The sequence below is a fragment of the Girardinichthys multiradiatus genome, chromosome 6 (genome assembly GCF_021462225.1).
Source record: "Girardinichthys multiradiatus isolate DD_20200921_A chromosome 6, DD_fGirMul_XY1, whole genome shotgun sequence".
NCBI lineage: Eukaryota > Metazoa > Chordata > Actinopteri > Cyprinodontiformes > Goodeidae > Girardinichthys > Girardinichthys multiradiatus.
This window is the reverse complement of record NC_061799.1, coordinates 23,845,090-23,959,463: the sequence shown is the minus strand read 5'-3', so window position 1 is coordinate 23,959,463 and position 114,374 is coordinate 23,845,090. Positions and strand designations below refer to the sequence as shown.

The 114,374-nt window shown below is 38.9% G+C and overlaps 8 protein-coding genes and 4 non-coding genes across 23 annotated transcripts; 6 read left to right on the top strand and 6 right to left on the bottom strand.

Annotated features, from left to right (window-relative positions):
* Window positions 1-2,193: 2,193 nt before the first annotated feature.
* On the bottom strand, window positions 2,194-6,537 carry tmem275a (transmembrane protein 275a). Of its 2 annotated transcripts, none has more exons than XM_047367173.1 (2): window positions 6,012-6,537; window positions 2,194-4,295 (listed from the first exon to the last, which is right to left on the bottom strand). In XM_047367173.1, exon 2 carries the CDS (start codon window positions 4,256-4,258, stop codon window positions 3,641-3,643), a length of 618 nt encoding a protein of 205 aa, XP_047223129.1. In that variant the 5' UTR covers window positions 4,259-4,295; window positions 6,012-6,537; the 3' UTR covers window positions 2,194-3,640. The 2 variants fall into 2 exon arrangements, with proteins under 2 accessions (XP_047223129.1, XP_047223131.1); XM_047367175.1 differs by having other exon boundaries at window positions 2,194-4,291.
* A 2,496-nt stretch (window positions 6,538-9,033) lies between these two features.
* kncn (kinocilin) lies at window positions 9,034-13,443 on the bottom strand. Of its 3 annotated transcripts, none has more exons than XM_047369328.1 (5): window positions 12,725-13,443; window positions 11,336-11,404; window positions 11,176-11,238; window positions 9,845-9,938; window positions 9,034-9,321 (listed from the first exon to the last, which is right to left on the bottom strand). In XM_047369328.1, the coding sequence occupies exons 1-5, from the start codon at window positions 12,870-12,872 to the stop codon at window positions 9,306-9,308; spliced, it is 390 nt and encodes a 129-aa protein (XP_047225284.1). In that variant the 5' UTR covers window positions 12,873-13,443; the 3' UTR covers window positions 9,034-9,305. The 3 variants fall into 3 exon arrangements, with proteins under 3 accessions (XP_047225284.1, XP_047225283.1, XP_047225285.1); XM_047369327.1 differs by having other exon boundaries at window positions 9,034-9,251; window positions 12,725-13,440; XM_047369329.1 differs by lacking the exon at window positions 9,034-9,321 and adding an exon at window positions 9,649-9,729.
* Window positions 13,444-13,900: 457 nt separating this feature from the next.
* Window positions 13,901-13,972, bottom strand: trnag-ucc. Its single transcript has one exon. It is a non-coding gene; the product is annotated as a tRNA-Gly (tRNA).
* A 208-nt stretch (window positions 13,973-14,180) lies between these two features.
* trnai-aau lies at window positions 14,181-14,254 on the top strand. The gene has a single exon. It is a non-coding gene; the product is annotated as a tRNA-Ile (tRNA).
* Window positions 14,255-14,406: 152 nt separating this feature from the next.
* Window positions 14,407-14,478, top strand: trnaw-cca. The gene has a single exon. It is a non-coding gene; the product is annotated as a tRNA-Trp (tRNA).
* A 275-nt stretch (window positions 14,479-14,753) lies between these two features.
* Window positions 14,754-14,825, bottom strand: trnap-agg. Its single transcript has one exon. It is a non-coding gene; the product is annotated as a tRNA-Pro (tRNA).
* A 4,883-nt stretch (window positions 14,826-19,708) lies between these two features.
* On the top strand, window positions 19,709-41,244 carry gigyf2 (GRB10 interacting GYF protein 2). Of its 6 annotated transcripts, none has more exons than XM_047368535.1 (30): window positions 19,709-19,810; window positions 21,602-21,653; window positions 21,843-21,999; window positions 22,165-22,260; window positions 23,111-23,219; window positions 24,195-24,300; window positions 24,418-24,458; window positions 24,558-24,590; window positions 24,736-24,915; window positions 26,068-26,273; window positions 26,415-26,562; window positions 27,329-27,580; window positions 27,666-27,838; window positions 28,131-28,287; window positions 28,383-28,549; window positions 29,389-29,483; window positions 29,845-29,973; window positions 30,387-30,517; window positions 30,605-30,705; window positions 33,243-33,383; window positions 33,470-33,628; window positions 33,703-33,945; window positions 34,030-34,149; window positions 34,750-34,980; window positions 36,971-37,167; window positions 37,294-37,445; window positions 37,549-37,742; window positions 40,104-40,106; window positions 40,277-40,421; window positions 40,510-41,244. In XM_047368535.1, the coding sequence occupies exons 2-30, from the start codon at window positions 21,616-21,618 to the stop codon at window positions 40,575-40,577; spliced, it is 3,972 nt and encodes a 1,323-aa protein (XP_047224491.1). In that variant the 5' UTR covers window positions 19,709-19,810; window positions 21,602-21,615; the 3' UTR covers window positions 40,578-41,244. The 6 variants fall into 6 exon arrangements, with proteins under 6 accessions (XP_047224491.1, XP_047224492.1, XP_047224487.1 ...); XM_047368536.1 differs by having other exon boundaries at window positions 24,397-24,458; window positions 24,736-24,840; XM_047368531.1 differs by having other exon boundaries at window positions 24,397-24,458.
* A 6,442-nt stretch (window positions 41,245-47,686) lies between these two features.
* On the top strand, window positions 47,687-54,654 carry snorc (secondary ossification center associated regulator of chondrocyte maturation). Its single transcript, XM_047369041.1, has 3 exons — window positions 47,687-47,913; window positions 52,187-52,354; window positions 53,736-54,654. The coding sequence occupies exons 1-3, from the start codon at window positions 47,844-47,846 to the stop codon at window positions 53,843-53,845; spliced, it is 348 nt and encodes a 115-aa protein (XP_047224997.1). The 5' UTR covers window positions 47,687-47,843; the 3' UTR covers window positions 53,846-54,654.
* A 2,135-nt stretch (window positions 54,655-56,789) lies between these two features.
* LOC124870395 (G-protein coupled receptor 55) lies at window positions 56,790-60,372 on the top strand. The gene is made up of 3 exons (XM_047369049.1): window positions 56,790-56,912; window positions 57,847-58,576; window positions 59,443-60,372. Exons 1-3 carry the CDS (start codon window positions 56,794-56,796, stop codon window positions 59,647-59,649), a joined length of 1,056 nt encoding a protein of 351 aa, XP_047225005.1. The 5' UTR covers window positions 56,790-56,793; the 3' UTR covers window positions 59,650-60,372.
* Window positions 60,373-63,765: 3,393 nt separating this feature from the next.
* On the bottom strand, window positions 63,766-68,351 carry itm2cb (integral membrane protein 2Cb). Its single transcript, XM_047367334.1, has 6 exons — window positions 68,134-68,351; window positions 66,161-66,298; window positions 65,877-66,068; window positions 65,680-65,790; window positions 65,441-65,591; window positions 63,766-64,842 (listed from the first exon to the last, which is right to left on the bottom strand). The coding sequence occupies exons 1-6, from the start codon at window positions 68,218-68,220 to the stop codon at window positions 64,751-64,753; spliced, it is 771 nt and encodes a 256-aa protein (XP_047223290.1). The 5' UTR covers window positions 68,221-68,351; the 3' UTR covers window positions 63,766-64,750.
* Window positions 68,352-71,181: 2,830 nt separating this feature from the next.
* hes6 (hes family bHLH transcription factor 6) lies at window positions 71,182-75,148 on the top strand. Its single transcript, XM_047369001.1, has 4 exons — window positions 71,182-71,362; window positions 71,449-71,535; window positions 71,627-71,708; window positions 72,794-75,148. Exons 1-4 carry the CDS (start codon window positions 71,294-71,296, stop codon window positions 73,171-73,173), a joined length of 618 nt encoding a protein of 205 aa, XP_047224957.1. The 5' UTR covers window positions 71,182-71,293; the 3' UTR covers window positions 73,174-75,148.
* Window positions 75,149-79,194: 4,046 nt separating this feature from the next.
* per2 (period circadian clock 2) lies at window positions 79,195-113,393 on the bottom strand. Of its 4 annotated transcripts, none has more exons than XM_047368714.1 (24): window positions 113,020-113,393; window positions 106,154-106,710; window positions 100,485-100,577; window positions 100,212-100,366; window positions 99,667-99,788; window positions 99,373-99,574; window positions 98,614-98,665; window positions 98,028-98,170; window positions 97,841-97,919; window positions 96,661-96,767; window positions 96,429-96,582; window positions 96,193-96,307; window positions 95,470-95,622; window positions 95,261-95,351; window positions 95,010-95,181; window positions 94,635-94,759; window positions 94,254-94,451; window positions 91,960-92,220; window positions 89,389-90,278; window positions 88,954-89,070; window positions 86,005-86,194; window positions 85,622-85,817; window positions 83,152-83,302; window positions 79,195-81,035 (listed from the first exon to the last, which is right to left on the bottom strand). In XM_047368714.1, exons 2-24 carry the CDS (start codon window positions 106,603-106,605, stop codon window positions 80,820-80,822), a joined length of 4,434 nt encoding a protein of 1,477 aa, XP_047224670.1. In that variant the 5' UTR covers window positions 106,606-106,710; window positions 113,020-113,393; the 3' UTR covers window positions 79,195-80,819. The 4 variants fall into 4 exon arrangements, with proteins under 4 accessions (XP_047224670.1, XP_047224671.1, XP_047224672.1 ...); XM_047368715.1 differs by having other exon boundaries at window positions 113,230-113,393; XM_047368716.1 differs by lacking the exon at window positions 88,954-89,070.
* Between the last annotated feature and the right edge of the window lie 981 nt (window positions 113,394-114,374).

Here is a 114,374-nt window from a genome sequence, read left to right as displayed (position 1 = left end):
ACATGCAGAAGGCAAAACGCCTTACTCTTTATTATTTTTACTACTATTTTATGTTTATTTTGTCTTTTTACTTTGCTGTTCACAAATATTTACTCTCTGGATGACAAAGGTTTTTAAGAAAAAATCTTTAAAATCATTTCACCTTAGGACTGCTCTTGGCCCATGCCTTAATTATCTACTGCAAGGAAAGTAAGTATTGACCATGTCAATGTTTTTCTTGGTAAATATATTTTTAACTAGCCAACTGACATGAAATTCACACCAGATGTTGGTAATAAACTAAGTAATACGGACATACAAAGCAATTAAAGCAGGTTAGTGCATAAATTAAGTTATGTGTGATAAAGTAGAACGACACAGGTAATAAGTATTGAACAAATAAGCTGCAAACAGGCATGGAAAGCCAAGACATCAGTTGAAACCTGGCATTTTCTACAAAGCAATCCCATCCTCTGTCAGTACAAATTAAACTAAACTGGTTTAGTCCCAAATGATGGCTTATAAAAAGTTTTTCATTACCCAAGTATCATTCAATAAGCAGGTCAAAGCAGATAAAAGCAAGGATCTCTCTCAAGAACTTTGCAACCTTGTCATTGCAAAATATATTAAAGGTGCTGGTTGCAGATGTATTTCCAAACTTCTGAATGTTCCAATAATCACCATTGGTGCCATCATCCAGAAATAAAACAAACATCATTTCACTATAAACCAGCTACAAGCTGATGCTCCTTGCTTGATTTCTGACAGATGATTAAAAATAATAATCAATAGAGTTGTCCAAGAGTATATTTTCAGAGAGCTTTATAAAGATCTAGAATTAGCGGGTAAAGGTACAACAAAGAAATAACTCCAGTGGTTACCCTTAGTCGCCCGCATCATCAAATTCAAGTCACTGAGGTTAGCATACGAAGTGCTGAATGGAACGGCTCCTATCTACTTGAATGCTCTCACAAAGGTTTATTTTACTCCGGTCGTCACAGGATTGTTAACTAGCAGTGTCTACAACATGCTTAAGATAATCCAGACTCTTTTCATGTGTCGTTCCATGATGGTAGAATGACCTATTGAGCCTGACCAGAAATTCCTCAAGAAGCTCTTTAAGACCCAGCACTTCAGAGAGCATCCTACCCTACCAACCTGGTGACCAACCCTGTGCTTTCCTATTCTCTCTACTGCACTATCTCTGTCTGGACGTCCCTCTATCCCTGCACTATCTTTCTACACTGTCACCTCTGACAGAACCTGACTATTTTTCTTCCTTCTTAGCAGCTTATTGCTAGCATTGATATAAGCCACATTATATCAATGTTATATCCTCATTAGTAATTTGCTTGGGATAAAAGCCTCTTCCAAATGCATAAACATAAAATAAGTGATGAATAAGACACTATGGCCTCTATAGCTATTCATTGCACCTGACTCCCCTGCTGAACAAAGCATGTTGAAGTTCTGTTAAAGTTTGTTGCAGAACCTTTGGATAAGCCATTAAAATACTGAAATAACACAGCCCTGTCAGATGAGATAAAAACTGTCTTGTAAAATGTTATCACACACAATATCCAAACAGTGAAGTGTGAAGGTGAGAACATCATGGTATGAGACTATTTTGGAGCACATGGTTCTGGCAGACTTGATATAATTCAGTAAATGATGAATGAAGAAACGTACTGGGATATTCTTGATAAGAATCTGAATATGAAAGGAGGGTGGAAATTAAAGCAAGACAGTGTTCCTAAACACACAGTCAAGAAAACTCTTAAGTTGGTTTTAGTGAAGAAAATAAAGCTACTAGAAACATGCAGAAAATCACCAAACATAATTTCAACAAAAAATCTATGTAAAGAACTAAAAATCATAGTCCACAGAAGTGGCCCCCAGAAGAACCGGTAAAAATCAAATATGCATGTAGAAGATTGTAGAAGATTTTAAATAAAGTCACTAACCTGGTTAGTACCTAATTCCTGTCATTCCACTTTATAAACATAATTCATGGAAAAACCTGTTTAGTTTTTTGTATGTGTGGATTATATGGGTTTTTATTGGTACCTAGTGTGAATTTCATGTCAACTGGCCAATTCAAATTGTACTTGTTTTCTCAGCTATAACAGAAAATCTAGGAGGAATATTTTAACTCATTTTACAAAAATACAGCAGTTGCAATGGGGTGTCAGTGACAAGTCACACATATATATCTGAAATGTTACTGAAAGAGTTTTTTATTTAGATATTTTATAGGATTCACATTTGGGATAGTTATTTTAAATTATAAACCTCACAAAAATAGTTTTGTCCCTTACATTTTTTTTCACCGGGTTCTTGTGCTACACAAAAATAAAACCACAGACAATACACAGATAGTTCACAACAAGGATATCTTCATTTTCAAGTCTTTTGTTTTCAGAGCATGCACAAGAAAAAAAACCTAAGCTCAGTACTCTAACTTAGTATGAAACTGGGCTTTATCAGGAAAAAATGTCCCTTTGAGGGACAATGTTGCAATGTTGTTTTTTTATATAGTTGGCTTGAACTGTGTGTACACTGTTGCTACTCCATATACATGTGAGAAAGGAAACATTTAGGTTGTTTGCATGCACCACAAAAACCTTTCAAATCCAGAGCAACATAGAGGCTTTCTCAGGAAACTGCAGTTTGCACTTTTTATGTAGCCCTCGTTGGATTGATCCTGAAATTTTCATCTAAGGCAACTTTCCTTTCAAAGGAGATCATGGGTTTAGCGTCTCCTGTGATCACTCAGACTTATGGCTGATAAGAAGACATCACAGTGATAGGAAGCAGATACTACTGATGTAATCTATAAACTCTAATAAACTTGGCTGTGCAATGTTGTAAATAGTACATAGAAGTGATGTGAACTCCATGCTTTCACACAGGTTGAATCGAGCCCCGTGATCAGTTTAACAACGAATAAACATTATCACAAAGTTTTGAGACCATGAAAAGAAACACGATATTCAGTGTTTACAGCTGTGATGACAAAAGCTAAAAGAATGATGCCTATAAAGATCTGACGATGTGCACTGTTTTAACACTGAGTTAATATACAGCAAATACACTCGCTGAAGGTCTTGTGCCTAGAAATTATTCTCTGTTCAGAGAATATTGCTTTGGGACCTCTGTGACCTATAAAATCATATGTCCCTAAAAGAAGTTAATCAATTCAGTAAATGCCAAATGTTCCCCATGTTAAGATCAGCTGCTGACCTTTCACATGTAATCTTTTCAGAATAAATATGTGATCAAAGTTTTCTCTTGAGCCCTCTAAAATCTCTTCTGACAGTAGAGGTCACCAGTCACCACAGGTGCAGAGAAAAAGAAATGTCTTCTACTTTATTTCTACATTAAAACGGTTCATAATGCCCTGGATTTTATACAAACTTTGTAAGGGAACACCACATGAGAGGTAGGAATTTGAATTCCAAAAGCTTAAATTCACAAATACGCTGATGTGTGTTCAACATTGCATGCTAACAACCTGTTGCACAGTGAGAGAAATTAAAACCACACTCTTCACAACTTTATATGGCACTATGTAAACAGGACAAAATCAGTCCCAGCAACCAAACTCAGAAGCGTATTTACACGACTGGAGCTCTGGCTTTTTAGAGGAGTTTTTGCTTTGCTAGGTGACCACTTCTTCTCGTGGCAGGCTGAGCCTCACCTCCCCGCCTGCATCTGCAGAGGCCGAGTATGTTGCCGTGGCAGAAGCACAGGAAGGGCCATTGGTCTCCATGGTGAAGAGCTTGCAAGGTCCCTGCGGGGCCACATCAGGGCTCTCTCCTTCCGGGCTGGAGGCTCTGGATGATCCAGGAGAGGATGTGGGGCTTAGCTGCACAGCTGTGGTGTCCTGCAGCGTGTGCTCACTGGTCTCTATTTCAAACGCAGCACCACCAGCCAGCCCGCCATGTCCCATCAACCCTGCCCCCCTGCCGCCCACTTTAGAGCCTCGAGAGCTGCTCGGGGGTGGGAGGCGGCTGCACACGCAGCAGGCCCCAAAAAAGGAGAAGGCCACCAGCAGCAAGACAGGTCCAATTATGATTGGGGGGTTGGCAGAAGGCAGCAGTGTGCTGAAGGCAAACGCTCCAACCAGAGTGATGTTGAGTCCTGCCAGCATGATGCATAGTCCACAGGCACAGCAGAGTGCTGGAGAAGGAAGGCCATGAGGACGAGACTTCCTCTTCTTCTTCTGGGGCTCCTTTTTAGGCACAGGCGTGCTGTTGTTCCTGTCAGTGATGACCATGTTGTTAACTCTGGGACTTCTTTTGTCTATCTTCTATCTTTTTAGAAACACATAATAAAAGAAAATAAACGTCAGTAACATCTATAATACACATAATCTCTAAACTGGTAGTGGACAACACTTTTAACCACTGCAGTGTCCTCCCTAGAGATTATTACATTCATCATTGAACCCTGGTCATTCATTACTGTGCTGCTTCAGAGCCTAGCAGAAGTATTCATACACCTTGAACATTTCCACATTATATTGAGTTACACCCTCAAACTCCAGTGTAATTTATTGTGATTGGGTATGATACACCATCACAAAGTTGTGCATAATTGCAAGGTGTAAGGAAAATTATGCAGTGTTTTCAGTTTTTTTTTCAACTTAAAATCTTAAAAGTGTGGCATGCATTTGTATTTATGCCCATGAGTAAATACTTTGTAAAAGAATCTTTGGGAGCAGTTACAGCTGCAAGTCTTTTCTGGCATGTCTCTAGTTTTGGACATTTTGGACCATTCATTGTGAAACAGCTCAAGCTCAGTCAGACTGAATGATCATCTGTAAACTTTCCAGTCTTGTCAATGATTCTTAATATGATTTAGATCTGGACTCTGTTTGGGCCATTTAACACATGGATATGATTTCATCCAAGACCTTTCCATGTGTTTCTTGGTCTTAATAATGCTGTTTGTTCACTAATTTCTCTAAGAAAAACCTGAAGTCTTTGTATCTATACTGAGAATAAATTACACACACATGGACTGTATTTACTAATTAGGTGACTTTTTTCAAGGTATTTATTTGGTGGCACTGGATTTTATTCAGGGGAATGGTGGGCGGGAAACAAAACAAATACTACACTCTTTTTTTGGTAAAACATGTTAAGAATCCTATATCGGTTTTCTTTCTCTTTATAACCACGTAATACATTATTTTAGTCTATCACACACAATCTAATTAAAGTACAGAGATTTTTATGGTTGTGGTGTGACAACATGTACAAAGGTTCAAGGGATATGAGTACGTTTGCAGGGTATTGTAGTTCTCTATATTTTAAAAACAAAGAGAGGCTGTAAACAAATGAATCGTTACTCAAGACACACACACTGAAAACAGTGACCCCTGTATGCTGCCAGTCAGTGACATGGCCCTGAAACTATGGTTCGGACAACAAAAGCTTGTATTACATAACCTGAAAAAAAAAAAAGAAATCCTAATAATACTATCCTTAAATCATCACCTAATTTAAATGATTTTCTCAGTAAAAATACTGTTTTCAAATGTCAATTCTACAGTAAAAGACAATACATTAGAGTTCAGATTAGATAGACAAATGTAACAAATGTTTCAGTAAACAATAGCATCAAAACTGTTAAATTATAGCCAAGCCTTGGCAGCAACGACTTATTTTCTACATAATGAAAAAAGCCTTATTGATGCTGCTTAATAGCTGAAGGTGTTTGATGAGCATCGGTGTGTATTTTGTCTGGATCTTTGAAGTTAAATGTGATCAGTGTGGCGGCCTACTTCAGGCCAGAGAGGCCATTTGTACAAATTTGCTGTCAAAAAATTTTCCAGTTCAAATGTATTCCAGTTTGAATGTATTCAGCCTGTTACAGCCTCTGAGAGGACAGTGTGCTATTTCTATCTTCTACATGGGCAATAATAAACAGTAAATTGGATTTTGTTAGAATACATGTCCCATAAACCAATAAACTGTATATGTATGTTGCATCTCAGTAAAATCACAGTCTGAATAAACCCTTACCCATTATGTCGACTCAGTAAAGGTGCTTCCATTGTTATTCCATCAGATTTTCACGGTGATCTCCTGTCTAATAGTCGCATGTAATTACCGACACGCTAAAAGGCTGCATCAACACCAAAGGGAGTTTTTGCATCCTTCTTTCTGGGTTTTTTTTTTTTTTTTGTCCTTTTCAATCCCGAGGGGCCACAAATCATGAAAAAAATCCAACCAGTGACACATGAAATACCAGGCAAGGCTGTGGGATGTCAAATCCGGCAGGAGACAGAGGATCATTTAGGTGAGATGGCATTTCGTCTGAGCTGACTCGCTGCTCCAGATGTGGACCCGATGAGAAATGGTGGTAGCGTCTGACAGGTCACTGCTGCGACGTACATGGCGAAAACCGGACAGTGTTTCGCAAGCATCTTCCTCTCAGACGGGTAACGTCTTCAAATTTCCTTAATTCATATCTGATGAGTGCCGCGCAGACCTTATCCCCTCCTCTGTGGACCGCTGGATGCGATGATCTGGTCTCCACGTCAACGATCCATCCATCAGTAGGTCTCTGTATGGCAAGTCGATTTACCACATAATTATAGAAGGAAACCATGATTCACTTTTTTGTCAAACTGAGTATCTGGAATGTCTATTTTGTTTTCGCCAGTTAATATTTATGATACTTCAAATTTCATTCATTTCAAATATAAAGGACATCAATTTTCCCTTTGCTCATGTTAGACTTTCAGCTCCACATAGCTGTCCATAGTCATTAAAATAGTATCCCATTAAATTCTAACAGGGATTGTTTAGCATTTTTGAAGAGTTTCTGTGAAAAGGTTTTTAGCATCCTCATTTATACAGGTTTTATGGTCCCAGACGCTCTTTCCAAAGAGGCAATACTAAGGTGGACTTCTACTATCTCAAAACAACACCAATATCAAAAACATTGCAATTTTTGTCAATGTGGTTTTTATGTACCTTTGAAACTGTTGTCACATTTGCATTGGTTGTTTACACAACAGACATTGATTATTTACATGGGAGATGGAGATAGGAGGCTTTGCACAACTAATGATCTACTTGAGTGAAACGTACTGAGAACAGAACACACAAAGAGTCTCTGGTCAGAGTAGCTATTAAAGTAATATAAAAAATCAATAAATCAGTGTATGTAGTGAGAATATCCCTTTTACAGTAAGAATGATATCACTAAAGGTATTATTCAGGATTTAAAGTTCAATTAAAAGGTTATCCGTGAGTATCAACCTGCAGTAGATTAGTGTCTTAGTGTCTTCATTCAGGATAAATCCATATTTAGATTCTACCAACCTAAAAAACCTATTCAAAAAATGTCATCGTGGTTTATGTTAATGCTATTAAATATAACTCACTGATTGTTGTTCATGATTATTTACGAAGCCTATGATTTATTTATTTTGTTTACAGAGTAATTAGAGGTGGGAAGAGGTGCACCCTCAACAATCTTCCTGTGTAAAACACGTACTGAGAATGGTTCATACAAAGCATTTGACTCAGCAAAATAAAAGTAAAAATCAATAGAATAGCATTAACCTAAAGTAAACAATTCATTTGACTGGAAAGGTCTTGCACGTTCCATTGCATTTCACACGGGAAGATGGTTGATGGGAACAGGCTCCTAGCTTCTCTTTCTGTGTAAATAGCCACAAGCTTTCATTTAATAAAACTGTGATTTATAGGTTCATGAAATTACATTCACCTAAAGCACGATGAAATTTTTGGAATGAGAGATCTTTTAAGACAGTAGAAATCTATTTTGGAAGGGGTCCAACTTAAATTAGTATTTAGCTTAAGCCTCTGGTACCAATTAATCTGGTTTCATACAAAATAAAGGCAGTTTATCTAAAACAAGTGGATATCTTCTTATGAGGTTTCAACAGAATGTTATATCACAAATCCTTATCTATCCTGCGAATATTTAAATGAGTAATTTATCATTAAAGTGGGGGATCAATAAATTCTAATACGATCTGCCATACCCCAGTCAGTGTGAAGTGGGCTGAATGAGGATGAAGACTGTTGCTGGTTTCTCTTGACAGCTTGTCTTTATTCTGTGGGCTTGATATACAGGATTTAGAACTCACTTATGGGTTTAGAGGTGGAGATCCACATGAGATGTTTTCTTGTGAATTGATTATTTATATAAAATTTGAAAAGTGTGAATTGAAGACAATCAGGAGCTATGACAATTTATCAACAATTGTAGGTTAATTATTACCAAAGATGATCAGGATATGTGTGAAATAAATATCCTGCAACTAAAAAGGTTTGAATCTAATATTGTATTAAATCATATTGATTAAAAAGCAATCTTAAAGCTTTTCTGAGATCTATGCTAGAAAACCTTAAATTAGTTAAATTTTTTTATTTAAATCTAAAAGAATGTTTTTATTAACAACTTTTTTAAATTGCTAAGAGAGAAACAATGAAAAGGATGGTTTAACCTGATTAAACAGTTCTGACCTAAAGTGTCTGTTGTAGTGTATTTTAGTTAACATCACACAATACTACATTGACATGCTTGTCAATTGATTGAACAATACTTTAATGTTGAACAGTCTTCACGTGCTCATTCGTGGTTGCACTTGGTGACGCAGAAGGAGTGTGTGGTGAGGCATTGTGGTTTGAAGCCTGACAATGGAGCTGTTGGCAGTCATCAAGGCACTGCTGAATCCTCAGGTTCCTGTTGGTTGAAGTCTTATCAACACGACTCAGCATTATTCATCCTCACAGCAGGTTATGTTTTATTGTCAGGCTGCAGCCTTCCTTTCCTCAACATTTTCCATGAAGGAGCTGGCATTGTCCTGAATATGTGCATTATGTTGCACGGTGGGGAGCGGGTCACCATGTGAGTGTAATAGACGCCACTGTTTGTGACAACATATGCGTTTGCTTTGCCCTTTTGAGCAATTAACCTTTAGTTAAATTTTACTCCTAGCAACACACAAGCCCCACAAATGAGCTTCAACTCTTTCGCTTAGCTTTATTGAAGTTTAACAAATTTAACAAATATTGATTTAATTTTTGTAGGTTTATTAGACTACATAGTTTACATACAATGAGGCAATTGTAATCTGCAGTTCAGCTAAAACAACAGTTTTAGAGAGTTGGAATCTCTATTGGTCCAGTCGTGTCACATGATGACATCACGGAAGATCTTGATCAGTGGGGGACTGTTTCAGTTTCCGTCTTGATAAGACATCTGGCATGTCTGAAGAAGTCCTGCAACAGACCAATGCATGAGTCACGCTGGCAATGAGGGTTATGTGGTGGGTGTCAGTGTGTGGCAGAACTGAAAAAGATGAAAAAAAGAGAAAAAAAACACGTAAAATAAAAAAAAATCAGAAAAAGATTGGGTTGGATGAATGCTTTTAGCACATATTAATTACATTTGTGTGGACTTGTTGACATTCAGAGAGCTGTAAAAGGTTTGTAAATTGGTCTATGGCACTTATAAATTTGGATGAATCCGGTTTTATTTTATTATGTTTAGTTCAGCGTTTTCATCCTACTATGAAGCATTTTTAAAAACTAGGTTTGTATTGTTGCTTATAAATGAACAACTGAAAATGGAACACAGATTAATAAATGTTGACAAACCCGCAGCAACTGTGCGATCCTATCATTTCAATGCGGAACAAAATCTCTGAAAAATGTTTCTGAGACCTTGTTGAATCTGCCATGACGAATTCAGGCAGTTCTGCAGGCGACAAAGAAGTCCAACTGAGTACTAGGAAGATGTACCTAATAAAGCAGCCAGTAACATGAACACTGTATTCAATTCAGTTCTGCTCATTTCTACTTTCAGTTCGTACCCCTCATCAGGATTGGGCTCAGCCATTGGTCCTCCCTCCACGAAGGTTCCCATTCGACTCTTCGAGTGCTCCAGTTGGAGTTGACTCTGCGTGCCTGACAACACCACAGGAGAGCAAACAGAACATGCCGCAGCAATGAGTTTACTATTACACATCACTACAGCTGCATTGCACCACGGATTATCATGGATAGGAAAAGCAAATCTAATTAATAAGGATTTTCTTTTGTCATTCAAAATATATCTTAACATCTGTGGTTGCAGCTTACTTCAATTGTACATGAAAATACAGTTCTGTGTAGTCTCAACCTTGAGCTACCATTAGATGTCCTGTCAGCCAATGTGCTGAAAACATGCATCAGAACTGACGTGAAAGTTTTGTATTAAAAGCTAGTGACGGCAAAGGCATGTTACTGGATAATCTTACACATGATCTTAAACAAAAACCCTGAGACATAGTAATAAAGATGAAAAAGATAAGAAATATGAAAATGAAAGCCAAGAAAGAATGATTCTAACTGTATTTTTGTTGGAATTTTATGTGATACCTCAACACACATTAGAGCATAATTGTGTAGCCAAGGGAGGATAAGACTGGTTGATGAACTTTTGTGAAGAGCATTTTTCAAGTCTTGCCACAAATTCTCAGATAAATTCAGGCCTGGAATTTGAGCCACTATCTTCTCCACAATTCAACTTTAGCTCTGACCAAATGTGTCGAGCTGTCCTGCTCGAAGTTGGACCTCTTCCCAAGTTTTTTGGAGGCCCTAAATGGTCTTCTTCTTATATTTAGCCCCACCCACATTCCCTTCAACTCTGACCAGCTTCCCAATCCCAGTAAGATAATTTTTCATGGTGAGCATGGTGTGTTAAGGGGGACGCGCAGTGTTAGTTTGCCACGTATAGTAGTTTGCATGTATGCCAGGAAGCTTGATTTAGTTTTTTTTTCTATTTGGAGCATTTTCTTTCACATCTTTGCTGTGTCCCCTGCATGACTTATGACTTATGACTCCATTTTCTAATTGCGTAAATTCTGAAGACAGTTGATTGGATTTCTATTCGTAAAGTTTTTTGATAACAATATACGCTCTTCCATCCACCTCGCATTTATGTGCTATTTTGTTGCATAATATCCCATTAAAATATATCAAAGTCTGTGGTTGTAGCCTGACAAAATGTGAGAAAGTGCTAAATAGTTGCTTATTAGCTTTCAAATATTTTTGCAGATATTAGAATTATTCAAAAAATGATCTTAGTAAGTCGTGAATTTAGGTAAATTCAAGATCCCCAGAGTTTCAGCCGTCTCCACTCTGGGATGTCGTTTCCACTCACCCTCTCGCCTCAGTATCTCAGCTGGTTGATCAGCAATAACTTCAGGGTGAACTCTGAAGTTTCCTGAGAAGACGAAAAGACAGAATGATATTTAGATATTTAGAACAGTCTTGCCCTGAAACGAGAAATCCAATCTATGCATGGTTAAAAAACGACGTACCAAAAGACGGCAGGATGTTGTTGATATTCAGCCAAGCTTTTATGAAGGGATAGATTGAAATGAGCAAGCCTACAAAGCAGAAAGTTGCAATTATGTTTTTGATGAATGGTCTGAAATTGCTTCATAATTTGCATGTTCTGACTAGTTAATTTATTTTAAGAAGTAGTCTAATTGCTTTTGATGCCTGGAAAATAGAAGTGAAATAATAACCAAGATGATCTATTTTATCACTTTGACGCAGATGAGTAGGAATATTTAATAATATGTCAAGCCCCAAAGTGTAATGTAGGCCTTTCCAGTATGATCCTTACACCTGATGCAGTGTGAGATGCTTCTTCTAGTTCAGATCAAAGTTCAAAGTAGTATCTGAAACTCAGGGCTTACGTGCCTTTCTGTGGCACCGTGCTCCTATTCAGCACAGTTATTGATTTTCCTTATTAGTCTGATGAGCTGGCATTACAGCCTGGTAGCTCCTGAGGGTAGCTGTGATGCATGTCTGTGCTTAAAATGTCATGAAACTGCAGAAGGAGTGAAAACAATCTGCCAAGAACACTCTGTTCATACTCATTAGTCAGCCTGTATGTCGGAGGCGGCATCGAGCCACACAAGCCCCAAAAACACATAATTAGGACGTCTGCTGTTCAGCCACACAAAATGTTGAGAGAGTTAAAGTATCAGTCACGCTGCGTTGCATGGATTTTATTTGCAAATGCAGGTAGGTGCACGTTAGCAAGTCAAATTAATTATTGAAAGCTGGTCGACTCCATAGTGAGAGTTAATTTTCTCATTAACTATGTATACACGTGCTGATGTTGTCTTCTACAGATCACAAGCGCTGCCCTTTGCTCTTTCTCTCCAGGAAACTAGTTAGGACACACTTTTATCAGAGCAGCTCCTCCTGCCATCCGCTGGTTCTCATGACAGTCTTGTATCAAATGTACATGGGCTGGAAAATGTCACTAGTCACAGACCTTAACATTTCACTTTTATGTATGTGCATTATCTATACATATTATATATTGGGTGAATTCAGATATAATTGGACATCAAGGAATTTTGGGACAGGACAAGTTAAAAGGCTTTTCACTCATGTCTTGAAAATTACATGAAAGTATTTTGGTCATACGGTTACACGCTAATGAATTGGCATCCTATATGTCACCAATTTAAATATTTATACCCTCAGGACATTTTCAGATTTTCTCATTTTACGACCACAAACGTTAAAGCTTAAAATGTTCAGCAGACCAACTAAAAAGTTAAAAAAGAAATTCTTTTTATCTTGTCTCATGTAGAACGTTCAAAATATTTTACAATCTGCAAATGCTAATCTGACAAAACAAAATGACAAAATCAATGTCTTTCTCATGCAGAAATACAGGCTCTCACCAAGGCCTCCAGCTCCCAGGAAGATTCCTCCTACAGCATCAGCTTCACATTCCCTGGACACCCCGATGATGATGCAGCCGGCAACAATGCCGAACAGGGCCGAGCCCACCCGTAGCCCATGGTACTGCCCAATGCTAACAGGGTTCATTCAGCAGGTGGAGGTCCCCCACCTGCTATGCAGACCCACACGTTCTTTTACAGCACAGGTAACAGCTGAGACACTAATATCTACCTCAGCTCTGACCCTGAGTTCCACCAACAACCACTCCCATACTTGCCTACCGCTCTGTCTGACACAGAAACACTTTCCCTGGTTTAGACTCTGTTCTCTGTTTCTTAAGGGATCTCATGAATCTTTAAATTGGAGCTCTGGTTTCTATTGCTGCTGAAAATTAGAACGCTTCAAGCCCTGACTTGTATGACAGGAAATTCTGCCACAAATCTGATCATAATCCTCTGCCAGTGTGAGCATCTGGTATCATGAACTCTGTTTGTGGACAAACACACAGAGAGAGGGGAGATAGCCAAAGAGAACAGACCGCAATTAGAGTTAGACTATGTGAGACTTATATGAGTGAGCTTGAAGGGAATGTATAATGAAAGGTTCAGGGACTCCTCTATGGCGGGGCCCGAGGCCATTAACAAAGGTACGCAGTTGCCAAAGGAATAGCATGTCCATGGCAACACAGGAAAGAGGAGGTTAAGCAGAATTAATACTGTTGAACAGGGTAACAAATTAACCTAGGGCACACTGTGGGGGAGAAACAGTGACACATTTCCTTAACAAGTCAATCTGATTTTATTCAGATGTCAGTACTAATGTGTCTAACATGAACATACAGTTATCACAAGATGGAAATATGAATTCCTCAACTTTTATCTGTGTGGTGCAGAAACACGTTTTTGCTAAAGAAAAACATTTGACTTTTTTCCTGTTATTTACTGTAAAGAACATGTAAAGATGTTTGGTATTTCTGCCATTTGCATAATAACAAATATAATGAATTGGTTTACCTTTGCAATAAACCCGTATATGCTATTACAATGCCGGGATACTAACCAAAAGTGTTGCCTAGCTATACGAGTAAACCCTTTAAATTCCATAGCTAATCATGATCGGAAAAAATATATTAAAGGACCACTCAATATAATTTTAGAAATTATAATACTAAATTTTGCGTTGGCCGGGAATCGAACCCGGGTCAACTGCTTGGAAGGCAGCTATGCTAACCACTATACCACCAACGCGAGATGATACATCTGATAGCAATACAATAACAAATAATCGCCTTTGCGCTGGAGTTGACATTGGTGAAGCTTGTCTCTCTTAACTGTCTACGTACCTCATCCAGGCGAAATCGGCATAAAGTTAAATGGAAGTGTGAATATCAAACATACGAGACGTACCACATGCCAGGGTAAGTGGTATTGGGTATTGGATGCTATTACACCACGTGGCCGGTTAGCTCAGTTGGTTAGAGCGTGGTGCTAATAACGCCAAGGTCGCGGGTTCGATCCCCGTACGGGCCAACTTTTACTTTTATAGTTTTTCCAAACGGATTCTAAGCATATAACATGAAAATAGAAAGTACAAATCACATTTTGTCGGACTGGACACAAAACGTGGGCATTCCGAAGCGGTCTCCAACGTTTTTAATACTGTCTGTGCACTTGGTTCTTCAGACCTCGTGGCGCAACGGTAGCGCGTCTGACTCCAGATCAGAAGGTTGCGTGTTCAAATCACGTCGGGGTCATATTTTTCTTAAATCACCTACTATATTTGCTTTAAATCAAAATAATATGTAGTATAATATGTAGTAGTCTTTCATTTGTCCTGCAATGACAAATTATGTGACGCAAAAAATATGTTTATACTATAAATGTCTATGTTTATATTATAAACATTAATAAATGCGCTGTTGTGACTGCTAAAAAAACTCCTCGGGGTTCTGGCAGGAACGTGACGCCATACACACAAGTAATAAACTATCAGCGATAGAGGAGCAAAAGCAATATTTTAGGAAAAAATGGGCTCGTCCGGGATTTGAACCCGGGACCTCTCGCACCCTAAGCGAGAATCATACCCCTAGACCAACGAGCCGTAATGTGCACCGCACAGCAAAATCATCTCACATCACACAACCACGTTTTTATTGTTGAAATTATTAGTTCCTATGGTTATGCAACGCTAATTAACCCAGTGTACTGCTGAAGTACTTTATCTGCCTGTTTTGTTTCACAATAAGCCTATTATTGTCCGTAAACGAACAGGGACATTTAGATTATTAGGCTAAATTAATAGAAAACAGAGCCAGAGCCAGAACTAAAAAGTCACACCATAATAATACTGCTTTTAAAACCTTAATAATTTCTCAAGTTCAAAACCATAAGAAAGAAAAAGATTACAACAGAATACCATCTTCAAACCTTGTTTCATAGATTTTACAGGGTTGATTCTGGACTGCAACGGCTTGCTATGTCTTTTAGAAACGCTGTTACCTCAGTTATAACGTACCTGCAGATCATCTCAAACTCCTCCTTTGTGATGACATCTTTGGAGTGCCTCCACTCTTTACCACCAACCTTACAGTTGGATATTGCACTGTGAAAAGGTGTTTGTCTTTTAACTGGCTGCTTGTCTTTTGGCTGACGCCAGTTACCACACCCCTGGTTTGTTGCATCACTTGGGGAGTTACTTTGCTGACAATGTTCAAACTCAAACAGGTAAGCACCAATATTTGACTCCTGGCTACCTGGATCAAAAACTTCTATGTCCTTAGCAAAGGATTCAAGCTGCTTAAAACGGACACCATGCTCCCAAGGTGGACCACGTCCATCTGAGAAGTCATGCTGGAGGAAACAAGTTTTCTCATGATTTAAATGAGAGCTTTCTAATGAATGGACTCATGCAAGTGGTGGTGGGTCAGGTTGGATTGAGTCACCTGAGAACCATGTGCGCCTCTCCTGGCCCCTAGGAGTCGACACAGAGTCAGAAGGGAGAGGGGTGCCGATCAGGCTGGAACGGTGCTCCTCCCACCCAATTGGACCACTTGTGCATGCTGAGTCCAGCACTCGGTCATCTTGGTGGTTGTTCACTGCAATGGGATTTGGCAGGACACCACTGGAGACCATCTGACTTCCAACACTTCTGTTAAGGTCTGTGGAAGTAAGATGAACACTTGGATTAAATTTAGAGTTGATCATTCAACCTGTGACTTATGACAACACTATGCTCTCAGTGTTACAATGCTACTCCTTTCTCTAAGGATATTTGTGATTTCAGCATTACTTTTTCACCTTTCTTTGGAGGAACTAGTGATTAGACACTACTCTTAACCTTTAAGGGAATTTTGTTTAAAATGCAAAGGAAAAAAAAGAAAATTGCTACACCTCCTAAGTGTAATAATGTAAGTGTACTAAAATTATCTGCAAAGTTAATTCAGTTTCAAATTGTGGTCTTACACAAAACACAGCCTCTGGATACAGATGTGCAGCAACTGTCTGGACAGAGAGGTTAACTGAAGTTAAACCAAGTCTCAAGTTATTGCTTACACAGAAGAAACCAGACTGAGTCAAGACATCTAAAATTTTGCCTATGTAGCAGAGTTGATTGTTACTAGCACAGAGATATTGGAATTATTAATTTTGTCAAAAGTCAAAAATTTTGAACTCCTGGAGTTATAGTGTCCTCTTAAATATAATCAGTGACATCTGATGTTAGAACTATGATGTTTTGAGTCCTATTGTGACCAATGACAGCTAGTTTTAAGCTAATCACTGTGTGCATCAATAATGTGCAGTTGTGGTTTATTCATTCGCATTTATGAACAGTGCAAGCTGTTCATAATAATACCCACCCAGGGACGCCAAATGTTGTGATTATGAATCTGAGAATATTATTTAATATTTAATATTAATATTTTAATATTTTATCAAATAATATTTCAGTCTGTTAAGGGTTATCCTGTGAATACCAGCCCAGCAAGGCGATGGTATTAGGACAAAATAGAAAGGTGTGAGACAAGCTCTGACATTATTGAACAGCAAAATTCTGCACACACATGGAATGAATTCACACAATTTCTTAATATACAAGAATTTATTAACAAAAATAAGTCAACTCAAAGTCAAACATATTTCAATCAACAAACTATGCTAAAACAATCCAACTAAACTACCAAGCAGAATGAAAGAATAACAAAGACTCATGGGCTATGTACAATATAAACAAGTTGATTAAAGATGATTAGATCAGATAAAATGTTATTTTAATAAAATAATGTTTTAAGAATGATCTGCTGAATAAAACCAACCTTCTGGATGACTATTTCTCAACGGGGTCTCATTAGCTGCCTTTATTTATTAAAATAATATTTAAAGAAATATTATTAAGGGAATGGTAAAATATTTAAGGGAATATTTTGGAAAAGAGACAAAACGTTTTGGAGAAATGGGGCTTAATGGTGTTTACTTAGTTATCAAATTTAGTAAAATGATGTTAGGGACACATTATTTACTGGATTTAAAACTAAACCTTTCTGGGTAAATATTATTTGGCAGCAAGCACGTGTCCTTACCTATTAGCAGTTGAAGCTGACAAAGGAGGCTGATAGCTTAGCACCAGAATCAAACACACACCTTTAAAAATACCATCAATAAAAGGGTTAAAATGCATAAGTGCGGACGGTGCGTTATGGCCGATCTTCTGTGTTTAGAATTACCCTTTAAATAAAGTTTGTCTTAACTTTAAAAACCCACAAACACAGAACACAACCTTAACACTTGTGCTGCAGATATTCTGCTAGCACCAAGATAGCTGAGTTCAACACAAACAAAACCAAACTTCATAAAATGAAAAACGTTCAGATCATTTCATCCTAAATATCTCTCTATTACTCTCTGCCCAAAACCTAACCTCATGAACCATGCTGAGGAGTAGTCCAGGCGACGACGAAGTTTGAAGAGAGCTCTGTGAACAATGGATTAGCTTCCAGCTGACCTCCGGAGCAGTGGATGGGCGGCCGCTCTGTCGGGCCGACCAAACAGCACGTTACCACGGTGATGCGGCTACTTGTTGTCCTTCTGTCAGGCAGGGTAAACCGCTTCACTTGGCTTGTAGAGACAGCGTCTCTACTGGGGACTTCTCTGGGACAGTTTGCTTCTGCAAGCCTCAGAGAGAAAGTAAGCAATGCTTATACCTTAATTTACCCCTTTCATGAACAAATACCGGATTCTTTCAACAGTAATTCGTCAGTACTTAACTTGTGCATATGATCGTGTGATCTTATGACACCCTTGGATCCAGTTGAAGAGTTTATGTCTGTTTGCCAAAACACAAAACACAAACCCCCCCCCCCCCTCCAGAAAAGTTTGTACCGGAGTTTTAATGTTGTTTCCATGGCTGTGGGTCCCAGCACCTCATAGTATTAAGGCTCATAAAAATACCTACGTGCCCTGAACAAAGCATATGTGGAATTACCAAAAGATCTCAAACTTACAAATTTCACAGAGAAACATTAGCTAATTGTTGGTATGTTAGCTTGCAAAACGCAGCTGTTTTGTTTGTGTTTGGATTTTCACTTGATACTGTTTGAAACTGAAAACAAAGTCACGTACCAAATTCTGTACTGCTGTTACTCCATAAAATGGGACTGTAATGTGGTCTGTCCTTCCAGCTGCTGCCATCTGGGCCTGCTAACACCTGTTTGACATACTTTGCTTCAATAGCAGGGCCTTTCCTGGTATAACCTGTAAGGTGAGTGACAGGTGAAACAAAACTGAGCTTAATTTAACGAGCTATCACATGAAGCTATCACAGGTTGACTAATAAGAAAATTATTTCCCTGGTTCTATATAAAGAAAGTGAAATTAGCAGGAGGTATTCAGCTTTAGTTTCGATTACCTGTAGGAACGAAACAATTAATCGGATTAATCGTGAATAATCGATTATTGAAATAACCATCAAATAATTTGGTAAAATTTTAAAAAACGATTAAACTTTTCTTCTCTGCTGTAAACTGATCAAGAATATTTTGATCAGTTTACTCACAGTCTGCACTGTGAGTGGCAGGAGGAATCAGAAAAATACCAGAAATACTTAACAGTGTCACTCATCCCAATCATAACACTGAGGACATTTTCTGATGACAGACAGCTGCATCCACAAGGTAAAAATTAGCTTTGTTGAAGCTTTGTTCTTCCTTTAGCCATTATTAGACTGTACAATCAGCACTGTTTCCAGACATTTTGTCTTTGGTTAAATGATTTTGTTTCTTGTATAAGAAGTATAAAATTCAGTCAAACAATCCAACTTCATTTTTGGAGCACTTTTGGAGCAGATATTTGTAACACGTTAAAAACTGAAAATCATATACAAAACACACTAGTTGAAAAACTGAGTAAAATTAAAAATAAATCAAACCATTATAGAGGAGGAAGAACTTACAAAACAATTATTTGGTGAGTTAAGACATAAACAAATATACATATAGAAAGACACTAAAATACATAAACACACAACATAACTAGAACAAATAGAAGTACAAAGATAAACATATTTTAGATAAAATGTAAAATAGTGGTGTAAGCCTATATACAATACAATCAAATTGATAAGAATGTAAAATAGACATAAAAAAAATTTTTTGTTTACTAAAAAGCATTATTGGAATGAAAAGTCTTTAGAAATGTTTGTAATTAAAAAATGCAATTAAAGTAAGAATATATATATATATATCATTATTATTAATGTTCTGCATTGATTAGTTTGACCAAACTAATAAATTAAATAGCCCCAGCATTATTAAAGAATTCCTATCAAACCTATCATATAATTTTAACCCAGCCCAAGAAGATTAATTTACTGCTGTGATTTTTATTTCTTTACGACGTTTTTTCCAACGTTTTTTTCTAATCTGAATATTATACATTTTGAGAGTAATCATTGCCACTTTGTGCAAGTCAGCAAATCTGTCCGGGTTTAAGTGTGTTGTCATGTGACCCAGACTCAGCCATCTTGTGGAAAACGAAGAGAGAGAGCCACTCAACAACACGCATACAAACCCCGAGCTGTCACAGCCAGCAGAGGTAAGACAGCCAAAGTTTTATACACCAGCCGGGACTATTTATACATATGAGTTAAGTCCCATGTGAAAGCGGCATTTTCTTACTGCGGGGTGCTGGCTGGTGGTGCTATTTAAGCTGCCATGTTGACTTGGCCTTGCAGCATCGATCTCGAGTGTGCCGGCGTCCGCCTCAGGTCGCGCTAAGTCCGTTGTATCCAGGCAAAGAAACATCGCTGTGGTTCCAGGCTCCTCGGGAAGGCCGCGTGCAGCTACTAGCTAATCAGTCAGTATGCTAGCTACTACGATTAAATATTTATCAATTTCTAGTAAAGTGGTGGTCATGTGAAATACATGAAACATATAAAGACAGGATATAAATAACTCTAAACCTGTAAGTATTTTTGTATGACATGTATATTTAGCTACAATTGAGCTAAAGCACCGTAAGCTAACGTGCTAACACAACTGGCAACTCTCGTGTAGGTGACTTGGGAAAATGCAGTGAGGTAACAGCATGTAGCTAAAGATGACTTTAACTTAAGGTGCGCTGTCAGATTAGTTAAAACATTATTGTACGGTCAGTTCCTATCAATAGAACACAATGTGATCGACGTCAAATAAAGTTTTCATGATACGTTAATGTTATAAACTTGCTACTTCTGCTAACGCAGAGTTGGCAAGTGAGGGCTATTTCTGCTTAACCCATTAGAGCAACTTTTAGGGTTCAAACCGAGCGTTCCCATTTATGGTTAACCGCAATCTGATGTTAAACAGCTGTGTTGGTCTTGATGCCCAAACTCTAAATAACTTTCGCTTAGGGAAGGTGAAGTTTGTATCATAACCAATAGTTATAAAATACAAATTGGTCGTTTACTTTGCTCACGAACGTCAAGCCGTTTTCAACGGTGCTTCGCTACGATCACAATGTTCATAGAAGTAGTTTCTTACAGATTTGGGTTATTTTAAAGTAAACAGGTTCAAGTATGTCATGCAAACTCCGTCGAAGCAGTTGATTTATGTAAACATTGGGAAATGAGCAAAAGCCAATGGTGACTTCCCAAAGCTGTTTCTAACTAATTTTGAGTTGGTTTATGACTTATTTTTTAGTGGGGAATTACACGTGGCTTGTACAGGGTGTTGCAGATCCATTCTGAACATTTGTGCTATTTGAGGAAGCCCCTTCATCGCAGTGCTTTGCTGTGAAGCCTATGCAATATACATGAATATTGTTAGTTCATGATTTTTTTTATTTTTATTGTGGAACAGAAAGTTGTTTTATAAAGATATGGGCACCTCTGTTATCAATTACAGGTGACGGGTTTGCACTGCACACAGGGAGGCTTCCTAAACTAGCAGATTGAAATCTTAAAACTGTTTATATCCTCTTAGGATGGGTCATATATCTTAGACAACTGGAATGCACTAAAACCATAAAACATCACAATTATATAATTAAAAAAAAATGATATTTCTTAAGGAAACTGTTACCTATTCTGTGATATTAACAAAGTTTCATTTGACTTCCATGTGTTCAAGGCAATTGTGGTTGGATACAATAGCTGTTACATTTCTTAATAATGTAAAAATATATATATATCATTAGACTCATTGCTTATGATCAAAATATGGTTGAAATGTATTTAGAACTGCTATAACTGTTGCATAAGATGTATAAACACGATTCAAATAAAAAATTGTAGAATTATTTCTGAAACCGTATTTAGCAAAACTGTCCACACAATAAATTGGATTCTTTGTTCTTGTTTGGGAAAACTGAATGTTAATCTCTTCTTTCTCTTTGCATGTTTTCTAGAACTCTAAGAAAAAATGGCAGAAACCCAGACACTTAATTTTGGACCTGAATGGTAAATAAACAGGCATAAATCATTGAATCCAATGACAGTCGTGGTTTTTGTGTTCTGACATGACTCTTCTTTTTGAACCTTCTGCAGCTTTCCCATACATGTTCAGATTTGCCCACATCTGTATCAGGTAGATCGCTGTCTCTTGTTTTCTTGACCATTTTGCTTAACTTCATTTTCTTTTTCTGCAAGGCTCCGTGCCCTGTCTGGAGGGGGTGGCGGCAGTGGTGGTGGAAGCAGCAATGCCGTTACATCTCCCCCACTCTCACCTGCATTGCCAAAGTATAAACTTGCAGACTATCGCTATGGGAGAGAAGAAATGTTAGCACTTTATGTAAAGGACAACAAGGTGGGTAGTTTCACAACTTTAGCTGCCAGTGTTGATTTACCAAATGAGTGATTTGCATAAAAATGTTAATTCCAAGATGAGATGTAAATCCCCCTTAGTTCTTGTGTATTTAAATCCTTTAGAAACATGATTTGCTGTAACACAATGTGTATTCCTGTCTTCCAGATCCCTATAGACCTACATGATAAGGAGTTTCTACCCATATTGCAAGAAGAACCCTTGCCACCTTTGGCACTTGTCTCTTTTACAGAGGAAGAACAGGTAAGAAAGCAGTAAGAAATAATTTAAGCTAGACCTACTTGAGACCGTTGACTATTGGACTTCCACAACTAGTCAACATGATCGTTGACGTCGACTGTAATAATCATGTTTTATTTTCTTAAAAATGTTAAAGTTACAGAATTTCTGTGTTTGCCAAGTTTTCTGCTGAATAGGTTTTTCAGAATAAATGCCTGTTTGATTATATTAATGATGTAAAGCCTCGTGTTAACATGCAGACCGTGTGGCTGACCAGATAAGTTTTACTTGGTCCCGTTTTAGTCACTTTTGACTGTTCATTTCTAAATGCATAACATTTAAACCAGACAAACTCACAAGTAATGCATAGAATTAATAAATACAAGTAATTTGTGGAATAAATGCAGAGTCTCGGTTATTACACTGTAATTAAATGGTTTAATAGAAACAGATTCTGTTTTTTTTTTTTTTTTGGATTTGCACTCGTGACTTAACTGAGGCCTATTGTTGTTTATTTCTGGTTCAGTCTCTCCATATTTGACATTTTGAATACACACCATTTTTTTGTTTTGTAAAGCTACGGATGGCACTTTATAAACTAAATTTCATTATAATATAGAATATATCTTTGACTGCAAATCTTTGTTTACATCTATGTGGTATTTATTAAATGTAAACATTTATTTTCAAAAAGATTTATGAGTAAAAAATTAATTGTTTAGATTTAGTCGTTAATTCAAATATTTGTCAATAGATTTTTTTTTTAGAATGTGTACAGAACTTTCTTTTGTCAAGACTCTATTATCATGTATAAAGTATGAGCAAAGGATCAAGGTGGAGGATTCACTGACCCCGCCACCCCTTGTATCTCCAGAGAAATTTTTCCATGTCCGTAAACAGTGCGGCTGTACTCCGGCTGACAGGGCGAGGAGGTGGGCCAGTAGCTGGCGTACCCAGAGGCCGAAGTACGTCTAGAGGTAGAGGTAAGAATTCAGCAAAGGCTTTAGACTTTGGTGTTAAGTTTCTGAGGAATAAGTGACTTCAGGAGCAGATTTAGGTTGCATATTTTATTTGTTGAGCTCGTGATCGGGTGGGGCTCCTGAGGGAAAACGACTGCAGAGATGGTTAAGATTCCTTTAAAGAGCCCACCGTTTTTCCCCTACTTTGAGACATGGGGTGTGGCTGTACCACGCTGTTGATGTGCTTACCCTGCAACCTCAGCTGTTTAAACTCATCGATTTGCCTTGAAGGACTAAGCTTCCTTTTGAACACAGAGGTTTTTGCCACAGTTAACAGGGGTTAGACATCTCCAGCTGTGCAGTTCAGTTTCAGGCAGTTGAGGATGTGGTGCAGAACCCAATTAGAAATGTGGGGGTAGACCAGCTTCATTCACTTCATACTTGATGGGTGCTCCCTATCTGCACAACAGTCAAGCTCTTGTGGCTATTTTGAGTAGCCACAGTCTACTCAGTCTTGGCAACACAAACATTTAAGTGTGATTAATATCAACCTAATTGTTTAGACAACTCATAAAAAAGTTCAGCCTTGCAGAAAGTGTGCTATGCTTCAATTTCCACCATATGAAGCAGATAAGCGGATGATTCCTGGAAATTCGAGGCCATGATCATGGCGTTCAATCTGAAATGAACTACATATATTCTCTGCCTTGATGAATAAATTAATTTAAAAGATGGCGTGTGTTCTATATAATTAAATGTAACAGGGAATTAATGTTGGGAATTTATTTATCTACTCAGTTAAAATATAGTGTTTGAGTTGATTTGGTAGGCAGTATAGAAGCAGTTGAATATTCAGCCAAAATCTGTAGTCCATCCCTTTTTAATTATTACCAGGAATAGGGTGAATTACTTTGTTAGTAATGATTTGGAATTTCAAAGTGAAAGGTCAATTAATGAAAAAAATTTTTGACTCTTAATGTTTGTGCTTCTGTTTTTTAGGGCGGGGAAGAGGTGATGGAGGGTTTTACCAAAGAAGTTTTGATGATGTGGAAGGTTTTGGTCGTGGAGGGAGGGAAATTCATCGCTCTCAAAGCTGGGAGGAAAGGTATTGGATCAAGTGTTTGTTTTCAAAACCAGATATTGTTTTGACTGCATACAATGTTCAGTGAGATTTGTTTTTGACTGATCTGCTCCTTTTTAGTGATGACTTTTTTTCCATCAGGGGAGATAGAAGATTTGAAAAGCCAGTTCGAAAAGACCCAGGTTGGTGTCACAATTTGTAGCTCAAATAATTAATGCATGACTGATTATTTTGGTTACTGAACTGGTTTACCTCCTTGTTTTTCTCTTTGAACATATCAGAAGCTGCTCCTGGTCATTTTCAGATCAATCACAGTAAGTGTGCTTCACAGAAAAGCTAATAATTCACTGGAAACTGGGGTTTTATGAGTAGTTTTTATTGCGTATTGATTTTAGTACTAACTTTATCATGCTAGTTTAATAGATATAATTTCTCTGGTCCCGTTCACTCCCATCACAGCCAGAGGAGGCACCTACGAGGACGGTGGGACAGGCCTACCCAGGAAGCATGAGTTCACGCGGTCAGAGAGTGAGAACTGGCGTACTTCCCGTGACGATCAGAACGGTGAGGATGATGAGGGGGGCTGGCACCTGGCAGGTTCTCGTCGGGACAATGACCGGTGGTGCCCCCCAAGCCCAGGTGGGCCCTGCAGGAACCACAAAACCTATACATTTATCTTGGATGAATCCTCTTTGATAAATGCATTGGTGGTTTATGTCATGTTTGTGTTATGTCCCTGGGCTTACTGTTGGGTTAAATAGTTCACTTGTGACATAGACTGTAAGCTGCTCCGTTATTTTCATAGCCTTTAACCAAAGAGTCTGTGCATTTTACTACTACTGCCTTGAACTGGCTGTTTTTCAGCTGTATTGGCCCTGACTGATGATCGGCTGGTTGGAAACCTTTAGACCATTTTTTTTTTTTTTCTCTATCAGTAAAGGCAGCATCCCTGAGCCCTACCAGGTTGCAGTAACAACACTTACACAAAATGGTGTTGCTGATTGAAAAAGGTTCTAAGTTAGCAATTTCTGCACTGGCGAGGTGGAAGCGCAGACGTAGGAAACCATTTACTACTACAACTTTTTTTTTTTTACAACATGTCTGTTGTTTATTCATGCTGCAGAAGAGAGCAAGACTTTCAACATATAGCAGGAAGGCCCAACAGCAGAGGTGCTTTGTTTTAACCGCTGTCTTTTCATGGAAATGTTGGCAGCCTTTCAGAAATCAGAGTTAAAGTAAGGCTCTACGTTCTATCTGGAGTTTTTTTTAATTGCTAATAAAAAAAATGCTAAAGCCCTTTTTAAAATTTTATCTCCATAATCATTTTGTCTTTGTTTTAAAATAATTTTACAGTGACTGCTCCGTCACTCACACCGTGTGATGTTGCTTCGGTCCCTACTATAAATTGCGCAAGAACTCTTGGTAAAAATGGTTTTCTTGTTGTTTTTTTTTTTTGTATCGTAGTTCTGTGAACTATCTGTGAACACATAGAAAAGAGACCTGTGTGGGTTTCTTCTGACATGAAGTCCTTGATCTGTTTGGGTTGGCTCCATTACTGAAAATACTAAAGGTTAACTGATTAATGTTTTGGATTTCTTCATCAGGCAGTACCTGAGTAATTATTTGTACTGTGGTCGGTCACATTGTCCTTTAATGGAGGTCTTTGCTATGAATAAATGGGTTCAGTTGCATTTACATGATTACAAAACGCAGATGGAACAGGGAAAAAAAAAATCAACCATCTATATTTTGGTTCAAACATGTGATCGTTTTTCACTGCATTTTTCCTAGATGGGCCTCGGTCAGCAGGGTGGCGGGAACAGCCGGACCAACGTCGGCGCTTCCCGTTTGACGCAAGAGAAGAGGAGCGTGGCTACAGGAGGTCAGGTAGTGGCAGCCTGGAGGATGAGCGAGACAGCTTACCAGAGTGGTGTCTGGAGGATGCCGATGAAGAAGCAGGAACGTTTGACTCTTCAGGAGCTTTTCTTTCTCTAAAGGTAAGACATGTTAAGGAAAGACGAGCAGTTCAATATTGGTATGCTCTCATTTCATACTAGAATAAGAACATCACTGACCTGGTGTGTTTTTGGGCTGATGCTGGCGGCAATCTTTGTACAAATGTCTTCTTTTGCCATCAGAAAGCGTCAAAGGAACCTATCCCAGAAGAAGCAGAGCTTGATTTCAGACCCTTGGAAGAGTGTGACGAGGGTCTGGAGGAGGAAGATATTTTACACAGGGAGGCCAAAGAGACAGAAAAAGAGGCCAAAAGAGAACCTGATCGAAAAGGTCAGTAAGAATGATCATCTGAGTATGGATGGTTGTTACTTTTACATACACTGGTGTACCTAGAAAATCAGAACATAAGCGTGAAATGTATTTATTCCACAATTTAATTGAAGTGAATTATCTGTATATTGTAATTGCAATTTATTTTAGCCATGTGTATGTGAATATTGTCTTTTGTGTTTTATTGCCTTACTATCATTTCACAATATAATCACGTCAGCAAATCTGGTTTCCTATACTATTAGATAGTATTTTTTTCTACCTGAATTTGAGTATTTCGTTTCTTTTCATCTTTAAAACAAACACCATCTGCTAACGTTGCATTTTGTTTTCTGGGGGAAAAAAAGTATCACATTTAAGGAGGGTCTGAATTGTTGTTTTTATTATAAAAGATGAACCAGTATTTTTAAAGGACCGAGGTGTGGGAGAACAAAAAGCTGCTCATTTAGCTGACGCAAGCCGACACACCCAGCTTTATAAAGCCAACAGAGCCACTCTGTTGTTGAAAGAAAAAGAACGAACTTCTCCACCTTCCGTCTTGGCTGTTCTGATTTTTGTAGTCCCAAACCTTTCCATACCATGACTCCCCAAACGGCATTAGCTTCGCTCCCCCCCTGGTGGCCCCCACTTTGAACACCACTGGTCTGAGCAAAAATAGCCGTTTTTAAACGTTATTGTCTTTTTTTGAACCAAAGCAAAAAAGTACAAATGTCTAAAATAGGAAACGTTTTTATCCACGTGATCAGGTTGTACATCTTTGTTTTAGATTTGGCTAGAGTGTCAGAAGAAGGTCCGTCTGTTGTTCCAGCCATGGCTTCAACAGTCTCAGAGTCCCAGCCGGCTCCTCAGAATTTGTCTCCAAACCAGCCCAGCAGAACAGAGGAGACTGAAAGACCAGCTGAACGGCGTCCACCCCTGGAGCTCCCACCAGAGCCCTGCAAAGCACCGCTTCGTGTTCCAAAGTCTAGTAGCATGCTGGAGTCACACTCCATGACCCACATTTCCACCACCTTAACAGGTGGGACTTTGTGTCCCTTATAAAATAAGCAACTTTTTGCATTACCTCAAAACTAACATTTTCTGTTTTTGTTTCTTTCATGCAGAGGTTTCTGCTCCATCATCCACTGTTCATCTATCACAGCAAAAACCTGTAGAAGTCGCTATGGCAATAAACAATCCTTTACCCTACACATCAAATATACTAGCACCTATAAGCAGACCCACCACGGTGACAAATGACACTGATGAAGATGAGGGCCTCAAACACTTTGAGCAAGTAAGTTGTTTGTTTTTTTTGTTTTGTTTTACACTGGCTTTAGTTATGCAGCACAGGATTGTGGGGTGTTCAACTGGAGCAGAGAAGCAATGTGAAGTTGTTTTTTCACAGTGTTGGAAGGGTATGGTAATGTATATAATAACGGCAAATATTGTTTATTGGTCATTACCGAGCATTATTATCGGGTATCGATATTGGCCCAAATTCCTAAATCCGTGCATCCCTAGTTTTAGGCATCATTTTTGGCTGATTTAAAATGCTATATTATTATATCATTTCCATTCTTGTTAAGGAGGCAGAAAAGATGGTAGCATACCTACAAGACAGTGGGGTAGATGATGACAGACTTGCAGCAAAGACTTCAGAGAAGCCGAAGCCTGCAGGCCTGCCTCTTACCCACGAAGCTGCTCTCAAGTGGTTTTACAAAGATCCACAGGGGGAGATACAGGGTGAGAATGCAGGGAACTCAGTGTGGTCTATATTTCAACGTCACTTTCTTCCTAAAAATGTTTCTCAGACCCCTGAACTGCCCGTACACCCTCAGGTCCATTCAGTAATCTCGAGATGTCTGACTGGTTTCAAGCTGGTTACTTCACCGTGTCTCTGTTGGTCAAAAGAGGCTGTGATGAAGTGTTCCAAGCGTTGGGAGAGATGATGAAGATTTGGGGCAGGGTGCCCTTTACTCCAGGCCCAGCACCACCGCCGCTACAAGTAAGAACCCCTGCAAAATACAAGTAATTTTTTTTACTACATTTGGAAAGTGATCACTTCAAGTCTGGGGCGGAGCAAGCCAGGCAAGAAGGTATTAAATGAGCTGTTTTTCAAGCTGAGATGGTTATTTTTATTATCTACCTAGTAGCTAAATTTAGATGTACTTGACTTGTCATCAAGCAGTATTTGCTGCTTTGTTCACAAATGTTCTTTGACCTTTTCACAGTACCAGCTATTCTTAGCCACATTTGATTTCACCTGAACAGTTTCTATAATTTTTTTAAATAATGCAGATCAATATGAATACCCTCTGTAGTTGATCTGCCTTTTATAAATGTATAATGGGCTGATAGTATCTTATAAATGTGGGAACATGTAGCAATCTTGTATTCATTGCTTACATGTGTCATAATATCTTATTGAAATATAGAACAAACAGAAAGTAGAGCCGGTTGGGGAAGGGGAATTTTCAGGAACCTAATTATGTGGCTCTGTGGTGAGTCTCTAAAGTTAAACCACTTTAAACTGCTTGAACTTTGTCTAGGCTTTTCAGGTTTTGATTTGATTTGTTTTTATTAGTACCAGGCTGTGACCTGTAGATGGCGTTATAGTCCACCCAATTTAAAGTTTTTGCATAGGCATCGTTTTGAATTTCTTTTTGTGCCATAAGATAAAATATTTGGTTATATTTTCTTATTTTAAGACTATGAAATAATTCCTGTACTTTTAATATTAATGTTAGAAATTTAAAACACATTACATTTTTACATTCTTTGCTTCTATCTATCTCTTTAATACTGAAGTGATAGCTTCTTATTTTATCCTTCTCTATGTTGCAGGCTGATGGTGACCAAGAGAGGTTAAAGAGGCAGCAGGAGCTCACTGCTCTCAACCTTTATCAGCTGCAGCAGCTGCAATATCAATACCTCCTCAGGTATCTAACCAGTCCAAAGAGAAACCCCACAGCTCTGTCCCACAGCTCGCTCTGCAGCCCTATTATTCTTTACACAAACATCTGTATTATGCACTTAAACAGACCGGTGTGTTAACAGATGGGGTTCCCAGTCTCTTGACTAAATCTTAGTAAAATTGATTAATTGCTAATAGTAGTAAATATAATAGATCAGAAGACATGTCTGTCTTACATTATAAACAGAAGGTCCTGCTTCCAAACTCTATGCTGCTCAAGTCAAATGAAACTTGTGTCTTACTAACCCAACATGATTTGAGTCTTTTACCATCCTTATTGTTTCCTCTAACTTCCTCTATTTACCAATTGTTATGTCCTTGAACAGGCAGCAATATGCCCAGGCGTTGGCCCAGCAGAAAACTTTAGTTCTTAACTCGGCTCCTGTCCAACAACAGCAGCAGCACCAACAGCAGATCAACATGCTTCTGCAGCAATACCAGGCTCTGAAGATAAGGTTGGAGACGTTTTCATTCCCTTCTTCTAAATCTACATTTAACTTGCGTTCAAAGTTCTTCAGTTGTCAAATAGGTCCGCGTGAAAACATGACTGCTATATTGTTGTTGAATATTGTGATGATAATATAGATTATGGGAAATTTTCCTCATCACTTCCTGTCGTTTCAATCATCAGTGTTCTCACCATGCTCCCGGGCTTTCTGATCTTGCTCACTAAGGCATGACACCTGAATATTATAGCCTGCTAAGTATTGCATCCAAGCAGTCTTTTGCAGTTGCAATAATGCAAACTTCGACATTAAGATGACAGCTGCGGTTCGATATGATGTGCAGCTCTATTTGCATCATATCTGGCAGCATTTTCAGTGAAGTGTTGAATTCATTTTTGTTTTCATTGTCTTTGTTGTTCTAGTGCTTCTGAGAGTCTTCTACCTCCTGTTACCCGGTCCCTGTCAGTACCCGACTCGGGTTCTGTGTGGGAAATGCAGAATCCATCGTCTCAGGCTAGCTGCACACCAAACCTCCAACAAGCTGCTACAAGCAGTGAGTTTCTGCCTTCTGTGTTCAGCAATGTTTGCTATTGAACCAACAACCCTGTTATATAAATCTTATTTTATTACTTAAACACAGCATGGGAAGGCAGCAGTGTGTGGGATTTGCCTATAGACTCAGTGGCACAAGCTCCAACTATTGAGCAGATGCAACAGTTTGAGAAGGCAAGGTCTGCAAAGGTAAGCATCACCTTACCCTACCAAACTTTCCTTGTCCTTTCTGGCAATCGAAGATGCCTTGCTGTTGAAGTTAGGACAACCAGTTTTTCCCCGAGATGCACTAGTTTGGAATATAAAATAATAATCCTTACTTCCTGGTAATTGCATACATACCTGAGTTTAGCGAGCATCTTTAGGCAACATATTTCAAATGTATTTTTCCTGCACATATACATATGTGTAGATAATTTTGCTATTAAGGCACCAACAAATGTAAATAACAGTGCTTTGACACCAAACCTTTGGAACATTTTGTCGTGCCAGAGTCCGGCTTCTGGATCGGATCACACCAGTGGGAACCCATTCCATTCAATGCATGCACCAAAAACAGGAAGAGAGGATCTAACGTAAGAGCAGCGCCTTTGAAGAAGTAGTAGTAGAGGAAAAACAAATTAAAAGCGTGAATCCGAAGATGAAACAGTTTAAAAAAGTCTTGAGAGGCTACGTTGAGTAGTGAAGAGGTGCAGGCGCATAACTAGTTTCGAAAACCAAAGAAGCAGCAGCAACCCAGATGAGCCGGACTTTCTTCTTGATCCTTTTTTCCTTCTCGATCAGCGCAATACTGCCCCCAAAACCATCAGCTGCATGCAACTGCAAAACTTTGTGTGATCCGGTCTAAAAAATGTCTGTGGGGAAGCAAACCAGGCCAACTAAAGGTGTGAATTTTGTCACTTTTACCGATCCCTGGACTGAACCAGCAATGTGAAACTTGCCTCCTGTGTCAAAACATAGAAATAGCAACTCAGCCACAAAGCAGTGGGCCACAAAAACTGATAGAGCAGGGGCAGCGGATGCCGCTCATAATGAACAGAGGTCGCCAACTCTCTGCAGAATCAGTCGCTACAGACCTCCAAATTTCATGTGGCCTTCAGATGAGCTCAAGAGCAGTGCGTAGAGAGCTTCATGGAATAGGTTTCCATGGCCAAGCAGCTGCATCCAAGCCATACATCACCAAGTGCAATGCAAAGCGTTGAATGCAGTGTGTAAAGCCCACCACTACTTTACTCTAGAGTAGTGGAGGAGTGCTCTCTGGAGTGACGAATCGCACTTCTCCATCTGGCAATCTGATGGACGAGTCTGGGTTTCGCAGTACTTGTCTGACAGTATTGTGCCAAGTATAAAGTTTGGTGGAGGAGGGGTTATGCTGTGGCCCCTTAGTTCCAGTGAAAGGAACTCAGCGTCAGCATACCAAGAGATTTTGGACTATTCCATGTTCCCATCTTTGTGGGAACAGTTTGGAGATGGCCCGTTCCTCTTCCAGCATGACTGTACACCAGTGCACAAAGCAAGGTCCATAAAGAAATTAAAGAGAGAGTCTGGTGTGGATGAGCTTGACTGACCTGAGTCCTGACCTCAACCCGATAGGACACCTTTGGGATGAATTGGAGACGAGGCTGAAAGCCAGACATGTAAAGCAATACTGCAGAAATCTGGACTGGCGTAAGATTTCAGTTTGTGTGTGGATGCGCAGAGGAGCAAGCATTTCATGGGCTGAACAGATTTTTTATTAATTTGTTTTCTCAAGACTAATGGTTGACTGTGAAGACTGTTTCCTTTTAGCATGTCATTGGGGAGTTTATCCAAATGTTAGAAGCACATTTAAAAGAGGGACGTGCAAAACCATAATGGAGCAGGCGCTCTCCACACTTGGGTTTTTTGTGCTTTTTCACTTCCTTTCATTGGGTTATTGGAGACCCATGCATTCACACACTGTGAAACACATCCTCATGGGAGACTGGATCAGCTGCACCAAGTCAGTGGTTCATGGCCAAGAGAGTGTGTGACATTTCAGCCTCTGCATAATTTTGCAGTTGGACATTTAGACTTAAACTGGTGCTCTGCTGCCAGATGAACTGATGCAGCTCTCTGAGAGCTGTCAGAGAGAGGCAGGACCTCATCCTGCATCTCTAAATTGTGACTGTTAAATATTTGTACTTTAAAAAACAAGTGTTGTTTTTAAACACCGAGACATTACATAGTTATTGTGAGGAACTGTGTCGCAGGTTTATGCATCCGTTTACTGTCGGAGACTCACTTTAAAATCCAAGAGAAACGCTCCTTTTCACCTTAGTCCATTAATCCATGTTGTGAATTCTCTAGGCTAGGCCATCAAACCTTTGAGTAAATTTGATATGTGACGATTGTGTCCAGCAGCACCATTTACTAACACTTAACTGTCTGTACATTTGAATTGGACAGTACACATGCAGTTTCTTAAATAGCACATGCAGCTTGTCATATGATCGTTTCTGTGATCAGACCTTTACCAGTTTTAGTAAAGGAGGCTCAATGAATGCATTGCAAAAGAAATGTGGACATACAGAACCCTAATTCGAGATATAGATGCGTAGCCACTAATGGTCAGGAAAATCAGAACAGATCTGCCTGCAATCTGATAACCAAGGATATAATCACATTTTTGATTGGGCTTTGCTTATGTAGATGTTTAATTTCTGTTTAACTATATGAGGTTCAACTTCAACTTGTTTTGCTAATAGATGGAGCTGGAAAGACGGGAGGCAGAGGTAAGAGCGAAACGGGAGGAAGAAGAAAGAAAACGCTTGGAAGAGGCACTCAGGGCTCGACAGGAGGAGGAAAGGAAACGATTGAAAGAAGAAGAGCTGGCTCGACAGAAACAGGTAGAGCAATTGAACACTGTCAGTTTAAACTTGGTAAAGACTTTGAGTACGTTTTTAATAGCGCTGACTTAATATTGGATCTTTAGGAAGAAGCCCTGAGGCTACAAAGGGAACAAGAGGAGGCACAACGCAGGCAAAAAGAGGAGGAGGAGAGGAAAGCACAGGAGGAAGCTCTCCGAAGATTGGAGGAAAGGCGGAGGGAAGAGGAGGAGAAAAAGAAACGGGAAGAGTTTCTTCGCCAACAGGTAAGCAACTAAAAAAACGACCTATTTATTTCCACAAAAGACTTAAATAAAGGCAGTACTCTCTTCTTCACCAGGAGGAGGAGCGTCGAAAGCAAGAAGAACTAGAAGTGTTGAGGAGACACGAGGAGGAGAAGAGGCGACTAGAGGAGGAGGCTGCTGCTGCTGCAGTTCTTGCACAGCAACAGGAGGAGCAAAAAAGAAGAGAGCAGGAGGCCCAAAGACAACAGGAGCTGCAGAGACAGAGACAGCAACAACAAGAGGCCCTCAGAAGACTGCAGCAACAGCAGCTGCAACAGCAGCAGCTTGCACAAATGAAGGTAAAGCCTCACAACCACCGGTAGGTGTTAAAAACAGATTAAAATGGACTTAAAGTTGAGAATACCTCTTGTCCTGGTTTTCAGCTTCCATCGTCTTCTAAATGGGGACAGCAGTCAGCCAATCACAACCACACACAAAATGCCTTGTCATTGGCCGAGATCCAGAAGCTAGAGGAGGAGAGAGAACGACAGGCACGGGAGGAGGTAAGAACTATTTCTAATTATGTAACAGTTTAACTCTTTATCGTTTTCTACAATTTATTTAACTTGAAATCAATGTCACCTTCGGATTACGTTCTCTGAAAACACACTGTTGTTTTGGTTTTTCCAGTCAGAGGGATTATTTATTGGCAGCTCAGTGTGATAAAATACAGCTAAAGAAAGGTGGTAGGGCACTGGATTAAAATGCATTAACAATAAATTTGGGATGTATTGTGGAGCCTTATTTAACATTTAAGGGTTTTATTATTGTCAGAGACAGAATTCAGTGCAGAGAATGTGTGATAATGTTTATTTTATGTGGCCGGTATGTATTTGTGTAATCTGAGAGAATTTGGCTTCTTGGTTTGGTTGTAAAAATGCAGCAGAAGTACTAGCAGCTGAAGAGAAGAATATAGAAGCAAATTATAAGACTCGTTATGTTTGTATAAAATATTTTGTTACTGTTTTTTCCTAGTTTTCTACAATTCTATTTATTTTGTATGTTTCAGTAAAATATATTCGATTTCTTGAGTTATACATTTATTTCATGTGTGGCCCATCCATACCAAAAACACCGCTGTGGTCTTCTCACCCTTACGGCAGCGACGTCAGCACCAAGAGCTCCTAAAGCAGCAGCAACAGCAAGCGCTGCAACAAACTCAGCAGTCACATGCCAAGCTCTCCAGTTGGGGTAACGTGTCCAAACAGCCCGTTATTACGAAGTCTTTGCTGGAGATTCAGAGGGAGGAGGCCCAGCAGATGAAGCAACGGAAGGATCCGACGCATCAACAACATCCAGCTGTCAGCCAACAGACCCGACCTCAAAATAAAACTGTAAGTAACATGGTTGATTATACTAGGCTGTTTATTTACTAAAACTACAACTAATTGTCATATACAGTGGGGCCAAAAAGTATTTAGTCAGCCACTGATGGTGCAAGTTCTCCTACTTAGAAAGATGAGAGAGGCATGTAATTTTCATCATAGGCAAACTTCAACTATGAGAGGCAAAACAATTCCAAGAAATCACTATTTAGGATTGTTAAAGAATTTATCTGTAAATTATGGTGGAAAATAAGTATTTGGTCAATAACAAAAGTTTAATCAAAAATTCAATACTTTCTAGCATAACCTTTGTTGCCAATGACGGAGGTCAAACGTTTCCTGTAAGTCTTCACCAGGTTTGCATGCACTGTAGTTGGTATTTTGTCTCATTCCTCCATGCAGATCTCTAGAACAGTGATGTTTTAGGGCTGTTGCCGGGCAACGGACTCTCAACTCCCTCCACAAATTTTCTATGGGGTTGAGGTCTGGAGACTGGCTAGGCCACTCCAGGACCTTGCAATGGTTTTTATGGAGCCACTCCTTTGTTGCCTGAGCGGTGTGTTTGGGATCATTGTCGTGCTGGAACACCCAGCCATGTCCCATCTTCAACGCTCTCACTGATGGAAGGAGGTTTTGGCTTAAAATCTTACAATACATGACCCCGTTCATTCTTCCCTTAATACGGATTAGTCATCCTGTACTCTTTGCAGAAAAACAGCCCCATACATGATGTTTCCACCCCCATGCTTCACAGTAGGCATGGTGTTCTTGGGATGCAACTCTTCATTCTTCTTCCTCCAAACATGACAAGTTGGGTTTGTGCCAAAAAGTTCTATTTTGGTTTCATCTGACCACATGACGATCTCCCAATCCTCTTCTGGATCATCCATATGCTCTCTGGCAAACGTTAGACCGGCCTGGACATCTACTGGCTTAAGCAGGGGAACATGCCTGGCACTGCAGGATTTGAGTCCCTCTCGGCGTAGTGTGTTACTGATGGTAGCCTTTGTTACTTTGGTCCCAGCTCTCTGTAGGTCATTTATCAGGTCCCTTTGTGTAGTTCTGAGATTTTTGCTCACTGTTGTCAGAATTATTATGAACCTGTGAAATGAAATCCTGCGTGGGGCCCCAGATCGAAGGAGATCATCAATGGTCTTGTATGTCTTCTTCCATTTTCTTACAATTGCTCCCACAGTTGATTTATTCACACCAACCTGCTTGGCTATTATTGTAGATTCACTTCTCCCAGCCTGGTGCAGGTCTATTTTCTTCCTGGTGTCCTTCAACAGCTCTTTGGTCTTGACCATGGTTGAGTTTAAGAGTCTTAACTGTTTGAGGCTGTGGACTCTTTTATACATATAACGGATTCAAACGGGTACCATTAATACGGGGACGAGTGGAAGACAGAAGAGCTTCTTAAAGAAGTTACAGGTCTGTGACGACCAGACATCTTGCTTTTTTGTGGGTGACGAATAATTATTTTCCACCATAATTCACAAATAAATTCTTTAACAATTCCACAATGTCATTTCCTAGATTTCAACTCTCATAGTTGAAGTTTACCTATGATGAAAATTACATGCCTCTCTCATTTTTCTAAGTAGGAGAACTTGCACCATCAGTGGCTGACTAAATACTTTTTTGGCCCCACTGCATAGAGAGACTGTTGACACTACACCCATCAATTAGTTTCTAACCATGAAGCAGCCTTTATGGTAAATTAGATTTCTCAGTAATTTCGTCCTACAGATTAAAATAGTCTGAAGTTTATTGCCTCACACCTGGTTTATACCTGGTCCATATTGCCATGTTTGTAGCAGTAGCACTCGTTTAAGTATAAACACTGAGGCAATTATTATTATTGCAAAATGTTAATTAGATGTCCAAAAATATCTCAAAGATCACACTCATGTAGCCACATTTAGCAATTAGGATTGTATTAGTTAACCACTTCCTCTATAGATTCTTCTTCTTCTACACACTCTGCTTCTCCTCACAGACATCGCTGAGTAACTCAGTTTGGGGGTCTGTTAACACCAGCACTAACTGGGGCTCAGACTCCAGCAGTATTTGGGGTGACACCCACAACTCAAACATGGGCTTCTGGGACGAGGCCGTGAAGGAGGCGGTCCAACAACCCCCCCAGACCAAAAAAGGCAACACCCAGAAGAACAACAAAGGCAACGCCAACCTCAGGTGTTTGTTTAGGATGCCAAATTAAAACATTGTCTTAGTCAGAGCTTGTGATGTTAAAACATGACTTATTTGGAAGATATGAGTAATACACACTTCTTACTAAGTTCTTTTGTCTTCCACATGAAGTAACTCTTTAAGTGGGCGAACCAGTAAGAAGGTTGACGAGGAGGAAAAGCTGCTAAAGTTGTTCCAGGGTGTCAGTAAGAGCCAGCAGGACACATTTATGCAGTGGTGTGAGCAAACCCTGCACACGCTCAACACAGCCAACAATCTGGATGGTAAATCCTGAAGTATTTCACAAAGTAGCTCTACCCACACCTAATGATGCACGTCTCCTAGCTGCCTGAGTCACAAGTAATTCTCCATTTGTCTTCCTGCTAGTTCCTACGTTTGCATCCTTCCTGAAGGAAGTGGACTCTCCTTACGAAGTGCATGACTACATCAGGGCCTATTTGGGGGACACTCCAGAATCCCAGGACTTTGCCAAACAGTTCCTGGAACGTCGTGCCAAACAGAACGCTAACCAACTGAAGCAGGCGCTGCCGAACCAACAGCAAGCCAAGCAGCAGCAGCAAGTAAGAAAGCCCAAACTTATATTTGTTAGTTAAAGGTTTAGGAACCCAAAGGTTTCACCTCATGTTTAGTCTTGAAGTTCCAGACAAATCGTCTTGGAATCAGGTCAAAATGAGACGCCTTCTGTTTGTTACAGAAGAATTTACTTATCGAGGCTTTCAGCTGGAAATATTTCAAACTAAAACATCTGTGTTTGGTTTAAGAATTTTTTTTATGGTAATGAGAAAACTAAGATTCTACAAGAAATTTAAATTAAATTAAATATTAACTCCATCAAGGCAGAGTTTCTCTTAAACCCATCATTAACCATTATATAAGCTTAATATAAATATACTGTAAAATGTAAAAGTTTGTTATTAAGTAAGTAGCTGTGTTTTTATAATTGATGCAGGACTTATTTAGGGTGTATTCACACCAGGAATGTCCTTTGGTTTGCAAGCAGACTTTATTTTTTTCATTTGGTGCGATTCGCTTTCACATTGTTCTTTTTGCAAGTAATCCATAACTTGTAAACAAAGCCACGCAGGTGACGATCATTGTGCCCACTGGACAGAAATGACGGGGGCGGGACACAGCACAGACCCGGAAATGGAAGAAAACAAGAATGCAGCACCTCTGTTCTGCATATTTGTGTCGTTATTACAGCTGCAATATCACTGTGTCAAGAACAGCTAATTTAACACAAATTTTGCGACGCTCTATTTATGATTTTGCAACGATGTTGCCGAATGCATGCTGCAAGCCAAAGGAGACGAAATGCTCTTAAGTGCTTGTCATAGAGCACAACATGCCAGTAGCAGCGTTGCTAAGCAACATGCAGCTGATCAGGTATGATTTCAGTACAACGCAAGGTTGGACGATTGGATGAATTTATCGACAATTCGTCGATGGGCTGAGCCCTTCAGTGGTCGTTTTTTTTAAGAGAGCTTTGTTTTGGTTTCATTGGCTTATGAATTAAGGGCAAAACATAGTCGGACGTAGCCTACTTGACTCCTTGAAAGCGGACGTCTGTCGGACTTGTTCGTGCAAAGCTCAGACTGCGTACTCCGTACTCGTCTTCCGCTTCATTCGGGACCGGGTCGCGAGAGCAGCAGACTCAGTAGAGACACCCAGACGTCTCTCTCCCCAGACACCTCCTCCAGCTCCTTTGGGGGGCGCCCAAGGCATTCCCAGGCCAGCCGAGAGACATAGTCCCTCCAGCGTGTCCTGGGCCTCCTCCCGGTGGGACGTGCCTGGAAAGGAGGCGTCCAGGAGGCATATAGATGCCCGAGCCACCTCAACTGGCTCCTCTTGATGTGGAGGAGCAGCGGCTCTACTCTGAGCTCGGCCATCCTACAGAGGATAGGATGCTCATTTCAGCCGCTTGTATCCGGGATCTCGTTCTTTCTGTCATAACCCAAAGTTCATGGCCATAGGTGAGGGTAGGAACGTAGACCGACCGGTAAATCGAGAGCTTCGCTTTTCGGCTCAGCTCTCTCTTCACCACAACGGACCGGCACAGCGTCCCCATTACTGTGGCAGCCGCACCGATCCGTCTGTCGATCTCCCGCTCCATTCTTCCCTCACTCGTGAACAAGACCCCGAGATACTTAAACTCCTCCACTTGAGGCAGGAACTCCCCTCCAACCTGAAGAGGACAAGCCACCCTTTTTCAGTCGAGTATCATGGCCTCTGACTTGGAGGAGCTGATCTTCATCCCAGCAGCTTCACACTCGGCTGCGAACCGCCCCAGCGCATGCTGTAGGTCTTGGCTAGAGGGGGCCAGCAGGACCACGTCATCTGCAAAAAGAAGAGACGAAATCGACTGATCCCCAAACCAGAATCCCTCCGGTCCTTGGCTGCGTCTAGAAATCCTGTCCATAAAAGTTATGAACAGGACCGGTGACAAAGGGCAGCCCTGCCGGAGTCCAACATGGGACAAAGCTCCTGCTCCGCTTCTACAGAGACCGGATGGCCCCTAATAAAGGGCCCCTGACTCCATATTCCTGGAGCACCCCCCACAGGGCACTACGAGGGACGTAATCCAATGCCTTCTCCAGGTCCACGTCCGCTTCCGATTTTGTCCCCTATCGATTTTCTTCTTAACAGACACGGTAAAGTGTTATAAGGTTTCAACACACCTTCAATGTTCCAATCTTATGTTGTGAATCGTGCACGCGCAGATGTGACCTAGTGGACAAGTCTGTCAGTCAGCCCTTTCTCACGGCAGAGCAAAAGGGGACAGTGGTTGATTTTCAGATCTTTGCAGTGGTAGATAAGATCGGTTTTAAATGTATGTATCGGCCGATCACCCAAAGGTTTGGAAATCGGATCCGATCGATTGGCCAGCCTATCAATCGGTGCACCCCTAGTATAAAGCGGAGCAAGTAGCAGGTATGAAAACAGAGGTAGAGCAGCAGCATTCAAGCAAGTGGAAAAGGCAGAAGTTTGGCTGATCAAATGAAACAAAGGCATCGAGTTCCCTCTGTAAAACTTAGGGGTTATGATTGTAAGTAAATAGTTTTCATGAGTCTTCTGTTCCCTGTTTCTGTTTAAGGAGTCCGTGTGGGGTGGAACGGGATCTTCAGCAATCTACCAGTCCAACCATATGAGCAGCAGCCAGCAGCAACGATTTGAGATGGTCACCTCAGGAAAGAAGAAAAAGAAGCAGAAGATGGTTCGAGCAGACCCGAGCCTTTTAGGTGAGCTCAAACATCCAGCTGTTAAATAAAAAAGCAAACGTTTTATTTCCGCTGTGTACTAAAGTTCTTTTCTTTATTTTTAAATTAGGTTTTTCCGTGAATGCATCATCTGAGAGATTGAATATGGGAGAAATCGAGACTTTGGAGGACTTTTAAGGGACTGCAGCCAAGCAAATCCCAATGACTATATCCAGTTTGAACAGCAGCTGTTTAACCCAAACCCCAGCCCTCTAGAGTTTCACCAAATATATTTTTCCCCATCAATCATCACTTCCATTACAGTTGTAAACTGACCTGTAGCAGGAGCAACTGGTGAATGAAGCATCTTCCTGGCGAAATCAGCAAAGTCTTCAGAGATGTTGATCCCTTTTGGCTTCAGCCGTTTGATCTAGAAACACTTCCTGCAAAAACCCACTGAAACAGATTTGGCCTCAATTGTATGTGGATTTTATTTTGAGTGTGGATATATGGGTGGGATAGCATGGTAAAGGATAAAGAAATTATATTCATTGCTTTTGTTTTATTTATTGAAAGTCCTCACTTCTCCTCCATTACCCTACCCTCTCCTGTATCTTTTTCAGCTGGTTGTTCGTGGATATTAACGGCAAAGTAGAGCCCAAGGATTCGTGCCCACTTATGTCCTGTTTTAAGGACATGTTCAAAAGTTCCAACTAGTTATCTATTTCTTGTAAAATACTAGGCTGTTAAAAGAATAAACTTTCAATTCTGCATCTGTATTATAATATATGAAAAGGATCTGCTGGAGTCATACTTTTTTATTGCAGTATGGAATAATAAAACAGTCTTATGTGTGGGCTGTTCACATTTGTGTCTGATCCATTCAGCAAAATCACAAATGCTCAAATCACAACAATATGTAACATTTTTAGGGAAATGGAGATGGAGATGAATGTCTCACTACTAAAGCTTGCATGCAATAGCATCACTATTTATTAAAAACCACATCAGTCTCATTGAATCATATATTTATCAGTGTCGAAGCTCTTAAATCTGGCTGAAGGGTAAATTCTCATCAGGGGGCCTAAATGCAAACCTCACAAAATAGGGAAAAAATGAACGTTTTATTACAATATTAACACTTCTATTTTAAATTGTATAATTAAATTGCATCTAGTCACTAAAGAATCTATAATGAACCATTAGCATTCAAAATAATGATTAACCAACTAGGGATAAACGTCAAGGAAAGCTTTCCAAGGAATTTTTAAAGGTTGAAGAATGAAAGTTCTGATTTTCTTTAGCTGATAAAGATTTAACTTTATTAAATGCTCTTTTCTTCTGGAAAGATAACTCGTGGTAGACATACATAAACTACTCACATAAAGTTCAGGATTTTTGGTTTTGGAGTGAAATTTATGGAAAATGTAAAAAGTTAACGCTACTTTGAAAATGTATCAAAGTAGGGCATTTAAGTAGCATTTAAGCATGCAATGGTGATTTCCTCATCTCAAACTATTGAAACAAAAGCCAACAACAGTGGTTGGTATACCACAACAATAAATGTCAAGAAGGTGTCGTGCCATTGAGCATCAATTACAGTTTGACAATAATGTGTTCAGAAGTCGACTTGCTGTCTGCTGCATTTCTGTATCTCTGTTGCTACCTGCTGATGACACACTATCCTCAGTGGCCACTTCTGTCTGAGAAGATCCTGTTTGAAGCCTCGTTTTGGTGGATCAGGTGTTCGGTGTAATGATGTTAAAAATGTGAGCAGCATGATGAGAACTTTATAAACCAACAATTGGTCTGTTGGTCGATTCACGGATCAAACTCCTGTTGTGAAATTTGCAGTTAAGCTCCTTGTTGGAGAACAGCAAATTGTGCAAAAAGTACTGAAACATTGAACAGCTGGACATGAGCATTTAAAAGGTCACATTAAGTTCACCTGTAGAGGTTATAGTGCATTGTAGGTTCAACCTGTGATTTCACCTGAAAGCCAAATATCCCTACTAGCCTCATCTCGGCACAGGCGTTGAAGCTCCATCAGAATTCTTTGGAGTTGTAAGCAATCTAAAGATTATTTTTGCTGAAAGATTAAAGAAGATTTTGGTAAATAAAAACAAAAAACCGTGTTGGCTGGTTAGCAGCTTTGTCATCAGGTCCATCTCTCTGTCCAGCTCTCAACACCTCAAAAGTCAGAGTTTTTGCTACATCTATGTAGATGATTAAGGAAAATATATTCTCCGAAGACTTTTTTACAGGAAAAGGTAGTGTAACAAAACATACAGTATTAGAAGACCTGCACTGAGATAACCCAAAGAGAGATAAGATATTTACCTTCAGGAACATTACTTTTGACATCTATTCACATGCATTTAAATTTTACAAAATGTTTTAAACTTTCTCATTACAGCATTGCGTTGTAGACTTTTTTTCAACAGTCTTGGTCAGAATAGCAGGTGTTTATATCTGCATTGATCATCGATGTATCTACAAGGTCTATTTGGTGTGTTTCTTAATACACATTTCATAAAGGTTCACTGTGGTGCAGAGCTATGAATGAAAGTTCACACAAATGCATCTGTGTCGTGGTACATAGACGAACATTTTTACATCATGTGTAAAAAGTTAATTTAGGATTACCAGAAAATGTTCTATTTAACAGAATAATGAGAAGATTTTTTTTAATTAACCTTCTGCAAGCTGAAAAGTGTACATACATTTCCTGAATATTTGGTAGCATTGCCATTATAGGGCAACACCAGGGCTTTGTGATGGACACTAAAACACTGACTTTGTATTACTTGACCCATTTTGTCACTAATTTGACTGTACGTTGGGGTCCTTGTCCATTTGGAAGACCAACTTTTGCCCAAGCCTTAACCTTCTGCCCAATGTCTTAAGTTCTTGCTTCAAAATTTGCACCATGAAGTTCTTTTCACATGATGCCATCTATTTGTTGAAGTGCACCGGTCCCTCCTGCAGCAAAACACCCCCACAACATAATTAAGCCACCCTTGTACTTCATAATTGTCTTTCAAACAATTTTATTACATGGGCATTTAGTAAAAAGAAACATTTTTGATAATCCAAACTGACCCAAAACAGGAGAAGTTTAGGGTTATGTACTGTCAGACAGTGAGGACAAATTATTGTGTTCCTTTTTTATACAGTGTATAAATGAGCTATAGGGGTTGTTTAATCTTTTCTCTAATTAGTTATGAAGTTCAAAATGCTTTACCATTTTATTTAGAACTTGTTTGCATTGACAAGATTAGTGTTTGGTTGTTAAACCACAATGCATATAGTCACAAGAACAGCTGAAAACATCTTAGGAAGTTAAACTAAAACCCAACACGCACTCAATTGTAGCAGTACAAAAACAAATTATTAAAGTGTGCTGACGCTTAAAAGCTAATGCTAAACTGTAGAAAAAGTAGCATTGTTTCACAAACTAAACTGATTTAGGTATTAAGGTAATTGCTAACATCAGATTTTTACCATATTTTTGACATGAGAGAGAAATCTATTAAATATATAAAATCGGTTGTAAATTTTATCGTTGTTTTTGGAGTAGTATGCAATGTCATTAATCTCTAATTTTTATTTCCGTACTAGCCAAGCAATACTTGAGAGGCACAATTACTGCCACTAAACCATTGATTTCAGAACCGGGAAAATATGGAAGCCTTTGGAAATAGTCTTTAAAATAGTCATCTTTAGCCAATTAAAGTGAGCATTGATAAAAGCAAGTGTACTTTGCCTGAATTCTACTCAAACCCTTTATGCTATCCTGTACCAGGAGGTTTAGCCGTCGCATACTACGCATTATACATAGCCAAAATCATTAACTAAATTTGCTTTCTAAATAAATCTCTGAACATGGGCCATTTTAAACAGGGGCCAGTGGGCCTGTAGATCTAGTCCTGGCCTCTGTTATGGCCCCTGAAGATATACAGGTCCTTCTCAAAATATTAGCATATTGTGATAAAGTTCATTATTTTCCATAATGTCATGATGAAAATTTAACATTCATATATTTTAGATTCATTGCACACTAACTGAAATATTTCAGGTCTTTTATTGTCTTAATACGGATGATTTTGGCATACAGCTCATGAAAACCCAAAATTCCTATCTCACAAAATTAGCATATCATTAAAAGTGTCTCTAAACGAGCTATGAACCTAATCATCTGAATCAACGAGTTAACTCTAAACACCTGCAAAAGATTCCTGAGGCCTTTAAAACTCCCAGCCTGGTTCATCACTCAAAACCCCAATCATGGGTAAGACTGCCGACCTGACTGCTGTCCAGAAGGCCACTATTGACACCCTCAAGCAAGAGGGTAAGACACAGAAAGAAATTTCTGAACGAATAGGCTGTTCCCAGAGTGCTGTATCAAGGCACCTCAGTGGGAAGTCTGTGGGAAGGAAAAAGTGTGACAGAAAACGCTGCACAACGAGAAGAGGTGACCGGACCCTGAGGAAGATTGTGGAGAAGGGCCGATTCCAGACCTTGGGGGACCTGCGGAAGCAGTGGACTGAGTCTGGAGTAGAAACATCCAGAGCCACCGTGCACAGGCGTGTGCAGGAAATGGGCTACAGGTGCCGCATTCCCCAGTCCTGGGCTACAGAGAAGCAGCACTGGACTGTTGCTCAGTGGTCCAAAGTACTTTTTTCGGATGAAAGCAAATTCTGCATGTCATTCGGAAATCAAGGTGCCAGAGTCTGGAGGAAGACTGGGGAGAAGGAAATGCCAAAATGCCAGAAGTCCAGTGTCAAGTACCCACAGTCAGTGATGGTCTGGGGTGCCGTGTCAGCTGCTGGTGTTGGTCCACTGTGTTTTATCAAGGGCAGGGTCAATGCAGCTAGCTATCAGGAGATTTTGGAGCACTTCATGCTTCCATCTGCTGAAAAGCTTTATGGAGATGAAGATTTCATTTTTCAGCACGACCTGGCACCTGCTCACAGTGCCAAAACCACTGGTAAATGGTTTACTGACCATGGTATCACTGTGCTCAATTGGCCTGCCAACTCTCCTGACCTGAACCCCATAGAGAATCTGTGGTATATTGTGAAGAGAACGTTGAGAGACTCAAGACCCAACACTCTGGATGAGCTAAAGGCCACTATTGAAGCATCCTGGGCCTCCATAAGACCTCAGCAGTGCCACAGGCTGATTGCCTCCATGCCACGCCGCATTGAAGCAGTCATTTCTGCAAAAGGATTCCCGACCAAGTATTGAGTGCATAACTGTACATGATTATTTGAAGGTTGATGTTTTTTGTATTAAAAACACTTTTCTTTTATTGGTCAGATGAAATATGCTAATTTTGTGAGATAGGAATTTGGGGTTTTCATGAGCTGTATGCCACAATCATCCGTATTAAGACAATAAAAGACCTGAAATATTTCAGTTATTGTGCCATGAATCTAAAATATATGAATGTTAAATTTTCATCATGACATTATGGAAAATAATGAACTTTATCACAATATGCTAATATTTTGAGAAGGACCTGTAAATCAGCTTCTTGGACCAACAATTTTCTTTACCTTTACAGTTAAATTTCAAAACAAATTAAAAATTAGGGTGTTGCATTTTTGCTTCAGCCGTACTGAGATAGTATCACAGTATCCCTCTGCTGGGTCTGCAACCTTCAGATCCAAAGCCGCAAGTGGCTCACTTCATAAATTAAACGGTGAACTATTGGCCTGTTTTTTGTTTCATTCTTTTGTTCTGCGCCCCAGTGAAGAAAAACAAACACCAACCTACCCCCAAATGGTACATTTGGTCTAGAACCACCAGTGTGTCTGAACTTTAACCAGTAAGAGACCTTGCCAAAAAAGATTTCAAATGAATTTTAGTGTATGACAGTTTGGAGGGGTAGGGTTTCCTTTCAGACCTCAAACCACACCCACCACAGAAGCTCATAACATATTTTCTGTCAACTTTAAAACTCTCTCAAATTGACAGTCAAGTAAGCAAATCCAGCAATAGAAAAATAAAAACATGTTAAATAATTATGTTCTGTACGTATTACATAAAAAGAAGTAAAATATTGTTTACATGCTTGGTGAAGGAAAAGTGTAGTTCCACTATCAAAGTGTGCAACAAAGGGAGACTCTTTTGTTGTAGTGTAGTTCAGGATGACCCAACAACATTTACTTTACTTTCTACTTGGCAAACATTTCAACTGTGGCTGTTCTGGCAACACATGGACACATGGAGGTGCTATTATTTAACCCCTGAATGAAGATTGTCTTTCTTACCCTTAAACATGGAGAACATTTTATTTTATTTTATTTCTTGCTAATGTTTTCTTTGGTTCTATCTGCCACAGGTGTGTTTGGCACAACCACAACATGTTCAGTGTGCTAAAAATGAGTGCTGATAATATTTGAGGGTAAGAAAACTCTGATGTAGGCCTTCTACCTCACTTAATGTACTTTTCAACCACTCACACTGGCTCTCTACTTCAGCTAGTTTTAAAACAGTGTTACCTTAATAACAGATATGAGCAGTACACACTTAGTTTCTGCATCATGATTGTCCGTGTTATTTACGCCTAGAAATATGTCTAAACAATAGCATTTGTTCTTCTTCTAAGCAAGGGGATGTGTGGTAGCCTTTTTTCAGCCAGCTGACTGGCAGTGCACAGTAACATGTTGGGGAGGGGCCACTGCAGTATGGTCTTTACAGCCAGAGGAAACTCCAGCCCTTTCTCTGGCTTTAATTAAAAAGATTTTAAACTGTAGGAACAAGATGGCAGACATTTTTTTCTATGTTTTTTTTATATTTTATACCTTAATGCTAAATAACAATCTGTGCCGCCCCCCCGTCCCCCAGCGAAAAGTCACTGTTAATGGTTAAAGCTTGAAAAATGTTTATATTAAACGATCTGTGAAGGAAGTTTTGTGCTCATTCAAAGCTGAAAAATAGACAGCCGGTATCAACTCTCAGCTAGTTATCTTTACCAGTTGTTTAAGCCCAGATGTTTTGTTTGCAGTATTAACCTGCTTAAGAAAAACACCATTGCCGATATTAATTTATTAAAGGGGTAAGATGGTGTAGTTTCATGTAAAACAAGTTTTCTATGTTCTGTCACTGGTATTTTCAGTCAGATATATCCGTTCGAAGGTCAAATAAGTAAATGTTTGGGTAGAAATCTTTGTGATTTGATCCGAATATACTCAGCTGACCTAATGTTTACCCCTTAAACCAAACTGTTCATTCAGAGGTGTTTTGGGTGGGTTGGCTCTGTACATTTGTACAGAGTGCACACTGTTCTGACGGTCCTGTGCACACCTAGTCCCACCTCATCTCTCACCCCCTTAGCTCAGTACCTTTCTCCCTTTACGGCCCTCTTCTATTGCTCTCCTGTCCCCTTCTGGGTCATCTACTTGTTGGGAGTCTCTGCTCGAAGCGTTTTGGAGACGTTCAACCGTCACAGCCACCATGGTTCACAGCAGCATCTGGGGGGTTGTCCTGGTTCTTTTCAGCCTTCCTTTAGTCCTTGCACACAGAGGTAAATCTTATTTTCTTCATAGTCTCACGTTTGTGGTCAGGTTAGAGGTTGTCCTGCTTCTGCCGGAAAAGTTACGGGGAAAATTGACCAAAAAGACATAATGGTTTCATTTTATCTGTTTTTCAATTTGCTCTAAAATATTAATGTTCTCTTATACTACAGGTATTTTTCTTTTATTGCAGTTATTAATTGTAAGGTGTGAGTTTTGGGACATTTTTTCTCTTTCCCATTCGCACACGTCTTTACGTCTGTGTCGACAGTCAAAAGTAAATGATGCAGTTGTTAAAGCTGTGAAAGTTGCTCTATGATAGTCAGGAGGACTCAGTTGCTTTCATGATGCCTGATGTTCGCTTTAAGCTAAAAAAAACCCACTTCCCTCTTGCTTAACCTGAGCAGAAGTGATTCAGTGCTGCACTGGTTGATATTTTAGAGACATTTTTTATGACGTGGGTGACATTTTAACTCAGCATCAACTTGCAGCATAACTTGCATTGAAAATAAACTGCCAGATATAAATATGTCTGTTAATTTTACTTATTTCTGAGTTCTTTTCCATATCTTCCATATAGACTGCAGAGTGAATCTTAGGCTCCAAGGTCAGTGTAAAGGTCAAGATGCCAGTAGAATAACAAGGACAATGTCCTCTTTGTTTAATATGTCTATAGAGAAGGTCTGACCAAACAATCTCAGCTGTGATGGGTAGAATCAGTAAAATCGATAGGTTAGTTTTGGTTTTGGTCTCATCAGGCTTCTTAATAGCATATGTTGTGAGTGACAGGCTTGTCATGTGCACATATGGCTGTTATCCAGTAATGCCATGAGACTTGACCACAATAACTGATGCAGCGTGACTTGCAGCCTCATCTGTCAATTCAGCATGAGGAAAGAAACCGACACATATGGCATGAATAAAAAAATTAAGGCCACATAGTTTGATCATTTCCTAAGTAATGGTTTTGATCATCTTTCAAGAAATCTATCCCTCCACATCTACAACAAAAATATCCTTCATTAGTTGTCTAAATAAAGTAAAACATTAACAATAAATTAAATGTTTTACCATTTTACCTACATGTTGTAGTTATATAAGGGCATAGACATTGATGCCAGTTCTATCTTTGGGATGCATCGCTTGTACTTCCAAGGCTCTGCAAAGTTACTTTTCACACACATCTGTCTGGACTTTTGGTTATCTCTCTGGTTGGTGTGAAATCCTGACAGGAACCCTGAGCAACCAACAAATGGCTTTCTTTGTTTCTGCTGGTTGAAATCTCCCTCTTTCGGGGTCCACCAAGCTGTAGTGAGTTATAAGTTTTGACTTGTATGATGTGACAGATGGAGGCCTGCAGGGATCCAGAGAATGTGTATGTAAATGGAAAACTAAAACAACACAAATAAATCAGAAGATAGAATCAGAGTCTAATCAGAAGAATGGTGGTGTTTATCTGCGTTTTCAGTTTGCATAACAAAATCACCAGGAGCAAGATACTGATCTCAAAATCATCTTCAAACAACTCAAGTGTGAACTTGTCTGTGTCAGAACATGTGCTGTATGTGCAGAACATAATGCCTGGTAAATATGCAAATTGCAATATTTTAAAAAACTTAAGCAGTTACCAGATAATGACACCAAAATAATGGGCAAGTTTATTAGCAAATAAACAATTCGAATAGTGAAACACAGAAACCATTACTTCAGAAATTACAGCATACCATTTAATAGTATTCTGAAAAACAAGTTTATATGACTAAAATCAAAGCTAACTTTTTGTAAATGGCTACTTCCTTTGAAAGGAAGCAATAAGACAGGAAACGTCTGTAGCAAGAGAGATTATGAACAAAGACTAATGCAACAAATAAACAACTTAACAGATGTGTGTTAAAAGCAAACTTCTGCTCCTATAGATATTATAGCCAGATAATGATTAAATAGCTAAAATTGAAGCTGACCTTTGTTGTCCGATTGCTACTACTCTAATTCCTTCACGAAATAAATAATAACAATCATGATGGTTACATTTTGGAAGGAGGTGTACAAAAAGTTACAACCGGTAGTTTAGCTAGCTAAAATAAAAGACAATAACTTGTCTTTTACCAGTATAGTAAAAACTAAACAAGGGTTAGCTAAAAGTCATTGTAGGATAAGACACTGTTAGCAAAAAGATAGCAGCCGTGCACAACATAACTAAATGGAGTAAATAAACACCTAAACAATTAAATAGCCTTCTAGATTTAAATATAAGAGTAGCTGAAATAACTTAAATCAAAGTTAACCTTTGTAATTATCAACAATTTCTAATTTGTTTAAAATCTGGTTACATTTTAAAATAGGTACACAAAGATCTCGAAGAAATGGTTGAACTAGTATAAATAAAAGGCAATTTCAAATTTAACAATAAAATTAACATAGGTTAGCTAAAAAAGCTACAAAAAACAGTGTGGTATTAAGCAAAAGATTATGAGCAAATACTTATTAGTAATTTAGCAATAATTTAGCTCTATATTAATTTATAAATAGCCCACAAACTGTGGAAAAAACAAATTTCTGTAATCTATATAGACCATCTATCTAACCCAACACAATAAAACATTTGAACTGGTGTGTGTTGAAAATAATTTAGGTGGTAAAATGGCCAGCGCTATCTAAATATCATGTTAAAGAAAACTAAAAACACCAAAAAATATCAAATCAAAGCTACGTTTGTGGCTATTTTGATAGAATCTGAGGTAGTCAGAAAATAACAAAATAACTTCTCTAACAGTATTTTTTTAATAATACACAAAATCATTTTGACATATTAAAATTACTGAAAGTGTTTTGCAATAATTTAAAATAGTTTAAAGTAATAGTCTTGTATAATTAAAAAATAATGTAGACATTTTACTATATAATAGAATTTAGTAGGTTAATTTGAACTCTAGTTGTGTGAGTAAAGACATGTTGAGTCGATGACACATTGAATTAAAGTAATATTTCACCAATGAAAGGTTTGAGTAAACCTCTTCTCATGGAAACAAACGTACGAAAAACATCATGTGATTTATTTCTTTCACCTTTTTTATTCAAACACGGTGTTCAGAAGCTACAGCAATTTTTACACACAGGGTCTATTTAATAAACACGTTTGTTTGACATCCAGTGCCGAGGCTGTGCCTGCTTTTGGCCGGTCTGGCTGTTACTGGTTGAAGCCTGCTGGTCTGCTTGGCCGCACAAGCTGCCTTTTGTGTCATCAGCTGAAGGCCTCATTGATGGCTGGACTGGCCACAAGCCTGGGTCTCCAGACCTAAAGCCAGCTACAGGACACCAAGCTGCTGAAAGCTCAGAGTCAACACACCAGCATCAAAATACTCCCATCACACATTGGAGTTTAGAAAATTAACAGATACCAAATCTGACATTGTATTTCAAATCTTTATGTCATGGTATTAACGCACTTTAGTTCCTCCATTTGCTTGTGACGAGAAGGTATAAATTAGATGAAGAAGAGAGAGAGGCTAAACAGTACTGAGTGTTAAATAGGCTGAATGTAAATATATTTTGATTATGGTTGGGTTGGAATGCGGGTAGTCAAGAACTGGATAAGTAAATTACTTAGGGTCTGAATGGGTGGGTCTCCTGAGTTTGTTTTTTTAGGAGGGATGATTAAAATTTTTCCCCCTTTCCCTTGCACTTTTAAAGCAAAGCTGTACTAATGTTCATCTACCACAGTGATGGTAGAAACCACAATCAGAGAGCCGTTAAGGTTGTTTTTTTGACTCTTCAACTTAACATTTCCATAAGCTGTAGTCTATCCGTTAACTTCGGAAACAGAAAAATGTGTCTCCGAGAAACAGCTTTAGTCCCTCTCCCGCTGACTTGTGAAAAGTCGCATGTTGGAAGCAGAGGAATGTCAGACGATGCCAAATTTGGACGGGTAGAGACAGAAAGAGAAGTGTGGAAGAAGCACAGAGTTTGACATATGCATCCTTAAGTCACCAACAGTCTGTTTGTTTGCTCTAAAATTTAGTGGAGCCTTTATAAAAAAAATGTAACAGGCTACCTGTGGGTCAAACTGAGAAACTGTCCATTCATTACAAAGACATCTTTATACTCAGATCTGACCTAGAAGACAAAAAAGAGGCTGTTTAAAGAGTTACAGGAAAGATCATACATACTGCTGTGCATACCCAAAGTCTCCAAATCAGCTTATTAGCATTAGGATTTGCCTCATCATGAGTTCTGCAGGTAGTTAAAGAAATTGTGTGGTTATTTGTTTTAACATTTTCTGTGCAGAAATGGTGTTTGACCCTGCCTTAACTAGTAGGGACCACCCGGATGGGATCTCTGGAGATCAGTCCACTGAAGTTACTACCAAAAACCCTTTCTTGGACATAACAGGACAGACCTACACCTTTGACTTTGAAGACGCCACACACCCTCCAATCCTGGACGATGATGAAGGTTAAAAACTTATTTTATTGATCCAGCTTACAGAATCACTTTTAATGGTCCACATCGCTGTGAAAAATGTATTTATCCCTTACAGATTTCTTCTTTTTCTTCCTGTCACACCTAAGATCATCACACACATTTTAACAGATAGAAACATCCAGAGTAAATACAAAATCAAATGATGATGATGTTATTATTTATTAGTGGAAAAATTATATGTAAACCAACCTGGCCTTATATGAAAAGGTATTTGCCTGTCTAAACCAAATTTTTGTCTCATCACACCACCAGAATATTTTCCCAAACGTCTTTTGCTCATCAAGATGTTTTTTGGCAAATGTGAGCTGGGCTTTTGTGTTGTTTTTGGTCAGCAGTAGTAGTCGTCTTGAAGTTCTCCCATGGATGCTATTGTTACTTTTCAGAATTAGAATCAACTTTATATGCCAAGTTTCTGCACACAAACAAGGAATTTGATTTCAGCTCCACTTGCTCTCAATGAGGACATTTAAATATAATATAATATAATATAATATAATATAATATAATATAATATAATATAATATAATATAATATAATATAATATAATATAATATAATATAATATAATATAATATAATATAATATAATATAATATATCTAAATAGATAAAGAGAAATAAAAATTTTAATGTAATTTTTTAATTCTCAAATCCTGAATGCTGACCTTAATCAAGTCAGCGAGGTCTGTGCTTTCTGATGTTTTTCTGGATTATTTTATGATCTCCTGGATCTCCTGGATGATTTTGATGCAGCTGTGGAGTCATTTTCTTGAGAAGCTGCTCCATTTTTTTCTCCATTTGCTTTTGATGGAAATGGCTTAGAAATGTGTTTCTAAGCCATAATTTAAACATTTTCAGACTGATAGGTGTCACTAATTTGTGTTTCCCATTTGTTCTGGAATATTGTTAGATCAGGACCTGTTTTTTTTTTCTTGGCTAAATATTTTTACTTATTTCATGTTGCCAGACAGTTTCTCTTCAAGTGCTTTTATTCTAGTTCAGGTCTGGCACTAATCAGGCCTAGTTGTGGCTGGTGAAATTAAACATGAGCTTTCCTAAACAATATAGGTTATCAGAGTTAATGATTTATTTAAAAAAGCAGGCAGTTATATTTTCATGTAGGGCCAGCTTTTCCCTTTCTAAATAAAATCATAATTTGAAACCTGCTCTTTAGGTATTTATGCTGGTTATCTTTCGCTAGTTTAAGAATTTGTTTGATCAATTGAAACATTCAAGTGGAACTAAAAAGCTAACAGAAGAAATCTGTAAGGGACGAACTATGGCAAGGTGTATAAAACAATTAAAAGTTATAGTGTGTGTGTTTGTGTGTGTGTGTGCGCATGCGTGTGTTTAGGTGTTCTGGGACCAGGGGCCATCACAGCCATAGTTATTGCAGTCTTCCTGGGAGCGTCGGTCCTCCTCGCCCTCATCGTCATCACAATCAGGAAATTCACAGCCTCCTAGAGGGAAAACATCTCCATTTTCGTATGCATGGGTACATTTGTGTGTGTGTGTGTGTGTGTGTGTGTGTGTGTGTGTGTGTGTGTGTGTGTGTGGGTGTGTGGGTGGGTGGGTGTGTTTGTGTGTGTGTGTAAGTGTGTTTGTATTGCACGAGTGTTTGGTCCTGCACCATTTGTCTCTCACATCAAACCCTGAGCTCACCCCCTCGTATTTCATTTTGAGATTAGATGCTTGGTGCCCTAGAAGCTGGAAGTTGTGGCGGGTCCGTTAACTAAAAATAAAACACTCTGCTGCTCAACGTGGATGAATCACAAAAACTGGCTGGCTCTACCAGTACTTATCACAAGATCATCATTTAGTTGCTTGTGCTGTTTTTATTTTTCTTGAAATTATACTCATAAAAGTGGCTAATTGTTCACTGAGACCTTCTATATATCTCTTTCACGTATCTTGACATTTTTTTTGCTTTCTCTCTTATAGAAATTGTGACGTTTTTGCTCATTGTGTCGGGTTTCACAGTAATTTTCCTTGTGCCAGCAAAATCTTACATGAAAAGTCACTGAGAACAACTTTAGAAGTATTTTGCAAATATTTGAAGAGTCAAAAAAAGAAGAGAAGATTCCTATAAAACCTTTTAAGGCATGGAAATAGTGGCCTGGTTTGGCCATGTTCCAGCAGAGTAAATATAAAGTCTTTTGTCAATTTCTTTTATGAGATAAATGATTTTAGTCAAATTATTTTGGCTTTTTTCTGTTTGCCTGCCTATTTTCTATTGGATAAATAAATAACAACAATAAAACATTTTGACTACTCTTGTGCTTTTTGTTTTTACATATATAATCACGATTGAACATCAATAATTATGGAGAATGTTTAGTATTTTTCCAGACGATCCTTATTTGTGTTAAATAGATTAAACATATTGCTTGCAATATTTGTTTTTGTATCCATATTAGAAAATAAGATAAGTTTTTACTTAATTGATTCCAATGGGGGTTATTTGGGAGTCACAGCATCACAGACACAAGAGCATTATAGTTAAACTAACATGATGCGAAGAAATAAAATAGAAATAACCCTATATAATTAACCATAAAATTAAAAATACTACCAAGGTAGCACCCGGTATAATATAGAGTATTGCAACTATGAACTATAGGAGTGCAATTATAGTACGTATCAATAATAGCAATAGTAATAATGGTTGTAATCATAATATTAACTTTGTAGATCAAAAAGATTAATATTTGATTTAAATGCACTTCATACAGAAATAAACTATATACAGAAAACATAACTGATCTGACCCATATGTAAAGATATTGAGTAACATGCAATATACAAAATAACAGAATAATATCCACTGTTTTATAAAAGTATTATTTGGTTTTATGACTGTCCATAGAAATAACTTGATTAATTGGGCTCAATGCTCCATATTTCTATAGCACCAGTTTGCAACCAATGTAATCTCAATGCAATCTCTTACAAAACAAACAGTTCCAATTCATATCCAATTATGCAGAAATAGAGAAACAAATTAATTTAGTACATAAAAATACAACCCAGTAATATTCAGTTATATACCGTGTAAGCTTGATTGTATTTTCAAAATCAAATAAGTGCAGAAATGCAAAACTCTCAAGCTTTTTATCTTAAATAAAGGGGGCACAAACTAAGCTCATTTTAGATGACTCAAGATTTGGGCTCATCAACCAAGACCCCTTACATTACCTTTTTCACAACAGTAGATGGCAATGTGCTGAGCAGACTTACCTCGGTTCACAGAGGACATTTCCTGACTTCCTTTAAAGTGAAAGTAATATTTCAGAAAGCTTCACCTTCAGTGAATCTGTTCAAGTCAGTAACATTCCTCTGTGAACTGGCTTTGGGAAGCTCAGACCTCCATCTTTCAGCGATTCAATGGGGCCATAGAGAAATTCTCACACTTAAAATTCAAACAAGTCATTTCAACACACGAAACCAGGAAACCCTCAAACATAATCACAGTCAAAAATCTGCTTCTGCAGCTTCTCGCAGCTGCTTACAGCTCAAGCCTCAGTCATTCCCTTTGATATGGAAAGATGAAGACAAAATGCCAGCACTCAAATACTCATACAGAAATCACAGTTATGCTCCTTTTGTACTGTATTACTCATTACTGTTAAAAGATGAAGAAAAAAAGTGACCAGAAGAGGTGAAGAAAGCATATATGAACCAATACACAGAAATATAAAGTCACATGTTTAAGACCCACATGTTTTAATAATAACAGAGCAAAGTAATAACCTTTGCAGTGATGGGAATTCCAGTTTGAGGAAACAAGAAAAACAATAATAAACATTCATGGGAAGCCGGTGGCATTTACTAACAACAGAGTTTCCTCAATTTCATATTTTAGTTTCTTTTTCAAAAGTATTGTGCTGTTTTATTTCAGGTACCGCCGGTGTTTTGGCACTTGTAATCAGTCAGTTGCTTGCTTTAATCTGGTATGAAACAACTCAACAACAATGTGTTGGTCTGAGAAATGGTTTTGGTCGTCTGGTTGAAATTTGTGGTTTTCAGTGGAAAGTGTCAGCTGGATAATCTTGAATGCTCTGGAAGCTTCTTTCAAAAACAATATTGCTCTAAACAGCATATGAAAATGAATGGGAAATTTCAAAGACAGATTATTAATATATATGACATATATTCTTGTTTCTCATTTTGTCCAACAAGGTGTAAAAGTAATTCAACAATACCTATTTTACTATAGCTTAAGACAAAGAAAGGTAGCACATAGCCACATCTTTACTCTGTACACTGACTTGCAGCTTCTTTTTCCACCTCTGCATTCAATTTGAACTTTTTGACACTTTGCAAGCGACCGTTTACACTGGCAGCTCAGAGTGTGGCAGTTTAAGACTTGCTGGACAAGTTCATCTTAAAAAAAAACATCTGAGTAAACATACATGTGTGGCATGACGCAGGAAGTGGTGATGAAACAACAAAAGGCAGAAAAGCAGAAGCTGTCTGGCGCAGCAGAGACACTCAGAAAGAAACAGCAAAATTCCTCTGTGACAGTCATGAGGTAAGAGCAAGACTAGATTTCAAATTTTCCACTGTACAGGTTACATTATAAACACAGCAGTTGAAACTCTTCATGCATAGCTGTTGAATGTTTACCTGTTAAGGGTGTTTTTTGAAGGTGTATGAAAAGGTTTCCTGGACAATTAATATGAATTTAAATGCAAAAGACTTAATTTAGCAAGATTATTTGTGTTGCAAATTACTTTAATGTATAGTATGTATATATATATATATATATATATTATGGACTCAATCTTGATCACCTCCCTATTCTGCTTCCACATTAACTGGTATTTTCTAAGTTTAAGCATTTAAACTATTTCTCAATTTTTATCACATCATAGGTTTAATTTGGGCCTCTGTCTGTAGTTAAACAATTTTATTTTCTACTGTATTAAAAATGATTAAAAATAACTTTAGATTTGTACGTGACCTTTGCCACCACAGTTGGCAGCAGACTAGTGCGGCGTTTAAGGAAAGCGTTCCCTCTACTGTATTCCACTGAGTTTTAGTCAAAGCTTGTAGCTACTCTTAACGAAACTTCCCCTAATAAAAACATATTTGTGATCGAGCAGATGCTAAATGCCGACATCTAGGTGGTTTCCATCTCAAATTACAACTTACCTCAGTCTGCATCTCAATACCTCTGATTCAAATGAACATCACCAGTCTAGAAGAAGAAAAGGTAAAGTAGTAATATGTAAAGAGTTCCCATGCTCTTTACAGCAGAAACAAAAGAACAAGCCCACAGCTTGCATACCCACACATCTGAGAGGTTTCAGTTGCCTCGCTGGCATGGTTTATGTTTAATGTTCAGTGTGAGAACGAAGAGTAATGAGAGGAAAAGCACATTCATCTCAAAGAAGCTTTCACAGTGAAATGTTTGCTTTGAAATATTTGGCATGACTGATAAAACCAAAACTGTTTCTCTACAGCTTCAACAGTTCCTGTTCAACCAGCGATGTGGACGAACAAATGAAATACCTAGAGCTGGTCATATACATCCCCATATTCCTCTTGGGGATGGCTCTTAACCTGGCGGCTCTGCTGGTGTTTTGCCTGTGCCTCCCAAAATGGACTGAGTCAACCATCTACATGACTAGCTTGGCTCTAATGGACCTCCTCCTCCTTTTGCCACTACCCTTCAAAATGCATGCTGCAAATCATAAGTGGTCGAGCCAATCCCAAGCATTCTGTTCAGTTCTGGAAAACCTTTATTTTGTTGGCATATACGGCAGCATCTACATGATCATGTGCATATCTGCTGATAGGTGGCTGGCAATATGTCACCCATTCAAAGCCAAGCAGCTGCGTTCCCCCACAGTGGCTTTCATAACCTCCCTCATGGTCTGGTTTCTGGCGTTTTTTGCAATCTTTCCAGTCACCTCCAACTTCAGGGGTGAAAATGGGACCGACTTCCACTGCTTTCACAGATTTTCGGAGACAGGCTGGAGTCCCAAGGTGATCATCTGCTTACAAATTTTCGGTTTCCTGGGGCCTGCGCTTGTGGTGGTTTGCTGTTCAGTTCATACCATCTGGACCCTCCAGGAGTCCGGACAGCGTAGCTCCAAGAGCCAGGCCTGCGTGAAGATTATCTACAGCAGCCTGAGCGCCTTCTTGGTGCCATTCACACCGAGCCACTTGGCCATCTTCCTGCAGTTCCTGGTGAGGCCCATCACACATTAAGAACATGTATGACCTTAGGTGGGAAGCACAAACAAAAAACTTTGATTTTAAGCAACAACGTTTAAGCTTTTTAGATAAATATGACGTGTCATTGAGTTCAATTAAACATATACAGATGATCATTTTAAAATTGAACAACAGCAGACCATGCTGGCAATGTTTAGTTGAATCAGGATTTTGTTGAAAGCATTTTGCAAGCAAACAATTATATATAATCATACACAATTGAATTTTTTCTGTCCATTAATTAGATTTTTCTTACATTTGTATTTCTTTACAACAAACTAGAAGACTTGCAGTTTTACTATATTACACACTTCAAAAATGACTCAGAGTCCCGGATGCTTTATTCATTTTTGTAAGGTTTAAAAATATGTCGACGCAGACATAAATAACTTTCACTTACATATGTAAAATAATCATATCTGTCAAACATATGCTTCGTTGTAGGATCACATTATTTTTTATGGGATCTAAAAGGGCATATATATACAAATTCTATCTAACTGTGTGCAGTATTTACTGATGTTAAATTACTGTTAGTTTAAAAATAGCCAATAAATGCATATCTACTGTAAACACTACCAAGCTCTCACTAGAACTGGTGAATATCCACAAATTACTAAACTAAACCATAGTATTGCTTGATTTTTTTTTGTTTTGTTTTATTATTTCTTAATTTTAAGAGACTTTCCACAGGGTTGCCTCTGGAGAGTAAGCTACTCATGGTGCCTCTATAAATATAAATAAATTAATTAATAATGGATAAATTAAAATATATATATATATAAAAGTACCGTATTCAGTTGGGTATGACAATGTTCAACTCCTGCACATACTTTCAGGTACACCAGGGAGTGATTCAGGATTGCAACACCCAGAAAAGTATGAGCATGTTCTTACAGACCACCATGTGTCTGTCCAACATCACCTGTTGCTTGGACGCTGTGTGCTACTACTTCATAGCTCACGAGGTGAGGAGTACCACAAACCCCTTAAGGAGGAGAACGCTGAGCACAAGAAGAGGCAATTCCAGCACTTCAGAGGTCTGAACGAACGAAACAGCTAAAGATGTGACTTGTACACAATAGAGTGGCGTCATGTTGTTTTTGCAGAGTAGTAAAACTGACTGAACAAGCAAGTCTAGAAAAAAAGAATTTGCATGTACTTTGAGCTATATGAAATTAACCAGGTCAACCTGCAATGATAATTTACCACTGAGCTGGAGCAGTAAGCCAGTTGACACATCTGTAACCTCAGAGAGCCCCAAAACCAAAGTATGGGCGGCAAACAAAAGACAACTTCCACTACAGATGGAGATGGTATGAAAAATTTTTTTCTAAAGATGGCACTTTCGGCTCGTCGACTCCCTGATGAGAAACTGACTTGTGGTATGATTCATTTTAAATCTGGCATGGGCGGCTCGTTGCACAGCTTTGTTGTTTTGATTCTCAAGAACAGGAGTCAGACAGAAAAAGAGGAGACTTAAGGGTTCTCATCAAAAATAAGACCAAAAGATCACAGTGGACAAACATTAAACAATATTAAACAATGCTATTTCATTAGATATGCTTCTTAAGTCAGAAACCTTTATTGGGTACCAGCATCAACCCTTTAAATGATACTTAAAACCTTTTTGACTCGGTTTTTACTCTTTCTTTTTTTTTTTGTTCCTTCTGTATATTACAAATGGTTTGAGTGGGATAACTTATTCGTAGAAGAAATAACTGTGAAACTGAGCCTAAAATAATAAAGAATAGTGTGTTAAGAATAAAGAGTATTCTGACATATTTGTTTTCTGAAATAAAGTTTAACAAAGTTTTGTTTCTCTTTATCTCCAATTAATTATACAATTACTATTAGTTATAAAAAGTAGGCAATTTATATTTCATATTACTGAAACTCTCAAAAATTAAAATGGTTTATGCCAATTTATTTTGAATTAAAAGGCTGAAAAAGCAATGTTTTTATTTTGTCCTTGCGGTCATCTTAGTCAGTTTATATGTAACATTTTGCTGATTATAACATGGAAATACTATTTATAAATTGTTGACTTAATTGTTACCTTTTACATTTTAATTTAAAGCCCTAAATGTGCAGTTTTTATTAAGTAATTAAAAACAAAATGTTGGTGGCAGTCGGTAATACTTTGTGAATGACTGGATTAGTTATATTTAATTTATATGTGAGCTCAAACATAAGTGTAAGTGTTCAAGATGATGTAGAGTTAGCTGCCTGCCAATTTCATATTAGTAACATTATTATTATGAGATTATAGTTTTCGAACAGAGGAATTTATTGCAGGGATTAACAAAGAATTAGTTTGTAAAGTAAAACAATTATCTGTTAAAAGGTTAGAGACAGTATTGCACCTGTACACACAGTGTACAGGTGCATATACTTAGGACAAAAATACCATACTATACAGGTTAAGTAACGACAATACTTAATGATGGTTATACAGCAAGGAACTCATGATAGTCAGTGTTACAAAGTTACTGGTTTCCCCTGTTTATGGGCCTTCTCACCTAATTTGCCGACACAGTCCCTGGTTGGGCTTTCTCCTTAAAAACACACACACACAGTTAATCAAATTCAGTGTTCAAATGTACTAAATGGGGACACAGTCTGACTTATATTTATATACACGTACAGATTTAAAAATAAATTCACCGTCCTTTTTTTGAAAAGTCACCTGTAGATACTGGTAGTGGATATTAAACTACTTAACCAGCAAACCATCTATACCACAAGGTAGATGTATAGACTGTGATGAGGACCACAAAGGAAAAGACAAAGGTGTTTCACTGGCTCCTGTGACTAAATATCATTCTAAAATGATTGTATAGCGCCCTCAACATGTAATGGGGAGAAATTAAAAGAAGTAAATACATTTTTACACTGCAGTTGCATATTTTGATTTAAGTAAAATTCAACCTATGATTTGAGTACATTTATTCAGTGGCAGACAAATAAATTTGACTGGAGTATTTTTAAAGTGCAATTTACTTTTTTAAGTTAATTCCTAGTAAGGTATCCAGTTTCTTTGAGGTATAAATATGATAGAGGCCGGTTCTCTTAGCCACTCTTAAAAGACAAGATAACTTGTTAGCCAAGTAAGGCAAATTTGTCTCTGAGTCAGCAAAAACCTCTATCTTGAGGTCACCAAACTTCCTCCAATTTTATATATTTCATACAAACATTTTGCAAGTAATACTGTTAACATCATCACGCATTATTTAGTGCAGAATTTACTTTTTCAATAATGTATTCAAAGTATATTTTAGAAACAAAAATAAGCTGTGTTACATACAGTTTTTCCAAGATAACTGAATTTAGCTATATTTACTTTCTTCCATACATCAAGTACATTGCAAGTACACCTGCTGTCAACTAATCAGGTATGTCAACATTTATTATACCAATATATATTTTTAAGTAGGTTATTAGACCAAACTACATTTATCTAAGCGTTATAGTTGTTTTAGTGTTGGGATGTGTACACATAACAGTGGAATTTTTTGATATGGCCCACATGACTCACTGCCCACAGCAGCACAACATATGAACCACTCAAAGCGCTTTACGAGAGCCACATTCACCCAATTACATTTCTAAATGCACATTCATACATCGATACGCAGATCATTAGGCTACCTAGTGTAAAGTACCTTGCCCAGGGGCTCATTGACATCTGGCATGAAGAAGCGAAGATCGGACCCACAACCTTAAGATTGCAAGACTACTCTAACCACGGAAATAGTTACCTAGTGAGCACTTTGCAAGAACAAAAAAATCTTAGTCATTGGCGCACTGCACCAGCTTCTGATTGTGTTTTTGCTGTCCAGTAAATTGGAAATGGGTGCCCAGCAACGCTCACAAGGTTCAGGATTAGTGTGTAATTCAGAGCTTCCAATTTGCACCTAAATTTAAGGCCATTTTCAGTGAGTCTGAGCTTAAAACTGTTTAATTCTTGGTCTAGTTTTACCAGTTAAGTTTTTGATTTGTGAAGCCTAAATTTGCCAAAAATAAATAAATAAATAAATAAAAACAACAACAACAAAAAAACAAATGGTGGGGTGGTTGTTGGGAGACCATTTGTGCAAGAACCACCGCCATATACGTAGTGGATCACAAAAATGTACATGCTCCTTGTTAAAAATCCTTTTTTCCTCCTTTTTGTAAACGAGACAATGAAAAATCATTTCAAAACTTGCCATTATTAATGTGACATGAAGTAGATACTATGACTGACCACTGTTGCTACATCCTCATCCAAGATGAGTGATTGCTGCAAGTCAGTGACTCAATGAAATCTGCTTGGTTTCTTTAGAAAACCTTTTAACCAGTTTCAAGAAGAACCTGATCTTGACTCAATTGTCTTTGAATCTGTTAGATTAAATTTACTTTATTTAAAAAAATGTTTAAGTGCCTAAGACAATATTTTATGTGAATTGGCGCTAAATAAATAAACTCAGTTGAACTGAAACAAAATGTAGAACACAACCAGTGTTCGTACAGTAATTTGTTCCTGCCAGGCCTTTTGGCAGTTTCAGTCTTGTCTTCTCATCAGTTTTTGTAATGTTACCATTGTCCCATTTTTTCTGAATTTATTTTTAATTGTCTTCATTATGCCACATTACTTATCTAATGCTGTGAAAGGTTCGGAGTTCTTCCCCTGACTGATTTGTACAGAAAGATCTGTTTGACTTCTTGGTGCCTTTCTGCACACAATTGCTTTAGCAAAAAGATGCAAATGTCAGAAATGTTGTGCAGGATATGTGTCACATTAAAGGTGAAAAAGGTTTTGAAACTGATTCGATATTGTGATACACTAGACATTACAGTAATTATCCTAAAAATGTCTTTGAAAGTGCAGCTCCAACCCCTTAATTCCAGATTGTGCCCATAAAAATCTGTTTTCCAGATTTAAAAAGCCTTGTCCCTTAGCCTTCCATTTAGACCATAGAGACAATTGGACACCCCACCTTTAAGAACATTTGTGGTAAAAGGTAAAATTGGATTCAGTGAAAGTTTCCATAACAATTTATTCTCTTGCTGTTGAACTCTACAACTTGAACATCTTCAACAGGGGTGCCCATAATTGCGGAGGGCACTTTAAACCTGGAAAATCATAATGTGCTTCAGTGAAACTCCAAAAGACAAAGAAAGTTTGATAGTTTATTTTTAAAGCAGCGAGATCTTACAAGAGAATTTAGACTGTACAGTAAGTGTCAAAAACAGTGAAATATGAGCACATATACATCATAAACACATCCAAAAATGTCATTGACAATAAGACACATCAACATTGCAGAGAACAGTAGTTAAGAATAACTGAGAGGAGGCGAGAGCTAAAGACAAACACCTAAATCTGAGTGAAGAGGAGGAAGAGCAAAACAAAGAAGGTTTTTGCCTTTGATATTATCTACAGTAAGTGATCTAACCTATAAAGCATATTATATCCCTTACAACTATGTGTAGCATCACTGACTGCAGACTTTGGTTCCTTTTGTCCCTCTACAGCACTGCTACTAATTACAGTCTAAAGCCGTTTATAACCCATGGAGTAGGAAAGTGTGATGCCAAAGGAAAAAACAATAAACCATAAATCAACGATCTCTCACAAAAACAGGTTTTGATAAAAATCTATGCCTTTAACAATGTAATAATAAGAAGATAATTAATTTACAATATATATATATATATATATATGTATATTGCTTAGGAACAATCATTAATATACACAATTCAGTAATGAAATAAACACAAAATTAACATCTTAACTACATGAGGTATGTTTTGCCCTTTAAATTAATTAAAATTGACCAAGAAACAAATATTAACAAGAAAATACAAGAACAAGTCTGGTTTTCTGATGTGAATGTCACAGACTGACTCTGATTAGACTGAGATTAATATCTCCTGCTCTACAAGACAATTTACAGATAAATCCAAACACATCACATATACAATCCGAATTAAAAAGTAAAACATTAACAATGAAAAGAGCAAAAATGAGACGAAAACTCTGAAACTGAAACTAAAGGACAACATTTTGCTCTTAAAGTGCAGCTTCACGCATAAGAAATTCAAGAGGTATGGTTTGAAATTGGCTTCAGTGTCGGATGGCTGTGATTTCCGCCCCAGATTTTAGAATCGGTCGCAGATGATGGTCTCGACCACAAAGGTGTTTTCAAAGTGACGGATTCTGTGGCACTTCTTTGTCTCACGCCTCTCAATACCTGGAACAGACAGACAGACAGAGAGAGAGAGAGAGAGAAACAAAAGACCCATTTAGAGAAATCTGCTCAGCGCTGAAACTCCTCAAATTACTACTACTGCTGGCATGCCTTCGGTGCCCAGTGTGAATCAGCACTAGTCTCTGCCATATATGTACTCCAGGGGAAGTTTGCTGCATCATTTCTAGAAGATCTCACACCAATCGAGGGAGGCAACGCCAGAGTTATCTTTTATGCGCATCACTACCTCCTCCGCAAATGTGTGGACGTGTCCACTGCACTACTAGTGACTCACGTAGCAGGAAAAAGTTCCCAGGCTAGGCTGTGCCCACACTCAAACACACACACACACACAAATGTCTGTGACAGGAGTGGATTGCACAGTGTCTGAAATGCTCACAAGGAATACCCTATTTGGTTCGAGTTCTGGTCCACTCTCCAGCAAATTTGAATTGATTGTATAACAGCTGATGGATCAAACTGACCCCCTCATTGAATGGCTGACATTATTACAAAGGCTGGTGTCTTGAGAGGGCAATAACTGGAAGTGGAAATGACCTGGGCAAATATCGTGCATAACTTATCACAAAGTCTGACTTACGTTGGCGCTGGTTGCGACGTCTGAGCCGGTACGTCTCTTTGCCAAAGCAGAGCCTGTGGATGAATGGGCCTAGCTGTCTCATGTTTCTCAACCTGCCGGTCACCACCATCTCCTCCTGGACAATGTAAGTCTGGGGAAGGTACGTCCCCCTCTGAGACAAAGAGATGAATCAGTCGGTAAAGGGGGATCACAATGTCCTTGCTCTTCTTAGACAAGTTTTAAACTGTGGCAATGCTCACCTTGACATTAACAAGCAGCTCCCACAGGCTGCGTGGGGGCATCACGGCAGTCGTGTTTAACTCGGTGATGTAGCATTTGTCCAAGGCAATGTCGTAATAGGCTGTGAGGCCCTGGAATCAATGAAGAAAAACGGTTTAGTCTTAAACACTCAAATACAGGGAATCTAGATGAGAGGACAAGACATTTTAGAACCTACCCTCTGGAAGTCATGGACGATGTCCGCTGGGTCGCTGCCCCCAAAATGAGGCACAGGAATGCTGATCTGCTCATAGTTCTCCTCAAGGTAGATGCTCACGTTCTCCTCCAGTTCTTGGCGTCCCCTCAGGGGAGCGTATACAGAGTCCTCGTAGATGACCCGGCAGTGGAACAAGCTGTCCTCTGGGATCTGCTGAAAAGGGATGAAACAGAGCTGAGTCAGTATGCCTTATCTTCAGTGACATGGTCCGATAGGTAATATGCATCTTTTTTAACTAGACTAACCTGGGACATAAAGTAGTAGCGATAGATGTAAATGGAAGGCAGCACGAGTCCTAGCGTGAAAATGACCAGGCTGATCGCGAGGCAGCACAGGCCTGTTGGGAAGGGCTTTCTAGGCTTCATGAGAGGAACCAGCCGCCCCTGTAAGGGAAAAGGAAATGCTGATGGGTTAGAGAGCAGCTCAGTAAACTCACACAAGGCTGAACTTTTGTTCTCTTTGATTACTTTGTTGAAGAAATGAAACTAATAAGGAAAGTGTTGCTTTTTTGAGAGGTTCTTAGAGTTACAATAGAACCCCAGATGACACAACAACACACAGATCCATGCTCTTCCTTACGGAGTCTGAATTGTAACAAAGGTAATTCTGACAGGAGGCAGTTGCCAAGCTGTTAGTCAGACAAGGAGATCTGGTAGACGTAGGACGGACTGGAGTGAGGCATGCCAGATGCCCGCCCGCCCACGGTCTCTCGGCCAACCTTCTGCCTCTCCCATACTACTGTTGCCATGGAGAGCGGAAGCGAGGAGAACAGATTGTGCCAGTCTCTGACGAAGATGCTGGCACGTGGCCGTCTGGGTCTATTCTTGGAGACCCATATCCATGCTCCATATTTGCAGATATAAAAATCTCAGCTCACAAAGTGGGATTGAAAAGAAAATGAGGACGGCTGCGTAAAGGGGTCCCTTGGCAGAGGTGGAGGTACGTATTAATAGATCTGCACGTATTGGCTGTGACGCCTCGCCTCCTATCTTGGCCAATAACAACCCACTCTGCCTCTGACATCCTTCAACTGACGTAACCAAACAGATGAAAAGGGGTGTCTTCTGTGATGACAAATACGTCACTGAGTAGTTTTTATAGTGTATATGTGCTGTGGGGAGGGGGCGGTTTTTCGAAAAAGACTATTCAGTGCCACATATCTAATAATTTTCAACTTCTGGGACTGATTCAAGAAAAGAGGCTAAGAAAAGTTGGATCTACTGTGGAATATCTATCTATCTATCTATCTATCTATCTATCTATCTATCTATCTATCTATCTATCTATCTATCTATCTATCTATCTATCTATCTATCTATCTATCTATCTATCTATCTATCTATCTATCTATCTATCTATCTATCTATCTATCTATCTATCTATCTATCTATCTATCATCATAATCATTTGCAGGGGTACATTTGACACATTTCTTTTTTATTAAATAATTAATTATTTTCAATTAATATCTTGCTCATTATAGACACATACTAATTGTCCAACACAGTTTGAATACCGCTGTGTTCAGACTGTACCCTGAGGAAACTAAATACGACGTAAAAACACGAATTACTGCACAACTCATCCTCATGTGCTCCAAGGCGCCCCCTGCAGAACAGAAATTGTATTCCCTCAATGACATGAATGCTGCAGTAATTGCACCAGTTTTGTTTTTTACCACTCCTTGTTTACTCGGTTGTCTTCCTGGATGTAAAAGTACAACTAAAGGAAAAGTTGGAATATATTTGTATTGTATTATATAGAGCGTGAAGGACTGTCACTCACACCCATCTTTAATACACAGCTATAAAGACAAGGCTATTATCTGCAGTGTCCTCGGGGGATAGCCAAATGAGATGATGTAATGTCAACATCCTCACTGGCATTGACATGCACTGACCCCTTTTATTATGCTGCTGCACAATTCACCTCATTGCTTCAACAAAACAGTTATTGCAACCTTATACTCTAACGCAAGAATTATAAATTCATAAAACATTCAAAAGTAAGTTGGCCTTTCACCGCTAGTTAGATTATGTTTATATATAGGCACTTTAAAGGATTAAAGGTTTAAAATTAAATCCTATCACTGACCGGAAGATACATGACAAACATTAACTACTTAGGTATATCCTGTCATGTTTTAATGAAAATAAAATATAATAATAGACCTAAAGAGAAATGCCACAGCATGAAACAAAGAATGGCGCAAACTCACGTGAGCCTGGGGTACAGTGATCTTGTCCGCATCCTGGTCTTTCTCGGGCTTCTGCGCCGAAACTGACTGGAAGGTGATCTTCACCATGTTTTGGTTTAGCTCAGGGTGTATTTTTTATTTTTGCTTTGTCTCCTGTCTGGTCCTGGTTCAGCGCCGCGCTTCCATCCACAGCACCGGCAGGACTTTATAACGCCAGTGCAGCCTCGCCCCCGGGAATCTGTGACATCAGAAGAGCGTCTTCTCTGACGTACGAGCGCTGTGTGGGACCAAGGGAAAAGCCTCCTCGTTGGTTTCAAAATAAAAACTTGCGCTACGTTAAAACGCTCAGAAAAAGTTTAAATTGTACATAAATGATGTAAGTTATACATTTTGTGAGCTGACTCGCATACAAAATGAATGATTTGGACCATAAACCCGTTTAATAGCGAAGAGAACATTTTAAAAATATTTTTCCAATTATTAAACTATATCTTGCTTTTACTTTGAAGTCAAAATCCCAATATGGTAGCGTATTCCGCATTTTATTTAAAGCTTAATATCATCCGCTCATCCCTGTTCCGAACACTATCATCCGGAAATGTTGTGATGTTTCAAATTGGCTCAGCACACAGCTATACTGCAATAAAGTTATCAATAGGTTACCTCTGTAGTGATAATATTGCAGTTAGAAACTGTACACTGTGTATAATAACCTACATTAGTCTGTCTGGAATTATTATATAGCTGAACAATTTAATAAAAATCAGTGCTGACTTAAAAATGAAACATTTTCAGTTGCAAAAATATGTTTGATTGTAAACAATAGGTCGAATAAAATAGAGACTAAATAAAATGACAAAATTGTATGCTATAACTACATTTTTATATTTTATAAAGCATCCCCAGCAGGGAATCTACGATCTGTGTTACGCATAAACAGAGGGCATCCCTACAAACCATTCAAGTGCTACAACATACTGTATCTCCCTTGCCAGTTTGCAAGGGACTGGCTTCCTTACAAAGGATCTCAGTCAGCTTTTTACCATGCACACAGCGTCATGACAGTGAGCATCTGGCATACTACTAAGATAGACCTTATTTAGATAATAAGAAATTAAACAGGAACGTTTACAATGACATAAAAGCTCAAGACCACAAAAATCAAAAACAAGGATGATCTGTCATGATATAATGGTTTATTTAGTGTTATCCCCCTAGAAAATAGTTTAAACCAGGCCTCGGACCCAGAATTTATTGTTTTTCTATATTATTTTGGCCTTGGGAATAGTTTGCAATGTTTTTTTAAAGGTTTCTGCTTGCAAAATCCTATTAAGTGAGTTTATACAGATGTAGTATATTGTATCCTTAAAAAATAAAACTGAAAAAAATTAAATACAAAAGAAGGGGAGGTGTACCTCAAAATTAGAAGGCAAAAGTTGAGATGTTTAACAATAAGGTCTTAGTACCTGAACAGGAGTGACAGGGCTAGCCCTTTTCTTTAATTATCTACTGCACGTTATTAGTTGTATAAATGCCAGCTACATTTATTGTTTTAGACTGACTTTTGTATTCCTCTTGCAAATTATTAAGACCAGCATTTCTTCTGCATCACTAACAACAGCCTAAGTACCACCAGGGGTACCTGTACCAAGATTTTAGAACTATAATGCTAAGCTCTAGTGAGAATTTAACTGGTGCTCTGTGCTCTGGTCTGATAAGACTAAGATTGAGTTTTAAAGATTTTCAAGCCACCCTCATAAAGTTTATGTTAAATGGTTTGGTCAGAGACATTCACACAAGTGGTCCACTGGAAGTTACTTTGTAGGGCTCTGGTAGTACTTATCCAGTTCCTGCTTGCACAAAGTAGCAGAAACATGTCTTACTGATGGGTTAAGGACCTCCGGCAGCACTCCTAGAGTAACTGCCTGTCTAATCTCCCTGATTCTCTAGACTGCGCTGGGAGACACAGCAAATCTTTGGGCAATGGCATGCATCCCATCCTGGTGGAATTGGACAGCCTGTGCAACCTCTGTAGGGTCCAGGTATTTCTTCATGTGACCAGTACTGACACTATCTGTGGTCAAAAGCAGAACTACTGAAAAGCAGTCATAAAATGGGGAGGGAAAAAATGTGTGTGGCTCCAACTGCAAAACCATTCCTGTTTTTAAGATCGTCTCATTGTTGCCCCTTTAGTGCACTTGTTAATTTCATCCATCCATCCATTTTCTACACCTGCTTCTTTCATACAGGATCGTGGTGGGAGCTGATGCCTATCTCCAGTGGTCTACGGGTGAGAGACGAGGTACACCCTGACATGTCGCCAGTCCATCGCAGGGCAACACAGAGACACACAACCATGCACACATCCATTCACACCTAAGGGCATGTTGGAGGGACAAATTAACCTAACAGTCATGTTTTTGGACTGTGGGAGGAAGCCAGAGTACCCGGAGAGAACCACGCATGCAAGGAGAGAACATGCAAACTCCAAGACCACAGGCCAGAGATCAAACCTGGGATCTTCTTGCTGCAAAGCAACAGTGCTACCAACTGCACCACAGTACAGCCAAAACAGCAGACCTCCTCTACTGCTTGAATGACCAGATAAATATTCCGGAGAGCACTGTTTTTTATGTGTAAACTGAATAGTTTACAATCAAGAATGAATTGACCAAATAACCTAATGAGCCAATGTGAGAACTGGCCCTGATAAGCACACTTTAACAGGTGCTTAGCTATGCAACTAATAGGGAAAATGATGCTGGACTTTATTTAACAAGCAGAGTGCATAAACAATCAGTAATTGTATATAAAATTTTGATTCCATTGTTTTTTAAGGACTTCCATTCATTCAGGAGAAAATACCAACTGTAGAGAGTTTGTGGGAACAGATATTTTTACATGTCTGGGGTCCCTGGTTCAGGACCCCTGTTGATAAAGGGTTCGAGCGTTGCGCGCCCTCGCTGTCTTACACCCAGTCGGGGGGGACTCTGTGTAAGACGCATTCATATGGTAATAAGTTCATGTATACGACCGCTGCTAGGCCCCTGAAGCTGCATAAACGGCCCATTCTCTGAGAGTCAACTGCCGCTGGTACCGCAGGACCATCTGTCCCCCTGACGGGCTCTGTCTAACGGCTTTTTGGATCACACCCCAGCAGCCTCCTGTCTGAACTGTAATCATGACTCCGATCTGCAGCAACCCTGGAAGAACGGATGGAAGTGCTAGTGAAATAAAATCTGACAGGAAGGTAGGATATACGGAGACTTTTAAACTGCAACCGAGCCCAGAAATGACTTAAGTATAACCCATCTGCCCCTAATTTTCTTCTTGTAGATGAGGAAACCTCTGGTGGAAAAGAAAAGAAGAGCTCGCATTAATGAAAGCTTACAAGAACTCAGGGTTCTCATCGCAGACCCAGACGTAAGTTAGCTTTTCATTTAAATGTGTCATAATTGGGCCAATTTAGCTCAACCCATGGCTGCTTCATTTGTGTGTGTGCCATTCACCGTAGTTACAGTCGAAGATGGAGAATGCTGAAGTTTTGGAGGTGACGGTGAAGCATTTGGAAAGCATCCTGCAGAACCGAGCACAAGGTAAACTTCTGTTGCCATTTAAAAAGGTTTGAAATGAAGTTGACCTATAGAGAAAATCCGTGTTTAACCTTACTAGAACAGCCTGTAAGGAACTTCAAATAATTCTTCCGCGAAACAATATAGTTCTTAGTATTAGCGGATAAATATTCCCATTATCTATACCAGAGGTTACCAACATTTGGGTTGTGACCTCACTTTGGGTCACGAATTAATAAGCATGGGGTCTTGAGAACTTCCATAGAATTAAATGTAAAGTTATCAACATATAAATGTATATCAAAACAATTTTACCACATTAAGGGAACTTCTAAATTGCAAAGACTGTGTGTAGGTCAAAAGGTAAGGTAGCTACAGCGTTTTAAAAGCTGAAATTCTGATGTAAATTATATCCCTCAATTTATATTGAAACATGGGAATCTGTGACCCATAATCACACATTTTATCTATTTATTTATTTTTAGAAATTTCATGCAATGTTCAACAAACAGTATTTCCTTTTTCCTTAATGTATGTTCTGTCTTTGCAGTGGTCAGAATAATGTCAGTAAACTGCCCTTTTAGTCAGAGGGAAAAAGCTACGTTTGTTCCTATAAAACATATTTTCACGATTAAAGACATCAACAGAAAATATATAAACAAGACACATTTGTTATTCAAATTAAAGTTAAATCCTGGAAATACGATTATTTCCGGTCCATGATGCAATCTGGACCCTGCATGGGCTAGTTAAGCATGTCCTCACAAATAAAATGAGTTAATTTTTGAAATATAGGTAGTAGAAAACATTATCTAACAGATTATTGAGTTCATGTTAAAAATGTACTCATCACGGTTCTGTTGGACCAAAACACAAGCAATAACACCAGCTTCGTAGATAAAAGCAATGAAAAAGAAAACAATAATGAATGATATTCTCGGTTGTTTAGTTGATCATCAGAAATTCTTGAAATCCTCAAAAAGTAAAATTAAGCAGATTTTGTTTTAGATGTGCATGAGCCACTGCTCAGTCAATCAGAGCAGAGACCATTGTGGCAGATTATTTCTAAATGTTAAATGATTTTGTGGCTGCTGTTCGCATTTCCCTAGAGGTGGACGCTCTGAACAGGGAGGCCAGGGAACGTTTCGCTGCCGGCTACATCCAGTGCATGCATGACGTACACACGTTTGTGTCCAGTTGCCCTGGAATAGACCCCACCATAGCGGCTGACCTGCTGAACCACCTCCTGGAGAGCATGCCCCTTAATGATGAGGAGCATCTCGAAGCAAGCAAGCCAGCCTGTAATAGCACCTGCAGCCGGGACACCATGGTGTCCCCGGCTGCATCCAACACCTCTACTGACGACCTTAGCTCCGACCTGGATGAGATGGCCTCGGAGCAAAGCCAAGCTACCTCCACAGAGGAAGTAGACACCCAGCATGTGTCATCTGGTTTAACTTTCTCCGAGCCAGTGTGGAGACCTTGGTAGAGCATTTTGAAGTAACTTGTGTAAACAAGATGATTGTTGGTTGGTGTTAGAATATGCTGGATAGGCCTGAGTACACTACAAAACATGCCTGAACAACATTATATTGTCTGAGATAGTGGTTTTCAAAGTTTTAAACTCGAACAACACCTCAGGTTTTCCAAGTACCACCATCTTTATAGAGTTTTACCATAGTAAAAAAACAGGACTTGGATGTTTTCGACTTACTGGGTTGTGTCATTAAAACAAAAATGTTCTTATCCATTGGTATTGCGTGATTGGTTGAAAAACTCGGTTTAGATATGTCCTTCAGTTTACAAAGGTAAAGGAAAAATTAAATGAAAGTTGAAATTTAAAGTGGCTAAGTCAGAAGGTGCTTACCATCTCCATTTCACAATCCAATATGGATGCCTTGATGCTAAATTTAGTTATTGACAGAGGAAGGAAATGGTTTATTTGCACTTCTGATGATTTATATCTCAGTAAATTAATCACACTATCCAGCCTTCTTTAATTAACTTGTTGCAACATTCATTTTATAGTACAAAATGCAAAGAAATACGATGGTATTAGCAGAAAGCAGATACTGCTAATAGTAGACAGCCTCTTTTCAGAGCCAAACAATTAGCAAATCTTACTGGTTTTCCAACTCTGGAACTGGAACACGGTTATGTTGGTTTAAGCTGATTTTAGCAGTTAAAACAACTCAAACTGAAAATGTTCATATCCACGTGACACAATGTATTAACTGATCACTTTTACAAGAGGTAGTTGTTAAGTTTACGGCTACTTTATTACCCAAACAGTGTCTACGTTATTACGATTAGGTGCTGTTAGCTGACGCCGCTGGCTCATCAGCTACGATACCTAAGTCTGTTGTAATACCAGCAGGGAAACTTTCATATTTTGTGACAGTCTGTCATTTGAGCAGCTTTCTTAAAGATGGTGCTGTTCTGTGGTTTTTGAGGTGTCATAGTTGTTTGGAAATTATCCTGGTGGGCTCACAATCATCTGATGGGCCTCTGTCAGCAAAGCTTTGACGTAGTAACAGGGAGATTGTTTGGTTGAGAACAGAAACAAACTTGTGAAAGTGTGGACAGTCAATATCTACTATAAATATATAGCGTTGTGTCTCAATGAACATTTTGAGTTTGAGTTTTTTTTAATTGCTTAAATAAGATAAAACAGTGGGTATGTCTCACTACCTGTCAGGTTTCCACCAATTATTTCTTTTCTGCAAACTCACAGCAATATGACATGTTTCTAAGAAAGATAATGGAAATATTACCTGCAGTATTTTCAGACAACATTGCTTAAAAACAAATCCTACTCTATAAGCAACCAACCATCAACTGGGAACAAGTGCTAGAGGCTTTCTAAGCAGCAGCAGTAATGTCTCTTAAACTTTGGGTGACAAACAAAACTTACATTAAATACAAGTTATTTTAAAATTTGTATTCAGTTGTTTTAGAGAAGCCTAGCTGTCTGCAGCGTAATGCCAACACACTTTGAACGGCATCTTTCAACCAAATACGTGGTGGAAATTGGCAATTTCTTTAAAAGTGAGATAACACAATGAATCAAGGTCCTTGTCCTGTTCTTTGTCTCTGTTAAACATTTATAATTATTTTATTACTGTAGTCATTTCATCTAAGAGATCAAGAAGCTCTTTGTTAAATGCATTAAAATTACAATTGAGTTATTTAAATTGGGAAATATAATGAAATCCGTTGCACAGTTCAGTGACTTGTAAAGTCTGCTTTTAAAAGTGTATAGGCCTACCTTCAGTGAAGGTGGTGAATGCATTTGTAAATATGTAATTGTTAGCATTTAGCTGTTTCCTCTTTAGATACATTGTTAGTTAAATTATTTCCAGTTTGGGAAATCCTGAACTTTGTATTTATAATGCATTAGTAAGCTACCTCATCTAATTATTTTTCTAAGTTTAAACTTTTCAATAAATACCTTTTTTAACAAAGGGCTGTGTTGAAATTCTATTTGTGTGCCTCTGTCGCTCTTAAAAAGCTACATTTTACACAGAAGGATCCCACCAACCACCCACCCTCGTCTGTTACAAAGATTTTAGCTATTACTCTGCAGTTGTGTGCTCTCTCTCTCTCTCTCTCTCTCTCTTTCGCTAAGATCTCTTTGCACATCGTAGGCATGTGTGAGGTTGAAATGAGTAATCGCTCCATTTATAGGCCTTGTCAAATGCGTTTTATAGCTCTCCTTGAGCTCAGGTTTTTATGTTTTTTTATCTAGATACATAGTCATGAGTATGAATGTTCCATGCTCTGTAACATATAGTGATATGTACTAGAGCATTTGGGTGTGCAGATTATAGCAAGGTATTTACCTGCTTCAGGATCAAAAGTGCTACAGTTTCTATTCTTATGTCTGCATCTTAAATGTAGTGAAGAAAACAAACTGTTTGACTCAGCTCCCTCTGATTTCAGATTAAACAGCACTTCTGAGAATGTCCTGAATCCATCTTTGGTCACTTGTCTTCCCTTATGTTCCTGCGATGTTCCCTCAGAGTGTCAATTCTTTCACAATCCACAGTCTTCTCACTACAGTTGTGAATAACTGTAAAGTGGAGGGAAAATGATGATACACAGGTTTCAAAATCTTTCACAAATTGAAAATCTGAAAAGTGAGGCATTCATTTTGTTTTAGGGCCTTTTACCCTGCTACCCTTGAATAAAATCCAGTGCAACCAATTGGCTTCAGATGTCACCTAAGTAGTAAATAAGGTCTACCAGCGTGTACTTTAATCTCAATTTAAACACAACTGATAGTGAACGGTAGTAAATAAACAGCACCACGAAGACCCGTGAACAATCCAGACAGGTCAGTAAAATTACCATTGGGAAATTTAAAGTCGGGTTAAATTATAAAACAGTATCCTTCATATGAAAATAAAGAGAATTACACAACTGGAAACATACCAGCCCATTAATCAGAGAAGGAGGGAGGAATCCCATAGTGACTGGAGGAGCTACAGAGATCCATAAAGTAGGTCTTTATGGAAGGGAGGCAGAAACAAAGCCGTGAGAAGTGCAGTTTGCCACAGGCTTTGTAGGTGACACAGAAAATGTGGAAGCATTTTTTTGTCTACATGCAAAACACACTGTGTGGCTAACACAATACACACCACCCTGAACACACCATCCCCATAGTGAAGTACGATTGTGGCAACATCATGCTGTGGGTGAAACCTGTTAACAGGCTGAAAAAGACTGGGACAGAGGTTCATCTTCCAGTAGGATGACACTAAACAGAGCTACAATTGAATCGTTTATATTAAAATATATTCGTGTTAGAATACATTAGAGAATCTGTGCCAAATAGTGAAAATCGATCTTCACAGAATTCACCAATCTAGCCGTGTTTGAAGAATGGGGGGGAAAAGGTTCGTTTCTAGATGTGAAAAGCTGGAAGACTTCCACATAAAGTCCCATTAAAATACACTAAAGTTTGCAACTGTAACGCGATAAATAGTGTAAAAGCTCCACAGTATCTTCTGCAAGACGCTGTATTTACCAGGTGGAATATTGTAAAGTCTCGAGGTGCTGCATGCTGATTGGAGAAGCATTATGACAGATCTGAACTTAAGGATTGATATTTGAATAATTGAGGAAACAAACATGCTTTGTCACACCGCAGTTATCCGAAATCCTGCAAAAACACATTGTTATAAAAATAGAAAAACTAGTGTTTTACTGTTAATGCAAATAAAACAAATATAGTTTCCCTTCATTGTTATATCAAAAAAGAAAGAAACAAAGATCAGCTCACATGTAAAATAAGCGCAGCGGGCAATCACTTTGCACCTTGTTCTAATTTTATAGCCTTTATAGCAGGGTAGAAGGTGTGAACGACGGATCAGAAGGTTATAAATAATCCTTATCAAAGTCAACACTTTACAAATTTAACCCATCATATAACCTGTTTATTTGCGCTACCATAAGAATAGTCGAAATGAAAATGCCCGGTTCTACTCTACAAATTACTCTTCCGTCGTAAAATATAGATATTTTTAAGGTTTAGGGAACTACAGAATCCACAACCCTATTTGTATGAAATGTGAGGCGTGCAAAAAGAGAAGAGTGGGGACAGGGTCGCTTTGATGTGGAGGATCAAAAAAGTCCCCGCAGCTTTTCAGTCAGGCAGACATCGATTTGCATGAGGAAGGTGAAAGTCAAGACCCCAGGACAGGAAAACCTTAACATAATGCATGTTCTCTCATCTAAATACGAATTCCAGCGGCGTTGGAGCGTTGCTTATATTTATGCATTTTATTGCCATCTAGTGGTCATCCTCGGCCACTTTAAGGCTTATCGTATTTATTCTGTCCTCTCAGTATGATCATACAAGACAACATACAAATAATTAGGCAAAGAAAACTGGCCATTTATATACGTAAAAAGTTTACAGGCACGTAAAAAATGTGTAGCCTAGACAGCATCAAGTATTCGGTTCTTTCAAAATAAATGTTTACAGATTTTATTTTAAATTTAGCCTACATCTGCAAAATAAACACCTACAATTAAATTGGTTTTACTCATCAAATAAAATACATTAAGTAAACCATGTATTTTGAGAAAATGTTAGGACAACCTAACTTCTAATAGGTTCTTATAGTCATCTACCAGTCTCTGACATTGGTAACATTACTCATCTTTGAATCACCCCACAATGAGATCAAAATCTGGGCATTTCTTATTTCTTTGACAGTCCTTGGTGAATTTGCTGGTATGTTTTAGGTCATTGAAAGGTTGCAGGGTCCAGTTCTGCTTCAGTTAATTTTTTTCACAGATTGTCTCACATTTTCCTCAAGCACCCTCTGATACTTGACAGAATTCATGATGGATTTGTTGATGATGGGCTGCCCAAGTCCTGCTGCAGCAAAGCATCCCCAAACAATGACACTTCTATCTCCATGCTTCTCGGTTGGTATTCGGTTCTTTTCCTTGTTATTTGATTTAAGCTAAACATGTCCTCTTTTCTGATGGGCAAATAATTACATTTTGGACTCATCTGTCCAAAGAACATTATTCCAGACATCCTGTTCTTTGACTGTTCTCTGTGGCCTTTCTTAGAGCACAGAGGTTTTCTCTTTGCACACCTCCCATGAAAGAAATACTTGTGCAGTCTCTTTCAGATTGTATAGACATGCGCCTTCACATTAGTGAGTATGAAGAGCCTGCTTCAGGTCCTGTGATGTCATTTGAGGGCTTTTGGAGATTTCTTTTAGTATCCTGCGGCATTGCGGTGAACTTGCTTGGACATCAGACCCAGATAAAATGGTACTATCTCTATCAAACCTTTACTCTGTTATCAATATGCTACACACAAAGTTTAAAATGGAAATAGATAAAAGGCAACAATATGTGCTTTTTTTTTTCAATTTTTGACATTGGCTTATGGGCTGCACGGTGGCGCAGTTGGCAGCACTGTTGCCTTACAGTGAAAAGGTCCTGGGTTTGAGTCCTGGCCGGGGGTCTTTCTGCATGGAGTTTGCATGTTCTCCCTGTGCATGTGTGGGTTTTCACCGGGTACTCCGGCTTCCTCTCACAGTCCAAAAACATGACTGTTAGGTTAATTTGTCCCTTCAACATGCCCTTAGGTGTAAATGGATGTGTGCATGATTGTTTGTGCGTTGCCCTGCGATGGACTGGTGACCTGTCCAGGGTGTACCCCGTCTCTCGCCCATAGACTACTGGAGAAAGGCACCAGCTCCCCCATGACCCACTATGGAATAAGCGGTAGGAAACAACTGACTGACTGACATTGGATTATTTTATGTAACTGAAACATTAAGATGATTATACTTAGATTTGTTTTATTTAATGTATTTTAATGTATTTATTTACAATTGTATTTAACTTATCAGAAGCAGAAATGTTTATCTAAAGACATATTTAATATTTACTGAGTTGTAGAACTTTTTGGTCTTGATGCCAGTCAGCAAGGGAGGTTGAAAAAACTGTAAAACAATGTTTTTTTGATAATTAAACAGTATTTCTTTTTCAATAAAATATTTATTGTTATTAAACCAAGAACAAATAAGGACACAAAATAACAGAAAGGTGCTTTACATGCCTGCTGAAATAACAGACCCTTTAGGAAAGTTACAGAGAATAGTACTAAGTCATGTAAAATGACAGCACTGAAAACCCCAGGCACATTATGTTTCTAAAAGGTTCCTTATACCTGAACTGTCCCCCTAAAACAACCTTTGAGGTTTTTTTTTTTTTAGTAGTAATAAGCTGGTGTCATTCCTTACATTACCAACTTTATCCACTGTAAACACCAGGTATTTTTCCATTTACGGAGGGAAATGTTTAGGTTACACAATATTTTAAAAATCGTATTTGCAGTCAGCATTACTTTTCTTGGTCCTGTTTGTTTTTTTGAATTTAGGTTTTTATAAGTAATGCATTATATGCTTTTCAAAAAAACATGTATGTAAAATATATACATATACATTTAAAGACTGTTACAAAGATTAACATGTGCAATGACAGCCAGGAAAGAAATAAAAATTTCACATCTAAAACAACTGATGCATTTCATAAGATACAAATAACTAAAATATGCACACATCAAGCTTAATTTGGTAACATATGGCTCCAAAGAAAAACAAAATGTTTTTGAAACACTTCAACCCAATCTCCAGGTGAGTAAATACAGTATTTGGCACATGCTGAGCTGTATTCTGTTGAAATATTCTGATCACCCCAAGAAATACTGCTATATTGCATGTACTTTCATTATGTGGAATAGGGTTTCTACTTTAAGGCATTTCAGAAGGAAATATTGCACATTTTGCTGAGTAGCGTGGCCTAGCTTACTCCCAGTTTTAATGATTATGCAGAGTACTGGATATACAATCAATAAAAAACAAACCAGCTTGACATTAAATAAAGGAGCTTCCTAAATAATAAAATGAGGCGTATTCTGAATAGCTGGCCTTTATGTAGAGTTTGTTTTATCACATGTAAGGGCAAAAATCAGAGCATGTTTTTATGGGGAAAGGGGTGGCTGAAATGATGGTTAGTTTAAACACAATATGGGAGCAGGTTTCAATTTCCCTGTCCCACAATTGAGTGTGAGCAATTGTAGTCACTTAGGAGTACCAATACCTTTTCCCTTTAGTCCACATGTGTTCATTTGGTACCTTATGTGACAGCAGTACCAAATTAATCTGTCCTTAAGAAAACCCTCAACCTGTTCTCATCGCATGCTGACGTAACTGAGAATACATCCAAAAACATGGGGTTCATTAACTGCCTCACAGTCTGGCCTCCACCGCGCCGATGTTTGCTTGGCATTAGCTGGCATGCTTTGAGTTTGAACATTGTGCTGTTCCCTCGTCATGTCTTGCATCTCCTATAATCAGTGCATGAAATTCTTTTAAGGTGCCACACTGCTTTATCCTAAAAAAGGCCAGTTCCACACAAACTCAGAGCCCAGCCTTTATCCCAAAAGCAACTAAGTAACCCTGTCTAATGAAGCTAAAAATAAAAAGTAATCGACGTTCACCACAGATATTCACAGTTTACAAAGGCACTGATTATATTGTAATACAGAGCATAAGAGCTCATCTAAGGCAGCTTCCTCTTCAGAGCAGAGAAACAGTTTTTTTAAAACTCTTGTTGATTTGCTGTTTCTGTGTGCAGGCCACAGGTTTGAGGAGGACCTGAGTGACATGAGATCATGGCAGAGATTAAAGGTTCGCCTTTGTGCCTCTCTGGACAGTAGTCGTCTCCGGTCTCTGTATCACCGAGTTCCAAGTCTGGCTGATCTTCTGCCGCAACTGTCGCTGCTGCCTCTGAGGTGTTGTCACACCATGTGCATCCCTGTAAGTCACAAATAGGTTTAAATTCTAAATTAAAGGGCAAATTTTAAAGACATAAAACCTTTAAATATAGAAAAGACTGATTATAATCTGCCTTTTCATAAGCACATTTAAAAGCACATTTTGACAACAAAAATGCCTTTGTCTCAATGCCTTTCATGAAAACAGGAAGTGGGCACCATATATGGATGATAATGCATCTCTGCAGCATCTGATGGACTGTTGTTTAACATAGGTCCCAGACTGTTTTTTTGATAAAAAAATAGGTTTGTAACAGTTTTATGTAGAATGAATGTTGCTTTTTGGCAACACAGAAAAAGGATAAAATGGGAACTTTTGATCATCCATCCAGGAAACGTTGGTGAGCTCCATGGAAGTAGATCAAGAGGACAGGTTTGTCCTCACTCACCAGAAACTGTCTGGTGCGGTGTAACAAAGGACCGCAGACGGACAGGCAGCATGACGGTAAGTGAAATTATTTAATAAACCAAAGTTACTACGGCAGGTGGGGGCAAAAACAGACATGGACAGGCAGGCAAGACAGGCTTGGCAAAAACTTGACATGAGTCGAAACAACAACTGAGTGAAGTGATCCAAAATGTTTCCGCGAGGAGTAAACATAACGGCAGAGTATATATAGGGCATGACACAAAAGAAGCAGGAAGACTGACTGACATGGTGCAGGTGAACCGAATAAAGTTAATTGACAGGAGAGAACAAAACGTGACTGGAGCAAAACAGAAATTCAAGGATACAAACTAGTAGAAACATAACTAGAAAAACATGAAACTAAAGCAAAACCAGATCCAAAAACCTAACTTGACAAAACATGAACTAGAAGACAGAAACTAAAACATGACCAGGAAAATAATAAACAGAAGCATGATTCAAAACCTTAACTGTGAGAAACATATGAGGAAAAACCCGCTACCAAAAACCAAACAACCCTAAATCATAACATAATCCTCAAGGGCGGATACCAGACGCCCCAAGAGTCCAAAAAACCAAAAAACAACCCAAGCAGGGTGGGCGGAGGGGGCCTCGGAAGGAGGGCCACAAACAAAAACCAAAACACAAAGTTCAGGCAGGCGACCAGGACGTCGTCCCACAAAGGCATACAGTTCAGGCGGGTGCCAGGACCTGCAACACAGAGTCCTGCGTGGTTGGTGGCAAAGGCGTGGAGGGTTCAGAGGCCAAGACGAGGACGAGCTCCTTCTCGAACCGCTCAGGAACAGGCTCAGGCGGCGGTTCGTCCTCGAACCCCTCGTCACAGGTTCAGGAACCAGGACGAGGACCAGTCTCTTGCTGAACCCTTGGAGGGCCTTTAGACCAGGAGCAGAAGCATCACCGAGACCCTCAGTGGTGTGCGCAGGAGCTGAGGCGTCACCGAGACCCTCAGAGACTTGAACAGGAGCTGAGGCGTCGCCGAGACCCTCAGAGACTTGAGCAGGAGCTAAGGCGTCGCCAAGACCCTCAGAGACTTGAGCAGGAGCTGAGGCGTCGCCGAGACCCTCAGAGACTTGAGCAGGAGCTAAGGCATCACCGAGACCCTCAGTGGCGTGGACCAGAGCTGAGGCGTCACCGAGACCCTCAGTGGCGTGGACAGGAGCTGAGGCGTCACCGAGACCCTCAGTGGCGTGGACAGGAGCTGAGGCGTCGCCGAGACCCTCAGTGGCGTGAACAGGAGCTGAGCCATCGCCGAGACCCTCAGAGACTTGAGCAGGAGCTAAGGCGTCACCGAGACCCTCAGTGGCGTGGACAGTAGCTGAGGCATCACCGAGACGCTCAGTGCTTTGAGCAGGGGCTGAGGCATTGCCGGGATCCCCGATGACTTGAGCTGAGGTGTAGTTCGCCATATAAATCTTCACATCTCACCTTATGAACTTAAATTCAAGATGAAAACCTATCACAACCTTTGTCTTGGGTGGCCATTGTATTTTGCATCAATGTCCAAGCTTGCCGTTTCACATATAATGCAACGTTAGGCTGCTTTCTTGGCTGCCGCATGCTTACTTTTCTTTCACTCTTTTTACTTAACAACTTACAACAGTATTGCAAAGTTATAATACAAGCTTTTTAAAATTGTATGTTAAAATGAAATGGAGGTTTCTTTCTACCTCAACGTCTATAGCTTTGGGTAACCCTCCGTTCTGTATCCAGGGGTGGACTTCGCTCAACTCCTTCCTCTGGTCATCTGAAAAGTGGGACTGGCACTGCTGAAGCAGCCTCATCTTCTCATTGTCCTCTTCCAGCACTCTCTCAATGTCCCTGCAAGGCAAACACAAAAATAAAAATTTATAGAACAATGCAAAGGCTGGGTTAGCAACCATTCTTTGATTTAGCCTTTTTTGAACAGTGTCAACTTATTTTTGTTCATTTTTAGTCAACATATGTAAAAATTCATTCATGCGCTTGTGTGCGACACAAGACTGTTTTAGAGCTGAAGGTTAAGGAAACGTTGGAAGGGCTGTGATAAAACTGCAAGCTATTACACTCTTAGATTCGTTCCTGAGAACATTCTAGTAATATCTTTGGTTGTAAGCATCATGTGCACATCCCTTGAAAAACAAACAACAAAAATCTTGTTTGAAAGCACAACCATTATGCCCATTTGTTATGATACATGGCAGAGGACACTGAGCGAAGAGAACTCAACGTTCCCTCTAGATGAGAACAATTTACCAGTTTTTAGTTGTTGCAATGTAAACCTTTAAAGCTGGCATTTGTGTAATGTAACTGTGTTGTTGAGCTATAAAATGCCTTTCCAAACTAAGCCCTCATCCACATAGCTGCAGCGCTCCCTGATAGATAGGAGATGCAGAGATTCATCTTCAATCTGTCCTTTATCCTTTAAAATGTATAGTTGCTATACTAAATGTTGTGTATTATAATATTATATAATATATTGTTGGAGGAAAAATGCAAGTCCCTTTAAATATATTTTAAAAATCAAATATTTAATTTAATATGTTCAAATGACTTCTATTGGATGTATTGAAAAACTAAAGGGAACATCTGCATGATCTTGCTCCTCAAATCTATGCAGTAACACTTTCCTTCTGTTGATACATTTATAGTAAGGTATCATTACAAAGATTTACCAACATCACCTGTTTTGAATGACATTTATTCCATACATTACATTTTATTTTCAGTTTTTGTTTTCTGCATTTTCCACCAGTAGTGGACTTTTCCCCCACCTTTTCTCAGAGTGTGTTACAAGTCTACTCAGAAATACTCATACATAAAAATTACAAAGGACACTGACGAAAGAAAACATGCAATCATGAACTACAATAAAACATAAAAAAAAAATACAAGAATTACATTTTTGTCATAATTTGAAGGCGTAAATGTTACTAAAGGATCACCTGCAGTGAAAACAAACACCTCAATACCTGTTATAAAATGTGCTTGTGTTTGCAGCTTATTATTTCATGTTAAAAAGTACCTGCTGATCTTCAACACAGTGATCTGTAAAATGTTTTTCCAACTTCAGGCTCAATAACAGTATTAATCTGACGTTGCCATCTACTGGTCAACTAATGTCATTACAGCAGGATTAAATGATTCGGTTAAATCTCTTAAAATCTAAAGCTAACACTATTTCTAACAGAATAGACAGAAATGCTATGGCCATAAACAGTAACCTATAAGTCAGATACTGGTCTTATTCAAAATAAAATACTATCATAGGATAATGTCATATGTATATAATAAATAATATGCATGTCGTGTTATGGACATATCCTATGTGGAACTCACGTAAACACAGCAGTAGAAACATGGTTTTATTGAGGACACAGTCAATACTTTAAATATTTCTGCAGAAGGTGACAACTATTTGAGATGTGTGGGCAGTCAGGGTGAGGAAGAAGTAGAAAGCTTTATGGAAAAAGTTAGGTAGGAAAAGCTTTTATAACAGATAACATTGACATTTACTTTTTGGTTTTTGATGAATAATTTCAACTCTGTATGTAAAGTAAAAATAATGCAAGCATCCAGAATAAACCTTTGATGTGTGAAAAAAAAAACTGACTAAAATAGTTTTCTTTGTTTGCACTTTGAAATACACTCTCCCACCCCATGTGAAATAAGGGGTGGAAGAGTGTATAAAAATGATTAACTTAAATCTTCTCGATCTTCTTCTAATCATGTTCTTGACTTCATTTTCAATATTTTTTTTCTCTGCGCTACACACTTCTAAAAAATGTTGACAGCATTAAGTGCGCTACTAGTGATTTTGTTAAAAACATTTATTTCTTTAGTGGATTTTTTGTCTTCACTCTGCTGCCACATAAAAGATTATTGTATTTTACAGCTTTCTACTCCAGCGGTGCCACTAAGTTTGGAAGGCACTGTAAAAGAACACCACTGTATGTATTGTTGCAACTGTATGCAATGTTCTGCATCTGGCTTCAGACCTATCCTTTATTATAAGCAGACAACATCACCACAAAGGGGTAATAAAAGCCAGTGTCTTAATGTATCCTCTGTATTCCTTAAGCAAGCAAAGGTTGTTAAAGTATTAAACCACAGGGTCTCATTCCTACTCCTTGTTGGCGGCACTTCTATCCTTCGACTCACCGCGAGGGCAGCTCATAGGTCTTCATGACGTCCTCATCTGTGTTGGCCATCAGCAGCCAGACCGGGTCCTGAAGGACACATTTGAGGTGCTCTGTCTCAGCGGGTCTTTCCTCGCTGCTTCTCAGGCAGCTTTTGGGCTTCTGGCTGCTCTGATTTGAGTCCACACTGCCAAAGTATTTACTGGTGTTGTTGCTTCCTGAGAAAAGCCAAACCCCACATCTTTTAATGACAAACATAAGTGTTAAACATAAAAAAGCACCTTATGTTTACTTTCATGTTTTATTCTTTAGGTGCTGCTTTTTTGCAGTTTCCCCAGCTTAGGGTGTGTAAATGTCTGTTTATAATATTGATAAAGACTTTGAAACTGAAGTATAAATGCAGACCTGAAAAACTGCCTGACTTCCCGCTGCCTGACGTCCTGCTCTTTGACGTCCCGCTTGCTGAAGTCCCAAAGCCGTTGGAACCAGAGCCCATGGAGCCAGAGGTGGATGAACAGGAGTCCGCTTGAAGGATGAGATCCAACATGTCGCTGGATGTCGAGATGACATCGCTGTTGTTACTTTCATCGCTCCTCTGCAAAAACACATATAATACAACAGTGGCATTAATAATGCTCTGACCATCATGCACAGTACACCACCGCTGGGAATATGTTCCTGGTTGATTATGACGTGTCCATCTCAGCAGTGAACTGGTCTTTCAAAACATACCATGGCTTTATTCATTAGAAAAACAGTGATAATACTGCTTAATTTGAAGATTTAGATACAGTATGTGACTCCTTCTACTGGAAGAGCGTTGACCAATGTCTTACTCAGCTGCTGCATGCTGAAGCAATAAAATGAGAATCTAAAATTTTGCCACAGCAGTTACACTTTATAACCTATATATAGTCTCTTCAATGCTCATCGAAAAGTGTAACTGTAAAAACTTGGTAGGGCTTTTGTTGATGCAGATTTCTTGTTTTCTTCCTTAGAAGTGAAAGGAGAGGAGAGACTAAGGTCACACCATGAAACTGAATTAGGGCTGCACAATATATTTGAAATCTATCTTTGTTACAGTATAACTGTATGTAATACGCTTATTGCAATGAGCTGCTTGGACTGCAGTAAATATTAGCTAATTATATAAGTACCATGCATTCTTGCTCTCTATAGCTGTATTATATTTGGTGACCCTTCATTGTTAAAAGGTGTTAGAAGGTAAAGAGGTGGTGAGGTGGTAAAGACATTAAGAAATTACAGCTACATTTTTTCTTTGCAAAGACAGCAGACATTTGCCAGAATGTTTTAATAAAACCATGTTGACTGGATGAACATAATGAGTTTTATTAGTAGCTGGATAGAGTATTCAATATCTGGGGTCTATGTGTGCTATGAACCCAAAGTGGAAAGTGATCAATCATTTATCGCAAGTAATATCGTTATTGTGACTTCCACCAACATAATCGCCTTGTTTTGCTAATATCATGCAGCCCTAAACTGAATTATAATCATTACAAACTCAGACAAAGTTTGTTACATTCACAATTATTAATGAAAGCCTGAGAGATGAACCCAAAGGATCATTGCCACAGAAATAATAAATGGACTGAACTTATATAGTGCCTTTCCAGTCATACAGACCGCTCAAAGCGCTTTACACTAGAGCCACATTCACCCAATTGCACTCACTAACAGTCACACATTCATACACCGATACGCAGACCGGTAGGCAACTTGAGGTTAAGTGCCTTGCCCAGGGGCACATCGACATATGGCAGGAGGAAGCTGGAATCGAACCCACAACCTTCTGATTGCAAGACGACTACTCTTCCTACTGGTACTCATAAGCATCAGCACAAAGTCAAAAAATTGTGTTTGGTCATTTTTTTCATTGTTATAACAATTAAGCATTATTTGAAGTGAATCCTAGTACCTTCTCCAAATTGAAGGCTAAAATCCAAATAACAGGAGATGTCTGAAGTCACAAGCAGATGAAGACTAATTCTGCAACCTCTCAGCACTTAGGAACCATTGGCATTATTTAACAGATTTGCAGGGTTTGCAAGCTGAACATTGTGGTCTCCAATCCTATGGCGCTGCCAGGAGGCCTTCCATCACCTCCCCTTACTGTCAGGGTTTAAGTGTTGGTGTCAACAACAAATGCACTGGAACCTGATTGTGGAGTATTCTGCTACCAGTGGAGATCCCATATCTCCACTCTTTGGAACTGAAATATATCCACCAAGATGTCAAAGCTTGCCCCCACTCACGTCAGAGTGACCAACACCACCACAGCAGTGTGTGACCAAGCTGTTGATCAGCGTGAGGAGGAGGTACCAGACTGTTGTGATTGTGCATGGTTCTCCCATGCACTACTAAGACCCATGCTTGATAATGGAATGAACTGTTAAATTGCCTATATGTGTTGTTTCATAAAACTTCAATCATCCTATCCAATAAGTGACACCAAACAAGAGCACAACACTCATACTCAGTTCTGCTGCTCAACCCACAAATGCATTTTCCTTACCAATGTGGCACAGTCTAATAGAAAATAAAGGCACTTTACAATGGAATAAGATTAATTGCCAAAAGGCATTGCTACAACACAGAAATAATCGACCAAATAAATTTCCTAACATTTTCTGCTAGATTTATTTAAAACCCTACCCTAGTCCCTTTTTCTCCATAGACGGCTGTAAGCAGATGACATTGACTCTGTCACAGTTAACAGAAAATGTGAGCTGTAGACTGAGAGGACTGAATTACATGCTGAGAAAGTTTTAACCAATTCAAAATGCTTAGAACTCTCCAAAAAAAAAAAAAAAAAACTCTATCCAAAAGCTCCAGATGGAAAGGGCTACCTCCCAACCCGAAACTATTTTCTGTGTAAAACTTCCACCCTGGTCGTATGTTTTTGCCCCTCGTAAAAGCAGCGAAAACAGAGGGGGGTAAAACTTTGCCTCAAGAAAACTACAATGGTTTGTGGAAAAGGTTCTTCCAGTCCAAACATCCCATGACCACTTTGAGGTTGTGTATGAGACAAATTCTCAGTAAAAAAACATTGAAGTTTGTATGAATACCTTTGCAAGGCTTTGTGCTTGGGATTTAGTTTTAGCTCGAACCGCATTTTACGGTCGGTTCACAGAAAGGAATCTTGTAAAGTCCGTCAGCTTTTTTAGGGTTTTTGCTTTAAAAACACATTTTAGTCTAAGCTATCTGTTTAAAAGAATTTCAGGGTAAAATGTAAATGATGTGAACATAAAAAATCAAGCTTTTACAGTTGACATGGAATCTGTAAGGAATGGGATTTAAAGAATGTGGAGTTTTGCCTGATGATTTGCCTACCTCTTTGTTGCAAGCCCCCAGCCTAGACCACACTTTATCCCAAGACAAACGCTCACAGACACAGGATGTGGGCTGGAAATACAAGGGTCCAGGTGGACCAAGTAGACTGAGAGAGGGCTAAAGGGTGTAAGGGATAATAGTATCATTAACACCCAAAGCCACAATTCAACCAAGGAGTCTTGACTCACGTGATTTTACACAGCAATACAAAGAAAAAAAACTCTGTCAGTTCATTAGTGTGAATGTTTTAAGAATCCAGAAAATCATGTGAATAAATAAAAGGGGAAAATAAGCATACAGCTGAATGAATTGGGGGAACATAATTTGGAAATTTTTGAAATTCATATGTGGGGAACATCAGTCAGAAACAATGAAAGCCTTGACAACAAAACGGTGACATGAAAACTTTTTTCCTCTCTCTTTCTCTCTGTTTACCTGTTTCAGTTCCCACTTCATTGCCTTGTTTGGGCTAGCTCCTTTCTCCCTCTCAGGCACGTTATTCCCCTGTCCTACTGAAGCGTGAGCCGTGTTGGCCTGCCTGTCCACAGAGAGCTCCAGCTCCAGCAGATTGAGGGGGGAGCTGCAGCGAGATTGGAACAGGGGCGGGGACGCCTGGCCTTCGGTTTCACCCGACTGTGGTGTGGAGGAGCGGCCCTCCGCTGGGGGCTTTGGGGTGTCAGAGGAGGATGGGAAGCAGAACGATGCAGACATGTAGGATGCTAATGGTGGGTTGAGTTGGTTCTGACTGCTAAGGAAAGGCGGAGATGTGAAGGCGCCTTGACCTGGGAAGGCAGTCTGATCGAAAGGCTGGGCTTGCCCTGGGACACCTCCAGCGTCTACCTGATACACTGGCAGTGGTGGTGCTGGATGCCCAAAAAAAGGGTTTAAGTTGCTGGGCAGCACAAAAGCCACAATAGGTGCGACCATATGAGAGGTGAAGGGAGCAGACTGTGTCACTGGGGAGGATAAAGGGAATTGGGCACCCTGGTTATCCCGTAAGTCTTGAGGGGGGGCTTCAGATTGTGGAAATGCAGAATCGGCTCTGGGGTAAACCTGCAGGGGGTAGCCTGGCATCATGACTGGATAAAGTGCAGGGAAAGTGGGCTGTGGGGCATCAGAAGGAGATATGGGGGTCTGTGTAAGGTTTTGGTTTGTCTGAGGAGGCAGCTGTTGCCGCTGTCGCTTCTTGTGAGGAGAAGCTGTACTGTTCGGCGTAGTGATAAGCTTTGCTCTCTTGGTTTTGGTCTTCTTGTACCGTTTTCCTCGACGTGGCGTCGGCTCTGGTCTCTGACCTTCCAGTTTTCTAGGCTGAACAGCACGGGCAGCTGTAGATTGATGAAAAAACATGTTTAGGAACAAAGAAATGTACATAAAAACCATTAATTTTGGCTTCTGACATTTAATTGTGTATTTTATTTTTTATATTTAATGATATTAGAACATATATTATTTGGTTTCACTGCCTGGTCTCCAGCCAGCCTGTCAACAATTACACCAGTACGGTTTCTTTATAACTGTGCTTAATTCAACAAGATATTTTTCCATAATTGTAGTAATCCAACCACAATATACTATACAGATTTTAATTTGAATATTCTAAAAGCTCTTCAAGGAACATGAGTAGGACATAAGTATATTTGCCAAAAACACTAGGATATTTCCTTATTTTTTTAACTGCTCTGCTAAAAGAATCTTGAATAAATAATTACTTAACTCTAACTTCACCTTATTTTGTACACTATTTATGTTTTGTAAACCCATTGGATGTCACAAGAATTGTTGGCATATATGCAAACAGAATTTAAACTTCCTTGGCAAAGTTTTCACACGCCTTGATCCGTTTCTCATTTTTTCATTAAACAACCACAAGCAAACAAAAGAAGCGTATAGCTCGGATTTGGAAAGAAACTGGCATAATGTTTTGTAAATAATTGACAAATAAAAACCTGAAAAAGTGGGGGGAAGAATTGTTCAGCTCCATTTGAGTCAATAGTTTATAGGACCACCTTTCTCTGCAGTTATAGCTGCAAGTCTTTTGGGGTATGTCTCTACCAGCTTTGCACATCTAGAAACTAAAGCCTTTGCCCATTCTTCATTGCAAAATAGTCCAAACTCAGTCAGATTGGATGGAGACTTTGACTAGGCCAATCAAAAAGTGTTCAGGGTGAATTCATGTGGCGGAAACACTGCACACGTGAATTCATCTGTGCAGTGTTTCTGCCACGTATAACGCTTTGTATGTGCGCCATTATCTCGGGTTTATCGGATTAGACCACCTTCTTCCACATGGCAGTTGTTACATACTCCCTGCAGATTAGCACTGCTTTTTGAGATAATGTTTTATAATTCAATTCAATTTATTTATATAGCACCAATTCACGACACATGTCAATCCTAATTATCAAACAGTGGAGTCAGATTTAGCTTATTATTCCAATTGGTTAAAAAGGTTTTCTCTCTAAGGAAACCCAGCAGATTACATCGAGTCAGTGACTTGCAGCATAACCTAATCCTGCTTTATAATTCTCCTCAACTTTAATTTCTAATGCATTCTTTGGTGCTCACGATGTTTTTTCACCAAAGTTCTCAAACAAACCTTTGAGGGCTTCACTAAACAACTGTATTTATACTCAGATTAAATTACGCACAATTGACTATTTAGTAACTAGGTGCCTAAATGCAGTTGGTTGGACTGGATTTAGAGTAAATGAAGCTGAATACAAATGCATCTCAAAATTTTTATTTTAATTTGTACAAAAAAAACATTCTTCTTCCCCTTCACAGATGTGCACTGCTTTGTCTTGGTCTATCATATACAATCTCAGTAAAATACATTCAAGTTTGTGGTTGTACCCTTGACACAATGTGAAAACCTTCAAGATGTATGACTATTTTAGCAAGGTGCTGTATGTCTGCATGATAAAATTACTCTGACAGAGTGTTTCACAGAATGGCTGTGAGAACTATCTATTTAACCATTATATTAGTGTTAGTGTTTAGTGGTACCAGTAATGGTGCGTTCATCTCTCTGTTGATCCAGGGGCGGGGAGCAGCTTGTTTTGTGGTGAGCGAGTCCTCGAAGCTCTCGAACGCGACAGAGAAAGGCCTGCTCCTCCTTCTGCGTATGAGCTGCCAAAACCTGCTTAGTCAGACCCAGTTTCTTGTAGGACTCCATCTCCTGACTGGGAGGTGAAACTGAGCGAGGAGCAGTGAGGTTCTGGATGGATTCTGGCATCTCTCCTGCAACAGGTACATCCTCTGTGATCTCTGCATGGATGACAATGAAATAAGAACTTTAACTTGCTGTAGGGCTGTCTGGCCTTGAAAATTTATATTTTTCAGGGGAGGAACGTCATTAGCAAAGAAACACTTAAAAAATACTTAATCATATAAACCTGCACAATGCACTAATTTTGGAACAGGGTAATTGCCAATCTTTCTTAAAAAGCATAATGAAATGCAGTATTTTAAATCAAACATATTATTGTTACAACAATCATTATAATGTGCAGTGTGATGCATTCCCATTTGGTATCCTTCTCAATATTCCTTAAGAAGCATGAAGGATAACTTTACATTTTGATATCTGGGAGTTAGAAAACCCTATGTGGCATTATATGTACGAACTTGGCAATAAAGCTGATTCTGATAAAGAAACACCAGCAGAAACATGTCAGTTTATTGCATGTTGGCTTCCCGAAGGAGTGACCCTTTTCATTCTGGGATGTTTCAACAATTTCTCCTCATGACATTTAAAGCACATTACTTACAATACACAACAATACTGAAATTATTATCAATTAACCATCTTCTGTTGTTTACTTGATAATTACTGAAATGTTTAAGGCTCTTTGAATTTCATAATTAAATGTAATCTGAATCAGTCTTTAGAGAGCAACCTTGGTTTTTCAGTTAAAATTATAGATCAAACAAATGAGAATAATCAATAAATATAAGGGCTACAAGTGACCGACAGCCATCAACAACACACCAGCTTGATGTTTCCAGGTAATGAATACTGAGTGGACAGTTTAGCTATAAAACATAAAAAAAGCTAAAGCTAGGACCTAAAATTAGCTGCCAATTGTGTGATCCCTGTTCTTTATAACCCTGTTACACTAATTCATATCTGCTTTGTTTCTATGGCAAGTGGCAGTGCATGAATGGTGCCTTGGTTGGTACCGACTATCCCATTTGATGGATGGATGGATGGATGGATGGTCAGATTACCAAATATGCATGCTTTTGTACTGTGGGAGGAACCCAGGTAGAACCCGTGCATACACAAAGAGAATATGCAAACCCCATGCAGACTCCAAGACCTTTTTGCTGCAAGGCAACAGGTCTAAAAACTGTGCCACCATTCAGTCAATGTTGCAGAAATAACACAATAATAACAATCGCATACTACGGTTTGTAGACGCTCTGTCTGCTGTGAGGAAGATTCATTCACATCGACATGCTGAATGCTTGAAATTGCTGAAATGGTAGGGGAGCTGGATCTATTTTCCAATAAATTCAGCTAATAACTATTATGTGGGGACACTCATAGACAGTGTTTACAGCATTAAACCTTCAGCCCAAGATGGTCGCGCAATCAAAAATGGAGAATGAGAAGTAACTTAGTCACTACTTGCACACTATACATTTTAAACCCTTCAACCCTTTTGGTTCATAAGCAACAAACGTTCTTACTAAGTATGAAATGAATGGATGTTTCACAAAATGCTCTAGTTCACATTTTGACTCAAATTGAAAAATGTTTTAGATACACCATCATTAGTGGCAAGATATGAAACAGTGTGACAGCAGCTTTAGTCTTTAGATTAAACTTAAAACAATTCTGGTGACAAAGACTGTGTATATCCTGGTAATATTTGTGCAGACTGAAGCACAAAATACAAAAGAAATGTCTTTCTGTGTCCAAAGGACTAGTTGAAGTAAATATCAGCACACAAAGAAACAGGGACAATAGTGTTTACACATGCATGTTAAGATTAATTAAAAGAAATATGCATTTTTATGATTTTTCTTTTTTGTCATACTGTGCAGTACACAAACTAAAAACATAATACATAAAGGACCAGATCACTAAAATGAATGATACCAATTTTTACCAATCTCAGAGGAGAGGATTATTATAACAAACAAGAGCTAAGAGGTCTTTAATTTTGCACAGGACTCACATAAAATAACTTATTTCAACAGCATATAGATATTCTCTGTCACCAGAAGTGTTTAAGTGTAAACATGTAGAGCAATAGAAAGCTTCTGGCAGGAGGGTTTTCCCTCCACTGTACCTGACTCTGGCTGAGGTTTCTTGTCCCCAACATGCACTATAGTGCTACTGTAGCTACACTGGCTGGTGATGGACACCACGCTTTTTGGTTTGTTTGGCACTGGTAGGGGCATTGAAGTGCCCACTACCGCCGTGGCAGCATGACTGGTCTTTTTGTGAGGATCATCCAAAGCAGACTGATCTTTCGATAAGGTTGGTTCTGCCAAAGAGAACAGAGAACAACAGCTACAGATAAGGCACTGGCACTTCAGAGACAGCTAAGAAAGATAGAGTATGATAAGTTTACACGAAAGAAAGTGAAATCCTTAAGAGGGCTTTTTGTTTTGTTTGGAGAGGCAGCAAATCTAATTGTTTCTATCAGATGGATTGCAGCAGCACATACCTTCAGAGACCTGCACTGCATGGGACTTCTTCTGTTTGTCCTCATCAGAGTTAGAGGATGTGGTGTTGGAGGACGACTGACACTTTCTCTTCCTGATGATGGGGATGTTATAGCTCTCCAAGTACCTGCAGGAGCCGGTCACAACACTGATGTCAGTTTCTCTGTTTTTCACCCATCAACAGCTAGCTAACTGCAATATTAAGAATAACCCAATACATATAGAAAATATATATTTTAGGGGTTGAAAATTATTTGACGCTTGAAATGTCAGCTCTGGTTCTGTTTCTTCAGCTCTGTTTCTTTCCTCAGAGATTAAGACATTTTTAAAAAGTCATACGTCAACTGCAGAGAGCGTGTCCGTTTTTATCTGTTTACCTGATAACACTGTCCAGACAACTGATTTGCTGGTAGGAGCATCCAGTCTGATCGTTAAGGCCAAGCTCCTCGTGAAAACAAACCCGACTGTCCGTCGTGGTGGCCTCTCTCCAGCTGATCGGAGGTGCTGAATCTTTGAGATGTACCGCAGCCTGGCTGTTCTGTCCAGACACTATCGCAGATAGATCAACAGTTAAGTTTGGAATAAAGTGGTAAATGTCACCATTACTGGATTACAAGAAATAACTTACTGGCAGTGCCTTTTTTGTGTTCTGCTTTGGCCATCTGCTGCTCTTGGCTCTTCTGAAGATGAATTCCCTTACAAATTTCCTGAAAAGTATGCTGGGGAAGAAAGGATACTAATCAGTTGTTTCCTAAGCTGACTGCACAGTTAATTGATTTCAGAGATGTAGCAATAAAATGAACTGTTAAATCACACACATAAATGCAGTTTACTCACAGGTCTGCTTTTGCTGGTCAGTTCCCCTTCCTTTTGTTTCATTTTGCCTCCTTTGCTATTATTCAGGCTCTCACTAGAGGAGGAGGTCATGCCCTGAAGGTACTCATTGCTGTTTAGACTGCTGTAACCACTTGACCCACTATTGAGAACCGGCTGATCACAGATAGAGAGGGGGCAAGAAAAAGTAAAAAAAAAAAAATAAGATAAAGAGATTCTGACATTTTGTAAAAAAACCTCTTTTTTTTTAAATTAAAATTATTATTTTTCTGCACCCAAATTATTTTGTTTTAATATTTTTGAAAATGTGTTTTTCTATTTTTTTTAAAATTATATATACCGAATCAGTTATTTATACTTTGCCTTAGAGTCAGACTTTCTAGTAATCTATTAAAGTGGAAGATTCAGACAAACAAGCCTAAACAATCATCTACTGCAGATGAATTGTGTCTGAAAGTCAAGTTGTAAAAAAATAGCAGTAAAAGGCAGCAAAGACCTAAAACAGGACCTGAAAGATGAACCACCCTTCAGTTGAATGGGGTAAGTTTTTTTAACTGGGTTTTATTTAGGTACTGGATTGAAAATGAGTTAAAAGCTAAACTTTAAAGAAAAACTTCTAAAAACCTTCAGAAAGCCAAACAAACTATTATTTAAGGCCAATTTAAATTATTTAAAGAAAGTCTGCAGACTTTTGCACAGTAGTGTTAAGTGACCATCTTCGTTCACCTGCAGCAGGAGCCGATGAATCTGCTCCGTTATTTCCTGGATGTCAGAGTCCATATTCTTTATATGGCCCATGGGTGAGTCTGGAGACATGAAAATATCCTCATTCATAGGGCCCCTGGTGGAAAAACACATCAACAGGTACAGACTTACAAAAAAAAGTTTTAAATTGGCTAGAAATCTTTTTACTAATAGCTTCTGTAAAAATCATCTGTATGAGAAACATGAGCAGTGCTCACATGCGAACTTTGTGTCTCCCGATAACGAAGGAAACCTTTCGGCTCCAGGGGTTCACGAAGGCGGACCAGCTGGTGTCCAGGACGATGTATTCTCCGTTTTGAGCGCAGAAGCGGATGGACGAGTGGTCGATTGGTTGCCCTGCATACTGTATGACTGTAATTAAAAATCTCAAGAATTAAAACTCAGATCATGGCATACACATAACTGATCTGTTTGATCTGGTAGACTCACTCTTTCGGTGAATGGCTAGCATGACAGGCCGGTCATCGGGATGTAGGTGAAAGAGTATTGGGGTTGCGATCAGGTCCTGCGGGAGGTAGCCGAGGAGAGGAATGGCCCTGACCCAAAACATGACAAGATTATCTCTGTTAGTGTTGCACATGTGGAGACTCAGGATATAAAATGCCTCACACCCCTTGAAGCTTCTTATGTCTTGTCACATTACGACCACAACATTTTTAGTATTTTATTGTAATTTCTTTTATGATAGACTTAAACAAAGTAAAAAGAAATACGTCCGTTTTGCTTCAAGCCATGTACAGATAACAGCAAACATGTGGAAGAAAATGCTCTGCTTACATGAAACCAAAATTAAACTTACATGTAATACATGTAATACGCTATGTGTGACGGAAAACTTACACTGCACTTCACCCTGAGTATATTACCCCTATATTTAAACATGGTGGTGGCGGCATCATGCTATTGGGATGCCTCTCTTCAGTAGTGACATGTAAGCTGGTGGGAAGACAGAGATAAACAAAGTACAATTCTGGAATCCTGCTGGAGGCTGCAAAAGACTTAAAGCTGGAGCAAAGATCCTCCCTTCCAGCAGGAAAATGACAACATACAGCCAGAGCTATACAGAAATGCTTTAAATTAGGAATATTCTTGTTTAGACTTCCCAAATAAAGCTCCGACCAAAACCATGTTTCAATTTTCCTTCTGCTTCACAATTATACACTACTCCAAGAGGATAGAGCTTTGCTGTCATAACTCCCAAGTTATGAATGGTTTCTTTAGTCATTTTTAAATATGCTCTTAAGACCCCCCCTAATTTGTTTTGGTGTTTAACCTAGTTTAGGATGCTAAATTTATTCTGATTTACATGTTTTTCCTGATGTCTATGTAGTATAGTCTTACCGAGACTTTTACATGAGTTTTATTCGGTTTTTCTAATGTTTTTATTCTTTTTAAACTGTTATATTTAGAACTTTGGTCAGTTCTTGCTGTTTTTAAAGTGCGTTATAAATAAAGATGGCTTGGGTACTTGGTGTCAATCTATCCCATTAAAGCCCCCAAAATAAACAGAAGCTTTTGGTGCTAAAACGACAAAATGTGAAAATCTTTAAAGGGTGTAAATACTTTCACAAGGCACTGTAATTGCAAACAAACTGTGTTGAAGCCATACCTCTCATCCACATCCTGAAACACACAGTTTGGAGTGTGTGTGGTGGTGAAAATGCGCTTATCCGGTGGAATTCTAGGTGCTGTCAAGAATTTTAAACCATAGTTGAAATTATTGATATTTCTAAAATAGTAATATTCTAGATATTTGTATATTAATATTGCTTTCTGGACACAGCGGTGTTTTTTACCTTCATATCCGGAGTGAACCCTCTCAGCTAGCAGGAGGCAGCAGAACTGGTTTTCATCATGAGCCGTGTCCTGCACCTTCATCAGATAAGGTGTCATGCGGAACGGATAGTACCGCAGGTCACCCTCAAACTCCTTGCCACCACTGCGTATTAGTCAAAACAATTAGTTAGCAATTTGTTAACCCAAGACTAATACAGCATGGTTCAAATCTACTGTTAGTTTTCAAATTAAACACTTGAGAGCAGTATTCAGCAATTTTCGCTATAAATGGGAGGAAAATAAAAGAAAGCAAACTTTGATTTTGGAGAATTTTAAAGAGCTTGAGATAATTAAAATTATTCATTTTAGATCAGACAAAAAAATAAAGGAAAACCCAATCACCTGAATAAATGCAGTGTGAGGTTTTAATTAATGGGCGTTTATGCATAAATGCACTAAGTCAACCTGGAAGAGGCATCTCATTATAGCTTGTACGCAGGTGAGATGACACACTAATTGAGAAACATCTACAGTGGAACAAAGGCGTGAATATGAACAACAAACAGGTACAAGCAGCAGATGGCCTGACATGTGCATGAAACCCACCTGATGCGACAGAAAAAGGACTTCTCCTGCATACAGTCAGAAGGAGACGGATCTGGAAGGGGAAAAAGACGGCTGTAAATTCAAATGGGAACATGGTCCGCACAGGATGCAGGCAAACGCAGCCGCGTCAGGTTTGAATACATGCATCAAAAAGCATAATTTAGAAACCTGGCCCTTCACTCATTGAATTTGTAATAAATGAAGAGGGTCGAGTTAATAACTTATTGCCCTGACCTAGATATTTTGGAGCATTTAGATGACAAATTGGATAGTTTATAAAAAACTAGAGATCATTATTGCACATTTTGGCTAACATGTAAATTGCTAACGGCAATGCAGGAAACCGCGGTTCTACAAAGTCTTTACTCAGAGAGCCTAAATACGAATATACTCCACACTCTTCAGATGATTATATTATTTATTTCCCTTTCTACTTTAAAGTTATGCACTTCTTTGCGTTGGTCCAACATAAACATTCTGAAAAAAAATTGTTGAGGTTTTTATGTGACAAAATGCGGAAACGTTTGAAATGCACTGGATAAACGACTCTACAACATGACTTTGTTTTTATGTGTAAGAATGACGGGTCGCTGTCACATAAAATAAAATGAAAAAAATACAGTTTAAGGTAATCCAATGTTGTTAGAATTTGAATTGATAATTTCTTTAGATATTAACATAAATTGACTTTTTTTCAAAAGTCAACAAAATATCCATATCATACAATTAACCTGCAGAGAGACCTGCAGCTCTTGGTACCTGCTCCAGTGCACATGCTCCAGGAGGGCAGGCGGTAAGGGGTGGTGAAGCTGTAGAACACGCTGATATCCTGCGGCATCAGGAACTCTACAAACTTAGAGTCCTTGAACGTATCTCTTTTGCAGTTGAGGATGGACGCAGCCTGGTCAGATATATAGATGACCTTTCCTGTGCTCAGGGACACCACCACTGCAAAAATGTCCTGTTGGTGCCAAAAATATGTCCTAAACCTGTGATGTGCACCAGTTGGGTTCAGGAAAGACAAAGGCAATTGGGAAAGAAAACACTGCTTACGATGTTTTTGAGGGTGTACTCTGAAGTGATGCTGTCTATCTCCTCTATGGTGTAAGAAGAAACATCCGGGCCTGGGGAATGACTATCGTTGATCATCATCAGTTGGTAGTACTCCTCATTTGCTGAAGAAAAGAAGATACAATGATTTTGTCCACATTTGGTCAACACACAACACACAAAAGGATTGTCTTCCAATCAATTTCGCCCACAACACTGATGCCGAGGAAATTTTCTAATAATGAAACTTATCACACTAAAGAATTATTACTGCTGGACACCTGCCCACCCATTTACATCTACAAACATTTATAGGCCATGACCTCTATGACTACCTGCAAAGTTGCTCAGAATTGTATTGTTAATTCTATGGTGCACTGCAGAAAAGACAGTCTTGGTGAATAAATTATAGCAGCATTCCTGTGTGTCCTCATAAATGTAAAGTGACTTACACAGAGAAGAAAAATGAACTACAAAAACACAAAAATCAAATAGAAAATGCTGTTCTCAAAGAACAGAGACGGCAGAAGGGCTTATCTGCAACACACCTTCCACTTGTTTCACACAGCGCAGGGCATGCTTCAGAGCACTCAGTGTGGTCGATCTGCAGTTTTGCTTCTTGTCAGCTGGCACGTGAAACTTCAGCTCCTTTAAAGTTTTAATCACCTCCTTCTGGTTCTTGGCTTTCGCAGACTCCTGACTACTGCAAGACGAACATGTGAACAACCAAGAGTCAGTCAAAGCACTAATGAAAAGGGTCTCTTATAAACAGACTAAAAGAAGGTCCTGATCCTGACAGCAGCAGTGGGCATTAAGCTAACCTGCAGCCGCTGGTTGAAGGGTTGTCCTGCTCTGAGCTCAGCAGACTGTAGGCATTGGAGCTGTTAGGAGGAGACGGGCTGTGGGAGTTCGAACTGTGGGAGTGAGAAGGAAATTTTAAAAGGCAAAATGGAGTAAAAATCATTTTAATTCCAAAACATAGAGAGGGAGAGATTTTCTGATGATGTTTAATCAACCAGTCCGCTTTTCAACAGTTTCCATTAAATAGGAGAAGAATAAGATATAAAAAAAAAAGGTTCACATTATTATTCACTGAAGTACAAACGTATCATAGGTTCCCTACATGCATCTGAGGTGTTTGAGTTTCTTTCAGTAAAAAAGGACAAGTGTCACCATTTTCAGACTTTGGAGATGTTATTAACTCAATCTGAAAGAAGATCAGCTGTTTTTATATGCCTTTTGTGAATGTTGGAACAGTGTGCTTTCAGCTTCAGATCCAGTTCGAGCAAATTTAACAGCCAAGTAACAAAAGAAATTCACACTCTATCACCTACTGAAAGGACCCAAATTGTTCCTCGCAGCTCAATGGCTACACAGCAAGAAAACATCAGTGTGGCCAAGTATGAGGTCAAAGCATAACTGGGGGCAGCAGCGGCTAAAAATCTCCACTTATTCTCTTGGTGCTAGATTTAGAAAGTGTATTTGATATTTTTTCAATGTTGACTGTTTGTGGCCTTCAGTCTGACTCCACTACCTCAAGCTGAAGATAACAACAGCTGTTCTACAGGTGCATCTCCATAAGTTAGAATCTCATTGAAACGGTAATTTGTTCAGTATCTGAAATCAAAAAGTAAAACCCATACATCATATACAGTCATTACACACAGGGGGATACATTTAGAGCCTTTATTTCTGTTAATTGTGGTGATAACAACTAAAAAACCCAAACTACAGAAATCTGATTTGATACAGAAATGTGATCTTACTGAATAGTATGTCTATGTACTCTACAGTATATACACTCAATACTTATTGTGACTCCTTTTGTATGAACTACTGCATCAATGCTGTGCGACATGGAGGTGACCAGCCTGTGGCTCTGCTGAGGTGTTAAGGAAGCCAAGGAAACTATAGTCATTAAAGCAGGTACCGGTACTGTTGGCAGTGTGGAGAGGTGCTAAGTCCAAATAGAAAAGGAAATTAGTATCTCTATAAAGCTTGTCAGCAGAGGGAAGCATAGAGTGCTTTTGGGGTAGATGTGCCCTGAATACTTCTTTGTGTGGCGGTCCGTAAAGCTCTGGCTCAAGCCCATACCTTGTGAATTTCCCCCAAACTCTTGAATGGACTTGAATCCTCTCAAGGCTGAGGTTATTCCTGTTACTCGTGCACCGTTGTTTAGCATATTTTTTTCTTTCACTCAACATTTTATTAATATAGCTAGATACAGCACTTCTTTAGAAATCATCTTTAGTGGCATACGCTCCTTTTGGAGGGTGTCCCTGCCTGCCAGCTGGACATCTGTCTGGTCAGTAGTTTTATCCATCATTGTGAAGGCCCTGATATGGCCATAACATTACTGTGTTAAAAATCGTTTTTGGTCTCATGTAAATTCTTGTTTTCTGAGAAACTATTTTGAATTTTTATTTAAATAAATGGTTAAAATATGTTGTTCTGTGTGTAATGACTCCATAGAATGTATATGTTTCAGTTTTTAAATCGAATTACAAAAAATTGTTTAAACTGATACTTTGATTTAAAGAGATGCACCTCTACTTAGAAGTGTGATTACACCTTTAATAAATAGAATTAAATACATGCAATGTTTATTAAATTCAAAGCCAGTGCTGTTGTTTGGTTGGTCTTTTCTACACTATCCTTTACAAAGAAGCAGAGGAAACAAAATACTCTTATCCTCATTATTCAGGCATAAAAGTTCACGTTTTTACTTCTCATTTAAGAATACACCAAACACCAGCTGTTATTAATCCGATGACCTTTTGCTAAAGTGAACTAAGGAAAACATTTATGTGAGAAAAGAAAGTTTGACCTCAATTCCAAGAACAGCCGCTCCATATCAAACAAACCACAAACTTCTTCAGTCTCTGCACCCTCAGATAAAATAACTTTACAGTAAACATCCAGAAGACAACAACTCACATGCACATTCAGCTACTCCGCTTGTTTAGAAAGCTGGAGCTCCACTAAAAAGTTCTGGAAATGCCATTATGACCAACTGTTAATATTCCCATCTACAAGAGGTGTTGTTTCCTGTTTTTATCATGCTAACTCAGTCTCTCTAAAAGTTATAGTGTGTGTTAACCCATAAGCTTACTACTAACATGACACAACACAACAACACAGCGTACTACATATAACCAGCTTAACTGGTCAAAAATAGAGCTTATTTTTACTCCTGACAAGGTGAGCCCTAATTTAACGTAAGCCTTTAGTACCAAGAAATGCTACATGGTTTTAGACTGAACAGACTAAACAAGTTTAAGAGTGCAAAACATTTTATATTCAGCTGACACTGCAGTGGAATCTGTCCAGCAGCAAATACCTGAGAAGCTGGCAACTTTTAAAATCTACAGCTCTGCCCTAATTTCCAATCTAACGCTTCTCATCATATACACAAAGTATTAGCCGACAGAGTTGGCACAAGACTGTTAGCAGCTGTCTGAGAACCTGACTCATCTGCACTAAATCTGAGCCACTATAAATATCCCACTTACCTGCTAAGAATAAACAACATCTTCAAAAATAGGCTGTGTGAACCCAAGGAGGCATCTAATTCAATCGTAATAGCCTTTAGTCCTGCACAATGCAACAGCTGGTTTTAGACTGGACACTCTAAACATGTCTTGGAGACCAGTAAGCTAATTGGTACTGTGGTAGGGAATCTGTAGGTCAGGGGAAAGTTATATAAAGAGAGAGCTCAAACAGGCAGGACAAGATGTTTCAGTTGCCCTCTGAAAGCAGAAACACAAAATAAAGGTCAGAGCAAGCTGGTCTTTTTTAATTAAAAACCTCTGACAGGTTATTGCTTCCTTCATGTTTAAGAAAGGATAAATGAGACGGCAAATGCATTAAGTTTAAAAATGGCATGGGCGTTTTCCATTTAGCTTCTATAGGTCATTTCATTGTGTGATGGCAATGAATACAAAACAGATCTATCAGTAATTTAGGTGAATTTCTCTGCATTTTACAATAATTTTACCGTCTAGATTCAGAAAACCTGTAGGGTCTGTTGCATAGAGGCATCTTCTTAGTGACGCATTGTAAGCAGCAGTTATGGCAGTGATGTCATTCTAGATTTATTTAGTGTTTGGTTTTATAGGACATAAAACAGTAAAGTCATAAAATCGCGTCACTTATTAGTGATATCCGAATGAACCGCAGAAAGCACTCACTACTTGCATGCAAACTTACCAATAAATTACAAGGACCAAACACATGATAATCTCATCATCAACTGGCATATTAATATTAGCAAGTAGAAATCAAACATAATGATGGTCATATTTTAAACAAGAAAATTATTATTTTTGAAATAGCTTTATTAGGATTATTGTTTTAAGATGTGTCAGTACTACACAATAAATACCTTGTGAAAACCTTGATATTAGTCTCTGCCAAAAACATTTAATTGAACTTCCTTGAAAATATACTCCACGTTACCACCAGGAAGTGGGCAATCCCAGTCCTTGAGGGCCAGTGTCCTGCATGCTGTAGATGAATAAGTCATTAGCAGGTTTGTGATGCACTTAGTAACGGAAGAGATAGGTCAACAATTTGAATGAGGTGTGGTAGATATTTAAGATTGGCATGGGCACATCTAAAACATGCAGGACACTGGTACCAGAATTGCCCACTATGAGGGCAAACATACTAGTAATACATGAAGGACTGGCTGAGAATTGAGAAATGAAAAGTCCTAGGTCAAGTCAAAGGCCAGATCTTGATCTCATTGAGATGCTATAGTGTGAGTTGAACTAACTTTTAGAAAATGTATTTTTGTTGACATATTTAGTTTAATGGGTAAAACAATGATATTATTTGGTCTTAATCTGTAAAAAAAATAGTTTAGACATAAACATTTTCTTGCATCACTGTAGAACTGGATTGTGAATTGTAAAATGTAAAAAAGAAAACGAGACAAAACATAAAATGTTTGGTGGTTTACCTCCTAAAAACTTAAAAAGTTAACTGAGCTGACTGAGAGTTGGCAGTCAGGGGTGAAATATGGCAACACAAAAGCAGACAGAGGTGTGTGGATTTAAAATATGTCATTCTGTCAGCAGACAGGGAGTTAGTTGATAGGAGGGAAGTAGAGTATGGAGGAAAAAGGAGTGGTTTAGACAAAAAGCCCTAATCTTAAGGACCAAAGTAAGAGTTAGAGTAAGGCACGGCCAAGAGTAAGGGGATAGACGTCAGAGCTGGTGACCGCATTGCTCCACCCAGACATAAACAGGCACTAACACTGCATTGCCATGGCAACAAGGAGTCGGAGAGCGTGACACAGCCCATCTGGCAATAAAGAAAAGCCATGTTCCAGCTTTTAAGATGACATCAATTTGCTTTTCCTGCTGGTTGATAGACTCATTTTTTTGTTCCTCTGTTGTGGACGTTTCCTGTGCAAGATGCAGAGCGTCTGACGCTATTTCTGGGCATGATCATGACAGGCAAAAATTCAGCTTTTTTACAACTCTTTTTAGATTTAAGCTAACTCTAATCTGCCAGAGAAAAAGTTTGACCTCATCAAAAATCCCTAAAAAAACTTACTTTAACAGTTGAGTTGTAAAAATGAAAAGGCTTAAATTTGCAGAAGTAGTTCTGTTAGGGTCCTGCTGCACAAGTAGTGTCATGATAAGCATGTCCCTGCTTATCATGACAGTTTTAGAGTTTGATTTAGGAGAGATTGGAGTTTTAGGGTAAGTGTTGAGTTTTAGTGTAAGTGTTGATGATTTGATGAGATTTTTTAACTTTAATCAGGTGTGGAAATTAGCCAGTTGATTTATTTGAGCTGCTGCTAGACTAAAACAGGTACTTAGTCATAATGAGGCTTTATATTGTTGTTGAGGAGCCCAGAGATGAACCCGATGTTAAATGTATGTTTTTAATGACAAGTGTAAATTAACGGGCAATGGCAATTTATCTGGCTAAGAGTAACCAGTCAATGTTTCATGTTTAGTTTTGGCAAATTTCCTTCTCTTTGCCATTCAGATAGAACATTAAGTAGGGCGGGACAAATGGGCAACGGTAAAATCGTTTACAGTCACGTCTTCTCAGTCCATTCCTATTAGACTTGTAGTCATAAATGACAGTTGAGGAGCACGCTGTAAATCCCCCTGCTGTTATAGCTCTTCCAGGAGAGCCCACGCTGTTCGTTTACATAAGCAAGCATGGGTCGATAAATCTATAAGTCTTTAAATGATTAATTAAAATGATAATGAAGTCCCAAACCATCAAGCCAACACATGAAACTAAGTTTTTCTGCCAAGCATCTTACTGTGATGAAAGATGATATACCTGTAAATTGGCACAACTAAGCAACATTTCTTTGTATATTAAATTAGAAATTAACAGTTGAAAATATTGAAATACTGCGAAGTGTGAGAAGAAAACAAGCACGAATTAAAAGAGTGATTTTTTTTTATTCTTACTCATAAAAAAATTAAGACAGAGAAAAGAAAGTCCCACCATCTCTTACCTTTTATTGCTCTCTGACGATTCCACCAATGCCGAGTCTTTGCTGCGGCTGTAGGAGCTGCCTGTTGACTCATGACCATTGCTCTCATTCCCATGACTCTCATTTCCGTGACTCTCATTGCCATGTGATTCGGTCCCACTGCCACTGGACCCACTGCTCTTCATTTCCACATCCTCCTCGGCGGACAAGCGAGAACGTGTGGTCTTGTGCACATTGTGCGGTGAGAAGGCGGTGTCCTGACTACTGCTATCACTGCCCTCAGAAGGTAGGCCAAGGTCAGGTCCACCCTGGCTGTAGCCTCCCAGCCAACACATCTGTTCCATGGGGCTGCATCCCAAGCCTCTGCTTGAGATGGAACTGCTAGAAGCTGATGCTCTGCACCCCGAGACTCCATCCCGGTCTGCCGGAACCGGCAAGTGATAAGGCTTGGAGTCTGAATCGTCTGACATCATGAGGAAGTCTTTGGTGGGGTTGTCTCAGGTTAGGTAGAAGGCAGTCATCCCATTCCCATTGTCATAAGGGTGACAATTGAGGGGAAGAAAAGGAAAGGAACTGATCTGTGGAAAGAGACCTCATATGTTAAACATCAATGACTGTCTCTGTGTACAGTTTAAAAAAGTTTGAAAAACAGGACTCTTCATCCATTGAAGGCAAAAATTGTTTTAAAAGTTATAAAAAGTTGTTTGGAATAAACCATAGACAGTAAAGATTTACTTTGCATTTGAATTCAGTTGTGCCAAATAGTCAATGCTTGTATGATTTTTGCAACAAAAGTCTGTGTTTGCCTATTTATATGCACAACTATATAAATATATGTTCAAACACATAAAGAAAAGAGCTTGCAAAGTTAAACAGAAAAACAGACGTTGTATGGTTTGACCCTAGACCTCTGAAAAGCCTGACGGATGCCTCTCTGATGTTCTAGAAAAGCATCTAGTTCAGACAGTTTGCCCTTTAACAACAGCAGGTCTGTCCTATCTAAACCCTTCAACTCTTTTAAAAAAGATTTTCTAACACAAATAACATCTGACAATATTGATCTGACTGCTGAAACACAGCTAAGTAGCAATCTGCTGGACAGTCATTGTAATGAGAAAGTAGGTTCTTTTTCAACTCCTTGCTTTGACTTACCAGGACATAATAACATTGATCTGGTTAAGCCAACAAAAATGCAGATTCCACATTTCATCCTTCAATAAACAAGTTAAACTGGGAAAGGTGTAATAAAAGACTCACTACACCCTAGCTGCTTCTTGCTGCTTTATCTTGTATAAATTTCAAGAAGGAAAGTGGATCCCAGTCGGAAAGACATGCAAGACATGAGGAACTGTTGCCACCCATCAATTTAGGAAGAGGTTTAAGGTCTTCTTTAAATAATTTGAATCCTATGATTCTAGAATGAGAAACATAATCAACAAGCAGAAGGAACAGTTGACCTTCTTCCAATCAACTAACATCCCAGTAAATTTACCCCATTGTAACACTATGCAAAGATCAAGACTTTATTTTTGTTATATCAATTATGACAGTGTGGAATCTCTTATATGTTTCTGTACTGTTGAGGTTTGATTTAAATAATTTCAAAACCTGCATTTTGGCAGAATATTTTTACAAGGCAAGGAAGTTTATTTGCAAGGCCATTTCAGCAACAAGACAATTTAAAGTGCTTTGTGTGACAAAAATGTAAAACAAACACATAAAAAAGTATATTGCAGTGGAAAAATAAAGCATAGAAAGGAAAAGTAGAGAAAAAAGTAAAGAAAAGAAAAATTGGCCTACAGACTAATTGGGTTTTTAACCTTGATTTGAAATAACTCAGGGATTCAGCATTTTTGCAGTTTTCTGGAGGTTTTTTTCAGATTAGTGGAGCATAAGAACTGAATCCTGCTTCTCCATGTCTGGTTCTGGTACTGGGGATGCAGAGTAGACTTGAACCAGAATACCTGAGTGGTCTGGAAGGTTGGTACAAAAACATCAAATCTTTGATGTATTTTTGTGCTAAGCCATTCACTGACTTATAAACTAACACAAGTATCTTAAAGTGTATTCACTGAGATCCACGGAGCCAGTGTAAGGACTTTAAAACTGAGGTGATGTGCTCCACTTTCTTAATTCTAGTGAGGACACAGACAGCAGCTTTCTGGATCAGCTGCAGCTGTCTGATTGACTTTTTAGGCCGACCAGTGAAGACACCGTTGCAGTAATCAATTCTACTAAAGATGAACGCAACTGACCTACATTTTGAAAACAGTATGTGTGCATGTCAGAAAACCTTCATGCATATCATACATTATTTTACAATGATCAACTAATCCATAACGGTCTATATAGTCCCTGACATGGAATCCTGGTAATTACTGAAAAATGCTCTGGTGAAATAACTGACAGTAGCATGGTATTGATATCAATAATTAACACTCCTGTAGGTCTTATCAGAGGACTGTGATCAGTGTGAGACGTTCTGCCTATTACTGACCTGCTGCATAGTTGGCTCACACCCTGCGTCTCAGCTGCCAAGTGAAATAGGTCAGCTTGTGGTCGGTAAGTAGATGATCTATCAGAGGTGATGAATCTTTCAAAGTGTGAATTTACTGGCTAACTTTTACTTGAGCAAAGAGTTCACCAATTCCTGTCAGAATAGAGCAAGTCAGGACTGAAACATAGATAGCAGGCATGAGGCAACGGGTAAGAAGAAGCAGCAGCAGTTTAGGATTAAAAGTGCAGCAGAGCAAAGAACATGAAAGAAAACAAATCTATAATGACGTCCTTGGCGAAGACAAGAACGGGCATGCAGTGATAAAGCACACAAAATCCAAACACAATAGAAGACCAAAACAAAAACACCTCTGATTCTGTATACCTTTCCTCCAAAGAATCAGATTTTCTTGTGACCCTTTAAAGTGGTCTAAAACAATGGTTCTTAGGGTCTCCTGAAGGTCAATGCTTTTCACTGAAATCTGGCCGCCTTTTCTGTCCAGTCCTTGTACCTGACTCGGTCAGCATAGTTTGCTGTCTGTGCTTAAAAAGATTAGTTAAGTGGACAAGTGAAGGACAGAAGAGGAATAATGAGGCCAAAAAAATATCTGAATACTAACAAAATAAAAAGTACCTGAATTTCATTGTCTGGGAAATGGGAATGTGCTGTCTTTGTTAAATTCTGATTATAATCTGTAGACACCACACTGGCTCAACCTTTGAATGTAGTAGCCATTTTATGCCTAAATGATTTGTAGGTTAAGTGGCTTTAAAAACGCTGGACAGAAAATTGGTTAAAAAGCTGAAAAAAAGACTGAAAAACACCTCGCTCCTTGGAATCAAATTACAAAGAAATGTGGAATTCTGAAATTTAGACGGATCGTATGAGCTAAAAGAGTCAAATTTTCAATGCACTTTTTTAGTCCAGTGTTTGGAGGGATGATTTAAGACCCATCAGGAGGCAAAACCAGCTGAAATGTACAAAGGAAAGAGATACTACAAAATAAAACAGGAAGTAATATTAAATAAGAATCAACACCTGGTACTAAAACAATCTGAACACAGGATGGGAGAACAAAACAAAAATATTTTGGTCAAGATGGAGTAAATTAAACTAGAAGATATAAAAACAAAATGTGATTTCAAAATAAATAAATAAAAATGATGCTGCTTCTGACCTCACGCGACAAGGATGATAAAAATCCCCTTCACAAAATGCCATTACTGGGTCCATTACCCCTTGGAGACATTACTCACAGTTTGTTCTGCTCATAGTGAACATTCTGCTTTGAACCTCTCATAGCACTTACTATGCTGAGTTTTTTCCCCTCTCAGAAAGTGCAACTGAGACAAGTGCAACTGCAGGTCTAGTCCAAAGAGCTATCTGACGATCTGTCAAATCACAAAGTCCAAGAGATTGTACAAGTTACCAATGTGGGAGATTTTTAATCTGTCATCTAAGAATCAATCCAAATCAGGCAATTGAGCAACAGCAGACACCCTAAACTCTAAGAGACATTGCAAATACCTAGCAGTCATTTAACTTAAGCAATAATTATCAACTAGGTGTATTGTTGTGTAAAGGAGGCCAAAGCACCTGTGCACTAACACAAATTCAACAAACCCGATTTCTTCTCTGCCAATAAATCAATTCCATTTGGCTGAGCAGCTGCAGAGAAAGAACCTTTCCTTTGTCCCTGTGGGGAAACCACTGATCATTTTAAATACTAATCTTAATGGACCTTGCTTTCCATACACCTATTTCACGATTGTTTTATTTCTGCAGAGTCATCAGACTCTTCCTCATAATGTAATTAGCACAAAAAATGACTCGGTTAAATGGTGCATCTCTGGTCAAAGGGCGCAGCGTCTGGCTGCCGCTCTATAAAGCTGTGACGTACACCAACATTAAGGTAAGGTCAATGAGGCACAGCTGTCTAACACTGGAAGATGAGAAAGATAACACAATTGCCGGGTTTATATATATCACACTTTGTGGTCAATTTAATGCAATCAAACACTTGTTCATGGTTAATGGGAACATTAGACTGACCTGAGATTTTAGATGTGTTTGGAATTTGATAAGAAATAATTTATTCGTTAAATAGTATAAAGCTTCATTCAGAAACAACAGGATTCCATGAGAGATAAAACTACAATTCAAAGTAGGAAATAAAAACTGTCACATAGTTTTTCTTTGGATCAAATAATACAGTTCATGACATTATGTCAGTTTTATCCTTTATTTCTAAATTGCTGATGTTCTATATCAGCTTAACTTGGAAAAATAAACTTAAGTCCCACAGACCTTTACTGCCTTTCAAGCTTGGACACTGATTGGCTAAAGGGTGAGGGCACTCTGGTGCCCTGCTCAGCAATGAGCAGGGTAACATGACAACAAAAAACCCTTTGCAAAGACAAAGAGAGCTTTTAACCTTGTTTCTATGGGGCCACGGGGGTCAACTGCTGCACCTTGCAGAGTGACTACCAACATAAATATCAGTTACATTTAGTCCCTGGGTTCTTGACCTCAAAGGTTTGGGTCAATCACAGAACATGCAAAGTGCCACAGGCTGGCAGGAACCTCTGTGCCCTCTCAAACTGCTGCACTAGCTCTTTGGCACCACCCTACCTAAGATAACACTTTTTTTTTCTTTTTAGGAACAAGTGCTGAGATCAGCTTTGAGAACAAAAATATGCTCATTTAATAACTGTTCTCCTTCTGATCCTCTTGTTCTGCAGCTTTGTGTTTGTAGATTTGTAGAGATGGCAACCCTTCTGCTGATTTCAACCGTGACTGAGCAGATAAACAGATCTAAATACCAAGTCCCTTACTAGCCTCTACTTGCGTCAAACATCTTTTCTCCTCCCACTCCATTCATGAAGGCAAACTGAAGTTGGCCGCATTATTCTGCTACTGGGCTGCATTAAGAAAATACTCAACCTTAATCTAAGGTCCATATTTTAAAGCTGGACAATGTGCCTTGCCAAAAATGTTCACACCCCTTGAGCTTTTCCACTTTTTGTCATTTTACAACCACAACCACAAATAAAATGACCTAACCTCTGAAAGCAACTGTTGCACTAGATTTTATTCATGTGTATCAAAATATTTCACAAACAAGAATTCACTACCATTTGTACATCTGTGTGGATAAACTTTTTTTTTCAACTTTGCTTCTTGTGCATAAGTTATAAGTTAAAGAATGAGTTAAAGTCAGTGTCACACAAATGTCTTAAAGAAGCCTTTAAAACAAACCTACAGCTTTTTAATCCAGGCTACCTCTGGAGAGTTTTGTAAGGGGCAACTAGATCAGGGGCCTTTCATACCCAATTAGTTCAGGAGTTTTATTTGGGCATGCTGCTATGGTCCAAACTTGAAAATTAAGTTAAACTAAAATAATCTTGTAATTAACCTAACAATCTATAAGTTTATGTTTGTAAGTACTGATATATATTGACCCCTGATTATGTTATAATGGGGGAGCAAAGTTGGAAAACTATTTAACTGCGAAGCCCCCCTCCCTTTTCTTCCAGCATGACATTGACCCATTTATTTGATATGGTCATGCATCTCTAATGTAAACATCTAACAATTCCAGAAGCAACATTGGTAGGTTTTACTATTATATACTGCTACCAAAGGTTGGCTTACATGATGTTTTGGTGCCTTAAAAGGATAGGACACTTGTTTTGTGTGGATGATCCTGACTTATATCCCCGGTGAAAATGCTTTTTGCCAGTTTTTGCTGCTATGTGTTTTTTTTAAAATAATCCTTTTAAAAGAGTCACCTGGGATGTTTTTGACAACTGCATGTTTGGATTTCGCTGCTGCAGGTTGGCAGATATTGGCACCCTGCAGCCTCCACCTGAATAATGCAATAGCGTGCAAAGCTTTCTACTGCATTTTATCTGATTTAAGGGGAGTGTGAGAGATGCAGCACAGTTATCACACTTCAAAAAAATTTCAGATTTAGTTCACTTATCTTTCATCTCCATGACTGTTAAATGTGTCACTGACGAGATCAGTAGTAAAAAGAGAATTATCACAAAGTTAGCAATTTGTCTGACTAAAGGAAGTAATGAGATTTTTTTTTTAAGTTGGAGGTCCACTGTGCCAGGGAAACATACTGACATAATAAGTAAGCAGTATATAGCTATAGCAGTAGCTATTTTATCCTCACTCACGTAATTAAAATGAATGACCGGTTAATTCTGCCGCTCGTCGTACCGCATATTCTCTGATCGGTGCGGCATGTGAACTTGTGCCGTGTGCAGCTGAAGCATAACACTTTATATAAGGCTCTGTAGCGGCATTTTTATGGGACACCGACACCACAGAGTTCACCTACAGTTTCTACTGCATCTACTGAGCTCCAGATGGGACTCACCGCTTCGGCAACTCTGCGCCAGTTTTACTGCTTCAACTTTCTGGAAGCCTCCGTCAGCTCCTGCGTTTCGTCCCTCCGCAGGTAAATCGGTTACTCCGTCGGGGATTCCCAGCAGTCAAGAGGGCAGACGTCCAGTTAACTGAGGTGTGACCTTACAAAGTAATACCCCGACACGTTATATCGTACGGACAGAAGTGAAGCTTCACCAACCTCACTGATGGCCTCAGCTCTATTTCCTCCAGTGGTTCCGTGAAATAGATCCTTGCTGTTACAGCTACCTTTTCTGAAGGATCGGGTCCGTCCGAACCTTCAGGGCTGCTTTCACTAATAATTTCAATTCTTACCCAGGCTCCGGTGTCCGCACACTGCCCTGGATCTCTAACGCAAACAGTGACCTCATTGCAAGCTCATCTTCTAGCTCCTCCCACTGCTCTGCTCCCATTGGTCCAAACGGAGGCTGGTCTTCGGCTTGCCGTGATTCGGACCAATTAGCGCACCAAGAACTAGTAGGGGCGGGTAGCATAACCGCCGCTCCGCATCGTGATTTGTCCTTTAAGCTGTCCGTCGTTTTACATAAGGTTGTGACGGGCTTTTCACATGGAAACCCACGGCTGCTGGCAGCGTGATGAGTGAGAGCAAATCACTACGACGCAGAAGCAGGTGAATGGAGCAGTGGCCAGGGTTGGCTCATAACAGCTCAGAGCGACCGGCTGTTATCTAAAAGGTTATACAAGTGTGTGCATGGCAATGTGGGGGGAACCGCTTGTGCAAAGTCATTTGCGTAAGCACAAAGGTTTGCGTAACTCGAGGTCTCTTTAGATATCTAATTTATAGTCTGTCCTACATAAAATTAATTTCAGTAATATTGCATTTAGTCCGCACAGTCATATATGTTTGGTCTACATGAAGCTTATTGTATCACCAAAATAGATGTAAAATGCTTTTGTTTTGTTCCTTTAAATAAATCAGACTAGACCTTAAGAAGGAATTTTGGGGAATATTGCATTTTAGCTGTGAAATAATTTGATGAAGCATGTTATTTTGTAAATGCAATATTCAATGATGGTTAAATTCCAACAAAATTGACTATATTGTGGTAACAGATCCCACCTACAGATTAGAATTTACCCTAAAATGTTCAAACATTATCTGTCTTATTCTTTTAACTCATTATGCTTTGCATGAATTATGTGTGCAACTTCCAGACTGGCACTGTTACATGTTAACAACTGCTCTTTCACAGAGCAAATAAAGATGTACATGTAAAGCTGTGTTCTCCAGCTTTCTCCCAAACTGGACATGTGGGAACAGCCACTTTTAAAACCTTAATTGGTATAATATAATCATACCTGTCT

Coding starts and splice junctions, on each gene's coding strand:
- itm2cb (XM_047367334.1), bottom strand. CDS start 68,220: ATGGTGAAGATCACCTTCCAGTCAGTTTCGGCGCAGAAGCCCGAGAAA. Junction 66,069..66,160: donor GCTACTACTTTATGTCCCAG/GTTAGTCTAGTT, acceptor ATCCCTTTTCAG/CAGATCCCAGAGGACAGCTT. Junction 64,843..65,440: donor ACGTCGCAACCAGCGCCAAC/GTAAGTCAGACT, acceptor TGTCTGTTCCAG/GTATTGAGAGGCGTGAGACA.
- gigyf2 (XM_047368531.1), top strand. CDS start 21,616: ATGGCAGAAACCCAGACACTTAATTTTGGACCTGAATG. Junction 24,301..24,396: donor TCTCAAAGCTGGGAGGAAAG/GTATTGGATCAA, acceptor GCTCCTTTTTAG/TGATGACTTTTTTTCCATCA. Junction 26,274..26,414: donor GAGCTTTTCTTTCTCTAAAG/GTAAGACATGTT, acceptor TTTTGCCATCAG/AAAGCGTCAAAGGAACCTAT.
- snorc (XM_047369041.1), top strand. CDS start 47,844: ATGGTTCACAGCAGCATCTGGGGGGTTGTCCTGGTTCTTTTCAGCCTT. Junction 47,914..52,186: donor TTTAGTCCTTGCACACAGAG/GTAAATCTTATT, acceptor TTTTCTGTGCAG/AAATGGTGTTTGACCCTGCC. Junction 52,355..53,735: donor AATCCTGGACGATGATGAAG/GTTAAAAACTTA, acceptor GCGTGTGTTTAG/GTGTTCTGGGACCAGGGGCC.
- tmem275a (XM_047367173.1), bottom strand. CDS start 4,258: ATGGTCATCACTGACAGGAACAACAGCACGCCTGTGCCTAAAAAGGAG.
- LOC124870395 (XM_047369049.1), top strand. CDS start 56,794: ATGTGTGGCATGACGCAGGAAGTGGTGATGAAACAACAAAAGGCAGAA. Junction 56,913..57,846: donor TCCTCTGTGACAGTCATGAG/GTAAGAGCAAGA, acceptor GTTTCTCTACAG/CTTCAACAGTTCCTGTTCAA. Junction 58,577..59,442: donor CCATCTTCCTGCAGTTCCTG/GTGAGGCCCATC, acceptor ACATACTTTCAG/GTACACCAGGGAGTGATTCA.
- kncn (XM_047369327.1), bottom strand. CDS start 12,872: ATGAACCCTGTTAGCATTGGGCAGTACCATGGGCTACGGGTGGGCTCG. Junction 11,239..11,335: donor CAACATCCTGCCGTCTTTTG/GTACGTCGTTTT, acceptor TCGTCTTCTCAG/GAAACTTCAGAGTTCACCCT. Junction 9,252..9,844: donor GAGCCCAATCCTGATGAGGG/GTACGAACTGAA, acceptor GGTCTGTTGCAG/GACTTCTTCAGACATGCCAG.
- hes6 (XM_047369001.1), top strand. CDS start 71,294: ATGACTCCGATCTGCAGCAACCCTGGAAGAACGGATGGAAGTGCTAGT. Junction 71,363..71,448: donor AAATAAAATCTGACAGGAAG/GTAGGATATACG, acceptor TTCTTCTTGTAG/ATGAGGAAACCTCTGGTGGA. Junction 71,536..71,626: donor TTCTCATCGCAGACCCAGAC/GTAAGTTAGCTT, acceptor CATTCACCGTAG/TTACAGTCGAAGATGGAGAA.
- per2 (XM_047368714.1), bottom strand. CDS start 106,605: ATGATGTCAGACGATTCAGACTCCAAGCCTTATCACTTGCCGGTTCCG. Junction 100,578..106,153: donor TCGTCAGAGAGCAATAAAAG/GTAAGAGATGGT, acceptor TCACTCCCACAG/TTCGAACTCCCACAGCCCGT. Junction 86,195..88,953: donor TGGGGGCTTGCAACAAAGAG/GTAGGCAAATCA, acceptor GTGTTTTTGCAG/AGGAGCGATGAAAGTAACAA.